Genomic DNA, 119257 nt, shown 5'->3' on the forward strand with positions numbered 1-119257 from the left:
TATAACAGCGCATAACAGTACAATGTGTAGTGCTGTTTTTATTACTACGTGCTATCATTAGCAGAGGAAGTGAACATTACTTTCTCTTTTGAACTATAGAGGCTGTGTTATAATGCAGTCACCTGTACTAGAGAGGGCGTGAGCTTGACTGTTCTGTAACAAAAATGGGCACTTCCATTCTGCAGACAGAAAATCTGGCTTACCTGGAAGGACTCTCTGGAAGCCGTTCTTTCAGCTCAGTCAGACTCTGTCACCTCTATCTCCTCTTTAGGTCACCACCTGGGGACATCAGAGATGCCAATCTTTTCTATTCTACTTGTTAACACCGAGTTGCTCTCTGTACTGTGGAGAAGCACCGTAACAGGGAGGGCGCTCGCTCTGAGGGCTCTGGGATGAGGTAACGTTGCTCTCCTGTGCTGTGGTGACTTTGAGAGGGCTGGGGGCTCCTGACTGGACACCCCACGGGGAGAAAACTTCAGGCTGAAAAGGACGCTTTCAACTTTGCTTCCTCCAGGGGATGGATTCAAACCATTTACCTTCATACACTTTGAGGTTTGTGAAGAACTTTGGAAACGACTGTTCCAGCGCTTTCAAAACAGAGGTCTGTGCTCTGTTTAAGACAACCTCCCAGGCAGAACCGCGCAGCACTGGCACACGGCTCAGAGAACGGTTCGTCTGTTTAGCACTGCATTCGACATTAGCATCCCCGGATCGCCGTTCCTAACTTTGCACTTCAACTTTTGGTAACTCAGGACGGGACCGCCTGAACTCTCCGGCCTCACCAGGCAGCAACCGAGCGTGGGGCTCACCAGGTGCCGCCCCGCTTTGTGAGGGGACGCGGCCTGGGGTCGGACGAGGAGCGCGCGCGACCGTTGCCCCCTCAGCGCTCCGCTCAGAGGCGGGCTGGGGGCGGGAAGGGGCGGCGCGCGGCCGGCCCCGCTGCTGCGCGGGGAGGGCGCGGCGGAGCGGCGGGCGCCGAGCTTTAAATGAACATTACTATCGCTCGGGGTGGGCAGCGCCGGTGGCTCGGGCCGGTTGGCGGCGTTAGCGGCGGCGGCAGCGGCTCGCTCTCATCTTCTTCCTCCGCCTCCGCGGCAGGTAGGCTGTGCGCGCTGCGTGAGAGCTTCCACCCATCCCCGCAACCGGTCCGCGGCCGCGCGCTGGGCGAGGCGAGCCTCGGTGGGGTGCAGCGGTGTGCGACGAAGCCCCGCGCCCTTCCCCGGGCGGGTGCGAGGAGGAGGGCTGCAGGCAGGTGGGCAGGCGGCTGCTGCTGCTGCCGCCCCGGGGGACGCGGCCGCCCTGCCGAGGCACAAGCGCGAGGCACAGAGCTGATCCCGCGGGCAGCGCTGCGCTCCGCCTGTTGCCGCTGCGCTGGCGGCGTTCGGGCGCCTCGCGCCTTTGCGACCCTGCCGCGACCGTTACGGTTTTCTATTGACGTGTTCGCGTTCGTGTGCGCGCTGCCTCCGCGGTCAGAAAGGCAGAGCGGAGGTCGGGGCTCTGTGAAGAGCTTTTACGCACAGAACGCGGAGCCCTCGTTTCATCGGAGATCTGAACCTCAGCCCAATAAAAGTTATTTCCAGGAGGTGGAGTGTTTTATTTTCTTTCGTTTGATATTTAACGTTTCCATGCTCTCCGTCTGTAACGCAGCCCTGGATTTGCAGAGACGAAGTGCCGGTCTGGCACCGTGTTTCTGGCTTGTTGGAAATGGATTTGAAGACCTAGTTATAATTTCAGTGCACGTATTATCTTTGCTCAGTTGCTTTAGAACTCGGTTCGACTGTGTTTTCAACGGAGATGAGTGAACTTTAAAGAAAATGAGGTCAGGCATAGATTGCGGGCATCAAACCCCTTTCAGGTCCCAGAAGTAGCGTGACCCGCTCCGTTCTGCGCCTCACGGGTCTCTGCTTTGTATTTCTCACTGCGATTTCTGGGCACATCCAGATGGTTTTAGCTTAGTTTAATGAAACAAATACGGTTTGTAATGCGATGGTGCCCTGGACTGAAAGGTCTGTATTTCTGGTGGGGACTGTAGTGGGTCTTAAAATAGTGAACTGTGCTTAGCACAGGCTTTTCCTTTGTGCCTTTTGTAAGGCTTCAATTTGTGACAGATGATTGCTGCAAAGAAGCATCCATATGAGCTGTTTAGGGAAAATAATGTGTTTGGTTATTATTATTATGATATAAAAAGGTTTAGGAGAATGCTTTATTTTTCATGTTCTGTACTGGAAACAATGGAATTCTGAAGTTATTAACCATCATCTAAAGTCTTCAAACAAGAACTGACGAATATTTATCTTGGAGTAATTGGGTCAGAAGATAACATCTTCCATCGGACCTCTTCTGTATTGGCCAGTTTGGGTTGCTAAGTAGCTATGATTTCTAATCCCAAAGTAAATGATGTCATAATGACATCACCACGTCCTTTCACTTGATTGATTCTCATAAGAGAACAGTAATGAGATTTGATATACATGTCCCATCTCTTTAATATTCTTCCTCTGCTCCAGGGGATTTCCTGACCTGCCTGGCAGATTCCAATGAATCACACTGAGCTCTAGTAAAAAGACATTGCTCTGGAGACCGAGCTGAACATTAAAGGGACAGTGGCTGATTCTGGTCATTTCAAAATCTGAGGAACTTGGCAGCTTATGCTTTCAATGTGGAAATCTAGAAATGAAGGACAGCAGTAGAAAAACTGGAGTTATTACGTTCATGTGCAAGTGCTGAAGGAATTTGAATTTCAGGTGCTCGGCTTATTCAAATTGACTTTAATTGGGTATGTGGAGTTTCAACCCTTCTCAGAATCAAGTTACTGAATGTATGTGAAGATAGATGCTTTAGATGGGGTGGTGGAAGCAGGAAAGTTTAAGGTGATATCTTCGGTTGCTAAAATTAATTTTACTTATGAGGGTACAAAGGTGAAAGCAGTCAAATGGCCATGCTTTGGGGCATTATACTGTAAACATTACTATCATAGAAAACTCCTTCAGATGGAATTCTAAATATCTATAGGATGTACAATGTGTAAGAATCTGTTTTCTGTTTCTTCAGAGATTAAAGATATGAATTGTGTCATTTGGTGTTGATCAGGGTTTTCTACAGCTTGTCTTGCATCATGCATGTTATTCACATGAGCCTGGGTCTGTGCAAGTGTTAGGCAGTTGTGCTTGTGATAAGTAGCTGTACTGTGATACTTGACTTATTCATACCCAATGAGTTTGAAATATTTTAGATAGGGCTGTGTAAATCTCAGTGTTTGATGTGTGGAAAAGAGGAAAAACAAAACAATTGTCATCTCTGTCTTATTGAATATGTAGTCTTGGGTAGAATTGAACACCAACTCTGCTGCTTATATTCAGAGGCTGCACTGATCTCATTTGTTTCCTGAATGCTGTGGGTCACAGTAAACATACTGCAGAAGTAAATGCCAATTTCTTAGGAAGCAAATTGATTGTTAATGTATTTGCTGAAGGTATTGATTGCTGATGAGAAGCTTCTATTATTGCTGAAGTACTGCAGCACTGATGGCATGACTAAGTATGGGGAAGTACAAACTAAACAGAGGCCCCTGAACAAGTGAAGGAGGAAGGTGTTGGGGAAAGAGCTTTTTGCCTCTGTTTGAATCTATTCCTCGTGTGTAACTGCAATCCAAGCTACAGATGCCAAAAGAAAATTTTTAAATAATCTGTAAGTATTCTGTGCTCGTCGTCCTATCTGCAGTGACAAATTTCCATGAGCTTTAGTTGCTTTCTGGGATGACTCAAGTATGAACAAGTGATTTGGAAAAAAATATTCTCTGAAGAGAATCCATGGTGACAATTTCTTTTCAAGTTATCTTAAGATTTTCTACTTACTGTGATTTCTTTTAACTCAAGCTTGCACTGTATGTTGGAAACGAAAAATGAATTTGGACTTGGGGACATATCTGTGCCTTTCAACTGCACGTTCGATGGTCATCTGTGACATTTGCATGGTTGTGCTTTTAATACGGTGACATATTTGGTTACATAAAGTGCAGGAAACTGTGCACCTCAAAGCCTTTTTGAATGCTTGTACTGGAAGGTTGATGCTGCAGTCCTGACCTCTTTGAACAGGCGATGATGTGGCCAAATAGAGAAAGGCAGCGAGCGCTCACTGTCGTGACAGATCTTGTTATAAAAGATGAGGTCAGTCACTGTAGAGGCTCTCAAAGTAGTGGTTGAGGTGACAGTGTCTTCTATTGTACTGAAAGCAATAGGAAATTCAGTCCTCAGACTTCTGTTGTGTATTCTAAGCTATGCTGAGATCACAGGTGAATTATTTGGTGTCTGGCTCGACGAAACAGCGGTTGATGTGCTTCAGAACTCCCAGTGACTGTAGTGCAGTGTCTTGCTCCTCTGCTGCAAGAAGAATGTCCTTTGGTTGTCAGTGTAAGGATAGCCGGTATTTCAGCCCTGACGTCTGCTTTTGTCATAAGCTCTGTGTGAGAATGGGCTGAAATAGCAAGTGGATTACTGGCTTTTTTTCTTTGTATTTTAGAGGACAATAATGCATATATAAAATCCAGGACTTCCTCAGGCTGCTTGTGAGCATTCTCTAAGGGCAAAACCAGCAGTTGGATATTTGAAATGTTTTTTTCTGTTGATTTAAAAGGCATCCTGATGAGCAAATTCATCGACACCTGGATCTCCTTTACTAATGAATGATTTCTGCCAGCTGCATAGAAAGTGCTGCTTCAAGAATGCAAACAGGATTTGCTCCCTGGTATGAAAAGAAACAAAATTGTTTTCGAAAGAGCATCTTTGTGTATATGCTCTCAGTTATGAAGGAATTTGAAGAAGGAAAAAAACATAGTTTCCAGAAAGAAACCCTTAGACTTCTCCCCTGGATGTATTTTGCAATTATTTTAATTGTTCAAGACCAACACACGAGCTTGCGGATGCAGATGATGACCACGTCCACAACAGAGCTGATATAATCTGCTAAAAGCTAGTACTAAGTACTGCCATCAGTTGCACTACTGTAGCTGAAACAATGCTGGCATGGGTGGTCATGCTTTGGCTTTACTCCAGGAACAGATGCAAACTATTTGCATTTAAATTCTGGTATTTCCACTTTGCTACTCTGATCAGACTTAAACATTCAAAAAATGCTACTTTCTCAACAGTAATTCTGCATTGTATTGAGTTAATTAGTGCTTTTCATTACAAAAGATGCCGTGGGGAACATACAAGGCATAGCAGGTGCAAGTCCTTTGACTTAAGCTCTAATTGCTGCGCTGCTTTCAGTAATCGCTTTGGTGTCTCAGAAGTCCTGTATTTGTCTTACACCGTAGGAATTCCAATGGGCTGCTGCTGCCTGTAAAAATCTAAAGGGAATAAAATAGAAAGCAGATGTCAGCCTTATGTTCTGGTGGCTGGCACTATATATTAGGTATGAACAGGTTTAAATTAAGCATACTTAGATATTAAGTGTTCTGAAAATACATTGTCCAAAAATAGGTGGTAAGAATGGGGCTTTTTAATTTGGAAGATCATAATTTATGTCTTCATATTTCTGTATTTAAAGAGTTGATATATTATTAGCAAAATTAATGCTGATTTTAGTCTAAAGTGCTGTCTTACAATCACCTTTGCATAAATTAAGTATTTTTCTGTGTTATAACATCACTACTTAGACATTAAAATAATTTAGCCTGTCCAGAGCAGGGAGGTTGGAACTGAGGATCTTTGAGGCCCCTTCCAACACAAGCCATCCTAGAATGAAAGCTCGCAGTGTAAAATCACCATTTCTGATGGCAGCTGTATTCATATGCTTTCCATGCAGTGCCTGCACAGGTTGAGGTTCATTCTTTATCTTTACAGGACTGTGCAACGAGATCAAAATCTAGCAAAACAGGAAGGAAAAATCATGTGAACAAATACATCACAAAATTTTCATTTAAGTGTGTACCTTCTCAGTTACTGATCAATGTATTCCTTTCAATACAGCTAAAAATTCTTAAGTAAATAGTCTGATCTTCAATTTTGCTTGTGCCAGAAACTACTGTTTGTTCCTCCCTCTGAAGATTAAATAACAAATAGTTGTATCTCAGGGAAGTTTGCTCAGCATATGTATGGTGTCAGTGTAGTTGTTGGAGAGGAGGGGCAAAGTTTGCACAGTTTGTACAATCGCCTTTCTTCTAAAATGTAAACTGCAATTTGCCCTTGAAGATCAAGGGCACCTATCTGCCAGCACCTCTTCATCAGGCTGAAGCCTGGAACTGCTTAATTTAGGGTTCTGTGGTGGTGTAGCTCAGGAGAATGCATTTGCTTCTTGCAGTGGTTGTTTCCTGTGGAGGTGGGGTGTGTGTGGGAGGGGTTGGTTGGTCAGGGCTATTTTTTGCCTGGCTGCAGTGCAGTGGAGATTTGGTCTGACAGTTGATACGCTGCTTGGAGAGAAAATATTGTTCTCTGTCTATGTGATATTGCTCTTTAACACATCTCTTAATTTCAGGCTACGACAACTGTTTCCTCACTGCATGACTATTTTCTCAGTGAAGCTGAGATGAAATGAGGCAGCTGTTTTAAAAACAAGTATCACAGGAATAAACATGGCCTCCAGTTGTGGTTACAACAAGGGGGCACTGTTTAGTATTCTCTCCTCCTCCGCTGTTTTTAAAGGCTAATGAAAGACTAAGGAGATCAGTTCATAAGCCACACTAGCACAAATCCCTATTATTGTGCTGATGATGAGCATTGATAGTGGAGATTTTCTTTGCATGGTACATCTTTGCTGCCTTCTGTAAATGCTGCACGTAGAAGAGGGATAGGTAGCGACACAGATGCTTTAATTATTATTTGATTACAGAGGAATCTATTCTGACGAATATGCAGTTAGCAAAACTTCTTAGGACTAGCTAACCTCTGAAATTAAAATTAATCTGAACAGTGCTTTTACATTCTGAAAGAATATCATTCCTTACAAATGTCTCTCATTGTACCTGTTAACTGCAGGAGTTATGAGGTGAGGGTACGTGCTATGTGTTGTGTGCAGCTCAGGAGGCTTTCAGGTGGCAAACAGTGCTGTGCTCATATCATAATGGCAGCTGCAAACACTTACTTTCCTTAGCATCAGCATGTTCATTTGACACTGGTGGAAGTTTTACTTTCTGTAGAATCTAAAAAACCATTTAAATGTTCATCACGTATGCTTTAAAATCCTCCTTCAAGAGCGATGTCAGTTCTTCATGAACCACTGCTCTCCAGCCCAGAGGAACGTGACCTGCTGGGCTCCTCCTGTTCTTCTCTGTTTGGGACACAGTGTTTGCTTGTAAGCTGGAGTATGGCAGCACGAGGAGGGAGAGTTTCTAGCAGCAGTGAGCTTTGTGAGACCTGCTGTTCCCTCTGCTCATAGAAGCTGTGTGAAACTGGGCTTTGTTGATCTTGAAGCTTGGATGCTTTCTGAATGGATGGGGGTTGTAGGAGCAGCATCAGGTGACTTCATTCATCTCACTGACATGTCCATTCCGAAGTCTGATCTTGCTTCTGACCTTGTGTGTGTTCAAAAGCACTGGATGTCCCAGACCTCGCACTGAAGGGGGCTGGTATGGCTAAGGACATATTAAGTTCAAGACACTTAAAACTTCCTTTCTGAGAATGTTGTTAGCCAATTAAGCAGAAGTGTAGCTGTATATACTGTGTTCTGTAGCCTGGTGGTCTCCTCAGTCAATCATAAGGACACTTATGATGTGCCTTTAATGTTTCTTTTTAAGAGCCCTGAAAGCCTCTGGTTTCAAAGCGTTTCTATACACATACCTATGTGTATTTCAGGGGAGATGAAGCCTCTAGCAAGCAACTTATTGGGAGGTTTGTCAAGGGTTGCTTTAATAAATTAGGTTATTTACTTCTGCCTGAAATTCCCTGGTTGGTGACCAAGAGGAACTCTGTATTAAGCTGTGCAGAGCATAATGAAGTTGCTGTAAGGCTTTGATGTGGAAATGCCTACATACACTCCCCCACACTCCAATAACAACAGTTTAAGGGGAAAAAAAAAAAAGGTGGAGGGAGTACTATCATCTTCATATCTTAACTTATGTATCTTTAACTACAAATCTTTTTAACTACATATATATGGTATCAAAGTAATTAATATTGCAGTACATGTACAGTAAGATGACCTATTCCAAAGCCATTCTTCATCAGCAGACTTACTGAGCTGACTTATTTCTTCTGGAATTAAAAGGCTATAGTGAATTGGCACTGTGTTTGCCTCACTTAATGAATGCAGTTATATAAGAGTTGCTCCCCTTAGCTGATTGAATTGTATTTCCCATGCCACTTCTTGCTTTCCATGTTGCTTATAGATTAGCAAAACAGGCTTTGCTGTATTTTCTGCTTTTCTTCTTGTATCTATTCTTCAGGCTTATTAGCACAAAGTAGCTTTGAGCCATGGCTTGGACACCAGAGATTCTGAAAGCTTCAAATAGCCATAATAATGGAGCGGGATGAAGGATGCTGGTCGCCATGGGAACAGTGCATGTGCCACACAAGATAATGTAACTGCTGTGGTGCAGAGATCTGTGCTGCATATTGATTGCAAGATTTCTTGGATTTCTTTTTCATTTTTTGCTTTGCACTGTGTTCGACCCAGCGAGTGAGGGAAGCTTAGTAGCTAGACTAAATCCAGAGAGATTTTGCTAGCTTGGAAAAAAAAAAATAAATAAATAAAATTGACTCTTTATGTGAGGAGAGAGGAGAGGGTCACAAATACTTAGTACTTTCATAGCTTTTTGTCATAAAGTTGATGGTGTTTAAACTGGTGTTAAAATGGAGTTAACCAAGTCATGGAACTGAGGCACTCAGGGTGAGTGTCCTGAGTTAGGAGTGGCAACAGAAGGCCCCAGGAAGCTGTGTACACCTTGTGTGCAGTGTCACCTGCGTCTACAGGGCAGGAAGCCTGCCAGTATGCTGAGACTGTCCTGCATTTTGGTAGTTTGTGTTTGTGGAAAATGAGGGTGTCATTGTTTGATTCCATTAACTAACACAGATGGATCTAAGTCTGATCTAGTTTTCCTGGTGGCAGAAGTGCCACTATCAGCAGGCTGATATCAGCATCCCTAAAAAAGTAGCCTTTTATCCTATCTTTATCCCAGCTTCCCTAATGGAGGGCTTCTTTGAACAATGATCTTGTGCCACTGTAACTGAACCCTTACCTACACAATGTTTCACAGAATGGCTGTCACCAGGATTCATGTACCATGTCTCAGTTCACCTATGTAATGCATCTTGATTGCTCTTGATGGTACACAGCTGCAATTCACTTGTTACAGCTTGTTAAGCAGTCTATTTTAGTGTGGTGTAGAATGACTAAGAAATAGCCGTTGTTAACAGCGGGAGAATGAATACAGTGTTGGTCACTGAGGGAAGAAAAGGCACGCAAGTCTTAGTTTGAAGGAATTCTGTATGAGCATGATCAGATTTAGTTATGGTTTTGGTTAAAATTCTTTGAATGTGTGAAAATGACACCTTTCAGAATGGCACCATCAACCAGGTTAGCATAATTGTAATGAGTTGCTATCATTCTCTGCAGTGATTAATAAAGGTGAATTAATTTGAACTGCGTTAGCTATCCTTCTGCTACATAGGTTTTCTGGATCCTGGAGAAGCAACATGAAAATTGGAACAATTGCCCAAGTAGGCTAGATACTCACTGGCATAAAACAGCAAAGGTCTATCTAATGAGTAAAGCACAGCATTGCTGCAGATAAGCCCTGGCATGTGATCTCGACAGAGGCTCACATTCTTCTTCAGGATCCTTCTCCTCTGCTCAGATGAAATCCCTGTGCTATGTTCATTCCTCACTGAGAAGCAGTTGTGTCCATTATTGCTCAGAATGATTGCACAGATGAGATACAGCAAATTAAAGCTGTCCTTCTAATATGATTCCCCCGGGAAGGGTGATACCAGAAATGCTTGTTTGCCTCCAGCAGTACTGCTGGCAATTAGTCACTTGTCCTTCTTCTGATAGTAAATTTTCATTTCCTCACAGCTGATGTTACTGAAGCAAACCTTTCATACCATTCTTCCCAACCAAAGTGTGGTGATACCTTTTAACTCCCTTCTGAGACCTGCTTTCCCAAATTTTAATGGAATAGAATCATAGAATTGTTTGACTTGGAAAGGACCCTTTTAGGTCATCTAGTCCAACTCCCCTGCAACAAATGGACAAACCTACAGCTCCATCCAGTGCTCAGAGCCTGGTCCAGTCTGACCTTGAATGTCCCCAGGGATGGGGCATCTATCACCTCTCTGGGCAACCAGCACCAGTCTCTTACCACTCTTAAAATAAAAAAAACCTTCATCCTTGTATCCAGTCTAAACCTCCTTTAGTTTGAAACCATTTTCCCTTGTCCTGTCACAACACACCCTGCTAAAGAGTCTGTCACTTTCTTTCTTATAGCCCTCCCCATTTATATATTAAAAGGCTCTCAGATCTCCCCAGAGCCTTCTGTTCTCCAAGCTGAACAGCCCCTGTCTCTTAGCCTGTCCTCAGAGGGGTGGAATGTCTCCACTTCGATCATTTTTGTGGCCCTCCTCTGGATGTGCTGTAGCAGGTCCACATCTCTCCTGTACTGAGGACTCCACATCTTGATGCACTACTCCAGATGAGATCTCAGTGCAGAGGAACAAGATCATCTCCCCTGCCCTACTGACTATGCTGCTTTGGATGCAGCCCAAGGTACAGTTGGCTTTCTGAGGGCACACGGCTGGTTGTTAAGCTGATGCCCACCAGTACCCCCAGGTCCTTTTCAACAGGGTTGTGTTCTATCTCCCAGCTTGTACTGGTAGTGGGGGTTGCCAAGACCCAGGTGCAAGACCTTGCACTTGGATTTGTTGAATCTCATGAGGTTCACCTGGGCCCATTGCTCAGCGTATTTAGATCTCTCTGGAAGGCATTCTGCCCTTCAGGCTTGTTGACTGCACCACACAGCTCGGTGTCATCTGCAAACTGCTAAGGGTGCACTCGATCCTGCTGCTGATGTCAGTGATGAAGATGTTGAAGTGCACCAGTCCCTGTATTAACCCTGAGGGACCCCACTTGTCACTGATCTCCATCCGGGCACTGAAGCCATTGACCACCATTCTCTGGGTATAGTCTTGCAAGCACTTACTCATCCATTGAGCAGTCCACCCTCATATCATTCCAATATGCAGAGAATAATTTTGTGGGGGACTGTGTCAAAGTCCTTTTCATCATGAAGAGTTTGTTTCTGCCAGAACAGGCGTCTCTGACAGCTGTAACAACAGCAGAAACAAACAGGGAACAAACAAAAAACACTGGCACCTGAGAGTTACTGAAGATGTCTCTTATATCTTTGTATTTCTTGATCCTCAGGAAACCTCTTGCCAGAGAAAATACTGTGTAATTATTGAACTGATGTGGTTTTTGGAGATGATATGTATTGTTTCATGCCTGTCTTATGCTATCTGAATCTCTCACTGTTGTCTGTATCCAACCTGAACTTTAGGAACTGAATTGGTGAGATTTTCTCGGTCTGTTCTAATAATATGCTTATCTTGAGGGACAAATGGGTAACTTGCAGTACATGTGAAGTGTTACTTGTCAGAGCTGTGAATACATTTAGAACTACTAGGCTAATGTGCCTCGGAGTCATTGTTTAGAGGGCTGTGTGACTTGACTTTGATCTATGTTGGTCAATCCAAATGCAGTGCTTCAAATCTCTTTCCCCCCCCCCCCTCAATTACTCTTTATTCCTGTTTTTATGCACTACCACTGCATCTCAGCAGGGTCAATTCACAAATTTACTACTTCTGGTGTTTTTTGCTTGTTTTTTTTTGTTTGGCTGGCAGGGCATGCATATAACTTTCTGTAAATTCATATCACAGCCTGGCTCTAAGTGACCATCAGGAATACTGGTGGATACCCTTTATCTTCTTTGTGGTGTTTTATGGTGTAGATGTCTGTAAGTCTATTGCATTGGTCACACAAATTCCCAGATTCAAAAGTGTGCTGCTTTTCATAAAGGCAAGAACACAGGTTATACTATGGTATCTCTTCAACAATTTTTTCTTCCTGTGCAAAGCATGGTTTGAGAGGCTGCAGTACAAACACGAAAGATGGGATCTGCTGAAGTCATCTTGATTGCCAAGTATATTAACTTATGTTGATGTTATGTTAACATAACATTAGGTGACTTGTTTGAACTGCACCAAATCTAAAAGTTGCATGTGATTGCTAATGTCTTATGTAGCATTTAGTGTACAACATTCTGTTAATCCATCTTGCTTACTAAATCTGTAGAAGTGGGGTAATATTAAAGTAACAATTAATGCCCTTAGCTGAATGGATTCTACGGGTGCAGGTCTGTTAAGAAAGGCAGCTGCCCTTCCTTATCCCCCCTAAACCCACAGATCTCTGGCATGCAATGTGATTGGTGGATTGAATATGTTACTATTATATGCCCAATAATCAGCATGAGTAATTGAGAAAGGAATAAGAAGTCTTCAAAAGAAGAATAGGAAAGCAAGCCAAGCAATACAACAATAGTTTTGTCTGTAGTTTGATCCCCGGTGTCTGGGCCCTCTAAGGAACAGAGGCAGGGTTTTGCTTTTCATGTACATATAAGTAAATGGAGACTGTCTTGGGTTTATCATCCAGAACTCCCTCTTTGAGGGCTGCTACCAGCTGTTAAGCCTTTGAGAGGAAGCAGTAATACCTGATCAGGCATAGATGCATGTGATGGAATTTCATCTTCATGGCTGGATGCAAAAGAAGATTGATGATTCTGCTTTGCAGTTATGCTCAGAGGGCTGCTTAAGGAAGATAATTTTCCCACATTTGCATTCAGCTACTCCAAATGTATCAATTTCCTCTGAGGATGATTTTCATTTTATGCAAGAAGAGTTTCCAAGGAGGTGCTAGATTTACAAGAGTAGTTGCCAAGGTCCTCCAAGGGACCTGACAGATTTACAGACTGATGACATGCTGCCAGTGTAGTCTCAATGGGAATCTGATTTGATATAAATAATAAAGAATTGTTCAAGGGCAGTGTCAAAAAGCACATTAGGCCAAGAAACATTGTGGTTTGTCTAGACGTAGTTTCTCTTACAAAAGGGAATTGAACTGTGACTAGTGGTATGTATTTATTACAGCTCTGTACTTCTTCCAAATTAAAAATTAGCTTGATCATTGTATTTGAATTCTGTCAATCTTTGTGGTGAAGCAGACTGCATAAGAATAAATAGGTAGTTTATAAACTCATTGAGGGAGGTGGGAGCGTTAAATGAAAATTACTTAATGATTACTTTATTTTTTAAGAGCATGTAAACCTTAGCCAAAACGGTTTGTTAGTGGTTAACTACAGGCTTGGGGATTGCTGAGGTGGGCTGTTGAAAAACTCCAGTAAGATAACAACAAAATTCTTGGTGTTTTTATTCCCCTCTAAAACACTATTGTTTGCAGATCACGTCTGTGCTAGCACTAGCAGTATTAGGAAGGCAACCCCATTCATTTGTTCTTTTGTCCTTTATAGAAGGACTTGCTGCCTTGTCTTTTGAGTAACACAAAAGCTTTTTTCTTTCTGAGGGACAAATGCAGTCTGAGTGAATCCTGTATGATTGGTTTCATTTCATGAGACCATTATGTTTTCCTCTTACTGCTATTTTTGAAGCTGCAGAAAATTGCAACAGAAATGCATTGCAAGGGCAGAGCTGCTTACATGGTGCTTTGCTTCAAGTGGTTAAAGAAAAGTGAGTTGCCTAAAATATGGCAGCTAAGTATGTGAATGAGTATGTGAATACATATGTATATAACATATACGTAGACAGCACATATATGTGCTAGTGAAAAGGCACGTGTACTGTGGCTACAAATCTATTCAGTTATGGATGTTCTGTAGTTCCCATTATATCAGAGGTGAGGTGGGGGAATAATATTCCTTCTTTATGGGTAATAAAGATGTTGCCCTGAAGTGTATTGTATTAAGGCTCCTTGGAAAGCTATTGCAGCTTATTTTTGACACAGCGTATTATGGGGTTTAATCACATTCGTGTATTGCAGTTGAGATTAGCTGCGTGCTCACTCCGTGCAAACAGTTTAGCACTGATAGTGGGTAATGCTGAAAAACACACAGTGTGGCAGAAAAAAAGATTCATGGGCAGTTTTCTTCCTATGGTTGACAGAGATGTGCATATTGATGTATCCACCGTACTTCCCTTGTGGGTAGAAGGACATATAAATGATAACACTACAAAGGAATGGCCACAATGAGTGTAATATTACCCTCTGGTGTCCTCTTTGAAAAACTGATGGAATCTATCAAGGCCCAGCTCTGTGCTTGCCTTGCTGCTCGTGGGACCTTTGGGACCACAGGAAGAAACAGTGCAGATTGATGCTGGAACGATTGCTGCTTGGTGCTGCAACAGCAACTGCTCTTTTTTAGACCTTTTGGCTTTAAGGAACAGCCAAGGAATATAACTGGGTACTTTTCATCTTTCATCTCCTGTTTTGTTCCACTTGGTCTCCTACTCTTTGACAGTATAGTAAAAAGGCAGTCTGCTGTAACAGATCAAGCCTTTCCCAGCAGGAGCTGGGTTTGACACTGCTCTCCTTGAAGAGGGTAGCTTTTAGAGAAGAGCTTTGAGTAGCAGCAGGTTCCTGTCCTGAAATGCAGCATGTCAGATTTGTTGCTGTTTTTTGCTTGCTCCTGGATTAGGAGCATAAACCAGGAAAAAAAAAAAAAAAATCTGAGTTGAAGAATGCTATAGCCATTAAAACAAAAACAACAAAAAGATGATAATAAAAGAAAAATAAAAACCAACAACCCACCGCGCAGAAAACAAGCATCAAAAAGAAATGGAGTTGTTGCTTGATACTGTAGAACACGAGGTCATTACACTCCCATGTGTCAGCCTATCTTGTGTCTGAGAGAAAAATATATTGCTGTCTGTGGATAATTTTTCATTTATTCTGTATTCATGCACTTCAGTGGGGATGGCTAGTGTAAGATTTATGTGGGTACCTTACAATCTGCTGTGCCTACATTACCACTTGTTATGCTGAGTTGATTTCTATGCAAAGCGTTACGTGATTCTATCTGCTGATTTTCTACATTAACTTGTGTTGCTTTTTTTCCTACTGGGCTACAGTGAATAATTAAGAAGGTAGCAGGAAGGCATTTGCTGGGTTTGTGAGAAGTGTTTGCTTTTCTGAAGTGTTTGGTTTAACAAGATGTCAGTTGTCCAGCAGTATTTCTTCATGATGTTTCTACCTTCAGGATGGAGGGTTTACTCGTAGCCAGCAGAAATGAGCGCTTTTCCAGTGAAAGCTGGGGACTGGAACTGTTGTTAACATAGAAGTCCAGGGACCTTTGCAGGAAGCTGTAACTCAGCTGACCTCAGTACTCTTAAGAGTAGTTACCATCGGAGTTCTGTGCATTTAGACGTGGTTATGGGGAGCATAAAATACTGACTCAATAACAGCTGTGCTGCTGTGACATTCCTGGGGGAGGTTCTTCATTTCACCAGGAGCATTGCTCTGTCTAGGGGAAGATGGCTGTTATGAAAGAGTGCTGCTTCCATTCTTTTAATTATTTTTTATAAGACTAATTCAGTCTCCATCACATAGAACCACTGTTGCTGCCACAAATCATTGTCACTCCTCAAATGGCAAAATAAAAGAATTTGCATTCAGTTTAGAGCAAGGCTCTGTACTTCGTTTGAATGATGGTGACAGCTTCTTTAAAATCAGAGGTGAAACTCTATCAGTGGTTGGAAGTGCAGAAGAATCTGAAAAATATGTAACAGAAATACTCTGAACGATTTGTTTGAGGGTGTCTAAACTGTCTTGCAAATAAATGTCTTCAGCATCACGGTTTATTTCTAGAGAACTTTATTTAGCAGGAGCACGAGTTATCACTGCCATGTAACAGTCAACGTTCACAGTTTTTGTGAAAGATCTACTACTACAGAAATAAAAGGCTTGCTTTGTTTACAGGAGGGGGTGGCGGGGAACATCCTTCAGGCAGTTGTTTATAGCTGCTGACATGTAATAGAACACGAACATGCCTTTGCTTGTGGAATCTTAGATTGGCATCTTTACAGGGAATCTTCAAGGGTAGCTTCAAGTTGACACTTTGTCATCTGGCAGTGATAAGCCCTAAAAAGGGCTGTTGTATGCACTGGAGTGTGTTATGCAGAATAAAAATCACTGCAAGAGTTAGAAATGGTAGTTTGTATTCAGCAGCTGAATTATGTGAGGTATGGAATGCTGTCTTATGTGGAACATTCTCAGTTAAGGGGAATTGCTAATAAAAGGCTGCAAGATTTGGTCCAATAGATCTTAAGAAGTGTAGTGCTATTTGTGGATATGATTGGCAGGCATAATCCCTTTCCCACTCTGCTCTGCATCTTTCTTTTCCTAGTCTGTGCCAGCCATTAGACCAAAACATAATTAAATCTAGTCTGTCAGAACCGAAGGAGACGTAAATCATTCAAGGTACTAGTTTTCCTTAGAAGGAAAACAGATACCAGAATCCCATTGAGATGTGTGCTTATCTGTTTTTGGTTTCTTTAAAAAAATCAGCCATATTTTTTAATATAACCCAGTGTTGATCTCTTGCTTACTCCCTTAATGACATATACATCTTTGGTACTGCCTTCACAAAAGTCATGAATGAATGGGAGATGTTATTTTTAAAACAATATATGACACTGCCATAGCTGCTCCTTTCTTATGTATTAAAGCTATGAAGTAGATGTTTTTATCGTTTCCTTTCGTTTGTATCACTTGATGCTTGCAATTTCTTCTGTAGCATGAGAAGATAGGTTTCCTCAGTTTCCCCTTATCTTTCACTAAGGCACTGATGACTTGCTGTTGTACCATCCTGGTGTTTCCATGTTAAAAAGCAGCCATGAAAAGGGGTTTAGGGATAGGAATGACAGAAGTCTGAGATGCAGACGTATTAACAGGGGAAGAGGAGGCTGAGGGGAGACTATACTGCTCTCTTCCAATACCTGAAAGGTGCTTACAGCAGAGCAGGGTTGGTCTCTTCTCACTGGTGACAGGATGAGGGGAAATGGCCTCAAGTTGTCCCAGGGGAGGTTTAGGTTGGATATCAGGCAATACTTTACAGAATCATAGAATGGCCTGGGTTGAAAAGGACCACAATGATCATGTAATTCCAACCCCCTGCTATGTGCAGGGTCACCGACCAGCAGACCAGGCTGCCCAGAGCCACATCCAGCCTGGCCTTGAATGCCTCCAGGGATGGGGCATCCACAGCCCCCTTGGCAACCTGTTCCAATGCCTCACCGCCTCTGTGTGAAAAACTTCCTCCTGATATCTCACCTAAACTTCCCCTGTCTCAGTTTAAAACCATTTCCCGTTGTGCTATCACTGTCCACCCTTGTAAACAGAAGGGCACTGGAATGCTCCCCGGAGAGGTGATTGAGTCGTCATCCCTGGGTGTGTTTAAAACCCATTTGGATGTGGTGCTCAGGGCCACGATTTAGTGGAGGGTTGTTAGTTAGGGTAATGTGCTTAGGTTGTGGTTGGACTCAATGATCTTCAAGTCATCTTCATCTTTCCCAACCTGAGTGATTCTATGATTCTAATGTAGCTTCTTTGCTACTGGTTGGAGATGCTCAAACAAACATTTGCACTGACTGGAAAACTATATTTAGTTTATTAGCACTACAAGAAAGTGGGAGAGAGAGAATGTATTGCTGTTTCCTTAGTGAAAAATGTTATCTGCAGCAGCTGTCTTAATGAACACAATTTTGGCAGATTTCCTGTTTCCACCAGTTCCTTTGAAGCATCAATGAAGCAGTACAAACACAAAGAAGGCATCAGGGCAGAGAAGCCTGATGATGGTGCAAGTAGGTCTTGCTTGACTAAATCTAAACCTGTTAAAATTACTTAGAAACACTGCAAGGACACCTGAAGGATCAAGCAAGAGAAACTGCAGTCCTTGGGTCTCACATTTCTTCCCTCTTCCCCCAGTATGTCCAAGCAGTGTGTCGCCTTCAGTGCTGTGCCAGGAAACACGGGACCTCATGGAACACAATCAAATAAAACAGATTGGAAAGGACTTGTGGAGGCAGTGTGGTCCGTGTGTATGCACTGAGAGTACTGGTTATATCTGCATTTAAATGGCTTTTAGAAATCAAGAACAAATCAAGGAATTCTATGTATGTCACATGGGTTGTTCACTTTCTCTGCTGCTTCCAATTTGATCATTGAAAGCAATTTTTTGTAACCTTACAGAGATGAGTATTTCTCTCCTTACCGTGACAACTTTGTGTCACTTTGGTTAGGCTTTCTAAAACTGTTCTTTTTCTTCACAGTAATGTGATGTGATCTCAGCATCAGTGGGTGCTGAGAATAGTCTCCACTTAATAGAACTAAACCTTCAGTTTGCACAGTTTGAAAGTGTATTTAGATCATGTCCATTACCACTGACTTAGGTTAGTTTAGAGCTAAATTGAAGAAGGAAAGGACACTGTATCTGTGCTATGCAGATAAGAACTAATTTTGCCCATGAGGAAATCTGGTTTGTTCTGCCTCTCTTATTTTAATTATGCACCCTCTTGGGACAGTTTGAGTGTAACTACTATGCATTATTCTCTGGGAGACCTTGCTTCCTGGTTATCTCCTGGAACATACTGCTTCAGAGCAGTTTGGATGTGTTGCTCACATTCAGTACTGTGCAACCCAGAAGCATTTCTATTTTTCTGGAGGGAAGATGCAAGGAATCAGCTATTGTCTAAGAAGCAGAAACAGATCTTCATTTTTGGTTTGTTTGGGTTTTTTTTGTATTTCACTCTAGGAAAAAGATGCCTTTTGGGAAGCAAGTGATTATTAAAGAATAAAGAAATAATTAGGAATGTAAATCAAAGCTTTATCATTTAAATCCAGGTTTTATTGTGCTGGTTACTGGAAAAAATAAAGGGAACTGTTGTGTGTGTGCATTGGTACGAACAGGTGCAGCAATTGCTTTTGAAATGAGTCCAAGCAAGTAACATTAAGTCCTCATTTTACAACTCACTGATTGCTGTGCAAAGAGCAGAACTTCCCAGCAGCATAAGCAGATATAATTCCATTGATAGCTTTGGCACTGAGCCTATTCACTTAAATCAGAACTTACATTCATGCCTCAGTAAACAAAACCTATTATATTATATAGGTCGGTATTGGTTTTAGGACAGTTCTCAGTGTTTTTGAATGCTTACTCTTCCCAGGTTAACTCTGCATTCCCCAAAGCGACCATGCTTGGCTTTTTAGCAGCAAGGTCTTGCTTAAATACACGGCTATTTGTTTGCTTTGTTCAAACAGACAAGAACAAAAAGGAAATTAGGCTGAGAAACATCCATATCTATAACCTCTGTTAAGGGACACAGAGCAGGGATGACAACACCTCCTGAACCTCAATCCTACAGGCCAGAGCAGCTTTGCCTTGAAAGACCCTGACCCAGCTGTGCTAAACTGCTTCAGTATTAATTAATTTCCAATTTGTGATTAAATCTCACTGGTTTAAAGCAAATCTAACACATTTTATGACGTGATGTAAAAAGTGTTTTATTTGCCATCACTACCATCTATGTTTGATTGAAAGAGAAGCGATGGTCTCTTAGAGCAGTGTTATTTGCTTCATGTTTGAATGGTGACATTTCCAACTAAATGGCCTAGAAAATTGTTTGCTGAAAATAAGAAAAAATAACTCGATGGCTATTGTGCATCAAGCATTCAAGTTTGCAGCAAATTGCCAGCCTTTCAATACCTGACACTATGACAAGTTCTCAGCCTGCAGGCTTGAGCAAGTGATGAGCTATTCAGGTCTCAGCTTGCAGTTGCTGCTACTAATGTCATGTCTGGGGCTTTTCTGAAAGTTGATAAGCTGAGCAAGGGCATTTTATTGGCATGCAATGAAGACAGCGCCTCATGATGATGCAGGTTTTGTTTTTCGTTGTTTAAAGAAGTCCTTCTAATAGCATGCTGCGCTCCATTCCAAGTTGTTTGTGGGTAGTGGACCCAGAGTCCCAAGGATAGAAAGCTGTTTATGTCACTTAGTGGTCTTTTTGTAACAGTTCTCATGTGTGTCAGATAATTTTTAATTTTATTTTGATGGAGCTGTTGCCTTCGTAGCTTTTTCAGATCAATTTTTTTGTTTTAATTTTGCTCTTCAATAGGAAATCACACCTCATGAAAACGCTGCGGTGGGAAATGATGCATAATTTGTTACAAGTTGTGTATTTGGGGAAAATTGCATTTGGATCTGATTGTCACCAGACAATGTTTGTTGCTATTATCTGTGTCACTGTGGGTCTGTCTTTTTAGCTACTTTTTAGAAACTTATAAATGGCAGGTAGCCAACCGCTACCGTGTTTCCGGTGTAGGCTGAGGGAACTGAGCTGTAATGTACCAAAGGTATTCTTTCTGAGTTCCTGATCAGCACGTCAAAGAGAGAAATGTTCTCAGAGAGATACTTCTGGGGTTTCTACTGAGTCCAGCTATCGCTGTAATGGGATTCTAGGAGCTTAACAACAGTGCAAAAATACCTGTAGGGCAAAGATGTGAGAAGTAAGGGGAATAAGGCTTGTAATTATTTTTCTCATTCTGAAGTTTGTTCTCTGATTTAACAGCTTCCTGAAATCTGGAGATGTCACCAATCACATCTAAGGTAGAACTCGTCAACTGTTAGAAAAGAACTACGGATGCACAGAAAGCAATTACCAAAGCTGAAACATTGCCATGATTCTGGATATATTTCTCAAAAAGTGCCAAGGAAGGCTTCTGTAACAGTCACAAATTATGCCACTTGCCTTTTTGATGGGATGCAGCTATAAGCACATTATGAGGAACACTGCTGCAGAAATAATTTGCCTGGCATATAAATTGTTTCTGCATGCCATACTGCATGTGATTTTATTCCTCAGGAGAAGAGAGAGAGACAGCTGAGCTGCCAAGCAATTTAGATAAATAGTCTGAAAAGGACAAGTGTTGGTTACAGGAGGATATAGGTAATTAGTACTGCTTGTTGGTCCAAGTTTATTTCTTCAACTGAGCAGCCATGTATTACACTGCAAATAACTGAAACTACTTTGGACTCATCTGTAGATTAATTTGCACGCCCAATGGTACCCTATATTTTATAGCTTTGAGTTCTTTGGGTCTGTTAAGGGTTTCTTTGAAAAATCTTGTTTACTTACTTTCTCGGGTAGAACCTGTGATGTTGTCTAAGCTAAAAGAAACAACAAAGAAGCTTCTGAGCATCATGAAGAAAGAAATATTTTGGATCTTGATTTTATTTTTAAGTCAGTTCTAGAGGAATGCATCTAAGATCTCTCTAAAGAAAAGAGGCTTAAATGAGTTAAGAGGCAGGAACAAGAAATGCTGTAAGAAGCAGAGGACTAAACATAGTGCATAATGGATGGACTGTTGGGCTACGTTGTAATGGACAGATCCTTTCCCGAAAATGTACTGAAGAATGTGGTTTATTTGTTTCTTTTACCAGAAGGCAAGAAATCTTAATATTCATTCAGATTTTTTATATACTACTTTGACCCTCTGCCTTTCTGAAGGCCAGAGGAACAGAACTTGGAAAATCGTGGAGAAGCATGCAGGCAAGAAACGCCATCCAAATGTTATTTCAGACAGTAAATAGGGAGACTCATTCTTTTAATATATCCTGTCTATTGTTGTTTGGGCTGTCTGGATAAATTCCTGGAATCTTGTCATATGATAGTGTGTTCATCCTCATCACAGACTCATTTCACTTATCTAAGGTTTCTGTTTTGAATGAGTGAAGACATAACGATGCAATGTAGTTCTCTACTCTCTGAGACACTTCCAAATTGACAATGTGATTCCCTAGGGTTGCTAGTACAGTAGCCTGGAACCCCTTCATAAATACTCTCTTGAAGTTTGACATGTCTTTGAAAGCCAAAGATCATTTGTCTGCCGGATTTGAGAACTTCTGAGAACTTCTACTACTACTACAGTAGAAGAACCATCCTGCTAACCCTGGTGTGCGTATGCTTCCAATGCTTTTAAAATCTCATTCTTTCGTTGTTATTGAACGTGAACACCTAAATGACTGTTGTTCCCCTTCTGCAGTCCTCTTTTGGTGGTGATGTCTCCTCACTACTTGTAAGTTATTCCCTCTTGACATGGCAGCTGAAAGCGAGTGTATTCTCAGGCTTCAGAAAGGGCTGAGATGGTCCTTTAAGTCAGAGAGAACACAGCCAGTGTGCAGTCAGGAGATGGGCTGCTGTTTCTTACGTCTTATCTCCTGTGTGCGTTCCGACACTGCTCCTCTTCATATGGAGATTGCCCCAAATCCAGCCAGAAGCAGAGACAGGCTAGTAGCTTTTTGAACAGAACCAGTAGCAGAATGAGAACATGGAGGAGCTGGAAATTCAGAAGCTGAGGGATTTCCTATGCCACAAAACACAAGCTCTTTCCTACTACAACATGTAGTGAACTCTGTTGCCATGATTGTCCTCTCCAAACGTAGTATATATATGGCCTCAGTGTTGCCCTCACTCGCTTTTTCTATATCATTTCAGGATTCCCAAAGGACAGCAGGTGTGAAGTTCTGCAAACTCAGCTGTCCCAAGGGCAATTCATACCTCTATAAACCCATCACAATAGGAAAAGATTAAGTGGAAAAATACAAGCTGAAGCAAGGCTCTAAAATGCTTGTTGTTTAAACTCTAATTATTGATGTGCATTTTTCTCTTTCACCCCAGTCCCTTCTCCCAGTAGTGCAGGCTGGTGAGCTGCAGCTGCTAGATGTGTCTGTTGGGGCTTAGTGTTGGTGCTGCCCCTTTAGCTGCCTTATGTCATTACAATTACATGATTTCCTTAAGCCCCTGTAATGGGCTTGTCGATGGAACCTTTGCACAAAGGTGTGTGTTCAAGGTGTGTCTGGCAGTAGGCTTTCCATCATAAATCACGAATGTTTGCTGTGGTAAAGTTTGAAGAAAATGGGTAGTGTTGAGTTTGGGTTGCGCGAGGAGTTGAGCTATTTTGTGGAAGGGACCTGTTTTTGTTCTGTTTCTAACCTCCTTCTGTTGCTTCTTCGCAGAACTGCACTCCCTAGATGGAAGATATAATGGCTATATGAATTGCTATTTAATCAGGGATGCTAATTAAGTCTTAACTTTTAATGCTTTCCTGGGAGAATGACTGGCAGTGGCTGGAATTGCAATTGCAGGAATTAAGTTGCTCTCAGCTTAGTGGGATCTGAAAGTGCTACTTTATGAGGGATATTTAGGATATCTGGGGTTTAGAGGCATTTTGCCTTCTTCCTCACTTCTCCTCATCTGAACATAATACTTGTTGCTTTTAAAAGGAAATAATCTGAAATAGTGAGGCAGACTTTTAAGTAGTGTTTTGTATGTGTATAATTACAGTAGTATATCCATTTAAGACATAGAGTTAATGTAATTGTTGGATAAACACAAAGCCATTCTTAGCAGAATACTTACTTAGCTTTTCAGCATTGCTGGATTAATTTTCAGATTCAATAGGGGAACCAAGTTTCTTTGTCATGACTATCTGCTCTCCATCAGATATCAACAAAGTGTTGCTACTTTTGGGCCTTGGTAAATCTTTTCAGTCAGGTAGGTAAGACTAACTACAGTGGATGCGATGGGAAAATTTTTGGAGACAGTGGTCTATGGAGTGACAAGAACCATTAGCTGAAGTGGAAGAAAATCTATCCTATACTATTCAGGCTTATGTAGTAGAGAAAAAAAAAAAGCCAAAACTATATATTACAACAAATAGCATTCTGGTCTGCTTAGAGATTAAGGATAGGATTTATTTATTTGTATCCCCTAGAATTTATATCTTGCTAAATGGATATTAATGATATTCTGTAATAATTACTGTACATTTTTGGTCCTCTGTGTTGGTTCAGTAATAACATAATCTTGTATCAAATAACATGTCATGCCTATATGACATAAGGGACAGAAGGAAGAAAAATGTTCTTCATATTTTTGTCTCTCGCTATCTCAAACACATATCCTCTTAAGACAGCTTGGAAAGGCACAGTATTTGGGGGGGGGGGAAGTAACTCAGAGAAATGTCAAGTATTTGAGGTAGGAGAGAGTACAAGATGGACTTAAGAAATTTTAAATAAGTAAATAAAAACATGATATAATCATAGCCTCTGGGGCTATAGTAGGAATTGTCAGCTTTGGTTTTCATAGAATCATAAGCTGAGGTTGGAGAGCCTTTCTTCAGAGGAGAGGCTCCAGCTGTTTGGCTTCATAGCCCTTTTGCCAGAGAAAAACCTTCCTTTCCTTCCCTCTTTCTCCCTCACTACTTCAGCAGTCATTTCTCTGGAGGGCTGGAGCTAGTGAAAATGGAAAAGCAAAAATGAGGGGGTGAACACAGAGAAGGCATGTGAAGTGGGCACAAAGTGCTGTAAGGCACGATGCCAGATCTCACTGATCAAAGATCATATGGCGTCTCTTCATTTGAAGAGCACAGGTTAGGAAGTTTCGTTTTCTTTTGCATGAGCGTATTTATGTAGTGCACTGTACTCTTGTTCAGCAGTGTGCCACTTGTGTTGCTGAAGTATGCTAAACAGTAACACCAAGATGACAAACTGGCAAAGACTAATTGAGGGCAACAGAAGCTGCATACAGCAAATGACATTGAAATTGCCAATGTAGTTGAGCAAATAAAGCTAACTCAGCAAATGAGCTTGGGTACTAGACATGCTACAGTGGGTTAGCTGATGAGCTTACTTGAATGGGCTGCATCCAGCAGTGAGATAGCTTTTTCAGAGCCATTTTAACTGTCTTGGTGCTGGACTGCATTGTGTAATGTAAACACGTTCTGTAGTTTGTGCTAAATTACGTGATGCATGGAATTACCACTAGCACCCTGAATTTCTCTCATCTGTGCATAAACATAATGAAATAATCTGAAATGGTGCCATCCTGGCTCCAGTCTACTCTGAAGCAGAAGTGATGATCTTAATAGTTGAAACAAAAGCCAGGGTGTTCCATTTAGCATTTTAAGCCTGTACCCAGAGCTGGGATGAGCTAGTTTTGTCATTCAATGTTCTTCCAAGTCTGTTCTTTGGAAAGCTAGTTTGGATTTTGGGTTACTCCTACCTGCCCTTCTTGTGATCAAACCCTGCATGCGAGGAGGGAAATCCTTTGAGAGAGAGTATTGGGTTTGTGAGGTAGATGCCCAGCCAAGGTAAGCCCACCCCACAGATGTCAGGCATCATACTTTAGGAGCTATGCAAAATTCTGGATACCCAATTACTACTTGGTGTTTATTCAAATAAATGGGAATTGTTGAGACAACAATTTTGAGTACTGCAAATTGTGCTCTCATTTTGTGAGAGGAAAAAGACGGGTGTTTTATAAGCTTGTTTCTCTGGAGTTCATAGTCAGTAGAATTAGTGACCTCTGAAGACTTGAGTGTTACTCCTTTCCACGCTGGCTGACCTCTATATACGAAGAGATTGCACTGTGAAACGTTTCTAGGCACTCAAACATCTGATCCTCAGGTTTTAGAAAATGTACGTTTTGACTGCTAGAGCCAATTCCAGGTTGATCAGTTCCTGTTGGCTTTGGCAGGCAGCTCTGGGTGATCCTGCCTGTGCAAGGAGGTTGGACTGCATTGGTCTCTGGAGATCCCTTTCAACCTCGCCATGATTCTGTGATTCCTTGATTATTTTGGATGATTGTGGCCATCTTATCTTTTTTTCATGTAGCTATAAAATAAGCAAATGATCATATATTGCTTTTTAATGTTCAAAACTTCAATGTTCTAATAAGAAATTGGTCTTGATAAAAGTACTCTGAGTTATTGTGCAGGACCAGTATTTCCATAGGTTGATCAAGTGAGGAAAAACATGGTCTTCTAAGATCTATTGCACATTTTACCTAGAAATCTGCTTCTACTTTGAAATAGTGTCTGGGGAGTGCTGAGGTTGTAAGTGAAGTGGAATGCATCGATCCTGAGGAGCTGCTACAGAAGGATTAAGTGAAATCTTTGAAAAGGAGTGTGGAATAGAACATATACTAGTGTATGGCACCAGAGGAAGGGATCCAGCCAAAATAACTTCAGGAGTCTGGAAGCCTGCTGATAAATAACATTGCTCATCTATTATCTATAAGCAGCTGAAAGTACTTGGTTGGCAGGAAAATGTAACTATCGCAATTTTCAGTCTATTTTCCCAAATAAATTAAGAGACAGTATTATGCATCTGTGATTGCCTAAGGACACTTCTTTCAGATCACCATTTGAGGAAATTCTGGCACGATATTCTAATTTGGATGCACTGAATATAGGGGTCATTCATTAATGCAGAATGCCAGAACTGTGTTCCGCAGTGTGTACATGCACAGCCTCTTCCAGTGAGGGCCCCCTCTGCCAGCTCAGAGCAGAGCTGATGACAGGCACGCTGTACAGGTGTTGAAGACTTCCATTTCCAGATGTGCTTTAGGGTCCCACGTAGAACTGAATTCTTGATGGTTTTCAGAGTTTGTATGCTTAAGTACTAATTATAGGCCAGGTGAGAATTGGTGTTAGAGCGCAGAATCAAGTACTCCACGGCTGCTGCTGGTAGTGGCTCACATTACACTGTTGGTTTTCATGTTTAGTTTTTTGGTTTGGGAGTTGTTTTTTTGCTTGTATGGTTTGGTTCTTCTCCCTCCCAATCCCACCCACGTATACTCTTTCACCTGGGTTGAGTAATTTCAGATAATTAGAAAAATCTTAATTTTTGAGAGAAGCTGAAATGGACTTCACTGATTGAGGAGTTGGTGGCTTACTGCTACTCCTGTAGTAAGGGGTAGTAAGGTGAGGCAGCTAATTGCTGACTTAACCAATGTTATGGCTATAGCTGGAGTTCTTGGAGCAATCCAGCTAGGAAGTTTGAGCTATGTGTGATTTGCTGTTAATTATGTTAATAACAGAGCTATTGTCCAGAAAAGGACTAAATTCTATGCACAGGTTTTGTTTTTCTTGAGTTGAAAGGTGATTTTATTTCCTCTGAGAAAGTATTCATCGACATAACTTGTGTTCTGGATATCTTAATGTAGTTTTTATACATGCTTACAGTCATTAGTTTGCAAATGATGATTGAATTAGCAAATTAGATTCATACACCCTTCTCAAGTGCTGCAAACCTTGTAATGGTATGGCTGTAAAAGTCTGAGGAAGGAGTGGGAAGAAAGCAATTTCCTAAAGGAAAAAATCACACTGAATTATTTGCTGCAAGGAAATAAGTTTTTGTCTGGTATAATTAAATACATATAACTGATGTTTATTTTTCCTAGACTGTCAGATGGGATTGAAGTGGTATCAGTAGAAGTGTTCAAACACAAAGGTGTGGGTCTGAACAGATGTTTCTTGATGTGCTATTGTTCAGGTCAGGCAGAAATAAATAAATCTGGCAATCTTGCGTATTGGTGCAGGGTCCCAGCCTCATCCATTTTGAGAACAGAATAAGCCACATGTGAATTACCTGATATGTGAACATTTTTCTTTCTTTTTGAACTTTTTCCTGTTACCTTTAGGAAAGGTCAAGCTTAACTTAACCTGCAGGCAAAAACAAGCAAAATGGTATCTGCATGAATAATACTTCAGGTGGCTTATTATTAAAAGAACTGGTGAAAATACAAGTGATAGCCCTCTCCTTTGCCACCATGAGCAGGGTGTTTGCCTTCTGACACTCTAGTTTGGACTTTATACTGAAAAATTTTGTTAGACTCTTCAATGTCAAGGCAAATCATGTATTGTACTTACTGATACTAAATGAATTTCTGCCTTTGCATGAACAGCTTTCCTTTTACAGCATAAGTGGACAGTGGGTTGAAACCGGAAGACTTAACAGATTCTCTTTGGCAAGGCTTGACTTACTGACAAGGTTTCTCAGTCACCTCCAATGTCTTATAAATCAGCTCATTCGCCTGGTCTTTGCAAAGAAGAAACTTATCCCTTAACTTATCCAGATGGCGTACTTGTGTACAATTTGCTTCTTGTTGGTCTGAACTTCTGATCTGCTTAATTATCCCAGTTAAGTACTGCGCCAGTGTGGCACTGATGGGTCATTCAAGCCAAGCTGGCAAGCACTAGTTCTGCATTATTGACTTTGAGGGGAAAAATGTCCCAGATATGGACTATAGCTGTCAGGTTGCAGCATTAGTCTCTGCATCTGAATTGTCCTGTTCTGTCCTTGAAAAGTGGGTATTCACCAGATGATGTCTTTCTGTTTGACGACAGTAGCAAGCTTTAATTAATGATAGAAAGCAACAGTCAGCTTTCAGTTATAAGTAATGTGGGTGTTGGTGCTTGGATATGTTTTGATAGACTTACTGTAAATAAGCATTTTGTGATGGTTTTTAAATCTTTTTAAAATCCTTTCATAAGGTAGGAAACAGCTTGTGCTTATACTGAGGTTAGTAAAGTGGGGATTTGGCTGTATATTTAAAAATGACTGTGTGAGAGCCAGCCATTCTCAATGGTCCCAAATTCTGCTGTAGAAAACAAGAAGAGATGCAGACAGGAGGTACGCAAGTTTATTTCTGATGACCAAAGCAGCAGAACCTGGAAGTTTCTTATCATCTAGAAAGCTAGAGATGGTTAAACCTAGGTTACAGTGATTGGGTTATAATGCACATTTTTCATTACTGGAAACCTCTTCAAATTAATTCTGTTCTAAAGACTGACTAGAGTCATCACTGTATTCAGAAGAAAGGAATGCCTGGGTGCACTGCCCTCCATGTGAGATGCCACACCATACAGGTATGCCTGCCATAGACCGAGGGATCCCAAGTTGTCTCATCCTAGAGTCTGCAGCTGAAGTGCCAACTAGATGCACAGGGAATGTGTATGAGTAGGGGATGCACCCAGACCTTCAGGCTTAGTGCCTTGCCAAGTGTAATTATGATCCCGTTACAATACTGTAGGAGACTTGCTACCATGAATGTATGGAGATAAAGAAAGGTTTGTATCTCTCAAGGTTATTTAGTTACGGAAAGCTGACCCTGAGATGCTGTTCTACTGTCATTAAAGGAACTAGGACTTAGGGATGTAGCTGCAAGTTACACAAAATGCATTCGTGTTTTGTTCAGAGTGGTGCAAATTTTTTACAGCAGAATCTGTCTCAGCTGTTCCAGAATAGACTTAAAATGACTTGGGCCAGGAGTGAAACTTTGCCCTGTTGGTATTACAGTGCTATTGAGCCATCAGATAACAACAACAGGTTTTCATTTTCAAAATTGCTAAATATACCTTAAGCTTCTTTCTTTTTCTTTCTTTATGATATAAGTGAAAAGAAAGCAAAATGTTCTATTTATCTCCTACATTGAGTGAACTTCCTGATTGTCCTTATCACTTCAACCCAGAAAGTTTTATAGATTTGTTGGGCACCTCAATATTGCAAATTCATGATTTGGCAGGAGAGGAGGGTGGAGAAATTCTTGTTTTTAATTCAATAGCTTTAAGTTCAGAATGAAATCCCATTTAAAATTACAGGTTTGGATTGAAGTTTGAGGATCAAAGAAAATAGAACAGAAAGAAAAAGTGGCTTTTGCTTGGAGCAGCATCTGAAAAAGCTAACCTCAAACTCAGGGCTTTCTTTTCTTTTCTTTCTCTCTTCCCACTCCTTCCTTATCCTCCAAAAAGGATATTTCCTTTAGTTTTTCCTGAAAGAAGCTTAACCGCATTAATGTGTGCGTGCGCCTGCAGTCTTTTTTTTATTATTATTTTTTTAATGGTTTGCAGTATAACTGCATCAAATCAAATGTATCAACTGTAAAGCCTTTTATTTAGGCTGAAAATAGGGCTATTTAAAATAAGCTATGATCTAAAATCTAGAGGCAGCACTCAAAATAGAATCATTTGGAATTAGCACTGTTGGCAGCTGCTATTGTCAGTCAATAGGCTTGGAAATTGGAAATACAACATCTGCCATAGCTGCCTCCTCTTCACCAGGCTTGGGGAAGTTCATTCCAATGTTGTGTGTGGCTGCTAAAATTGGCTAAGAGTTTTTCTGAGTGTTGTGGGGGAAAAAATATGAATTGCATTAAAGTGATGCAAATTACAGGAAGCTTGCCTTGCATAAAGATGGCATCTAGGAAGCTAAAAATGCAAACTGTTACCTCTGTTAGTCAGAATGTATTTCTACCCCCGAACCTGATGCATGGAGCTTCGTGGATCCTGTCTCCTAGGTGGCTCTCAAAGTTTTAGACAAGTTATCTCTTTGGATGTCATCCAAAGTGACTTGCTCACTGACACAGAGAAAATCTGATCTCAGATGTGCCAAGATGTCATCCTGTGAAGAACTTGTCCATGACACTTTTAGGCAGTGTTTTCAGATTTAACACAATCCCAGATAACCCAAAATTTAGAAACTGGAGGTGGCTGAAGAAGAGCACAAACCAGAGGAGGAGGCATCCAGGACAAAAACATGATTTTTTCATTGCACAAAGCCTGACATTCTATTAAGCAACAGCTTTTGTAATTTATGATTTATTTTCTTTTTTTTTTTTTTTTTTTTTTGTCCTTTTGGCTTCCAAGTGAAACAAAAATGAAACTTTTTGTTATCTCTCAGGATAATAAAGACTCCTAAGCACTAAGATCTCACTTCCTACACCTTCCCCTACTCAGATCTCTCAGCCTTTCCTCCCCTCTCCTTATCCCCTTTATGGATACTCCAGGCCCCTCACTGTCTTTCCAGCCCTCTGCTGGACTCTCTCTAGTAGTTTCTTGTCTTTCTTGAACTGAGGAGCCTGGAACTGGACACAGTACTACAGATCTGGCCTTATCAGGGCAGAGTAGAGAGGATCACCTCCCCTTGACCTGCTGGCCCCACTCTTTTTAATACACCTAAGGATACCACTGGCCTTCTTGGCCACAGAGGCATGTTGCTGACTTGTGAATCAACTTGTTTTCTACTAGAACAACCAGGTCTTCTGCAGAGCTCCTCTCTGGCTGCTCAGCCCATAACCTGTATTGATGCCTGCAGTTATTTCTCCCTAGGTGAAGGACTCTTCACTTGCTTTCGTTGAATCTTATGAATTTCCTTCCTGCCAACTCTCCAGCCTGTCCAGGTCTTGCTGAATGGCAGCACAGCCTTCTGTAATGTCAGCCACTCCTTCCAACTTCATATCATCAGTAAACTTGATGAGAGTACATTCTCTCATGATTCTCCATCATACGTGGATCTTTCATCCAGATCATTGATGGAGATGTTAAAAAAAGACTGGAGCCTGTACTGGACACCACCAGCTTCCTCAGCATTCATGGTTGCACCACCTTTTGCTCGTAGATTTCTGTGCACTGAGTTTGCCTAGACGGGCCAGATCTTCCTCAAGCAAAGGGAAGCCTTCCTTTCCCCACACAGTTTCTCTTGTCTCCAGGATCTGGGATTCCTGAGTGGCAGGCTTAGAAGGAAAGACCGAAGCAAAGAAGGCATTCAGTATCTGCCTTCTTGGTGTCCTTCGTTACCAGGGCACCCACCTCATTCAGCAGCAGATACGCATTTTCCCTAGTCTTCCTTTTGCTATTGATGTGCTTAAAGGAGGCTTTCTTGTTGTCCTTGACTTCCCTCGCTGCATTTAACTCCAAATGGACACTAGCCTTCGTTGTTGTATCCCTGCAAGCCCTGACAGCATTCCTGTATTCCTCCCAAGTGGCCAAATCCCTCTTCCTCATAGACTTTCTTGAGTTTTTCAGTGAGCTTCTTGCTTACCCACGCAGGTCTCCTGCCACTTTTGCCTGATCTCTTTCTCTCAGAGGTGCACTGATCTTGAAAGAAGTGGTGCTTGAATGTCAGCCAACTCTCCTGTATCCCTTTGCTTCCAATTCTGTAACTCCGGGTCACCCTCTAGTAGGTACTTGGAGGGGTCAAAATGAAGATTTCTTTTTCAGTTATAAGCATTAATAACAGCATGTTCATTATAACTGTCTGTTTTAAGATGGTATCAACTCTAAATTTGGCCTGTTTGTACTGGGAGCTACATGAAAAACTTTATAGGCTGTGTCCTAAGTGAAATTCGGGGTGTTTGGATGAAGGAGTGTGAGATTCATCTTTGCAAACTTGGTCAGGACATGCAGTGCGCAATGGCATTGCCCTTTCAGCAGCAGGCTGCTTGTACAGCAGTGCAGCAGTATGAGTTTTGACACAAAACAGGAGATATTCACAGGGTGGTGATCAACAGCTCCTGTGTTAAATACGGTTAACTCCTGACATGAATGATGCTCTTTCTGATGTATTCCGGCATCTAAAGCAATATGTTTCTAGCGAGTCTTGCACAAAACAACAGTGCTTAAAAGAAAAAATATTACATGCTGACAGATGGAATATCATTGCAGACTGCAGACAAACCAAAATCTCAAGAGTCTTGTTCAGCTCACACAGAAGGAAAGCAGAGTGTTTTGTATCGTGTTTTCACTGAAGGAAATACGTGTATCTCTGGGGATGGAGCAGCTGCCAGTGAAATAGATGAGCTGCCACTTTCTGTGGGATTTGTAACCCTCAGCTATTGGCTGTGGCAGTGTGAATGGGGAAATAGCACAAACACCTTAGCTGGGGTCTGAAATTCCTTCTTGTGCCTGGGGTGCAGCCACTTCACACTATTTTTCTGTGGACACTGCTTCAGAATTAAATGTAGTGGTGGTCTTTTTGGCTCTTGTCATTTGTCTGAATTGAAGTCTTAATTTATATCACAAATCATAAGGAAGATTTGGAAGTGGAATGTTAGTTGCCAGCAAACATGTCTATAGCAGATCAGGATGTTCTCTGGTTTGGGATGAGAAATAACCCGTGATTTACCATGGTGGTAAAAGCCAAGTGACAAACATTACCTCCACTGAATTACACGGAGATTTGATTTTATTTTGCAAAGAGGCAGCCTATGATTTTAAATGGAGTCTTTATGTGTCTTTATTCGCCTTTGCAAGGTAGGGAATAATCTCTCACCACTCATTTGTATGTGCTGGAAATAATAAGAGACTGTTAGACAAGTGTAGCTGTACCGCTACTGAAGGCCGGGGGTGGGAAAGGGAAAAGAGATGAGCAGGAGGAAGAGGTCTGTAAGGGGAGCCAGTCCTGTGGTGGGCAGCTCCTGTATGCACATGTGCATCCTGATTGACCTTTCCAGCTCAGAGCAGGGCGGAAAACCCACTGCTCTGCAGTACTGAGGCTGGCTTGCTTCTGTGAGCCAGAGGAACCTGACATGTGCCATTTTTTTTCTTGAGTGTATGTGAGGGAATACCGAAAGCAGTCTTCCCAGCACAAACCAAGGTGCTGGCTGTCACCCATCGCGTCTCTTTTGAACTGCTCCATGTTTCCCTAACAGCTGTGTTTTGTGCTGAAACTCTGAAAACTGCTGTGGAATCAGAGGGAAGGCCTTGTGTCTGCAAAATGCAAATGCTTCCCAATGCTATATACAGCTATGGAATGATAGTGGTGTGAAGAATAATGAGCAAAACCATTTTTATATGTAAACTTATTACTCTGTTCTGTAAACTGCCAGGTAGGTGGAAATACAGTCAGTATATGAGTCCAAATAAGGCTGTTCTCATTTAGGCAGCTTCTCTAGAGTAAATCTTATTGAAAGTGTAACTGTGTTTAAGCTTGAAGTGCATGTGTGGTTTGTTATTTTAATATAGTAATAGAGATGATAGAGATTTAATAATAGAGATGGTGTTAAAGACATAACTGTAAAGGAAACAACAGAGAAAGCACCATTCTATAAGGTAGAAATTGCACCAAAAAAAATGTCTAAACAAAGATGTATCCCAAATTGTAAGGGCTAGCTGGTTCTGTTTGTGAATCTAGAATTTTATTCAAAGACTGGCCTTTGGTAAGTTAACACTGAGTAACGGGCAGTTATAGCTACTGTCAACTGAGCAATAATATGCCCAAATAATATTTAACTTCCCACAGCCTTTCTAAAATCGCTGTGAGATTGACTGGGGAGTAATGCTAGTCAGCACAAGAGCCTCATAAAGAACTGCATAAATTCACAATGAGTGGGAAAACCTCATGACTCCTGAATCTCCCTTCGGGATCTGTTGTCTGTTTTAAAGGAAAACTGTACAGATTCCTACGAAATCACTGCAGGATTTATAAGAAAATACTGCTATCCTTTAAACAGGCTGCAAGCTGTCTCCCAGGATTGCCAGAATACCTTTGCACTTATGATATTTGTGGCTTTTTTCGTTTCCTTAGCTCTAGTTATAACAATAATAGAATTCGTTGTTTGTCACAAAGACAAACATCTCATCAAAAACAGCTTTGCTATGCACTGTACTTTTCATGATTCTGCATTTGTTGTTGGTTTCTCCCTTCAGAAAGAAATATGAAGCATTTTTGTGGAGGATTAAGGGATGTGTATCTGCTTAAGGATCTCTCCATTATATGCTCCGATAGCAATGCCGTATGATAGATAAGCGCTTTATGCAAATTTGATCTTAATATCTATTACACTGAGGTTGAATTTCACACTGGGAGAGTTCTGTACTCTGAAGATGAAGCTCGTCTCAGTGCTGAACTGAAGCTGCGCTTGGGGAGTAAATACTTGTGGTTTGGGCTCAGAATTACACAGATTGTCTCAGCAGGAATCTCAATGCCATGGAAATGTGAGCAGTTCTGATGGTGTTTCTGAACGACTGAGCTCTTTGTGCTTGGGAAGCTTAGGAAATAGAAAACTTGCTGGTTTTACTTCTTGGTGGTGGTGAGGCTGATTTCAAGTCAAAGATTAAGTAAAAGATATTCATGCATTGCCTGACCACTGGTTTGCATCCTTGAGTGACCTTGAATGTCCAGAGAGAGATGGGTAAGTGCTGTAGAAGTGCTTGCACAACCAAAGAGCAGGTAGGACAGTATTTTTAGGAAGCTATTTAATTACTTTTCTTCATATGCAGGCTTTGCTGAGTATCTTGGAAGAGTAAAAAAAATATTGCTTTTAAGGATGGACAGAAATGTGAGCAAGTAGGTGAGTCTTCACATCATATCTTAGATGGAGGGACAAGATGTCAGTGTGTTTTTTCAGTATGGGCCAAATCTTTGTAAATACATTTGTCAACAAACTGCAGGGCAGTGAATCTACTGCCATTTCATCTTTCCTCTCCCTGTTTAGATCCCACTGCAAGATGCAAGCATGACCATCCTTTTGCATTTTAAAAGCATGCAAAATTACTTTGTTTGAATGTAAAATTACTTTATTTGAACATACTGCTGTAGTTACATTCCTAATAGTTTTTCAGAGCCACATTTTGATCTTCAGAAGTTGTTTTTTTTTTTTCGGTCAGACCTACCTCAGGTTACTGGGATGACCATATTTTTTGTGTTAAATCAGTGATTGGAAAGTACTTAGTGCAGTTGTGTTACTGTTTTAAAACCATCGCAACCTGAAGCCCATGCAGCACTTCTGGGTTACTGTTTTGAAGCAGAAGTGATTGGGGGTGGAAGAGGAAGGCTGAAGTACAAGACATGCTTATATGCCTCCTAAAACACAGTCAGTACTTCTATTTGACGTTTGTTTCATAACTTAACTCTCTCTCCAACCAAATTTTAAGACCACTTTTTCAATGAAAACAGACTGATGGTCATAAAGTGTTTGTAGTGTAGCATGTAGCATGGAGTGTACTCCATCTCAGCTGGACCATCTGTGGACACATCAGCTTCCATGGATTCATATTTCGTATTTAAGCATGCATAGCTTTCCAAAATGCCTCAGCAAAGCAAATACATACATATGTATTCACTGCATAAAGAGTGAAGAAAAAAAGATTAAAGAGATGTGTAAGGTGTCTATATACAACTCATACAGCCAGATCTTCAGAGGATGTGTAAATTGCTCCAGAAGTAAAGTGTCAATGAATGTCAGAGGGTGCCATTTTTTCCACATGGAGGAATTCAATTACACCCCTTTGCTTCATATACACTTCCATGTCAGGTTTTGTTCTGTCAGACTGCTCCTCTGCTGCCATCTGTCACAGCAAAAGCATGTAACAGAATATTGGCAGAAGGTTCAACCTCTACTGCCATACTACCAACATCCACCTCCGATGTGGACCAGCATATTAAAATAGGAGATATTGCTCTCAGTGCAGCCCTCGTAGATTTCTGCAAAAGCTACTATTGTCAGTGGCTAAAACAAAGTCTCTTGTTGCACAATTTAATAGATGCTTTCATCTGTAGCACGCTTACTTCTATATATTTGTTTTATTCAGGTTTTGGTTTGGTTTGCTTTTATGGGTTTGTTTTTGTTTTGTTTTTAATCGGAGAGATTATGTTGAAGTTGAATGGTAGACTGGTGGGGGGAAAGGGAAGCTTTTAACTTGAAAATAGCAAGCAGTGACCGATCTAGTTTAGAAATTGTATACAACTCTGTGCTTTGGGCCAAATTTAGAAATCATGGAATCACAAGGTTGGAAAGGACCTAGCAGATCATCTAGTCTGACCTCCTATCACCATTACTACCACTAAGCTACTAAACCATATCTCGTAGCACATCATCCAGATGCCAGCCTTTAGTTGTTGGTGTATTATCTTCAGAACGCTAATGTGCTTCACTGATTAAACACGAGGACTCCAATGAAATTACGTGATGTTTAGTTTCCCCAAGCTAAGCAAGAGAAAAGCATTACAGAAGGGCCCATTGCATTTACCTAAAATCTATCCGTATTTTTTCAGATAAGGCCCTGCTGCCACCAAGCTTTTTCTCAAATAGGTATTTGCGCAGAGTCTAAGCTCTGTACAATTACTTTAGATAAGATCAAAATGAAAACAGACACTTATATTTAGTGCTATTTTCATGATGAAAATCAAATTGCTTTCTGCTTTTCCCACCTACATTTGTGTTGCTTCTGATCATTATTGCTGTCGTTGCTGTTTCATACAGCAGAAAAGCAAGTTTAGCTTCAGTTCCCAGTTGTTCAGTGTGGTTTGCCAGAGCTCTCTGGAACACTCAGCTGGGAAATCAAATGCTCGAGCTGTTGCATTTGAGGACTGATTTTGTCACAGTGGTGCCAAATTCCACATGACCATCTTAAGAAATGAAATAGGAGAGCAAGCACAACAAAATACTTCTAGGAACTGTGATAACTCTTCATGACCAGCAGGGACTACAAGCAAATTCGGAAGAGGTGAGCCCAAAGGAAAATACTCCGTTTTGTTTCCTTATTTGTTTGTTCTTATTTACATGTTTACATGTAATTCAACAATTGCCCATAAAGGAAAATTCTTTTCCAATAAGAAAACTAATGGTGGCTTGTTGAGTCTGTGAGCATTGCACAAAGTACTGAACCAAAATGAACATGTTGTGAAAGTCTCAGTTCAGGGGGCCGGATTCTTGAGTGACATCTGAAGTACCAGAGGGAGAAGTTAGTAGGAGCATTCTTCAATGCATATGGGTTTTTGCTATGTATATGTGTAACAGCTTGTGTGCTGTCACTTGGTGTGCAATATCTATGTGCTTCCAAGCAGGGTCCTTCCTGTAAAAGAATAATAAAACAGAGTTTTCTTTGTGAAATGGAAGACCATTTCATGAGTAGTCTTTTAGTACTTTCTATATTTCAGTCCCATTTCATACACTCCAGGACACTGCTGACATGAACTGTTTTGCTATGAAACTTAGTATTGGTGTTCTCTTGACTTGATTGCCCAATACAAATAGAAATGTAAGTGAAAATAACTCTTGGCAGCAGTGGGCTCAACTGGAGTCCCATTAAGGTCAGAGCAATAATACCTTCAAAGTTTTATGAAAGTGATGTGGCACTTTATATAACGGTGTTTCTTCAGAATTTATTGTATGGAGCTGCTTTAGTCTTGCCTTGCGTGGAGCCCTCAGAGCTGCTGCGCTCCAGGGAAGGAGGAGCACAATGCATTGGAGGGGAGGGGGTGCTCCACTTTGAATGAGGCAGAGGTTACAGGTTCTGTAGGAATGGCAGTTTCCTGCTGCACAGCTTCTGCCCTGTTCCACTTTTGCCTTTTGATATCACTCGTGAAAGATGATAGGAATATTGCTGTAGACTTTGATTTTATGCAACCAGTTCTAAACTTTTCAAATCCAATTTTATGCAGGCCAGAAGAGAGAAAAATGCTTTTATTAATGAAGTGGCACTCTCTTTGTTCTGGTTTCCCTGGCTGTGCTTATTACCTTGGCTGTTATGTGTGCTTGGCTCTCTTGACTCATTCTTCTCTAATGTGGTGGTGATGCGGGACAACCACACGGTATCTAAATCCCTATTTTAGAGGGCTTTCTCCTCTTGGCTGAGCAACCCTAGTAACTGAAGTCAAGGAAGCTCTATTGTGCATTGAGGAATGTGGTGGGAAGCTACCATGCCCTTCCTAGTACACTCAGCGTTGGCCCAAAGGTGCTGTGGGAGCAAAGGCTGACTTATTTAAGGGATCTCTCCAGCTTCTTCCCACAAACTGAAACACTGAATTGCAAGTGTCCTACCTGATCTGCTGGCTGACAGCTGCAATTTGTCTTTCCTTCTGCCCAAGCCAAGCCACAGAGCTTATTTAAGAATCTTTCTGTTCCATTCCACTTTAAACTCATTTTAAATTTCAATCCCAATGATGTGAGAATGCTTAATCAATCAGAGGTTGTGTACCAAGTGTCTTTGTTGCTGTATCACCCACTCTTGTTCTGATTGTTGTATGCGAGTCATAGTTTGTGAAAAACTACGGTATATAAAAGTGGGTGGTGAGGGGAAATTGGAGGCCACGGGCTACTTCTGTTGTAATTTATTATTTCTTAGCAGGGCCAGTGTAAGGATGAGTTTCCTCCAACATTTTCTTCCTTATTATCAAACATAGATATGGTTTATATATATATGTGTGTGTGTGTATATATATGTACACTATATATATACACACTTCTTTGTTGAGTTTTCTTTTGTGGTTTTGTTTTTTGTTGGTTGGTTGGTGTTTTTTTTTCCACTCATCAACGCACAGCTTTCTCCAATACCTGGAATCTTCAGCTGATGCTCAGTCCAAATTAAGTGCCAAATAAATAAAGATCTAGTATGAGACTTATATAAGTACATAAGTATATACGTATATGAGTTTATGTAAGTACTGGTACACCCTAATGACTTTCACAGCCTCCTTTGGCAAGAAAGAAACGCTTTCAGTTCTGCATCTTCATCAGTAGGTGGTGCTGGCTAGCCGCACAGTTGTTAGTGCTCTGGAAGCTGCACCTTAATCTTAGGAACAAACGTGGGTAAGAAGGTCAAAACTGCTACGTGATCTCAGTCCAGCCTCAGAACAGAAACTCAGTTTTGTCCGTTATACAGTGATCTGTATTGCCTTATGCAAAGGTTGCTGGGCTTCTGAATGGCTACCAGAATTGCTCAAACTTCTCATGAGCAGAAGTTTTTTCTTTTCTGATTGGAGTGTAGCAGAAATCAAATATAAAGCCAGTAAGCATGGACTTCAGCTTTGCATTGAAGACTGCAGTTCAGGATTAGGTGAATTACAACATGGGAGAACCATACTCTGTGGTACTTTCTGAGGGGATGTAAGAGTAACTGCAATTACTGCTCTGAATGCTTCATCAGTCTGCTACATGCTGCAGCTGAGATTAAGACTTGGTTAGCAAGCATGGGTTTCAGCTCACCCAGCTGGAAACACTTGCCGTGCAGCTGTACGTCAGCTGTGTGCCCTGGCTCTGTAATCAGCGTGGAGAACTCGTGCTTAGGTCAGACGGACCTTGCTGACATGAGGGCCTTCTGTGGGCACAAGGGAAGCCTGCAGCAACTAACTCGGGTAAAGAGTCTGTGCTGGCAGCTCTGACATTTGCTTGGATTAGTTCTGTCCTATTTTTGAGAACCTCGAGAAGCTGAGCTCTGATCGGTCATAGCGCTTTTTTATGTACGAGTGATGTCATTCTCTTTAAGAGCATGGATTAATCCGAGGGAGTTGGGGGATGGATGTGGGTTGGCATCTCATGTTTCCTCCCCCCAGGGTAGCAGTTCTGAAATAGGGGCCTTTTCTACTTCATCATCTCAGATATGGGTACCTTTTATCTATGACAGAGATGCAGTGCCAGCCATGTCTCTCAAGAAGGAAGTTTTCCCAAGCCCTAAAATAGAAATAAATGCCTTTGTTGATTGGTGGAGAAAGCTGGAGATTAAAGGTTGGAGGACCCTGCCCTCAGTAGGTGAGCACTGTACAGGATGGGGACAAATTGCTGAGAAACACTTTAAGAACTCGCATCACATATGGATTTTCTCAAATCACATATGGATTTTGGGAGCTTCACCTCTGCTTTTAGGAGTTCTAATGATTTGTCCTTAAGAGATACGTATTTCCTGACTAGTAGATGTTAAGAATAACATAGACTGTAAACAGGAATGGCATTTGGTATACAAAATTAGATAAGCTTGCAGAAAAATATGGAAAACTGAGCCCACAGGAAAGGGGAGAGATGTCTATACACAGGAAAGCCCGCAGGAAAGGAAAGATATCTATACACAGAAGGACTTGAGAGGACAGGAAAGTACTTATAGTGCTTTTCTGCCTTTGCAATCAGTCTTAAAGTAGAACAGGGAGAAAGTTTATAAGCACAATCCTCACCCCAGCAAATGTAACAGGTGATTGTTCCTCAGCTTCCAACTGAAGTCCTTTTTAATTGCCAGGTATGTGCTTGTGTTTGTGGAGGATTGAGAAGCATTTTAGCCATCTGAAATGGGAAGTTGAAGAAAAACACTTTTAGTGGAAAAATCTTTGTGTGATTTCTTTTTTTGGACATAATTTACTATTGGAAGTGAATGACTGATAATCTTGATGTACCTTTCCGTAAATCTGTAAATAAACGTTGAGCTTTGTGGGAGCTTTTGTCCAGCATTGCCAACGTTACCATAACATGGAGCTTCATGCAGGAAGGTATTTCATTTGTTGAAGTGTCTGTTTTGAGGACTGGTGACTGGCAAATGGTAAAAGGAGCTAAGAAAGGGGGACTGCCTAAAGAAATCTCTCACACATGGGCATACAGTAGACATGCAACAAACAGTAGCTCATTGTGTTTTTTTCTTACGGTTTTTTTTGTTTGTTTGTTTGTTTTTGTTTGGTTTTTTTTGTGGAAGCCTACAGGAGTTACACACACTTCTGAACTGATTGGAATATCTTAGGTCTATTGCATAATGCACATTTGCTTCCTTTATTTTCCTTTATTTAAACTTTGAAAATTGTATAGTAGCAGTAATGACAGGTGAAAGAATTACTAAACTAATTGAAGCATACTTATTGCAGACTTGTACTGAAGCATGTACAAATTAAACTTAATAGAACATTGTATTATATTAGTGACTAATTATAACTACATAGGAAACCCAACATCATTATCCAATATGAAGTTCTGTTGCTTAATCTGATTTATTTTTAATCCATTTGGGAGGATCTCACGTTAAAGTGTTTAGAGAAGTGCACACAGTTCATAACTTTTTCAAGTCCCTGTTGTTGGTAGATATTTGCTGATGACCATAACCATAGTAGCACCTTCCTATGCATAAAGGAACTTTATGCTCATGGGAATTATCCTCTAGCTTTTTAATGCAGAATGATTAAATGGCAAAGTTTCAGTGCAAAAATTCTGGGCTGTTAAAGAGAAAACTCATCACTGACTCATCTTCTCCAGAAACAGGGATATGTGCTTGACCCTATGGAGTTGAAGAACGTTTCTAAAAAGCAATTAAATTACCCTATTCCTGTCACCAAAGAATCAGGGTTAAGCATAGTGGTCTTCATTTATGAGTGCGCAAACAGCGTTTTTTCCAGCTGTCGTAATGTCTGCTCCTCAGATGTGTTTTGAGCATAGCGTGCAGTAAATATCTGCTGTGTGCAATGCAGTGGGTATATTGGGATAAGTTATCTGTAGACTCAGGGGCTGTAGTTCCTGCAGACTGTAGGGAAATGAAAAATAAGCAACTGCGGCTTGGCGTTTGTTTGGAGGACGTTAGTTCTGGTCTCTTCCCACTGACTCAGTTGGAAGCAGACTGAGCCGAGGGCAGAGCGGCAGCCGGGCCCTGCTGAGTGCCCCTCTTGTGCCTTGCAGAGCACCCCGGAGCCGCACAGCGCCCGCCGCCCAGGGCTGACACGCGGCTGGGCCACGGCGAGCCGCAAAGCTGCTGTCCACGTGGACCGGAGCTGAAATCCCTCGTCCGGCGGCCACCAGAGCCTCCCCCGCCAAGCCCCGAGACATGGCAACAAACGGAACGAAGGTGGCCGACGGGCAGATCTCCACGGAAGTTGACGCTTCGATCACCAATGACAAGCCTAAAACTTTGGTAGTAAAAGTGCAGAAGAAGAAGACGGACCTTCCGGACCGAGATACCTGGAAAGGAAAATTTGACTTTCTTATGTCCTGTGTAGGTTATGCCATTGGTTTAGGGAATGTGTGGCGGTTTCCATACCTCTGTGGCAAGAATGGTGGAGGTATGTTTGCTCTTTATTTCTTACAACTTTTGGCATATCTGCATGTTAGTATTTGCCATAAAAATCGTTAGAAATGTGTTTCAGTAGATGGTTTTTTTTTCCATCTGTGTATGTGTGATTTTAGGGTTGCTTTTTTTTTTTTCCTTTTTGCTTTGCTTTGCTTTTAACTAGATCATGAGGGTTGGAAGCATCTCAGAGCAGGGCGCTCTGCTTTGAAGTCTGCTGTGCCCTCCAGTTTATTCTAATGTCTCATTGGCAAGTGCTTATAAAAGACCATAAGGTATTAGAAAAGAATTGAAGCACATTCCCCTCCAACCCTTCAGAACCCTCTTTTGGATTGAGCGTTTGAGAGGATTGCATAAGGCTTGTAACTCTTACTCAGAGCTTATCATCAAAGGCTGGCTTCAGCTGGAAAGCAGCCAGTTCTGGCTAAAGCCTTTATACCGTATGCGTGCTGCTCTTATGGATGAAGACAACAAAATGCATGGTCCATTGTATTTTGGTTTTTACTTAAATGGAAGGTATTTACATGATGGGGAGAGACATTTTTCCCCTTAGCAAAACCTCTTGAGATACTGGTTCAGAACTGTGCATGTGCTGCTCACTAGCTGTTTTAGCAAGCTACACCTCAGAGAAAAAATGTGGGTTTCTTTCCAGATATAGTAGGGGTGGAAAAGCTAGAAACAGTAGTGGCTTTCTGCACTGTAATAGGCTTTTTCTTATTTCTTTTTAGGTGCATTCCTGATACCTTATTTCCTAACTCTAATTTTTGCTGGAGTGCCACTGTTTCTTTTGGAGTGTTCCCTTGGTCAGTACACATCTATAGGAGGCCTTGGAGTGTGGAAGCTTGCTCCAATGTTCAAAGGTACAATATGAATTTGTATTTCTTTCTGCTTATCCATGTTGCAGACATTACACGAAGTGGCAGGGCACGGACATTTCTTCATTTTTACTTAAACTACCATATTTTACAGCAACTCCTAATTTTATGAGGTGTAACTGACAATTTTGAGACAAGCTAGGATATTTTTCATTTCCCTTTAAAAACAGGCATCAACAGACTAATTCTGTGAAATTTAAAAACTCATTTTTGTTAGGAACACGCAAAGATAGTTCAAAATCTAGCAACCTGTCTGAGCAGGCAAAGAACTTGGTTCCTCGGTTCACAGCATTTTGATAAACCATGTTTCTATTCCAGGTCATGAGGGTTTGTATCTCCTTTTGTTTTGTACTGATATGTGAAGGCTGGACACTTCAAAGCTAGCAATTCCAATCTGAATTGCTTGAAAGAAGGATCACTCCATGCTTAGATTTTCAGCTAGTTTGGTTTTCTCAGTTCTAGAACCTTAAGATTTTATCCTGGATTCTGTATAAACCCACAGGCATCACATACTGCTTTCCATCCCCTAATCCTAAACCACTGGATACTTAAGAGCTCCTGAGTTGACTTGTGGTCCAGCAAAAGAGCAAGTTATAGGCTGAGTTATGAATTACTTCACACAATAGGACTGACAATTAGCATGGGGTGGGATAAAAGGTTTTTTTAGGATGGGTTCTCTGCTAGGAAATGTTTTGTTTGGAAAACACAAGTAGATTAAAACATTTCTCACAGATTTGTATTGTAACTGTGCTTGAGTTACTGATGTTGATAGGGAGTACAATGCAAAGTATAGACTTTGCTTTGCTCATTATTTTGAATACTTCTTCCTGTTCAGTGTCATGCAGCAAGTGTCATCAGCCTGAACTTTTTAAAATGCCCCTTAAGAAGTCTCCATGTGGAGCAGAAGAGGACATTCTGATCGCAGAACTCCTGACTTGTTTCTTTAGCCTGAGCTACCAAAATAGCATTATACTAAGCGTGAAGTACTTTCAGCAGTGAACTAAAGGGCTGACTGGTCTTTAACTTGTACACAGTTTGTGTGCATATGCCAGAAGTTGCTGTGGTACTGCTGTTTTGGAGAATGATTTGATTTAGCTTCTCTTCCCTACAAGTAAGAAACTCCAGTAAAAAAATCTCAGCAGCAGCAGATGTGAGTGCTTACTGCAGCACTGAGAACTGGGCGCTGTAACTGAACTAATTAGATTAGCCATCTCTCAGATTAGCCATCTTTTTGTAGAGGTACTTCTAGAATTGGAACTTACAGCATCTGGTAAATGCTATCTGCATCATTTGTCCTACTGCAGCACTTGAGCTGACGCTCATACAACCATTACAGAAAGTTACCTTCTTTTGGTTCTTGTTTTGCAGGTGTGGGACTAGCTGCTGCAGTCCTTTCCTTTTGGCTAAATATTTACTACATTGTGATTATTTCATGGGCCATTTATTACCTGTATAATTCCTTTACAACTGTAAGTATGGGGTTGAAGTGGAGGGATTTTGTTCAAGGAAAAGCAAAGTGAGGTAGCTAGCTGATTAAACTGTCTCACTGTGAAGGTGAGAGATTACACAAAATACATAAAAATCAGTAGGATAAGAATTTTTTTATTCAAGTACTCTTTAAAAATTCAATTTTTTTTTCCTTCATGAGAAACGCAGAATAGAAAACTGAATGTCAGTGGAGAAACACAGTAAAAGCTTGTTTTGGAGCCCTAGGCTTCCCTTTCTTACTGGTTTGTTTAAATTTTCTGATTCTGATCTTCAGAGCCATTGGTCTTTCATCTGTCCCCTTTTAGTTTCGCTTTATTACCTGTTTGCCATTCAATCACAAGCATGCCTGCTTTCTTCTCTACCAGGCAGATGCAGAGAATCTGTGCTCAGGCTTGTGACTGCTAGTCCTGGCAATGCTAACACGAGTGCTAGTATCACCTTGTCTTTCAACAAAGAGGCAACCAGTCATTCCTCTGAGAAAAATTCTAGTGTGTAAAAGGTTGGGTTTTTGTGTTTGTTTTTTCTTCCCTTTTTTTTTTCTCTTTTTTGAGTTTTTTATGTGATAATGTTTTCCAAGATCTGCCATCACAAGAAAATCTATGCTGTATTTGTATCAGGTTCGCTCTATTACATAACACGTGCAAATAGGCTTTGTCTATTAGAATTTCAGAAAGATAACAATGTAATGTAAGTTTTGTTTTTTACACGTGTCCATTTTTCTAATTGTCCCTCGGCTGAAGGAGATAATTGAACTCTGATAAGTAATCATGATGTTTTTATTACGGGTAGTGCAACAGGAGGTAACTGGACCTCCAGGAGGTCCTTTGCGCTGCCCTTGTTTCTAGTAGTATGCTCAGTGTACTCAAACATGCTGAGAGACAGCCAACTCCAAAGCATTTGAGCAGGTATAGTAAAGAAAGGAAGAAATACTTCCACATCTGATTGATGTAATTGATACAAAGCTAAATAACTTACGTGGCAGGCACGCACCACAGGGAGATCAGTACATCGCAGAAGTCAAAATATATTAGTTCTCCTTTCTTTTTTTGTAAAATGAGGTACTTGGGGTAATGCTTACTTTAAAATTGACTGTTTAGGATTTTCTCTCTTTCTCCTTTGTAAATAGACTCTTCCCTGGAAGCACTGTGAGAACCCATGGAACACTGACCGCTGCTTCTCCAATTATACCTTAGCAAACACCACCAACATGACAAGTGCTGTGGTTGAATTCTGGGAGTAAGCTGAGAATGTTTCTCTATGCCATTTCTGTGCATTTGCAAGGATTAGCTTATTATATTTCATATGCCATCTTCTGAACTGATTATCAAATATACCGTTCTGTTTGCTTTTTCTAGACGCAACATGCACCAGATGACTGATGGATTGGAAAAACCAGGGCAGATCCGATGGCCGCTAGCAATTACTCTGGCAATTGCCTGGATTCTGGTTTATTTTTGTATCTGGAAGGGGGTGGGCTGGACTGGAAAGGTAAGATGAAAAAAATACTACAAGTATATTTTGATTTAAAATGCTTATTTTACTAAGATATTTTGAAAATTTATGAGGTAAAACACAGTGGGACAGTTTTCTGGGACAGTTGTGTTAAGCATTGCGTTTCTGTCCTATTTGAATTGATAGAGTACCATTTGTTTGAAAAGGCTTCTTCCTCCACAGCTTGCTCTGACCATCTTGGTTAGGGTGTTCATTTACAGACTTCCTAGCTTTGCCAAGTAAAAAATCCCTAAATATAAATCTGCTTGCTCCTCAAAGGAATATTCTGGCTAGTCTGAATTGTAGTAGAGTGAAGATGCGGCATTTTGGCTTCAGTAACCAGTATACATTTATTAAACAACTCTTGATGGACTTAGATATGTAACTATTGAAAGTGCATGCCAGAACTTTTCCCTTCTTACACTGAATGAGAGCCAGACATGGTTCTGGCCACAGGCATGCTTGCATACCATACTTCTTTGAGTCTGATTGGTTTCTAAGTACCAAACCAAATTAAAGGAAGTTTATTGTGAGAGATCTTTCTCCAGGAATGGAAGGGTAACAGCATTTTAGAGTTGGACACTGAAGGGCAGTTACAATGATGAAATCAGAATGTTAAAGATGTTAAAGTAGCTGTTTGAAAAGAGAAATAAAATGATGATATTCTACAAGCAGGGTAGGAGTACTGCAGCTATGAATCTTGTGGTTTGGGAAACTCCCTTGTTGAACACAAGAAAGAGAAGCACAAGCCCCTGGTGCAGAAGCCTTCTAGTCCACCCAGGAAAGTTGGCAACAACTGCCTGAGCTGAAGACACAGTGTTTTGGATGTTCAGCATTAGGCCCTTTGCACTCTAAGCTTTAATTTTTTGGAGCAAATACCTGAACAAACACAGATGATTCTTCCGCACTTACAATGTCTTTTTTCTTCAAATCAGGTGGTGTATTTCTCTGCTACTTATCCCTATGTTATGCTGCTTATCTTGTTCTTCCGTGGTGTTACACTGCCTGGAGCAAAGGAAGGCATTTTGTTCTATATAACTCCCAACTTCAGTAAGCTTTCAGACTCTGAGGTAAATATCTAGTCTTTGTAAACAAAAGTTTCACCACTAACTTCACCTTTCAGACATCAGATTTGCTGTTCAAGCATAGAAATGATTTAAATATATATATATATATTTTTCTTGCCATCAGGTTTGGCTGGATGCTGCCACACAGATTTTCTTCTCCTATGGTTTGGGTCTTGGTTCACTGATTGCCCTTGGAAGTTACAACCCTTTCCACAATAATGTTTACAGGTAAGCAGATGACTGCTCATATTACAGTAGTACTTTGCCCTCTCAGCTGGAGCTGGATATCTCTGAATTAATGTATAATCTCTGAAGTATTAAATGTTATATGTATGTAAGAATGAGATGTGTAACTGCATTTACACTAATGAGAGAGATGTTACTTGTCCAGTGTGAAACGGAACCCATTCTATGAAATCTAAAATCATTAAATTTATCCACAAAACCTTTTCAAAGGAAAAAAATGGTAATATACTGAGCATTAGCATTACTTTACTGCTTAAAACACCTTATCTTTATTTCAGGGACTCCATCATAGTGTGCTGCATAAACTCATGCACAAGCATGTTTGCAGGCTTTGTCATCTTCTCCATTGTTGGATTCATGGCTAATGTCACAAAGAGGCCCATTGCAGATGTTGCAGCATCAGGTATATAATATATTTTTCTCTAAGTTCTTCAGAGACATCAATTATTTTTTGTTTGTGTATTGCATCCCAACTACTTCATGTATTTGTTTAAAATCTCTTCTTCAAAGCATTCCTCTGCCCCCTGTCATTTCAATAGCACTTAACGCTCTCCCTCTTGCAACCAGTCTTTCAAACTTCTTAAGGCAGTACCAGCAAAATCATTTCACATTTAACAGACTGCCTGCCTTCAGTGCTTGCAAAGCTTCAGCGTTGGAGAGTGGTCAGCCAGAAATGCATACTGGGTTGATGCAGTGAATACTAATGAATGTGCTTACAGGGACTGCATTTATAAGAGGTGGCAGCACATGTAGCTGTTTGAGTGCTTGGCTGTGACATCAGATTGAGAGCCTCTTGCTACTGAAATTCTTAAAAACAACCTGAAAGGAGGAATTATGGTCATTATGTTTTAGGACCATATATTCTCAAATTCTGTTAGGTTTTTAAATTCTTTCTACTGTTCCTTGAGGTCAAACCCTTTGAGGCATATCAGTCTCTCACTGGTTAAACTACAGCTATGAGCCAATTTTATGGGGCCTTTTATTAGAAAAGTAATCTTATGCATGGCAGTACGATAGATCCATAGATAGATTCTGTATACTTTGCAGTTCTTTGCCTTTCTTCCAGAAGAAGAAGCTTACAGAAGCAGAGCAGATGGTTACCTTAACCCAGCTGGTGCACCAAATACTCATTTAGCAATTTTGGCCACAGGGAGCGTTCTGATAACAGAAAGCATGGTCGGAAGTCTGGTGGACAAAATGTGTGTTACTGTACTGGCAAACAAATATCACTGATGAAAATGAGAGAATTTAAGCACCAGAAATAGTCTTTGTAAAAAAAAAAAAGCAAAAAATGTTATGACATACATTGTTGTCACTTCTTTAAACTGAGAGGAGATTTAGATGAGATATTAGGAAAGAATTTTTTATTCAGAGAGTGGTGAGGCACTGGCACAGGCTGCCCAGAGAATTTGTAGATGCCCCATTTTTAGAGGCATCAAGACAAAATTGTAAGGATCTCTGGGCAGCCTGATTTAAGGTTCTTCTTCCAGTACTTTGCTCTCATCAACAGTTGTTAGGAATGTGAATGAAAATGTTTACCTATTTACAACTACAAAGCATACTAAAATGTGTTTTATAAGAGAATTCATGGTACAACAGCAAATGGAAATACTTTAAGTGCTGGAAAGTGTCTTCTCCATTTCTGAGCTTTGTTCCTCCATTAAAATACTCGATGCAGAGCAGAAGTTAAAGCCATCAGTGATTACTTCAGAGGAAGTAATTCAGAGGCTGGTTCTTAGCTGAAGATATATTCCTAGCTAAGGACAACATTCCTTGTTTACAATACAAAGGTGTCTCCCAGGAGTGACTTCTGAACTTTATCTAATGTTTTCCTTGGTTGGTTTGGATTTTTCGGGTTTTGTTTTTATTTTGGTTGGTTGTTTTTTAATGCAAGATGTGTGCACTGACTGCACAATTAACACCATTTGAGCCGAAATCCCTTGATTGACAGATGCATCCATGTCATTCAAATAAACCCATGTATCAACAGGAGTTGATAATCCCAGAACCCAATCAATCACATTGACATTTTGTATCCTTTTTCTCCTACAGGTCCTGGACTGGCATTTCTAGCTTATCCAGAAGCAGTGACACAGTTACCAATTTCTCCTTTGTGGGCAATACTGTTCTTCTCCATGCTGCTAATGCTTGGAATTGACAGTCAGGTAATATTGGCATAAAAATTATTAACAATAAAGAAGATGAGTTTTCCGCAAAACATATGGTAGGATGTTGGCTTTGCTCTGTGCTTTCCACACTGCCAGCTGTTACTGGTGCATTGCTTCTGGTGTAATCAGATAAACAGTAGGAGATACCAAGGAGGGAAAGAATTGGAGGAGCCTTTCATTTTTCATGAACTGTTGGAATCGTATGCCGAATAATTAGGCAATTTATTCTGCAAACAGAGGATCTTCATGTGGAATCTCAACCATTCAATCACAGCATTAAAATACTTCTGAGTTGTTAATGAACTTGGGAAACGTTGACATATTTTTTGCAGGATTTAAATAGCACAAATATTTCTGAAAGGTGACCGTGCCCTATGATTTGTAAGAACTGTAAATATTGGTTACTCTGATTTCATGGTTGGAAATCAGTAAAACATGTTTATTTTGAGTATAAAATATATATATATACTTGGAAGACCGTTACATTTACATTCTCAGTAAAAATGTTACCATTCCATTGACGTTTCTGGAGCTGCAGAAAGTATCTGCTTTATAACATTTTAGAATCAATCTTGTGTCTCTAGTCTTTGCTCTGAAGCACAGATGTGATCAGACTTTTTGAGTCTATTGGCTTTCATATACGTAAGAAAATAATGGAAGAAGTCAAGGTTTTTTGATAGATCGTGGACCAAAGCCTTCAACTGCAGGCTTCCATCACAGGAAAGAGCACTTTATGTTGTTAAGCACATGCTATAGGTCATACTTTAGAATGTGGAATGTTTTTCAAGCTGGGAATCTTTTTTGCATAGATCTTTTCAGACAGAAACAAGGATATTCAGAAGCACTGCTTCCTCTGCAGTCAGATGAATTTTCCTTTATCATTTAATGGATGCAGCCTTAGGCCTGTGATGAGTGTTATTCAAAACTCCTCCCCTAAACCCAATCCTGCAGTTGCAATGCATCGCATTGTATTTTATTTCTAAATGTACTTGCAGTTCTGCACTGTCGAAGGATTCATAACAGCTTTGGTGGATGAATTTCCAAAGTTACTGCGCAATCGAAGGGAAATCTTCATTGCTGTTGTGTGTATTGTTTCCTATCTGATAGGGCTGTCCAACATTACTCAGGTACGTTCAGTAGAAGAATGTGTTCTTATTTCTGCTGTACCATATCTGCTTCATTTCCCTCTTCCACCATCCACCCATAGAATCATTGCAGAGGCTTCAGGAAGCAGACATTAGCTTGCAGGTGTACAGTCCCTGTATGCCCTGGATGCAGTGAGGCCTGCTGAATGGTTCATGTGACGAAAAAACGCTCATATCCACAATCCCTCATATGGTTGAAGAAATGCTAACTAGAGATGCTCTCCATTGCTTCCTGTGATCTAGTAGATTGCAGACAGATTGAGGGAAGTGTATGAATTGTTGAGCAAAAAGGGGTAAAGTGAAATCAAACCATTAATTGAATTCTAGCTCTAATCTAATTCTCGTCAGTACTGACCCCATGCGTTAGAAGACTTCAAGCTGTTAACGTTAATTAATTTACATTGTACCCTATGCTCCACTGTTGGTTTTTAGCTTGTATTTTAATCCATTTTGAGATTGGAGTCCTTAATACTTATTCTAACACTTCCTCCTTATGTGTTTTAGGGTGGAATCTATGTGTTTAAGCTTTTTGACTACTACTCTGCCAGTGGGATGAGTCTCTTGTTCCTTGTATTCTTTGAGTGCATCTCCATATCCTGGTGCTATGGTAAACAAGTTTTTGGGTTTTGTTTTGTTTTGTTTTTCCACATTTGCAGCTGGAATTGAAACTGGCCTTGCTTTCTGTGCACATAACTCCACTAAGGACTCCAAGGTGGTTGGTGCGAGGTACTCCTGCCTCTTTAAAACACCCTATGTCCCTATGTATCAGCCTCAAAGTGATGAGATGCTGGGTGTTTCAGGAGCACTGACATCTTTTCCTTTTTATTTATTTTTTTGTTTGTTTCTCTCAACGTAATGAGTTGGGTCTCTTGTACCTTGTAATGGTTCTTTTCCAGAAATGGTTCTGTTACTTTAGGATCTTGGAGGGAGAGGTGGGCTCCTTGCTCAATTCTGCCTTGCATAACTGCTCTAAAATATTCAGAAGTCTGGGCTGACGAGCTCTGTGTTTAAAGATGAAGAAATATATATAATGTAATATTCTTTCCATAGTATTTGTATGTTAATTTTGATGTTGATTATGTTACTGAGGAATGTTAGGTTGTGTTACAAAACTGATTCAGAGCTAGATAACTGGAGTCTTTCTGCTGTCTTTATATAGCCTTAGAGGAGGAAACAGCTTTTATAAACAGCCTATAAATCCTACAAATGTGAACGGAAAATGCACCAGCTAAGTAATAAAGAAATCTAATAGGAAGTTATAAATAATGCAGTAGATGTACCTTTTGGAAGGTGATGGATTATTAGCAGATAGCAGCAGCAACAGAAGGGCTAGGCTACTCTTTGATTTCATGTGCAGCTCTGCTTGTATTCAGTGAACATACACTCCACAAAGGGAAGCCTGTGCTGCTGGCTAATGGTGGTATGGATTTATTTTTTTCTTTATTCTGTAAAATATCATTTTAAATATCTATTTCTTCTAAGACCAATTTATTGTATGGACTTCCACTGTCTTTGCAGAGGAACATTTTCACTGGTAGTAGATAAAATAAAAAAGATTAAAAAATGATTTTGGTTCTTACGAATTTGCACATTTATTTCCCATCCCAGTAGGTGAAATGTTATGTCAGTTGAGGTCTATATAGAGCTTCCAAATATACTACTTCATTTGTGACAGTCTCTCAAAAGCGTTGAGCTTTCAATTGAATCAGTTATGTGATAATTTCTATATTGCTTCTTATTTTTATATTTAGGTGTTAATAGATTTTATGACAACATCCAAGAGATGGTGGGATACAGACCCTGCATCTGGTGGAAGCTCTGCTGGTCATTTTTTACTCCAATCATTGTGGCAGTAAGAAACAAACTTTTATAGTATGGTTTAAGAGAGATACACAAGGTGTACTATGCACTCCACTATTGTCCTTTACACCCCCATAGTTTCATACCTGACCTCATCCTTTACTTAAGGGTATGAGCAATTCCACTGAAGGCAATAGGCAAAACCCCTTGTCTTTAGAAGAAGCCTGTGCTCTAAGAGAAGAAACACGGCACAATTTCAAGATTTGTATTAGTCTTCTGGAAATGCTGATTAGTCAAAAGCACAGTTAATTGGCACAGAAGTAAGAAACAAATTTTGACCATTTCATGTATTCTTAAGTAAAATTTGCCAATCTTTGTGAATTTTCTATGTACACAAAAAAAAAAAAACAACCATGTATTGTAAACTGAATTCCTTCCGAAGGGCTATTAAGGCAACAGATTACATTTATAAGCTGATGTTCTTCCTTCATGGGATTCTGTAGAATATATTACCCAATTTGTAAGGCATTTCTACTGTTTTTTCTGTCAAACCTTGCAAGGATTTTGTGCTTTGGAAACCACAGAACTGTGCTTTACTGATTCTAGGCTTTGTCCATTTAATCCCATTCAGTGTCTTTTGGAAATAATAAGTATAGAAATGTAAGCTTAATACGCAGACTTAGTAAGCCCAAATGCAATTTAAAAATGTTTTCAAGTATACTTGACATAATACTTCTCACTCACTGCTATTTCCTTGATATTCCCAAGTGGGTAGCCAAAGACCATAGGTAAACAAACAGCACTAAAGAGAGGCACAACAGGGTTATTAGACAGAGGGTTCTTTGATTCATCTCTACACAAATGAAGAAGGTTTTTGTTTTCTGAAAGCAAGTGTTGAGGAAAGAATAAAGAGTACATTTAGTTTATTAGGTGATGAGAAATACTATAGATAAAACCTATCAATCAAATTTCTCCTGTCCTGTAAGGTCTTCGGTGTAATTTGTTGTCCTGTGCAAGGTCACATGTGATGATAAAGTGCAAATAAAATCTGCCAGTCTGTATTCTGCTCTCTGGCAAAATGTTCTGCACAAGGACTGAACGTGGGATGAAAAAGAGATTCTCTTTCCTGATTCAGTTTATCATGTTTTCCTTGATGTGGGCTGCTTTAGACATTTAGTGTACAGGCTAAGACAAAAATCTGCTTTGGGAACCTGAAGTTAAAAATATCATGTTTTCAAGTTAGCTGTTTAAAAACCATTAAAAAAAAAAGTACCCCACGAGTGCTGCAGTTCAGTAGACACATTCATGCAGGTATTATTGGGGAAGTAGTTCCAGAACCCTCATCTTTCCCAGTAGCCCTCTTCCCTCTGATTCTGTGCAGGTTATCTAAGGACTGTAGCAATACCAGTGGATTCCTATCACCAGCATACCTGAATTACCTGAGATACGCGTCATATTTGTAAAAATACAGTGTTAACTTGAGGCATTAAGATTAATTTGGTAAGAAGCAGCCAGGTAAACTATCTCCCAGTCTCTTGTTATTAAAAAAAAAATTGAAGTGTATTTTTTTTTAATTTCGTAAGAGATATTGTTTATACAGACCAATCTGCAGCCACTTACTGATCCATAGGTTCTACTCTCTGACCTCATTTTCTGACTTTGCTTGGAGGATCCAAACAGTACCAAACCATTCTTAGACTTTAGAGAGGTCAGATACTAGAGAGTCAGGCTTTAAGGAACCTTTTTAATACAGGAGTCCCTTGCTGACCAGTGCAATGCAGCTGTATTAAAACAATGAGAAACTTAGTAAAAAACCAGAAACTTAATAGCTGCAGAATTACAGTTCAGATATTTGCGGATTTGCAAACTTGAGAATAAGCAAGCAGGGAATCAGTCAGTTGTACCATGCTGACATCTGCCTGTTTTCTGCAATGTCTGTCTGGAAGACTGATCTGCAGGCTACAAGTTAGTGCCTGCTGCCCTATACCCAGGGAACTAAGGAGCCCTTTTCTCTGTGTCTCGATGTAGAAACAAGTCAATCCAGAAAATCTTTTGAACATAAAACTCATCCAAATCTTCTCTCTCCCTCCCACCTCCCCGCTCTGTTTTGCAGGGAGTGTTTATCTTCAGTGCTGTCCAAATGACTCCTCTCACAATGGGAAGTTATGTTTTCCCAAAATGGGGCCAAGGGGTTGGCTGGTTCATGGCTTTGTCTTCTATGGTGCTGATACCAGGCTATATGGCATATATGTTTCTTACCCTGAAAGGCTCCTTGAAACAGGTAAGTATCTCTTTTTCCTGTCTGCGTGATTGAATCCTGTAAAACCTGTGCACACTGACAAAAAATTGCTGAGCAGTTATTTTCTAGTTATATCCTTTCTGTGGACTCACTAACAAGCCAGTTATTTTGCATCAAGATGCAAAGTATAAAAACGTGTACCAAACAGACAAGATAGTGTCCATATGGTCTGCTGTTCAACACTTTTCCCCACATTAAGTGTGGTCCTTATTTCCAGGCTTTGACAATTCCAGATGCTTTGCAGCTCAGCTCTTCATACTCATGAAAAAAGTACCAGTTTGCAAAACACGTAAATTTGTCCTTATTAATGCAAGACATGCTGTCATCTATCAAGGCAGGTGATGCTGAAAGGAATAGGGGTCAAGCTCTTATAAGTGAACCGTTGCAGCTCTTGATTTTCTTGAGTCTGCTCATAGTGAATCTGTTCAGCATCTCCCTGCAATGTGGTCAAATATTTGAGCTTCTGTTCTACATTTTGCCTGTTGAAAGCTATAATGGCTGCCTGATTGTGTTGCATCTGAGAAAAAGTACAAGTTAAAATCTCAGATGTATCTCATGATTATGCTGCATCTTCTGTTAGTTCTCAATTAAAGGATTTCTGTTAAGAGTTACTTTAGTGAAGAACATTAGAAGCCATCTTCTTTTCATTGTATTCTGCTCTTAGCCTCTCCCTGAGTCCTTATTCCATCTGTTGAAAAGGAGATGACACCATGTGACAGAGGCTTCTTATGGCTTAAATCCATTTTAAGATCCTCGGGGAAATGCTGCTGACAGTGTGAAATGCTAATAGGGTTACTGACCAGTATACTGTTTAATTGTCAATTGTCCTCCTTAATTTTTTGAAGTGTGTGCATCCTTAGTTTTCTCTCTCCAGGCAATGGTCTCATTCTGTGTATAAGAGGCACTTCAGTTGAAACACACAACTCTGTCCTCCATGACTATGTGTCAAAGTGATTTTGTCAGAATTTCTGAAATATTCTAAAATCAGCTGACAGAGCCATCCTTGCAAAGAGGCAGATGATCATAAGCAGAATTGATGGGTAATGGCTCATGAGTTGCTCAGACCTGTATCCAAATATTTCTCTCCAGAAAATTTTAGAAGACTTAGCAATGCTTCAGAGATTTCTGTAAAATATTTTCCGTTATTACTGACATATGCATTTTCTTACTCCTACTTACTCAGTATCTTTATCTTGGTCTTACAAAAATGTTTATGTGCAAATGGACAATTGTTGCCCTTATATCAATAATTGCTTCCTTGCCAAGATTGTAAGACCACAATAGAAGTTCCTCAGTTCAGTCTTCCTGTAGATTCCTTCCATTTGTGAAAGCATTTGAATGATTTTCAAATTTTGAATGCACTGACAAATGTTTTCACCAACAGAGTGGAGCAAGTGATTGTTCTATTCTGTCCTTCTGAGGGCCCAGCTGGAGTACAGCATCCATACCTGAGCCCCCAACACAAAAAGGATTCAAAGCTGTTGGAGCAGGTCCAAAGGAAGGCCATGAAGATGATCAGAGGGCTGGAGCACCCCCCCTATAAAGAAGGGTTGAGGGAGCTGAGCTTGTTCAACCTGGAGGAGAGAAGGCTCAATATGGCCTTCCAGTACCTGAAGGGAGCTCATAAGCAGGAAGGGGAAAGAATTTTTACAGTCTGATAGTGGCAGGACAAGGCGGAATGGCTTTAAACTGAAAGAGGGGAGTTTTAGGTTAGATGTTAGGAAGAAAGTCTTTACTCAGAGGGTAGTGACACGCTCAAACAGGTTCCCCTAAGAGATTGTGGATGCCCCATCCCTGAAGGCATTCAAGGCCAGGCTGGATGGAGAGCCCTGGGCAGTTTGATCTAATAGTTAGCAACCCTGCCCATGGCAGGGGAATTGAAGTTTGATCGTTAAGGTTCCCTTCCAACCTAAGTCATTCTATGTTCCTGTGATTCTGTGATCATTAGATAATAGGAAACATGGCAGTCACATGCTTTGACTTTGTAAAGTGGACTCCCTTTCTTGGTACAGGTGTGAGCTACACAGATGAGCTTCATGACTGGAGAACACAAAAGGACTAGGGGTGACCAAACAGAAATAAAAAAATCATAAATACAAATCTACCAAACCTTTTATATTCTTAGAAGTAGTAACTCATAGAAGCTGCAACTGCTTCTCTCTTGTCTTTCTGACCCTTGAAGGGGTTCACCATCACTTCTCTGAGAACCACCATGCTGCCCACTGCAAACTGTTTTGCAGTGGTTTAACCTGTGCCCTTGCAACAGAGTCTTGCCTCTCCTACTCCATACTACAGTCTCCCCAAATTTCTTTCCCCTAGGCATACTCAGTTGAATGTGCCCTGTGCATATGACATGTACCATTGTACGTGTGGTCTTTCAACTCCTGCTGTCATGTCTCCTACAGAGCACAGTTCAAACTGCTCAAAATAGTTACAGACTGACTAAGCTTTATGCCATTCCTCACCCTGCTCCATGTTTCTGCATAGAAACAAGACTAAGATGATTTGGTTTTGTTCCCATTCCAGAAAACTCATGGAGCAAAGATCTTTTAAAAGTTTGCGTTCAAATCTCAGTACATGAGCCATTTAAGAATAGCTTTACTTAACACAAGTAAATTTTCTTATTGGACTGGAGTGGGCTATTTTGTGACATGCTCAATATCAATAGTATTTTTGATAATGTTTTCAATATATGAGACCAGTATATATAGGACCTTAGGAGATGGGCAGAATTTCTTCACCTTAGCTCCAATACCTAGCCAGAGATTGTCTTCAAACAAACAAACAAAAAAACAACCTAGAAGCAGATTTTTGACTGCCTTGCATTTTTTGTTGTTCTTTAAACAGCGCATCCAAGTAATGATTCAGCCCAGTGAAGACATCAGTCATCCTGAAAATGGGCCAGATCAGGCCCAACAGAGCAACTCTGCAAACAAAGAAGCCTACATCTAAACTTCTGTGTTACAAAAGTACAAATACTACTCCAGAAAAACAAAAAATATGGTTGAATATGACCACAAATTTAAGTCTGAGAATATAATTACCTACCTCTAGTGGCAAAAAAAAAAAAAAGAAAAAAAGAAAAAAAAAGAAAAAAAGATAAAAGGTCACCTCCATTCTAAGGGAATCGCCATAGGTATGATCCAACCATTGTGCGAGCTCAGATGTTGACAGTATTTTGTGTTCTCTGGCAATCCACAGACTGTTAATGTTTTTATCCTTTCAGAACAATAGTTGCATATCTTGGCATTTGTAAACCGATGTGCAAAACCTTTTTAATCTACCTTTTAGCACGACTATTTGAAGTTTTGTGCTACTGATTTTTAGTAGTTTATCAGTACTTCTTACCACTGAATCCCAAGACTGTTATTTCTGACTTTGCAGGAGTAAAATTAAGTTTGGAATTGTTTTGTACAAAAGAATGACGTATTTTGTAACCAAGTGATTTGCAGTGAAAAAGTCTGCCCTTAAAATTTGTTCTTGTCAAGGCTATTTGAGCAGGGAGAGACTTCTTTGAATTAACTGAGAGTCACAGTAGGCATAGCCTTTATGAACATTCCTACTACAAATTAAGTTATTATATGGCTATTTGTAGCAAGGCAGCATAGCAGGGCTGCAAACACTACCTGTTCTTAACCTTTCAGGATAACTTTCACACAAGATTGTGGATTTTTTCTTTAAAAGCATATACTCTATCTTATAAAAAGAAGTCATCTCTGTGAAGCAGCACTACATGAATCGCAGATGTAGGGGCACAAATGTGACTTCTAACTTTTTTTTAGGAAGATGAGAAGTAACATGCAATTCTTAAGAGCTCTTAAATACTCCCAGCAAAAAAACAAAAAAAAAACAAAAAACAAACAAAAAAAAGAAATACAGGGTATTTGCAATTCAAGCTCAGAGTACTTGAGCTTTTGTTATGCTGTTATTATTAGCTATTATTGCATTGCCACCAAAATAGAAACCAAAACAATGGTTTAAAGATTGAAGCTTATCCTTGTAATTCTAATTTAGGGTTTTATTTCACAACTGTTCTTTTTAATCCATTAAACGACTTTAACAGTTTCAAATAAGCAAATTATAAAATATGGATCATAAGCACTTTGAAAACAGTTTTATTTTTATTTACATATTATTTGTGGTGATGAAGGCAGGAGGGAAAGCTATTTCAGTAATATAAAAATTTCCACTCTGGGCTCCATCTGCATTTGCCACGTAGCTGGAAACCCCATTCAGCTAGTGGAATTTTAATCTGTGTGGAAAATGCAGTAGTTAGCCCTGTATGGCATTTCTTGTTTGGCAGCTATATGACAGACACAAAGGTTTATGGAAAATGCAGTATTTGATGTTTGATTGTAAATGACTGTGACAGAACTGTGCAATGAAACATGCTTTTCAGCAATTTTTTGTGCAACGTACAATGTTAGATAGCACAATTTATGTAGAACTACTACGTGAAAAACGTTAACTGTGAATGTTGGGTTTTTCGTTGTTTTTGTCTGAAGGTGACAAACATGTTCTTGCAATAAGGTATTATTCTCAGAATGTCAAGCACATTATTGTAGAAATAATATATATATAATACACATGTATTTCAAACTACATCATAAAATCTCAGAGTATGTTCGGTAGGTTCTAATCTGTTTCATACATAGATCAACTGTAAAATATTACGAGATCTAAGCTACATCCTAAATGGCTATGGCTGAAATGCAGAAGTCCTGTAAGTCTTTGGGATTTAGAGGAAAAGTAACACACACACACATTATACATGATGCATACACATTATAATTGTGAATTTCATTAGACTAAGATAAAAATTCCAACTTTCTCTCTATTGTTTAATGTAACCAAGTCCCATGTTGTTCTAAGAAAAATGCAGTATTTAATGTTTGATTGTAAACAATTATGACAGATGTTTGACAGACCTGCTCTTTAGCAAAAAGCTGTACAAACGTACCACATAGCACAAAATAGTGTTGTAGAACTACTGTGTGTAAACTGTGAATAGCTGTATCCTTTTTGTAGTACTTGCCCTGAAAAAAAGATTATTGTATGATCATATATGCTTTTTGCAATAAGGAGTTATCTGAACACCAAGCAAATCTATCTCTATATAAAAATATATATGTAATATATACATATTCAAAAATATATACAGAGCCTGTTTAAAAGAGTACAGTATTATTTAGTAAATTGCAACCTGTTCTATGGACCAAATGTAAAATATTTATAAATTAAGATGCATTTTAAATGTCTATAAATGGTGTCATAATTAAAGCACGATTGTTATGTAAGTTTCCAAGAGTTTAGAGGAAAAAGAATAAAGGTTATATTATACATTAAATTCAGAATGATGCAATCTTTCATTGGACAAAACGAACAAGTGTTACATTATTTTCTGTGAGGTAAGTTCTAAATGTTTTGGTGGTTATTTTTAAATATCAGAAGGCTGTATCACACTTGTGACACTTATGTTTAATCCATTATGCTCTTACTATAGTTCAGTTTGTATACGCATGCTTTATACAGTAAGCTGAAACGGTGACAGTGTTCCTGATTCCGATAAACATGGTCTGCAGCAGAAGAGAAGCAACGCGATGCTTATTCTCAGAGTTGCATCTCTGTCTCTCTCCTAATAACTGGGCTCTGACTGAAAAGGGATATTCTATGACTACAATTTGAAAACAAAGCCAAAACAAATGCATAGGTCATTTTACCCATTCATCCAACAAAAAGTTAAATTTGAAACTTAATCAGTTTTGCCTTTTAGTCTGGAAGATCTGAGTATATGTTTAAAAGTGTTAAATTCCATGTGGCATGTAGGATTACCAGCTAGTTTTTGACTTCCTGATGAATTAAGACCTAAGGTCTAGGTGTCTGGATCTACTTATATTATTCCAACAGGCAACGAGGAAAAAAACCTTGAAATTTTCCTTTTTCTGAGAAATCTACCATTTACCAAACTTCTGATAACAGTCAATAGGTATACACAGTGCATCTGTCTTACTGTCACAAGATTAAGTTGGATCTTCCACAGGAAAAGGCTGAGAGGGGCAGGCAGGATTGGAATGAGGGCAGCTGGCATAGACAGATCTCCAGAATGAAGGCACTGCTCGTCGGAGAAACAAAAGTGGCTACAATACCAAAAGTGAAAGCTGTGTTTTGCAACTAGAGAATTAATTCATCAGACTCAAGCTTTGAGAATTATCTGTTCATCGTGAAAATTCCTACAAGCAGAATGGTGGCTGGTGTGTTTCAGACTGGTAGAGAACCTGCTTAACCATGGCACTGGAGGAAACACAGTGTTTAATAGAGTGCTCTGCTGCACTTTGACTTTTCACTACACAGGAGGCCAACTGACAGCATGTTGGGCTGGGGGGTCTTGCAGAACACCTGTATCTATCTGTTTTTGCCACTGCCTTTCCTACTGAGAGAAGGACTGCTGAGCACTTGCACCCCATGCCTGTATCTTTTCCTGTCCATGAGGTTTGTCGCAGTCAAGAAATTTGGAGCTGCATGCTACAGCCTCACCAGGACAGCACAGGAGGTGGAACCAGAAAATAAAAATCCACTCCCCTCACAAAAAGGCTTTTCTTCACCTGCTTTTCTAGAACTCAAAGTGATGCTTTTGACTCATAAAGACACAATCTGCAGTTAGTAACACTGCCTGGTATCCTGCTTCTTTAACACTCCCATAGGAAGATGGCAGACCAGGACCTCTGAGCAGCCGTAGTAACTAGCCTCGGTTTTAAATAAAGCTTCATCAGGTACCTTTCTGCTGAGACACTGGGGCAAGAGCTGCAGCACCTGAATTCACTGATTTCTAACCCTCAACAGAAGCAAAGCTGAAACCAATGGGCTGGTGAAACAGCGGTGTTATCCTAAACAGCTATAGAGACATTGCTACAAAAGCCATTTTTCTCTCTGCCAGTTGACAACAGGGGCAATGTCATGTGAGTTCCACAGCAGTTTGTCTTACATCTAGGTCTAATGTGATACCTCTGCTGAGGAGCTGAATGCTCCTGTGCTCTGAATTTAATTATCTAAGTGGAAAATTGGAGCAGGACGTCATGCTGGGAAAGAGTCTGAGCAATTTAGAGAACATGATTAGAATTGAAAATGCTTATGATAGAAGCATCCAAAATCATAAACTTCAAATTCAAAGTGCTGCCCTTGGAAAGGAGCACTCAAACGTGCAAGTACAAGGGGAGGGCCAGTCCTTGTTCTGCTTTTTAGAAAAGGTTGGGGAGGAAGGGAAGAAACATGTAAGGCAGATCACAGATTTTTATTTCTGGAAATGGGGGAAGGAGCAACTTCAATGGTTTTGAAATCCAAGGAAATAATTAAACCATCTTTAAAGTTTATTTCAATCAGCATTATGTGTTGTATTCATCATCTGCTGCTTTTGGACTATATTGTAAGAAAAAGGATGAGAGTTGCGTTTGAGAGAAGGGGATGCATTTAGTGCTGGGTGATTGGCCAGAGAGCAATGCAAGGGGCAAAACACGGCTGAGGAAAAGGAACCTAGTTGAAGGATGTTGTGTTAGTGCTGTGATATTTCCATGCTCTCCCGGAGGAATTTTCCCTTGCTATGCTGCAGAAATCCCAACAGCAATTCAACAAGAAGAATGCAAATAAGGTCACATCTTCCCTACAGGACTGCAGGATGCCCTGAGAGAAAGCCATGTCCTTGTTCGTCAGGAGTATTAGTTCAGCTACGTGTGCTTTTATTCTAAAATAACTCTATGTTGCTCTTGGGTTTTTTATTTGTTTTAAGCCTGATTATTTCTGTTCTGCTCTGCTCAGGCCAAAATGGAATTATTACAATTAACTGTTAAGATCACACAACGCCACTGTTGGCTGGTTCTCAAGAGGGGAGGGGCTGAGGGTGGCTGGCAGCCCCAGAGTTACAGCCCAGTGGCAAGGCAGTGCATTGAGGTGCACACAATTTCAGGCTTACCTTAGGCTTCTAAGCCTGCCAAAACCACGTCATGTCATGGCTACATTTGGCAGCTGCCATCGAAGCAAGCCAGGAGTAGAAGTGAGTTGCAGTCAAACAGCCAGTCACATCTTGGTCCCTTCTGCTTTAGGAAGTGGTCACAATGAAGAGAAGTCTGAAGTCCATTTGACAGTTACCTACAAACAAAGAGAGTCAATGAGGAAAGCAACAATGAAAAAACTTACTCTCCAGGAATCTGAGCTGATCACCTCGGAGTTGTGTGCACTGCAGGAGATGCCAACCAGCTGTAACTGCTACCTCAGTGTCTGCAAGTCTTCCAAACCACCACAAAGTAACCAGTTTTGCTGGTCAGTCATCAAAGCAAGACAGAACATTCCAGGTTTTATACTCTAAATGTTCTCTTCATATTTTTTCTTCTCCTTTCACTGTTTTTAACACTACTCAGGCCCATAAATCAAAGAAAAGAAAGAAAAAAAAAAAAGTACATACACTCTGTATGGGCACTTTGTGCCTCTTGGTGTCTCTTCCTGGACCTGAATGCCCTGCCTCATTACAGCTCTCGTGCACAGAAAGATCAGGCTAAACTGGCCCACTTCTCCCTGCTGCAACAAGATCTGCTATGAGGGAGCAATGGTCCAGAATGGACAGTAGTAATTACTGCACTACCTTCAGATCATCACCCATGGCTCCACTAATTCTTCATATCCTCACTTGTAGCCATTGTGACAGTGCAGTGGCTGTGATAGAGGCAGGTGTAATTCAGTTCTCCTCCAGGCAGACTAAGCAGCCCTTCAGGACATGATGACAAGGAAGAAGAGCTTCAATCAAGATTATCTTCATGACAAGTGGCACTGCCTGAGTCTGTCTGAAATAAGACAGATAAGAAAGGCATTTTTTCTAGCTACTTGCAGCTTTTCCTATTTTTTTCTCTCAGTTTATATCTATCTCACTTCATCTCTTCTAGTGAAGTAAGAATAAAAGTGAGAGGGAGAGAGAGATCAGAAGGATCAGAAAACAAAGAGGAATTAAAGAGAGTAAAGCTAAACATGTTAGTCACTCTGTAGAGCTTAGTTTTCTTACCAAGTTGATCTAAGTATGACTTTTTATGCCTTCCTCTGCTCACAAACAAGTTGAGGCCATTCTTTCCTGCTGACATTTTATGGATATTGAGAAATTTTATTTTATTTTCTAAGAAATCCGATTTATTTTCAGGACTGCAGATCTGTATTGTGTCCTTTTGTTCCATTTTCTGACCAAACACTTGGGTCATTAGGTCTAGCATCCTTCCAGCTCAAGAGCTTGCCTTAAAACAGCATTATTCACCAAGTAGGTTACAGCAAAGGGAATGAATAATCCCCACTTGTGAACCCCATCTCGGATAGACATGTATGCAATTTGAACACACATGGTTAGTGTGGGAGAACTTACACTATTCACCATTTTTTAGTTAATACCTGATTTTTTTCATGATTTGTAAATGGTCTCACATTAAGATTAGTGGCAAATATTTAGTTATCGTTTTAAATGTCAAGCAGGCTGAAATAATCTGGTGAGTTATTTGTGAGTCATAAGTACATGGTGGTGCTAAATGCGTCCAACACTGCCTAAGAGAAGGACAAGATGAATGAGGCATTGTCACAGGGACAAAAATTAATGTGTCTTGCCAGCAATGGTGCTTTAGTCTTATTAGAATATCTGTCTTACATGACTTCAGAGATAAGCAGCTAAGAGGTGCTGATAAACATTTTGAAGGAACACTGAGTAGAAAATGGCAAAAGGAATGCAGAGTTCCTTCTACACCTGACTGTGCCTTGCAGAGCCTAGCTGCAACCAGGACTGTGCACACAGCTGGCCCTGTGGCTGGCAGCACAGGGGGAAGCAGCAGCCTCTCCTCCTCTTGTGTTACCGGGCTGACACTTCCAAATGTGACCCTTTGGAAGGCAAATTACAACGATACAAAAAGGGTTGTTTCAAAAAATAATGAGGAGCAGAAGAGTGGGTTTCCAGGCTGGGTAGTTTTGGCTACAGGTAGGAATCTGTTTCTTTGTAAACCAGCCTTTCCAAAGAGCATTCCCTTCAGAGCAGCACAAGGGGTGATCAGCATCAGTGGGATGCAGCAGCACATGCTCAGTCCTGAGGTCCTGGTGTTGCCAGAGCAGTTCCTTCTGATGGGACTGTGCTCCCCAGAAAGCATGCTGTGGATCTCTGTGGGAGCTTTTCAACTAAAATGTCTGTCCCAGAGCACACAGATTCCAAAGCAGGAAGCAGCAAATATTTGCTTGTGTGTATAAAGCTACCTGGTATAGTAGGAATTGAAGCAGCTGCCCTAAAATGACTGAGGAGCATTTTGATGAAGATCTTCTATGAGTAAAATGATAAATCTCTCTCTGGATATGAGCCAGAGTGTCAGGTTCTGTTAGGGAATTATTTCTAGGTCATTTCAGTTCACTGCGCTGCACTGCAAACATTGCACTGAATGAATGACCAAAATAATTAATCCAAACATTGGAGAGAAACACCAGCTCACACTGCAGGCAACTAACTTTGCCCTAAAAGTGACAGAGCTCAGCATTTTTAACCTGCTCTTTACAACTGTCACACATCAGCAACACATGACCTTTAGTGCTGATCTTTGCACAGGTTTACCCCTAGTCTAGGGGCGATGAGGCTGACCTTTCCCAGCCTGGTTTCTCCTGCTGTTAACAGGCTGTATTGGGACAGAACTTGCCTGTCAGCATTCCCCTCAAAATTACTCAATTAGACTTGGATTTTGAAGAAAAAACATTCCACTTCAACCTTCTCATACCAATCAAACAAAATAAATCACTCCTTTTATTCCATTTTTCACTGAAGTCACTGAACTTCCAGAAACCGGCCCTAGTGATCGATTGAGCCCAGCGTCCCATCCTGAGGTCAGGAAGTCCAGGCTGAGCAGAAGCTCAGAAAGAAAAGTTGTTTTGTACGTAGCTGAATCTTCGGTCACAATTCACTCGTGGCAGAGCTCTGCATGGCTATTGCTGGGTTTGTGCTCACCACATGTTTACTCCATCATCCCTGTTGAATTGTTACATTTCTATTATTAGGTTGCCTCATCACTGCCACAATTCAGCAGTGTTGCACAGCTCACACACTGAGGTAAGACTGCAAGTAACTGAGGTCTGACAATACTGTGTGCTGTTTTATTTCTTCCAATACCCCAAGTTAGCCAAGCTCATGCTTGCCAGGTTGTTCCTCAGGAGCTTCTGCTGTAAAGCCATTGACATAACAGTACCAAAGCAAAGCACACAGACAGTCCTCTTACAGTGAAAAACATGGGGGAAAAAAAACATGTCAATTTGATGCTTTTTCAGGTCAAATGGACTATATGCATTCTTTTCTTACAAGAGTAATGGGTTAGAAAAGAAGGTTTGTTTCCAACTCATAATGTACTCATAAATGAGTAAACAGAGTACTGGCAATCTGAGGCAATAAATGAAGTAACAGAAAACATTCACTTTGAACTGAGAAAACAAAGAAAGCAAGCTGTGCATCAGCTTATAAAACTGTTAACAAAGATTTATTACAAATCTGTAGTATCTAAGTCAATCTATTAGTCTTTTTTTCTCCTTTTTATAGAGTTTGTGAGGGAAAGCAGAGAAAACTAGAGTGCACTGCGATAAATATTTTGGCCTTTAACCACTGATGTATGGAAATTGTATGGGCTTTTTTGGCAAAAGCAAAAGACATAAATTCAAGCATCTGCAATTAAGTAGTAGAATGTGAGCTTATTAACAAACAGTATAGCAAAACAAGCCTAGAGAATACTAAGGTATTAATCTACCTGCTGTTTCTGTCAGGGAATTAATTATATTCAATTACAGTCATTCAAAGTTGTTCAACTGTGATTCTATGATTCTGTCAGTACGAGACATTGTGCATGTTGCTTTTAAGTTGTTTGCTTTTTTAATTAAGAAAGCACCCACAATCATGCTGAGAAAAGTTTTTTTCTTAGTTCTTTACACTCTGTTGTATTGCTTGACTTTAAATATTTGATGAGGTGGTTTATTTTCTGCTCCTAATTTTCCTTTGTAACTCTCACTGTCTTCTCCAGAGGCTTCTGCCCGGCTCATTTTGTATTTCCACACTTGGCTTTGATTTTCTTTATCTCACAAAACTGAATTCCCCAACATTATGAAACCAGGACTAGTGGAAGGGGGTCATTTTATTTACTGATGGCTTTTCAGGAAATAATTTCATTTTTTAGAGATAAGTGATTGCTGTAGGAATAGTGTCATTAGCAGCTTGCATTACCGTACAAATGCAAATCAAAAGAGCACCTCTGAACCATCACGCTGCTGTCAGAACATCAGCCCATCACTAAGTTCCTTTTAGCACCTAGAGGAGAAATAGACATAGCGTGCCTCATTGGAATTTTGTTTTCACTTTTCCTAGCACTGTTCCCAGCACAGTTCCCTAGCACAGAGGTGTGGGCAGTGAGGCTCGCTCCTTGGGCACGTGTACAGGCTGCCAGCGGCTCCAAGGGCCATGGCGTCAGCACGGGGTTGGGAGGCATGGGGAGCAGAGCGTGGTCCATGCTACATTAACCAGGAAAGTTTGGAAATGTAAAACTCAATGGGCTGTCAGAACAATGTTCCTCCAATGCTCTGCACAGGCCAGCATTTTGTCAGTGTAAGTACAAATGCCAAAACTGGCTGAGTCTTCAAACGAGCCATGTACATTTTTTTAGTGACTGATGTAAGTAAGAGAAGACAAAAGAAGAAAATTTGGTTTCCTTAAAGTCTGTAACAAGCACATATGCTGGAAAGTGGGGTGGCTTGCAGCCTGTAGCCTGTGACTGAGGGCCAGCTTGTCTCCCCATGGTGTGAGATGGACAGTCCAGAGGACAGCTTTCACCATTTGAACTGACTTTGTTGAGACCCACTTGGCAGAAGCTCCCCTAGCAGGCCCTGATGATGTTCTCATGAATTTTATAGGGGAAAAAATATTGCACCTTGTATGACTGTATTAAGCTCAGTTGGTCATCCATATTTAACTTTGCTGTCATTTCTCACTACTAAAGCTGTTGTCCATATCTGGTCACTGCAGTTTATCATTTCTTCCTAGGAGCAGCCCCAAGGGACTCGGCTAGACCAAAACCTCATTATTTTGAGCACTGTACAAACACAAAGCCAACAACAGTACTTTTTGAATCACCTTAGCTTTTAAGATAGGGCAGAGGTTCCTTCATCGATCTCTATTTATGTACTGCTGCTATGAATGATAAATCTGAGTTTGAGTTACAGAAGTGATCAAAGGGTTCCTGGGGCCAAGGATGAGCGACTGAGAGGATATCTTAATTTCACTGGCCTTTGCTGCCAGTTGCTGCACTTTACAAGCTTTCCATAATGCCTCCCATGTCTGTGTGAGGTGTATTAATCCACAGCACCTCAATCCAGACACAGTACTGGAAGGGTTCCCTGCCACATTGGTGTTTGTCAGAGGACCTGGGCCCAAAGCTAGAATGCAATACAGAAGAATCCATCTGTCTGCCCCTTTATAGCAGAGTGGAGATTTCACCAATCTGCTCGTTACAGCCAAAGCTACTTACTCTGACAGGGTGCAGCCATCTTTTCCCAGCCCAAAACATGATGGTGGACTGCCCAAGGTAATCCAAATGACACAGTTTATCAGTACCTAAATGAAAAGTACCCTTAACGTGAGAAGTGCTCATCATCTGTTTACAACTGGCCCCATCATCCAGCTTCCAGTTCTGTTCTAGAAACCTTCCCTATAGTTTTTCTTCTCCCATCAGTCACTTCTATACAACCTTGTAGTTTGCAGGAAAAAGAACTATATTCTTCCCTCAACATCCCACAGCAAATCTTATAAACCGTGCAGGATTGATGCCAAACATAAACAGTAGAGGCTTGGTATTACTGCACACCTCCCACGTTTAGGGTAACCTGTCCTTTCTAGGAACATCTCTGAAGTACTCTTGTGGTGACTCAGCTTGAATTAGTGCCTTCTTCCTTCTGACAATCAATCTGGAGGAATACCAGTTTGTTCTTCATCTGCTTAGCCTCTGAGACTGCCTGACAGACATTGTTAAAAGAGTTCAAAAATCTAGCCCCTAAGTTCAGCATTAAAGGTGATTAACAGCCTAATTATTATACCCATAGTGTGCAGGAAAAAAAAAAAAGACTTTAGGAAAGCAGTAGGAATTCTGCTAAAGAAAGTAGCAACTGTAGCCCATCTAGATGTTAGCCTTCTCCAGAAAGATGATCTATATGTGGATTCGCTGAGAGATAAAATATGCTCAACACCAAGGCCCAGTGTAATCACCCAATCCACTCCCTCTCTGAAAAATACACCACGAGGTTTGGTAAGACTAAATAATATCTAATTTTTTTTTATGATAGACAATGGTTTGTTTCTGCAGAAATTGAGAAAGAGAAGCAAAGAAGGAATCCACACCAGAAATAGTAAAAAAAGAAAAGCTGTTACAAATAAATTAGGTGCATGTTCTTCTCCCATCAAACAAGAAAATATATCCACTGATATTAATGCATTCTAAAAATATTGCTGTGACTTTTAGAGTATTTTATGCTGTCTCCCATCTGTCACACACCTGATTAGACCGTGGTTTTAACATGTTAAATTCGATTTGCCGCTGAACATTAAGTACAATTGCCTTGGGACATGAGAGATTATGTTCAAAGAAACATTATGAGGTTATTAAAAAAGTTAACAGGCTAAAGAAAGCCTTTCAAGAGATGAGAGACATCAATCTATGCCCCCTTTTGAGTTCAGGACTTTGATTTTTTCAGAAGAATTCTACTTAATAATAAGAAATAATGTATTCAGACTACGTTGGCTTTTTTTAGAACTAAAGTTGCTATGAAGAATTGTTGTACTAAAATATATATATATAAATTAAATAAGAAATGCAGGCTGGACATACTGAATTTGCAGTTCAACAGCAGCTGGGAACCGCAGCCACTACCCAGCGCCAGGCTGTGCTGTGCTGTGCTCTGTAGGTACCTCAGGCATCGGGCAGCTGCAGCTGTTTCTGTCCATAGCCCACAGGTTGACAAGACAAGCACTTACAGATTTGCACTGAAACCAACATAACTGCAATTTAGAAGGCACCTGAGGATTTTTTCTTGTGCACAAGAATCTGAGGGCAGTAAGTTGCCCGGGTGCCTCACAGCACTGCTGGCACAAACCCTGGCACTGACAGTTTGCAACACACACAATGGGAACAGGATGGGATGTAGCCATAAGAAACACCACTGTGCACAATCAGTTACCCACCTGATGCAGTTCTGTTCTAAGTCAAAGCTGCTTCAAGATCGTGAGACAGCCCAGAAACAAATGGCATACAGCTAAAGTTCAGCTCTGTCAAGAGCACTAAATGCATGTATCCATGCTACCAGGGGTGTTTTCCCTTTAGTGCACTGGCACTGGAGGGCGATGAACATGAGCAGACAGGATGTCATTTCTTACCAGTAGAGTCTTCTCTGGAGAGCCACCATTCATCTCCATAGCACAGTATGTGCTTTGGGAATTAAAGATCCTGCATTGCTTTTCTCTGTCTGTGCCAGACTTGCTGTTACAGCTGTTACCACTTGTTTGCTGTTTTGCTTGTTTTGTCTTTTTTTTCTAATAGGAGTGCTTGGCCATCTTTTTAATAGTGAGTGTGGAGAATAAAATTCAGCTGGTATAAACTTCCCTATGAAACAAAAAGTGAAGCCACAAGAAACAAGGACTAATTCTTGCTGCCAAAAAATGGCTCTTCTATTTCTGATGTGCAGAGCTATCATCTCACGGCATGTTAACAGCGCCTGAACAGCTCACAGGCATTTGTTGGCCTCTGCAGAAATATCAAACACGGGCTATGAGACCTTCTCTCTCTGTGGACATGTTGCCTGCAGATCTCTCTCCACTTCCCTTGCTCTTGTCTCTGCCTCTGATCCTCTCAGCAATACCTCTGCCATCAAGCTTGCTTAGCTAGTCATCATCACTCTGAAATTTCTTCCTACTGTGATTTTTGGGCATGTGGAGGCCACGTGCAGCACCAGTCAGCACAAAAGTGAGGAATCAGATTCTCAAGTACAGGAGAAACATTTGGAAGAAATACAAAATATATATATTCACATTTAGGAAAAAAAAAAATGTTTACAAAATACAAGAACAATATTTTTGTGCCTCCCAGATCATAAACAGATCATAAGCTAGCAAGATAAAAGAGGAAACTTTAGTATTGCCTGCTAAATTTTTGCACGGAGCATAGCTCATTGGTTTTCCTTTGCTCTAATTGAATGTTAATTATGCTTATGAGTGAATTATTCATTATCACTGATATTTTATCACAGAACTATCAAAATCTGTAGGAATCCTGGAATTTTTTCACCCAAATTTGTACTGATTAAAAACAATGTGTGTATTTATAGGACTCAAAATTAGTGCACTTATGAGCAAACAGAGAGCTAAATTTGCTAAAGAAAACTATTAGACAGTGGGATCAGCTGCCAGATTTTAAATTAGAATAACACACCCTAACATAAATGTTTGCTTTTCTGGTATCTCACTTGACACAATTCCCATTCTTACAACTATTTATGAAAGAAACTGCAGTACTCTCCTGAAATAACATGCTTTTTGGTGAAAGGTTTGTAGGAAGATGGCATCAAATGCAGGTATCACCTGATCTCACCTCTCCATACCGGGAAGAGTTCACCTTCCAACTAGCATTCCTCTCAGATACATCATACATTGCCTGTAATAGTGTAAGCATGAAAGGAACTGAATTTTGAGGTCAAGGAGAAAGGTGAAATGCCCCCTAATTACACACTGCAAAAGTGAAAGGAATGTCACAGGACTTGGGAGCAATGCACCATCAGCTGCCTGCAGCCCTGGGTCCTGCAGCCCTGGCAAACAAACAAGAGTGGGTCGAACAGCATGACCTGCACAGCCCACTGACCGCCTGGCAGCCTCCCTTCACCACAAAAGCAGTGCCGCTGATGTACTCAGGCAGCCCACCCCAAACGTCTGTGGGTGGAACAACTGCAGAGAGGAGAGGACCAACTGGCTGCGTTACCACCAGCTCTCTTAGGTCTCAGAAGACACCTTGAGATTGTATTTCACCTATCAATCACAGAGATACACACTTTGCTATCTTCCTAAAACCTGCTGTGCTTGGAAGTGGAGTCATAATGGATGTCAAAGGGACCCCAGCATTTGGAGTGTGTTCTGACACAGCAATGGAACAAGTGCTGCTTTAGATTGATTATCCTTTATATTTAAAAAAAATGTTTCATAGAAGAAAGAGTGCTAAAAGCCCAGCTGCCCTTTCCAGAAAAACTGTATGCAGTGTTGACACAAAGGTTTTGATTTACAGCTAAAAAATAATTAAGCCCAACTTTGGACATTTGTTTTCTCCTCATCTTCCCTCCTTTGTGCCTCAGTGCCTTCAGTAAATGCTTACAAACAAAACGGGATGGGTTGGTTTTGTTGTCATGGAAAAAAAACCTCAGCTATTAGGCATCACAGGCAGATAAATTTAGACTGGCACACATATTCACTAGTGTGTTACCATTAGCAGAAGTTAGCAACCTCATCTGTGGATCAACTGTGTTGATTTTTAACCTGCAGGTACCCACTGAAGGCGCATCCAAATAAATGAGCTGCAGAGTTGTTAGGGGTAACAATCTTACGAGCACTTACTACTTGTGCAGCAAATGTTGCTATTTCTCAAGGACTGATGGTCATCTTGAGAACTGAGAACAGCAGGGAATGTTTAAATTTCCTGCATTCTCAAGTGCATGGCCTTTCATGTATTCTGCAAGAAAAAGAAAAAAATCCTATTATTACCTACATTCATCTCTAGTTCTAATGCCTCATGTCACTCAAACTGATAACAATTCAATGACCAAGATCAACTCCTAAGCAAATACTGGCTCTGATTCCTTGTTATACTTGTTATACTGAACCAAATAGCAATGTTTAGCTATGCTCTTATTTCACATGCCTTAAACATCTAACAATGTGGATACAAGCAAAGTAATTGCACACGTTTGTGTTCCTGGCACCAAATGCTGCAGAACATCTCGCTTACCTTTATTTTGCAGTATGCTAGAGATCAGGAAAATTCCAGTTTGCTTCCTTTAGTCAGTGCTACACAGTGATTATCGAGAACCTTAATTTGCCATTTGAAGGTTTTGGTGTAGTGATGCCAAAGACATAAGAAGTGCTACTGCACTTGTGTGACTAGGTTCTCAACACCTTTCCTGCTATGAGTGCAAGAATTTTGGTCTACACTCTTAAAAGAGAACAAAAATGATCCATGTCTGTTCTCCCAAAGCTCAGTGCATCCACCAGGCATTTTGATTTAAATTATAATTATTCAAGAGCTAAGAATGGCAGTATTTATAATTAAAAATAAAAGCCAGTTTGATACAGAAGACCGTGTATTAATTTGTATTTTTTACTAATTCTTACAACATGCATGAGTGATTCCATTTTTGAAGTCAAAATTACAAAGATTTTCCTATGCAAATATTTCCTCTCAACACTACAAATTAATTCAAATGAAAATATTGCAATTAAATTATTGCAGATGACATGGTTTTTTTAGATGAGCTAGTAGTGAATAATAGAAGTATCTATTGAGAATCAGGGTAACACACACTCTCAATCCACATGAACACAGTGCTAAGTTAATGATTTCAGGTACAAAGGTACTCTCTGCTTGCTAAACCCACCACTGCAAAATGACTGGTGGCAATGCTTTCCTGTCTAGTTTCCTCCTTTTTTGAGAGACACATGTGGGGAAAAAAAAGATTGTGCCCTGTGCTTAAATAGTTAAGCCATTCTTCCATCAACAAAATTAAATTACCAGGGCCTTTTATTATTATTTTGGTATTGTGTGGTTTTTTTAAGGAATGTGCTTAGCTTTGCAGTACTCCCCACTATACACAGTATGAACCATTGATGTCAGATCTGGTGATAAATGTTCTTTACAGTTTTTAGAAAAAAGAAAACCTACCATCAGCAAAGCAGACTTGGTTGCTATTATTCTGTGGGAGCAGCCACCTGCTGGGTGAGCCCAAGCACAGGGCCAGCAATCCACAGGAGCCTCGCTCTACACGTGCAGGCAGAATGTGTCCTCTGACACTCCAGCCACAAGCTTTGCTGAGGCCTTTCCTGGCCAGTCACTGCATGCTGCCACAGCTATCCGGGCACCTGAGCCAGTGGGCCAGAAGCAGAGAGAGATGAGATTCTCTAATAGCATTTCCAAGTCTTTCTATTTGTAGTCAGCTTATTTACAGCATTATCTCTTGCTGAATGATACCAGCACAAATAACATCTTTAATGCTAATTAATGGTTTGTACTATAGCACTACCAACAATCCCTGATTGTGCTAAGCACTACATAGACCTGAAGCAGCAGAATTCATTTTGAACAGCTTAAAATACGAATGGATGACACTGACAATGGCAGGGCAATGGGCCTGGGTTGTGATCTGTGCAAGCCTTAAATGGCAGCAAAAGGATCAGAAGCAGAGCTAATTTCAGAAGAATTATGCAAGACAACATCACAATGAACTAACACTGTTGTACAGATATCTCTGTATGGCTGTGCCCACTGTCCTGACATACACCCAAAGGAGAAAAGGACTTCAAGAATGCAGTTACTCAGTAACGCTTTTGGTGCCAACAGAGATCACGAGGAAACAAAGCTGCCTATTCCAAGCTTCAGAGGAAAACTGGACAAAATGCAGAGCAATCTTCTTGAATTAGAAATAATTCAACCTAAGGAAATTGCAACACCATGCTGTTTGCAATTATCTCTAGGTGAAAGATTGTTTTCATGAATGAGTAACATTTCCTCAGTGTTATTGCTAGACAGGAAGATCCTTGAACAGGCTTTCCTCCTACTCTTTCATTTCTTTCCTCTTTTCCAAGTTGTTTCTTGAGAGACGGTGCTCCACTGTTTGTATTTAACTGTCATCATCTTCCCACAAAGCTGATTATTGCTTCTCACATCTTTTTCATTTATCAGAGGAAAAATTCTGGCCTTGAATGGGGTAATGGGAATGAGAACTGGAGACAGGACGAGGCTTTTAGAAAAACAGACCTGGTGCACACAAAACCCCCAGGACTGTAAGCTGCAGTGAGTTAAAGAAATGCAGACCTGGAGATGGACAAGGAGAACAAAGAAATGCTATTTAACTTACTGGAAAAGCACCGTATGTAGTAAATGCAGTAATGTGAAGCTGCAGGTGAGTGAAGAAAGAAAGAGCAGAAACATAAAAGAGTAACAGCGAACATAAAAAGTCTGCCATAAGTGAATTGTAGATTGAAAGAGAAATCACCAGGATCCACACCATCTAGATTAATAATGAATCTTGAATAAGACCATTAAGATTTCAGTTATGCTTAGCAGTACATTCTGGCCCTTCTATACAAGGAATGTTTCCCATTTATACACAAGATTTACAGTTACACAGGCTCCCTCTCACTACTGCAAAACTACAAACCAAGGCCAGTACTTCACAGGCTTCATCTTCCCTGAGGACCACAGACTATGCGTAGCAAATACCTTCTCAGTCACCATGACATGCCATCTCATGAAGGACACATTAAAAACTCCTCAAACTGTAGTGAGCACACAAATAACCAAAATTTCCTCTACACACACTCATACTAATGAAAAGTGAGACACGCCTGAATTTTATTATTTTAGAATGTATTATGGGTTCATACAGGATTGAAGTTTGGGAGCAATCTGGGGGATAGAGTTAGGAATGTGAAGGAAGTATGGGTGATTTTAATGCAAAGTCCTCTCCAGATTCCAAGTGTATCTATTTCCCACAAAGTATGTTAAACTAGCCTCTGCAACATCATAATTTACCACATTAATTTGACTGAGAGTCATCTTGTTTTGCCTAGCAATCAAGCTATAAACACGTCCCGTGAATTTTGCAGCTGGGACAAGTTTGAGGTCTTGGGAACCAGCTGGAGTTTAAAACCGAAACTATAAAAGATTCCTTGGAATACATTCCTCCATCAGTTTTGTCTTGAGTTTTAAGAAGTCTGCAGTCTGAATAACTTTCATTTGCTCATAATTTCTCCCAGCCTGCCACAGATGGTCACTACCTGCAGTCGCATTCATCCTATGCTCTGGAGTGGAACAGAAAATTTTGCTTTGGCCATCAGAATTTTTTCTGCAATCCCAATCAGTGACATGATGTCCCCCCAGACCCTTCTGCCTTGGATCAAAAGCAGGAGGCAGGAGTTAAAATACCTGCTGAGTAAGGTGCTAGAATCAGATCCAGCAGCACATCTGGACTTCAGATTTTGAGAGCTAGAGAAATTCTCTGCATGAACATTTTGCTGCAATCTTTCACAGATGTACAAGATTAAAGTTATAATCCATTTAGAGAGTAGAAGGGGAATTCTGTTGTACACAACATTAAGAATTTTTTTCTATATTTTTCTATTTTCAATAGTATTTTTGTGTTAGCAGCTGATTCAAGTAAATGAATGATAACTGCTTTATAGATTTCTACAACAGAAGCTGGCCTGGTGTTCAAACGATGCTGTACTATGTCTCACGCATCAATCTGCAGCAACTTATTATCTCAGCTCTGTATTTCTCTCTCCCAGAAGCTGTCACTTGTTTTCACCTAAATTGGGTAGTCTGTTTTCCTGGTGGAGCTGCAGTTATTCAGAAAGATTACAGGGCTTTGCTGTGTTTCATTGCATTTCATATTTATAACAAATCAATGTGCAGTACAAATGTGAAACAGAAATGTGTTTCTGAGAAAGGTCTAAACTGCTGAGATGCTTTAGGATCAACTTTTAATATAGATTATGTAAGTAAGATTTCTATCTTCACAGAATAGTATTTTGCATGTGTTTCTAGGAGCAAATAGGAAATAAGGTTATCAAGACAGCAAAGCAATGGCAATTTAATTTACATTCAGAAATATTTTCTTTTTTGCTTCCTTAAAGTACCTCCCTCCTCTCATTAAAGCATAATCGTGAGGACCTGGGATCCCATTTCTCCTCTGAAATTCTTTTTGTTCCTCTCTAGAGGTTTTTACTTGCTGGATTTTACACTGAAAAATTAAAAATATCAATGTTACATTTTTCTTTATTTTGAACAAATAAAACTACAGTAACTTCCCTTCATCTGGAATGAAACTCAGGTTTGAAAATAAAATTTACATATAGAAAAGCACAGATTAATTTGAAAATTTCATGAATCCTGTTAACATCTGAAAACTTCAAACTAACACAGAATAAAATGCGTAAGTCTAAAAGTGTCTTCCCTGGTTTCACTCCTGTTATTTCACATAGCTGCAGTTAATCCTCATGCACAACACTCCATTTATCATCGTTGCGAAGATGCATAAAGGCAGTCAGTGCAGCTAACAGGGAAGGAAGATTAGGATGATGTTGTGCTAAGTGCCAAATCTAGACTTTACTGAGACAGCCCTACCTCTGCTTTGATGCTGAAAGACTGGATGAGAAAATGACAGGATGAAAGAAATTCCTTCTATTTTCTGGAAGAGCTGCAGCAGAGCACCATAGCAGCATGCCAGCCAGGTGTCAGTAACAAGCTTGTTTTCCTTCTCTATCACTCAGGGCTTTTCCTACAGACTGATTTTGGAAACCCAGTTGCCAGCAGTTAGGAACACGTTTATCACTGGTGGGAACCACCGAATTTGGGAATTGCAACAGAGAAAATACAAAGACAAAGGCATTGAGTTCTGCACTGGCATTTTTGTGCAGTTAAGGACTTAAAAGGAGTCTACTGCATTTGTTTCTTTTTTTTTGCATGCGCGGAATGACAGAAGGGCAAGAGGTGGGAAAGGATGTGATAGCCAGTCAGTGGATTGGTATTATTCGTTGTCTGCTTTGGAACTCAGAGCTGAGGCTCTGGTAGAGGTTTGAAAAGCTGTCAGGAGTTTAAATATTGAATGGAGTAAAGTTATTTGCACCTGATTGTCATTCTCAGAAAGCTTTATCTGAATGTTTTGCTTTGTCTGTTGTAAGGTTATTTTAAGTCCTTTTGCCTCAGCGTAAAATCAATAAGCAGTCTGTATATACAGAGTGGCAAAATCTGGGCTATCTAAAAGCTGTGATGTGATATCAAACGTTATGAGTAACATTGCATATGTGTGTTGTGAAGATCTTTTCCCAGATTTACATGTAAACAATTTAGATCTAAATTCAACCAGTACACTGCAGAAGCAATTTCAATACCTTGATTAAAAAGCTTAATACCCAGCATGTTCTATTTGAAAAGTTTTTCTAAGTTGAAACAGGTGTTATTGAAAGATTTAGAAGAGTGATGTCATGCTCTGCTTTATCTAAACTGCCTTTTTCATTTAAAATAATGAAATTATTTTCATTTAAAATAAGAATAGAATCTCTGATTTTCTCAGATTATCTGCCTGTGATAGTATCCAGATCTATTTTACTATTGTCCAGATTTTAGAAATATTTATCTACATGTGTGCCTTTTTACAGGCAGACCAGTACTGCTTTTTTTTTGCCCTTGCTGTGTCTTTAAGCTTTACCAACCATGTGGTTGACTTGCTGGGAAGCTCACAGTGACAAACCCTATGTACGTACAGTGTCAGCTCCACGCCAGAAGGCTTGTAAGGTGAAGAAAACTTATTCTGTTATGCTCAGAAAGATTTTCTGGAGGCTGTTCATTTGGGATAAGAACAAAAATGACTGTTGTTGAGTTTGGGATTTTGTGGAGCCCTGTTTTCAAATGAAAAGTGAACATCAGGGGCAATTGGGTTTCTACCTAAAACAAAATGTTCTTAGGAAAACTAGAATAATTTGGTTTAAAATCAAAGGCATGCACATAAGCCATAAGTCAGTAGAATTTACAAATTGCCTGTGGTCTGTGATCACATGAAATTTATCATCCCTTACAAATCAGTTATATGGGCTGTCCTTAAGCTTTCTAGGAAATTACAGTTTAGCTTAGATGAGGGCTTTGCTTATTAATGTTTGAATCCACAGTGCTATTTCTGTTTAGCTTCTAATAAATAATTTTTTTCCTTTCAACACCCAGGCAAATTTCAATAATGTGAAAACTTTGGCTTGTGATTATATTTGTGGAGTTATATCTCTTCATAAGCAAAACCACAAATGACAGCAAGAAAGAATTCTCATGTCTGAATTTTGCAGAGTTGGCAACAGCAGCAAACTCAGAGACCATGATTTTTTTTGCTGCCCTGGATACCAGCATAAACATACTCTGTTTAATTGGTGAAGTTCCATGCTAAGAGAAGGGATACTCAGGGTACAGTGTGCATATTTGCAGAGAAACTCATCGCATATATAGTCACCTGTATTCCATATCACATGGACATGCTGTCTGAATGCAAAGCAAAGATAGGACACAGATACAGACATTTCAGTGTATTCAAAGCTAGGCTGGGAAAGGAAGTGTGGTGGAAATGCTGAGTCATGGCCTGAATCAGTGACTGAGCATCTGGTGGGAAGGCAGGGCCAACTCAGGGAAGCCCAGGTGCATGTAATGCACCTGAGTGACTGGAAAGCCTGCAGCCAGGATCTATCCCTTCCCAGATATTATTTAAGGGTTGGCAGTGGAGATGGAAGTTTTTCTTGCTGGAGTTCCCTGCCTACCTGTTGCTTTCTAAAGGTAAGTAGCTTTTTACTTCATTTCTGTATCTGCTGAATTTTGGCTTGTTCTCATTTGCTGTAGCCAAAGACTTTGCCACCCTGCTGTTATTGCTGTACTTTGCTTCCCGTTATAGCATCACTAGAAGTATGGGTGTACAGGTCACTGAATATTGGAACAGTAATCCAGAGTGGTTGTGGAGCCTGTCCTTGGAGATATTCAAAAAGTGTCTGTCTGGATATGGTTCTGAGCAACCTACCCAAGGTGGCCCTGTTTGAGCAGGGTGGTAGGATCAGTTGATGTTGAGGGGCCCCTTCCAGCTTCAATCAGTTTGTAATTCTATGGGATGAGTCATGATGGGATAGGAAGGACAGGAAGTTTCCTTTCAAGCTAAAAGAGTGAACCACAACTGTCCCTGAATAGCAGAGTACAGTCATTTGCATTATGTCATGCAAATAATAAATATACGTCTATGGGGAATTTAAAATGCGTGTTGCAAAATAGCCCCAGTTCCAAGTAACATACTAAAGGTTTCCAGTCTCTCTTCACAGAGCTTCCAGTGGAAGGTTCTTTGGCTTAAATCACCAGAATTTGGTAGATGCCCAGTCTCTACTGCAATCAGCTGGAATTGTGAATCCACCAGTTTTTCTGGATCTAAACATTAGGACTCCAGTGGTAGCAAAACTCATCCGTGCTTACTTGGCAGTAATGCATATATAAAAATACACAAGACTAGTATATTGCAGCTTTGCTTTGTATGCCTTACATTGTTTTGGTGTAAGTTTACATCAGCTTTGACCTACAAGACTACAGTGACAATCTGCTTTAGGAGTCATCATCCCAGTTCTCACCCAAACAGTTCAGCAAAAAGTTCAGGGAACAAAGATTGAAGTAACAGCTTAGGGGCATGAACTCCTGACATCTCTCATTGCACGTGCTGGTTACGTAGTCCAGGCTCATTAGAAAAAAATTAAGTATATTTGGGAGGAAATATCAAGATGTTTTCCAGGGTGCCAGAAAGTAACAGGGCTAATTCTGTGAGCTGGTTAAGTATTTTTATCTCAGCATCCAGCATTAGGTCATTTTGTATTACATCCACTATGTATTTATCCAAATCTAATTGTTAATCAGCTCAGCACTCTATCACTAGCTCTGAGGGCACCAAATGTTTTGCATATAAATACCATTTGCAGGCTCTTACTCCATTTCCTATTTCTGTGTAACAAGGTAGAAGACCTGTATTCCAGCCTATGTATTAAAACGAAGGTGTGATTTCCAAACAGCTGTTTCTTCTTAGGCTTTCTTAAAGTCCACACCCTCATGTGAAATTGGAGATCAACCTACATTTAGTATATGTAGATTGTATTTGGTGCCTCAAGTCTGTTTTTGATGTTCTCAGGCACAGTTCTAAAGTTAGTTCTATCTAATGATTACTGGCCTGGAACATATACACATTCCTGGCTTTTCTCCTTAGCTAAGCTAATTTGTAAGAGGTGAGCTGAACTACTTCCTCTGCCCAGAGAATCTGGCAGTGATGTACCATCCTTTTTAATGCAGAACAGAGTAGATTAATGAACATAATTTCCTGAGTCCAGAACCATAATAGGGGACTTTTGTCTGTACTACCTGTAGTCATTAAAATGACTTGTTCCAAAACGACATCATTCCACAATTTCATGAGTGATCTACTTTCCTCGTTACCCTAATTTGTTCCAGACTTTGTGGAGTTCAATCCAAGCGACTTTAACTTTGTTTGCTGAAATGCAATAAGTTATTCTAGTGCATTTTTGTATTTTATTTACTCTGGGGATCCTAGCTTTTGATTTCCAGATCACCAAACTCCTTTACCACAATTATGAATCAGTTGAGTGCACTCTGATCCTGGAGAAAGGCTTCCCCTGGGAAAATAAATGTAGAATAGAAGAGACTCAGAAAAGATTTCCTATCTCATTTCTAAAATGAGCAACTGAAACAAGGGCCATATATACTCCTCTCCTCTTCCTCTGCTGTTAGTTCTCTCCATAGGTTGTTCACCTTCAGTTGCTAAGCAACATGCTTGACTCGCATGCTTCAAATCCTAGTGCACAGCAAATAAAACCCAAAACAAGCCAACAAAAGAAAAGAAAAAGATTCTGCAGGGGGAAAATTATGCTGACAAGTAGAAGTATGAACTTTTTCCTCTCATCCTTCCCTTTTCTCCTGAGCTCAATGTCTTTCACACTACATTTAATCTCATCTCACCGTTCTGTGCTAAGGCGAGCAGCACAATCCTTGTTTAACCGGTGCAGACTCCCAGGATGACATTTAAAGAGGAGAAGAAAAAAAAAAAAAGGCAAAAGAAAGGAGATCAGTTCATGAACCATATTTTTTACTGCTGAAAAATATTGAGATTTCCTCCAAACAAATAACACAACTCCCAAAGGATAACTGCTCTTATGACTGTTTAAAGCCTGCATGTGCCACAGTAATCTAGGACAGGTTAGAGACACAGAAATTCTGTACTCTGCAGCAATGTAGAATCCATTTTCTTTAATTTTCTTCTAATCAAATATTTTAAATTTTGACCATAACGCATTATTCCTCTAGGCTGCCATCTATTTCTAATGCAAAGTCTCAGTGCTGCCAGAACTCCTTTTTCTTTCCTGTTATCCACCTACACAGATAAAGAACTTTTTAAGGAAATAATAAAAATAAAATTCACTTAAGCTATTCAGGAAATTTGGAAACTTAACATCTCTAGTTATTCTCATGCAAGAAATAAAAAGTGAGGTTCAGAAGAGTCAAAGATTTTCAGATTGAAACCTCTTGAACATACTTCTGAAAGGAGGCATCAAAGACGCATTTAGCTAATCCAAATTAGAATTTTCTAATTCAGCTGAAAGATTGTCTAACCTGAGGATTCAAGGCTAGGCCATTCACAACTGAATGAAATATTCTGTTTAGTAACTTATTTCTCAGGAATGTCTAGAAGAAGCACAGGACAGCAGTGATAGTCAATATACCAGTAGCCAGTACTGCAATCTGCATGTATGAGATGCTACAATGATTGGACTCAATTACTACTACAGAATTCGAAACAACAGATGTTTCCTGTGCTCTGAACCCTTTCTTATAGCCTACTGTGATCACAGAATCATAGAATCCTTAGGGTTGGAGGGACCTTTAAAGATCATCTAATCCAACTCCCCTGGAATGAACGGGGACACCACAGCCAGATCAGGTTGTCCAGGCCCTGATCAAACCTTGTTTTGAAAGTCTCCAGGGATGGGACATCCACCACATCTCTAGGTAACCTGTTCCAGTGCCTCACCACCCTCACTGTAAAAGACTTTGTCCTTATATCTAACCTAAATCTACCCTCTCTAAGCTTGAAGCCATTTCCCCTTGTTCTGTCACAACAGATCCTGCTAAAGATTCTCCCTCCATCTGTCCTGTAGTTCCTCTTTTGACATTGAAAGGCTGCTATCAGGTCACCTTGCATCCTTCTCTAGGCTGAACAGATGATGTTACACCCTTGACTCCTCCAACAAATTGCTGTAAAATCCCTCCATTCTTGAAGAAAGAGAAGACAAAAAAAAAAAAAAAAAAAAAAAAAAAAAAAAAAAAGAAATGGGGTAGGAGTTCCATCCAGGACTTCTCCTCAGTAAAATGCCAAAAATCAGCAGAGACGTATAAGTAGAGATCCTATAGTCTATGGGGGTGGAACATCTCAGGAGCTTGCTTCTCCCAGTTTTACTTTGCCTCACAGAGTTGTCTTCAGTGTGAAGTTCCTCAAAACCTAACCCCAAGTCCTACAACCTAAGCTTACATGCACTATCTGCATGTAAATTGTAGGCAGATTTACAGTTTCTAGTTTTTTTAGCCGTATGTGTTCCAAGAGACTTCAGTAAATCTATACACAGTGACTCTTCTATGACAGGAGAGGTTTATAGCCTGTAACATGGTGGCATTATCATATTAAAGAGTAATTATAACCTTGTGTGAATTCACAGAATTAATAAACAGTAGTAACTAAGGAATAGGAACCCATGCAAAAAGAGTCACATAGTATGCAGTAATTGTGGCTGAATCATAGCAGATAACGTGATTTTCTGTGCAGTATGAACAACAAGGAAAACAATGGAAAAAGATTTAGAGTTCTTTGTACACAGTCATAGAAATAATTATATTTTCACTTTTAGAAAGTGGTCTCTGTTTGCAGAACCAGAAAAACATTCAGCTATATAGCAGTCATTGTTCTTCATTACAATACTACTGTTTTACCTGAACATTCAATAACAGAGTAACACAAATCTTGCCTGAGAGGATGGAAATAAGCATTCAATTTTGACAGTTTAGTGGTTAAAATTGATGTGTTTGCAGGAGGAAAAAAAAATAATAATAATAAAAATTTCACAGCCAGGCTTTCAAAATAACTGTGCAATCCATTGTGTATTCCTGGTAGAATGCTCTTTGAAAGCACTGAAAAAGCTTAGTGACAAGACCTTTAGAGTTAGTTTGAGGTGATTATAGGATTAATGGGTTTAGGCTGAGAGAATTGTAAAATGCCAGAGAAAGATCTTGAGAGGGTGAAAATATCTTAAAATTATCACCCATATAAAAAAAAAAAAATCTGAATTATTCTATACGTATTTCAAGAGGCCTGTTCCCCACACATCCATCTGCACCAATAAAAAGGAGCTAGCAGACAAAACAACTGCTTGCTGCTCAGTTTCTTACATAAAGCCATTCCGTTAGCATCTGACCTGACTTTTCTGTAAGGGTGTATCCTTCACAGAAACCACATCAGAAATTATCTAGAGACAGGCAGATCTGCTGGCATCATCTTCATCACACGACAGTAATTCCACAGATGAAAATAGTGACCCAAAAAGTGTCTTATATCTTATATTTCATACAAAATAAATAAATAAATTGAAAGAAGGCATCTTTACTTTCACAGGAAATTGTCTTCTCTCTGCTTATTTCTGTGCTAAAGTCCATTCTAGCCATGTATTGCTTGGCAGAGCATCTGGTGTGTTCAGAATCTGCAACATCTGAATAGATCCAAGTGTCCTAACAATCAATAATATCTGGGTACAAGCCAAAAAGAAATAGAAGAAAATTAGCACCAAGAAACCCTTTCAAATGTCAACTTGTGTTTTCACTTCTGGAAACAGCAGGAGAGAATACAGCAGAAAGTGTGAAATGTTGCTAGTTGATGAATGCCCAGGTATCTGGGAAATAGCAAAGCAGAAGAAAATGCTCTAAAAATAATTAAGGCTTGTAAGGCTGGACAAAGTAGTTAGCAGCCACAATACTCATTGGCAGTTGAGAAACTAGCCAGTTTCTAAGACTCTGTAGAAGCTTGGGCTGGTTGCATGTGTAAGGCAGCAGGTTCTGCTCCACGGACTGAACAGGAAGATGGAGAATTATTATGGTTCCACCAAATGGTGAGATTCCACCACAGGCAGCAGTAGCACCCACCCTTTTTACGTTCCTCATGCTGTCATTCCACTGTAAAGAAAAGTATGTATGGCTGCTATTAACTCCTCAACACGTGCACGTCTCTCTTGACCCATAACCAGGTAATACTTATAGATACACAATGACATGATGACAAAAACTTTGGAATTAAATTTGCTGACAGCTAACACAAGTTCCAAGCATTAATCTGTTTGCCTCTGAAAAAAACCCCAAACATTTTAATTGACAGATTTCAGAGTTCCAACACAACAGGTCACATCCCAGGTCAAGGCTCAGTAACAGTAATATCAAATGGGCAAGAAATGCCCTTTCATTCATTGATGACTCTTTGGTTAATAACAACTATTAACAGATAATGACATTTTCTATCGAGGGTGTCATAAAAAGGTCATATTTCCACCACTGCAACTTGTACATATGAGGACAGGCTGAACCTCTAAGCAATTAAAATCCTGCCACTTCTAAATAGCTAACACCAAACACAGCTTCGTTCTGGCAAGCACTCTGCAGAGACTGATGCTCCTACTCTAGCAGATCTGAAATCAACAGCAAAGATGGAAGTATTAGGAGAACCCAGTCAAATCAGATTATTTTCTTCTTCCTTTTCTTCTTCCTTTAATCGCTTTTCAAGTAAATAAACATTTGCACATCTTATTTTCAGAGTAGGTCCAGATGATCCATGTATCGTAGTCATGCAAAATGTTCCTTGAATGTTACAACTGCTAGTTGTAACTGTCTCTTCTTACATGAAGTATTGTTTAATTACTCCACATTTTGTTAAACTGATCTGAAAATCATCCAGATGAATAATTCTCATCCTAAATTTGGAGGACTTGGTATTTGTTTCAAATCCTCACTTACTACAAGTTAGTCACTTAGAACCCTCCTGTATTAGTCTAATTCTGTTGGTGGAATCCTACTTTTCCAATGACTGGAAAGAGTGTTTGAATTTGGTCGCACTTTAAGACGATTATTCATTTTAAGCACAAACAAATGTAACTCATCATGAGTAGCATCGTGTCTTAATATGCAGATCAGGGAACTGTAGAACAGAAATTGAACTCAACCTTGTCATGCACGTAATTACCCAAGTTTTTATATTTTAAATAATTAATTTGTTAAATATCTCTTCTGAGACTTTCTATATTCTTTTTCAAACTCCACAGTTCTTTTCTCAGCTTGTCTTCATTCACTGATTGACCAGCAATTTCAATTTCTTGCTTTTAATCTCTCTGAGGAGGTTCTGCTGAGAAACACTGTTTTTGTATCTAAAATGGGTCAAATAATAAAGTCAGTAAGTTTTACATATATATATTTAGAGAGTGACTGGAAAATCAAGAGCCTGCTGAGATGAAATAAAACACTCAGGTGTGGATATATGGTGTGGATATATGCTGATTGACAATTTACTTCATGCATTTCTGCTGGTGAGTGTATTGGTACTGCAGGGCTGCTGACACTCATCATAATTGATGATAAAACTCTTAAGCTAGCAGAGCTAGCCATGGCTATTTATGTGAGCATTACTAAATTTTTTGCTTTCCCTTTTGACCCAGCTCTCAGAGTAGATATCCAAAAATAGCATGTAGGAAGCAGCAAGACTGTAACAGTGGTAGCTTTCCCTCCTCAGGGGCAGTGATGGTTTGGGACAGACTTAAACCGTCTCTGACATTTCAGGGTCCAGACACCACTGTTCCCACTATGCTTGAAAGCAACATTTGGGAAAATTCTCTTCTCCATCTCACATGAGAAACAGGGCAGTCCTTACTCATTTCTTCTAGAAGCGTTTTTCTCACTGCTGAACACCTTACAGAAATAAATGAGGATAACTAGAAAATTAGGCTAACTAATTGCTTAGAAAGTTTGGCTAACAAGACTGTGGTACACTCTGTCACCTTCATCAAGAAGCTAAGACAGTTGAAGATGCAGCCCACTATAAAGGGTTGCTTCTTTAGACACTGGCATTATGAGGTGCAAGCAGTGCTGAGGCATTCTCTATGAAACCAAAATTTCCAGGCAAAACTTTTTTTTGTCTGAATATGTCCTGATTTGAACCCTTCAATACAGAAGCAGGAGGGCTTTGCAGTTTCACACCAGCTCAGCTAGACATAAAGTGGCATGTGCCACTTCGAAGGGAGACTGTGAGAGAAGGACTAGGAATTCAGCAAAAACCAAGAAGCAGTGAGGCAGCTTCAGGAAAGAGACACTTGACAGCACTTCATTTCTTCTGACCTATTTGTTCTGCCCTCCTCTGTCAGTGACGCTTATCCAGGCACTGAAAGGGAAAAAATACAAGCAAACAAACTGCCTTTTCTATTCCAAAAAGACATCACATTGGTAAGATGGCAGCTGCTACAAGAGGTGAAAATTAACTCTATTTGCTGCATTAAAGCCCTAATTTAATTTGTCAGAAAATCACTTGCAAATCAAGAAAATGTGACATAAGCATTTTCCCTTATGTTTGGCCGTGTCCAGAAAATTCTGCCACAACTGTTTTGTGTGCCACGCATTACATCAATACAATGTCAGTGAAAAACAAAACATGCTTTCCATTGCTACAGAGCACTAGCTTCCCCTTCAAGGACTCGCTTGAATTTTTCTGCCATTCAGGCTCAGTTCCTCCCCAGTAGTAATAATAATAATCCAGATCAGGATTTTCACTACCAAATCTCCAATTGCTGCATGACCTTCCCATACAACACAAACTCTATGCTCTTTACAATCTCATTTCATTTCAAGCAGTGCTCAGCTGCTAAGGTTTGATTTTTCATGACCCATGAGTATAGATAGTACACTGCGAAAGGCTGCCGCTAGCACTGTCCTCAACTCATGTTTAAGAAATCATTCCTGAAGTGTGGGTGTGCAAAGGATTCTCACAGCTTCTCAGGTTTTAGCTAAATCTCTGACACCTGACAAAGTCTGACGCTGACATGCATACATGACATTCAAACTGACTGATGTCCCAAAACAGCGTACCAGATGTAAGCTGTAGTGAGACGATTTTAAAAGCTAGGATAAATTTGTTCATAAGTATTCATTTTATACCTATTTATATGTTAAATAAGTATATTTAAAATATCAAGCATCATCAGGATTCTTCTGGGATGTGTGTCACCTTGTGTTTGAACTCTCTTCAGTACTGCTCTTGCTTAACTCAGTGCTGGAAGCTGACCTTTTATTGCAATGAGAAACAAGGCCTTGGGCAAGAGAAGTACAAAATAAATGGACCAAAGTAAAATCCAGTGGATTGCTTGAGTTATAACATCAAACTGCTAATGCAAACATTATTCTTCATAAATCATTTCACTCCCCTAAACTTCCTCTATTCAAAATAGACTTACTTATATGTCATAGCATTTTATCTACTGATAATTTGCACGTTCTAAAATTAAAATTTCAGTGTGAGTTTCTAAAGGACAGTTTAATCCTTCCAGAGAAGCTGTGAAAGTGCTGGATTTTTTTCTTCAAATGTCCTCCTTCCATGACCCTAGAAAAGCAATTCAGAGCTACATGTGGCTAATGTGAGCCCATTATGAAATTGCTGTTTGCAAGTAGGCACTGTCAAATGCTACTAGTTGAGCAGTTCCTATAAAAAAAATCAAGTGGGTTGTTTATGAATCAGTGCATAAAATTCTCGTGGTCATGAATTACTATGAAATGTTAGCTCCTAAGTATTACAGAGATATTGTGCCAGACAACATGGTTGAGATGATTGAGGCATTGCTTCATTCCTTCGAGATGTGGTTTCACAGTGCTAGCGAGACAGGTTGTCTGGCAGGATTGCATTACAGCACCCAAACAGAACACGTGATTCATAAGCTGATCCTAAGGCTATGTGGAGCAGGGGTAAATCCTGCTAATGAAAGTTTCATCTGGCAACTCATTCTCCAATTCCATAGGCCATGAATATGTAGTGAATGAAGCTGTAACACAAGTTACAAGTTACAGTTAGAACCTATCGTTTGTAATTTGCTAGGTGGAGGGAGAGGAGGAAGTACGTCACTATTATGCGCCATTAAGTCATTTCCTATTGGCAATTCAGAAAGCTCTAAGAAGTATTCAAGGGAAGAATCACCCAGGTCTGATCCTGGAAAAGCAATTTTAACATACTAAAAATAGAGTACCAAAGGAGTTCAACAAACAGGAATCTCCTGAATGTGCTCCAGATGACTCTTCCTTCAATTCCCTTTGCAGGATTTCCCAGAAATGAATTTTGAGTCTCTTTACAGCATCACAGCAGTTTCCTCTGTGGCCAGCAGAATTTCTCAGCTGGGAACCTTGACGTTCAAGAAGCAGCTCTGTAATACATTCAGTGTTGCAAGACTGGATATTCTTGATCACAGGACAGATGCTTTAATAAATTCATTCATTCCACACTTAAAAAAAAAAACTATAGTACAACCTATTGCTCAGTGCTATGCATGCTGATCAGGCTCCTGCCTCAAAGATTTCCATTTTCGGCATGTGAAAAAGCAGTTTTCCTCTAATGTCAAATGGGACTTTGCTTTGCCAGGCCACACTTTCCTTCTGAACAACAAGCTTTGATTAATTTGTCTTCCTTTAAATTTATCCTAAACAACAAGGACACTAATGACCTCATTAACCTAATTTTCACCTGGGAAAAAAAAAATCATATTTGAGTTAATTCTCCATGAACTAGAGCAAGAAGCCTGAAGGGCTGAAGTGTTCTACACGTATCTCTTTTTACTATCTGGTCCTAGGCATATTTTGTAAGTTCAGTAAATTCTCCTTCTCTTTGTGTTCTTCAATGGAGAAAATCTTTCAATCAACTACTTTTATGTGCTCTTGCAATTTCCACATGAGCCTAAACACGTCTCAGACTATATCCGTCTTTTTTTCTGGACAGATTTGGACTCAGACGGGACTTGACATATGTAACCAATTTATCTGTGTGATACTGGAAATTTTTCTGAAGCATTTGATTCGAAAGCCATCCTGATTTCTGCCTGTATCTTTGGGGAATGCTTGTTAAGGTGAACATGTGAACTGCTGTAAGGGAATAATAAAGTTGAACCTGCCCTTAAATTGTAGATTTTTCATAATCAGAGCCTATCAGCTGCTGAATTGTCTCACCAATTGCTCCCGCCGTTGCTTTACCCTATAAAGTACTTCTACAGTGGAGACTTCAGAGCTCTGAACAGTTTATTCTTTCCTTGCTAGTGATTATAATTCTTACAATTTTTCAAGTGCTAATTAATATTGTTGCTCACGTACATGATTCAAACTGTATGTTTTGTAAGCTATGGCACCAAGAGCTATCTTGTCCTAAAAGTCTGTCTCCAGGCATTCCTCAGCTGAGGCATGCAGTGTATGGATTGAATATACCTGCATTTTTTGTAACACGAAGTGTTACATTCAGCATCAATGAAAATTTAGGAGAGGTGAGAGTATTCATCAGGTGTTTCACACCAAACATACAGATTGAATATGTGCTTTATCTGCAAAAGCTGCCCCTTTATACACAACTCTGATGAAAACAAAATCTGTTGGCACTCTAAGTTATCAAAGCATCCCAGAACTAATTACAGCAGTTGTCAAAACTTCCTAACATCTAAGTTTGTAACAAGAATCTTTTCATAATTCAAAAAACTTTTGGCTACGATTCTCAAAGGAAAACAAACAAAAAAAGTGTCAACAGATATCCTGAACTTCATTCAGTCTATTTTTTCACTTAGCCTCACCTTACTGCTTCTTCTCAAGGCACATACCTCACTGCATTTAATTCCCTTTCCCTGAATACATGATAAGAAAGCAAAAGAGACACATGATTTTTTGATTAAAGGACAAAGTATAGTTTAGAAAACCCCTGTTCTTACTCCTGCCACAGGCTTCTTCCTGTATGACCTATATATATAATGGGTCTCTTAGCTCAATCAACTTCTACACACTCATGTCTGTACAGTTATCTACAGTGCCAATAGCAAAAGTATGCCTATGTATATCTATACCACTAAGAAACTTAATACATTCTCACTGTAAAAACAAAAGCACATCATAATCTATTACAGAAAAAAAAGAAAGAAAAACACAGCCACTGCTGAAGCACCTTAATAAAACCAAAGGTTATATTTTGCTTTGATACACTTCTCTATCTATTTCTACAATAACAATATTTAATTAATTAATTACCTGTAGACACAGTATCAATTTTCTCTAGCTAAGTGAGTTATGGAGAGATGCATATCTCTCTCTGTGATCAGGGGCTCTGGTTGTGACCAGGAAGTTGGTCATGCTGGCGCTGGTTGGCAGGTGCTGCACTGCAGAGGTTGATGTTGTGTGATGCTGGTCAGCCAGACAGCAGCCACTGCAGGCAGCAGGTCTCAAACACACCAGTAGTAGTTCTAAAGAAAACAAAACTCTAGGACAACTGTAATGTGTTTATTGCTCTCCCATCTACGCAGGCCATACTAATCCATTTGCACATTGTTTGCCCTGTCACAGAATAATAATTCCTACCCAGTGGTGAACAGTAAAATTGAACTAACATTTGTAAACTTCTGTCTAGTAATTACATGGAATTAAACAGAGAAAGAGCTAATACTGAAGACAACCTACAATTCAAAACAAAGCTGAATGTAAAATGTAGGGCATATAGGCATGAATCTCATTTTCTGCTTACGCACAGCAACTTCTGAAGAATTTTTTTAGTCAGCCATTTGTGTAGAGAGGAGTTACATGGGAACTGTTGAGTCAAGGCCTGAACCTGGAGAAAGGACCCAGTCAGCCCTAGGAGCACAGGTGAAGGCAATTTCAGCTGCATGACCAGAAGGGCTGGAGCCTGACTGCACCTCCTGTAGACCTCATTGAAGGGCTGATCCCCACTGGGGAAGGATCTTTTCCTGCAGATTCCTCCTTTGTGGAGTTTTCTTCTGTAAGCCTAGATCTTCAGAGATGGGTGAGCAATTCTTTCTCCTTTCTTTATAACACTTTTTTATTGTGTTGTCCTGCTGTCATTGCACCTTTTGTATCACCTTTCTATCGTGTTGATCTTTCTGAATTTTGCAGGAGCCAACACCAGGTGGCTTTAAATAAATATTAGTTTTTGAAATAGGTATCTAACTGGCACCTCATCAGCTAATAGTGAGACTAACTGGCACATTATCATTATCAAAGAGAAAATAGTGGTCCTATCGACTCTTTTGTACCTCTTTATTTCTGCATCTTCTTTTTCATACCACTGGACTTTCCTTTTCCCCAGACTGTACTGGTACATGGTACATCAGCCTGAGCAGCTCAAAGCCTTTGCTCGAGGCCACCCCATTCCAGAGGGCTTAAGCTGTGAGAAGCAGGCTCGACTGTTCCTACTGGCTTCATGTGAGAAACGCACAGTGTCAAATCAGTGTTCTCAGGTTGTCAGTACAAGAATGTCAGGACAGATGCAAAACACTAAGTTGGGGGACTGAAATATTGGATGTATGTTGCTGTTGCTTAGCAACGCCTCACTGATGTCACACAAATCATGACCTTAGCACCAGCGTCAACACCGTTGACACAGACATCTGCAAACAGATCATCTGATAAGGCAGGAAACAAAAAATAACCATTTTATGTCAGTCTGAACAGGAATTACAGCAGATGCTGTAATGCCACTTACAGGCATAGAGTATTTTTGCTTCTTGATAAGCACTAAAAATACATATGTTAATTAAAGGAATAATCTTCTTAAATTAATAAATCCTGACCTCAAAGAAACGGCAGCTTGAGTGAAATAATTAGGCCATGACTCAATGAGATTTGCATAGCAGAATTCTATTGAGAAGTGAACTTGGACAAGATATGATTGTAAACTGTTTACCACCTCATGCATCAAGTCTACTTTTTTCTATTTTGCATGCAACATTTATTTCTCATTCTATAAACTTCAGTCAGTTTATAAACATACTAAATTATGGTGTGCAAAAATATTTTCTTCCAGAAGACTTTCATAGCCTGTTTTTTTTTTTTTTTTATTAAATAGCAATACTAAAAAAACTGTTCTTAGTAAAGACAAAAAAAAGCTTAAATATTTCATATCAGATGTTCTACAGAGATGTAAAATGCATATTTGATCCTTATGGACTTGGACTATTTAAGAATCAAAAAAGGAGCTATTCCACAGGTCACTTGCTATTGTTGAGTTTGAATTCATAGCAGTATTAAATAAACATAGAAAAAATCTGCATAACTAAGATTTGCAGAGTTATGGTGCTCAGCCTATTTTCTCTATCTAGGAATTGTAGCCTTAAAAAAATCCCATTTGAAAAAGTGCTGAACACAATCCTGTAAGATTGAAGGTTTTTAAGGTTACTATCAGCTGCTTTCAAAATTGATCTGCGATTCTGTGTGAGGTTTTGCTTTATTCATTTGAGCCTTGGAGCATGTCCAGAGAAGGGCAATGATGCTGATACTGGTGAGGGATGTGGAGCAAAAGTCTTATGAGGAACAGCTGAGGGAACTGGTATTATTTAGTCCGGAGAAGAGGAGGCTCAGGGGAGACCTTACTGTTCTCTACAACTGCCTGAAAGGAGGTTGTGGCAAGGTGGATATCAAGCTCTTCTCCCATAAGACTAGCAATAGGACTGGAGGAAATGGCCTCAAGTTGCACCAGGGGAGATGCAGATTGGATGCTTGGAAAAATTTCTTCCTGGCCAGGCACTGTAACAGGCTGCTCAGGATGGTGGTTGAGTTACTGTTCCTGGAGGTATTCAAGAAATGTTCAGATGTCTATACTAAGGGACATGGTTCAGAAGGGAAATATTGGTGGTAGGTGGGTGGTTGGGGGTGGAAGATCTTGGAGGTCTTTTCTGACCTTGGTGATTCTATAATTATGTTAAAAATTACAAGAGAAAATATATTTCTAACAGAAATGCAGTTTGAGTTAAAGGCAAATGATTTATGTAAACTTCAGGCGATGTTCAAAATTAAAAGCGTTAAGATTTTGATTTAACAGCAAAAACAGAAGAAATGCCTTTGTTTTTTTTATAGCAAAACATGTTTATATTTGTCCTTTTTCCATTTAACTGAAATAAACATTTTCTTCAATGTAAACTTCCTATTTAATGTGAAGAAATAAAACAGAGGTCAAGATTACATTCTTTATTCCAGGCCTGCAAGCATGGGAAAGACTCAATAAACAAATAAAAATTCTGCTGAAGGAATTCATCCGGTAAGTGTTCTTGTTTCTAAGCTAAGGCAATTCCAGGATGCTGCTCAACAGATCTTAACACAACAAGCTATGGAACATTCCTTAATATAAGATGTTCTCAACTCCTGGGTTTTCCAAGCCAAAACCTTAACTTAATATTCTGCATCCTTCAGAAATGTTTACCAGGATCTGTATACCCAGATCTGCACACCAAGAAATTGAAAATGTGTCATATTCCCACCAAACTACACAAGAAAGAAAAGAACTATCAGTGAATAATGGAGCAACAAGCAATAAACACAACAGAAGGTTACAGAAAACATTAAAAGAAGAAGAATGAAAACCTGTTTATGAGCAGGACAGTTGTTACAGCACTGTTGTTTTTAATACATGAACGGTATCACTGAACTACAACATACTATATTTTTAGTTGAAAACTAATTCACAGTAGCTTGTTTAACAACCAGTTCTGTGCACTGATTCATGATCACCATCCCAACTGCCTGCCCATTCTGTCCCAAAGAACCCGAAGGTCTTTGCAACAAGATGTTCTTGTCTTGCCTTCCACACCGTGCACTTTTAAATTATTTGTCAGTCTCAGATCAACTTAAGTAGATCAGCTTCACTGATGTTTTGAATGTTCTTCCTTCTCTAATTTTCCCTATTCAATACTTGTCTCAGCCTTCGACTCTGCACGCAGTCAAAGCAACCCTACTCTTTTTTTACCATCACATCACTACAAACAGAAGTTTTTCTGCTATCACAAATACCTTTGCTTATTGAAATGGGTAATAGCATCAGTGAGGGATTTCTCCAAACTTATTATTAGCATTATACACATTGCAAGACTGAAAAAGCAGACAGCCACCTGCCTTGCCAGTTGATTTCTACATAATGTGAGAACAAATTCTGGAGGATTCTATGGTCAGATCAAATTGCTGATGAGTACTGGAGGCAGTGATGGGACTTAAAATCATCAAGTCATCAAAGCAATCTAAAAATTACCAATAGGATCTTGTAGTCTCTTAATTTTAACTTATTGTTTAAGTAATTGAGAGTTCCAACTTTCCATTTTGCAGCCAAGAATTTGGATGCAACGGGAGGAACATGATGAATTTATATGTTGTATATTGCAAACAATTCATGCTATAGATACTGCCTTTTATTCTTTTTAACACTAAGGTCTGTTTTTTGGCATCATATTGCAGATTCCTGTCAGTGATGTTTTCCATGCTAGCATGTCTCCTGTCTGTCGTGATCAGAAAGGTGAACTCGATCATCTCATTTTTCTGACCTTGAACAGGAATGGCAGACTCAGCCTCACCAGGAATTCAGCTGAGGAAATGAACATCTCTCTTATCAGTACTTTTTATTGATAAGCTGTATTGTTCCCCTTGTTGTCAAGTTGTCAAATATGGATTATTTTTTTCTTTTACTGTCAAATGCAGAAAAGTACTTCTTTCTGAGCTTTTGGTTGTGCCTTTTGCAGCACGGTGGCACACTTGCGTTTTCCTTCTCAAAATATTGGGTGAGCGCCATAGAAATTAGAGCCAAAACTTTATACAGAGGAGAACATCCTTTTCTGTTCCTTTATTGCTTCTTATGCCAATATTATATGACCAGGCATTTCCTTATGTATTGTTTAGGAATGACAAGCCCATTAAAAGCTGGCTTAACAGTGAACAAAGGGGTAGAATACACAGGTTGGAGAAAAATCATGGCCTCTATCCCATGAAGGAAATCAGTACAAGAACAAAGTACTACTTCATCCCATCCTAAAAGGTGAACTTTTTGGCAGGCCACAGAAGTGATTTTGCTCTGTGCAGCCCTATGCATCCGTTTACCCAGGAAGTTCTCAGATTTGAGCTTTGCCATGATGCCTAAACAGACTGCTTGTTTCAGTGGGAGTCAAACAGAGACCTTAGTTTTGTTTTCAGCATTTTCTGAATTTGTCATTTAGGAAAGACTATCCTAATTAACACTTCTTGGTGGGATATGGAGCATTTCTGTCATTCTAGGAGTTTCACACCCAGTAAGCAAAAGCAAGTGGCTGAAGGGGTTACCCAGGTACTTAACAGTTTTACAATGCTATAAATCACCAGTTGTGCTGGTGACACTCCTCCTTGGTTATGCAGGTTTTCAGGGAGATGTTCTGTATTCATTCTACGTTCAGCAAAGAAGCTGATTTAATTGCCCAACCAGAATGATGCAATCCTTTTCGACGGATATTTGAAGGAATTCCATGGTATGGAGGATTTTCCACAGCTTTTAACTCTTCCCATTGAGGAAGTACACAATTCTCTACCTTTTTTTTTCCTGAAATACATCATGTCTGCTGCAAATTTAAGTAAAAACATTTCCCTAGAGATGTATATCCGTAACTGTCCCATACCTTCCCAATTTATTATCATCATTTCACCATTTCTGCTCTTTCCTTTGCATGCATAACTCATATTAATGTAATCTGTCACATTACACAGCCATGGTTTTGTACATTTAGTATCTGCACAGATGAGAAATGTACCAAAGAGGCACTGAATGAGGACGCTGCTGCAAGGGCAACATAGATGAGTTTGAAATCCACCATTCTGTCAGAGATTGAGGAAACATCAAGGAGAAGGCTCACGTTAACAACAACAGACAAGCCATTTTCTAGCGGCTACTCAAGCCATCCATCATTTGGCTGTTGTGTCCTAACTAAATCAAAACTGATCCTACTAACATTTTGAGCCCTCTAAATTATTATAAACTCTAAAGTGTGCAAATTTTGATAACCAAGTGTTGAAGCTGGGTTTTTTTGTTTGTTTTTGTTTTTCAGAGGTGAGAGTGAATAAACAAAACCTCAGAGCATGTTTGTAACAGAAGGCCTCTAAGCACAGGCAAATGTGAATTTGTCCCTCAGCTACACCTGCCTTTACGTTTCCCAACGACTGCTTGATTTGATGAATCATCCCCCAAAGCTTTGCCCCAAGAAAGATGTCTTTCAAGAACTCCAAAATCTGACATGCGTTTCTAGAAGTTGTACCTTCAGGAAGTCTCCTTCTGGGATACCGGTGTGGGGATCATATTTGCATTAACTCTGGCCCATGGGCAAAAGCAAAAGAGAGATAGTGACAAACTTCTTTCTTCCTTTAGACTTGCAAACATAGTGCTCCAGTAATTTAAGGCTAATTTACTTCGTGGCTTTGTGCCCTCACTCCATGTTAAGTCTAAGGCACATGCTAAAAGTTTAAGTCATAATTTGTGCAATGCTTACATCTGTGTAAATATTTTGTTCATTACTGAAGTTATTCAGGTCTAAAGAGAGTGCATTCAGTCTGTACCAGCCTATGAGCGCTGAGAAAATGCACTTCAGGAGAAGTGAATTATCACAGAAGACATACTTGGGGTTAAAAACTGGTAGATCACGGATTCAAGCTCCACCCACTACCACCAATATCCCTTTCTGGAAAGCTCATAATTTTTTGCACCATTCAAGTCACCAGAGGACATTAAAAAAATAACAATATGATATGGATGTTCTGAATCACGTCTGCTTTCCTAGTGTCTGACAATGATAATACTTAACCAAATAATGAAACAGTGTTTCCTGTATGACCTTCCAGGCCTAGTTTTGTATGTGCAGGATCTACTGGAGTGGATTCATGTTAGGATCAAATGTTCAGATGGCTGAAACAGGAATGTGGTGACGAAAGGAAAAGTCAGACTCTAATAATATAAGACATATAAAAAGAGCACTGCAAGATTCACCCAAGCAATAGAAGGATGGATCTCCATCAGATTCAAAACAACAAAAAGACACTAAAAAAACACCAAACAAACAAACAAACCAAAAAATTATCCAGATTATCCAGGCGAGGATTAACAGAATTTGCAAGAATGAGAACTCTGCCTTTACTCGTAACCATTAACTGGAGATGAAAATAAAGAAAAAATGTATCTGAAAGACAAACAGTTGCAAGATTAATCCTTTTCAGAAAAGACTTCCTAATACTTCAGCTGTCATTTTCTGGGTCGTATTTTCTCCCCTCTACGGAAGCTCTCCTCCAAAAGCAATGTTTTGGAGAGGGTATTCAATTTTAAGATGTTATTTTTGACTTACAGAAGATCAAAGGGAGTTATGTATCCTTGAAAGTGTGACTCCCGATTGGACAAAGCGGTTTGTCTTCACGCTGCTATTGTGAATGCGGACCTAAGTGCCCTGTGATCAAAAGCAGTCAATCTCAGCCCCGAGGGGCTCCAGCACTTATCTGGAAAAAGGCCAAGACAGCAGCTCCTGGCCTGCCTTCCTGAAAGAGCCAGTATTCTAAACCTATTTAGAAAATGTGCCCCATGAAAAACAGACCCCAGAAACAGCATATATTCTTACTAGAAAACTAAATACATGTGTGTCTGACAAAATGAGCTTAGGGAAGGAACCTTTCCTGCTTAAAGACTCTGACACATATGTACTTGGCCCCACAGCACAGCTCCTTATAAACACTGGTGCATGTACCCTATCAATAAAAGCTACTAAGACTCTAGCAGACACGTCCAACCCATGGCCCACTGGACACATGCAGGCCAGCAAAACCCGTCTGTGGCTGCTCCCTGCCCTTTGCCACCATGGTGTTGTCTTTTCTCTCCTGAGCGGCCTGGGCTGGCCCTGGGCGCACAACCATTGCTCAGTAAAAATCAAACATCAGTGTGTGATCTGTCTGGGCTGAAACCAGGACATGGAAGAGCACAGTTAGCACTGTGCTAACGCCACAATTATACAGTGATGGCAAATGATGTTATGCATTTTGATAAACACAGCTCTGTGAACAGTGAAAAATATGCAGCCTTGCTTTCCATTCTGATAAAGGAATTTGAGACTAGGCTTCCAGACTGTGAAAGTATCATCATTTTGGTATATCTGCAACTTCATTGTCAGTCAACATAAGTACCTTACCTGCAGATTTTCAAACAGAATGTATAGAGTTGCAATCAGACATTCAACTCAAAAATCGAAAGATAACTCTTTCATAAGACCTTAGCAGAGAGAAATACCCCTCACCTCCCAACCACAGCTTATTCACAGCATTGCCTTTTGGCACTCTGTGAACAACCATTTTCAAGGATGAAGCGCACCAAGATTAAAATTTCATCAAAACTCTCTGAAGAGTGCCTTGAGACCTCACTAAGGCCATTTCCATGGAACTAGACTGATTCATTAGTTTCACAAAAACAGGGTCAAGTATTCCACTTATTTCATGTTTTTGTTGCAATATTTTAATTAAAAATATATATCTTTAGAGTTTTGTTGCTCATATACATTAACTGTATTACAAATGAGGGCTGCTTCAAAAGTAATGCCTCCTATTTTACGATGTTGGCCCACAGCATCAGAGGCAGATGGAGGTATGGCAGCAGTGGTTGAACTTTCCTGCCAGTATTCTGATACATTTTATTGCAGTGTGACAGATGGCAGCAGAGAGGCAGCCTGACAGAATGAGATCTGACATGGAAGTGCACACGAAGCAAAGGGGTGGAATTGAATTCCTCCGCATGGAAAAAATGGCACCCACTGACATTCATTGATGCTTGCTGAATGTTTATGAAGACCAAACAGTGGATGAATGCACGGTGAGGGGGTGGGAGGTGCATTTCAACAGTGGCAGTGGCAACAGTGGGTCGCCTCCACTGGTGTAGATTTTTGCAAGCACGGCATGCAGGCTCTTGTTCATTGCTCATGAAAATCCATAGCTAGTAGTAGTGACTACATGAAAAATAGTATTTTGTAGCTGAGAATTTTCTCTATCTAGTAACATTTTCATGCTCTTTGTATCTGTTGTCATTTCCATGGAAATAAATAGGAAGCGTTATTGTTGGAGCAATCTACACATTTTATATGTGGCCCAAGAAAATTCCTCTTCACCTGATGCAGCCCAGGCAAGCCAAAAGATTGAACAGCCATGCTGAACAGTTGATTTCCCTGTTTGCTGTAATCATTGCTAAGCGCGCGTTATGGGTTTCCTTGTCCTTTTGTCCTGGGAAAGGGCACAGAACTCAAAGTTCATCAGTGGTAGCTCACAACTATTGCCTCTCAAATTTTGGGGGGGCAGAGTAAAATGGAAAGCAGAATGGAACCACAAAGATGTAAACAGCATACTTGAACACTTGCAATGTAACACACTTGGGTGTAATTTAAGAAATACTGAGAAACTAGTCTCAGATCCCAGTTTTTATGGATACAAGTTGTCCAGTAACGTACCATCAAGTCTTCAAAAATGGAAAAGTAAGAAAAGAGCAAAGTGAAAGTCAAAAGTCCTCCCAGAACTTTCTCCAGTGCAAACTTTGTGCTGATTTTCAGAGGTTTTTGGCTGATCTTTTGTTTTTGAAGATGATTCATCGCAGCCACAGCAGTGAAAGAAAGTGCAGGTGCAATGGAGAAGCTAATCAAGCCCAGAAGCTGCTGCTGGCACTCACTATTAAAGGTTTTTGATTTGCAGCTTTAAGAAGTAGTGAACAACAATAAGTGTGCATAAAGGTGTATAATAAAATAGTAGTGGAGACTGGAGAAAAGGTCAGAGCAAGGAATCCTGGAGAATACTGCATCCCAAGTACCAAAACAAATTGGCAAGATGCAACTGAGCACCAAGCACTTATGTCCATTCAGTCAGATGTCTAAATATGAGCTGATGCCTCGGGAAAATAAGGTCCTCTTTTAATGTAGGGTCCATCTTCTATGGAGCAGGGACTTTTTATTCTGCCATTGTTACACCAGCTGGCTCACAATTCAAATATACGTACATTTCACTTACTGCTGACAAATCAGACCCAAATGCTTGCACACTCTCCTACAGAGATTTGGAACACATTTCAAAGTGATCGTTGGAATAGCATTTGCCCTTTGGACTGTTTATGTTTGCATGCCCCAGTTTTATTTGCATCAGTAGTCCCCAGAGGATCACACTGTAAACAGTGGATAAATTTACAGAAGCCCTGTTTTTCCGAAAGTAAACCAAGCAATCACCACCCAAAAAAGTAATGTTTCATGATTATTATTTGATACTGACAGTACCAGTCTCCTCCAGACAATAAAAGTAATCCTTATCCAACCAAGACACAGCTTCCCCAGCCAATTACTGTTCACCAATAGACAGAATAATCTAGTACAGATCATCAAATGTTCTTTGTGAAGCATCCATCCCCAGAGAAAAAGAACAAACCCATCACAGATGAAACACAGGCAAAATTTAATCAAGCAGTTTGCTGTTCTGTAATAACCCACTCCAATCCAGCACTCACCTTTGACTACCTTTGCAGTCAGAACTCCAACAACACTTACTGGTATAGATTCATGAAGCCAAGCATGAGGAAGGAAGAGGAAAATGAAATGGTAATATCTTCCCCTGTACACCTCTCAAACACCAAGGTGATTAAAAACACAAAGATCTCAATACCATGGCCTGTCAAAAGAGCATCCTAGCTAAAAAGAAATCTGTGATCAATACTTGATTCTACAAAGCAGAGTGTCACTAATAAAAAAGAAAAAAAGAAGAGCATTGGCTAAGGCACTTTAGGAGAGAAGTTAAGTCCAGGTCTCCCACATACATATGTTGGAAATATGAGCTAAGAATTAGATTTAAAAATAGCTGAAATGTTACTAGTTTCACTGCAAGTGAAAACAAAGGCAGAGTGAAGAAAATTTCTTAAAATAGACAGGAGCCTTGACATTCAGCCAAACAAATTAAAACTTCACTATCTTATGTAAATATTAAGGTGCAGATTCTCAGGTAATATATTTTATTAGAGCTCCACTGAGTTCAAATTTATGCCACTTGATCCAAACTAAGCCTTCCTCAAATACTTTGCAATATTGATGCTTCCAAAAAGAGATCAGAGGTGGGCAGGAATTATTAATGGAATCCAGTTTTGATATGAATCTAACCTATAAAAGAAAGAGCAGATTCAGAAAGAACAGTTCATTAGGTTTGAATGCAAAAAAAACAGAGCTAATGGAGTGTAATTTCCCACAGATTTATTCATCTAGTAAAGACCAATATTTGGAAATGTAAATCCAATTCGTCTAAATAACATTGTTGTGAAATTAGCATAAATGATTCTTTAAAGAAGAATATTAACTGTGTAAAATTAAAATCCTACTCCTAAACAGAAAGATACAGGTACTTTCACTTATTGGTTTACAACATAGAGCATTCATTTTCTATTTTCTGAAGCTCCATTTCTTCCATGGAGAATCTCAATATTGTCTCTCCTGGACATTACTGTCAATTCCATGGTGTACAGCACTTTCAGTCAGAGTAAATTATGACACCAGTACTTGTAGTGAAAATGCTAAATCATGAACTGAAACAGTGACTGAGCACATGGTGGGAAGGTCGGTCCAACCCAGGGGAGATCAGGTGTATGCAATGCAACACACCTGAGTGACTGGAAGGGTGGAGTCAGTATCCACCCCTTCCCAGACCTCATTTAAGGGTTGGCAGTGAAGGCAAGGGTATCTTGCTGGAGATCCTTGTTAATTGGAAGACTTCCTAAGGTAAGCAGTTTTTCTTCCTTTGTTTCTGTGCTTGGGGCTGCTGTTTTTGAGCTTGTTCTCATTTTCCTGGGATTGTGCCGCTCTGCTATTTTTGCTGTCTGTTCCATCACATTAGAGCATTACAGCACTGGAATCTGTTATTTTTGTTTATTAAATTGGATGTGTGTATTAATGCAGTTCAGGCAATCGTGTCTGCTTCAACAAGCAAAGTTGAGTTTGTAAAACATGGTGTGCAAGTACTCTTTGGAAGAGCCAGAGCAATGGAAGTCTTCAGTAGTAGAAGCAGAAAATATTGTTATTGAACTGAACTAAGTGTCTTTTCTCTATTTATAAGTCTTCCAGAAGTGCTCGGAAAACTCCTGGACCCTGAGCTTCAAAATTAGATGCTTTAGAAAATGTATGTTGATCATTTCATGCCTATGAGAATTTGATAACTTTCTATGAATACAAGCTCAATTAGGAAGTATTTTGTTTTGAGGTTATGGATTTTAGTCTCCACAGCTGAGCAATGCTGTAAACCTGCAGCAGAAATCTGTAAATGATGTTGACTATGCTATGACAGTATACCAGCACACTGACTCTACTTGTGAAGATGATGTTAGTGAGAAGTTGGTGCAGTTTTCGAGTGAAAATCGAGATGAGATGCTTGAAACCTCTTGTCCTATTCTATCCAAGAACCTTTGTACACTGTGCTTTTAAATCTAGGTATTGATTCAGCAGGCTGTGGGGATTGGAAATAGATACTATCATAACTCAACCTGAGCATATTTCACAGGTTTTTTTTGTCCTACTATGAAGATCAGGAGAAGTAGTACCATCTTCTTGAATGCACTTATACGCTATGCTTTCTGTGTGTGGAAATAATATACAGCCCCAACAGAATTTTTATATCCAGAGCAAAATCTGTTTTGTGAAGAAGTGCCTACTGTACCTGCATGTGTTCAACACTCATCATACAGGATCATGAATTATAGAATGGCTTAGGTTGGAGCAGGCATTAAAGGGAGCCTACAACAGGAGAGGAACCAACTCTTTGAAAGAATAGATAACAGCTGGACAAGGGGAAATGGTTTTAAGTTTATGGAGGGAAGACTTAGTCTGGATGTTTAAGATAAACTGTCTGTACCCGTAAGCCAATTGTTACAGCCTCTCCAAGTAATCTGAAGCACACACAAATGCAACAGATGCTGCCAAAAATTCCAGTTTCCAAGCTGGAGGATTGAAGACCATCAAATGAGATAACCAAACATCATAACAGAACATTTAATGATTCTTCTCATGGTTTCTTTACCAGGAGACAAGATTAACACATGCACAGCCTAGCCCATACAACTCACAGGCAGTCTGAACACGGTACGTACCTGCTTCTCGCAACCTGTTCCCTTCAGCTTTTGTTCTGTTAGTCCTTTCACTTCCAGCTAGATCAACTAAGGACAGCTAGCTTAAAGTAATCTGTTCCCTCTCCTGTTATGGGAAAGAAATTAGGTTAGGCTAATTATTAGCTCTATATTCTCTGCCTTGTAAGGGGGCGCTGGGTGGGCAGGGTGCAGGGGAACATCCCTCACAAACCCAAGCCAGCACATTTAAACACATATTACACCTTCAGGCTAAGATTGAGAGTGTTTTTATAGCCTTTAATAAATGCCTCATAGGGTTTTTGTGAACAAGTTTATCAAATCCTTTGTCTTGTGGCACACGATAGAGGCTTTGGACTAGAGTGCTTAATATAATCTAAGTCATACTCTTACGTTATGGTGTTTGGCTCAAAACAGAGGAAGAGTAAATGAAAAAGCAGCTTTGCTGCTCACTTTGCTGCTCTATTTACAGGAAGGAGAGAAACTAAATACTTTAGAAACTCTGTAATTTTGATTCACTTCACCAAAAGTATGTGAGGTTCAATAGCATAAGTTTAAGTCAGTAGGCCACGCTGCAAGATTCACCACTCTTTCTCACTTCTACATCCATCCATGCACAACACACACACGCACACACACACTTCTCCTCTAACAGCATGCCCCAGAATTTACCTGCAGCACACTATCTCCATCTGCATCCAGAGGTGCCTGAGCCAACTTGATCATGAAAACTCCATGAGACCGACTGGATTCTCGATTCAGCTGAGTGTTTGCAATACGCCTCTTCTTTTGCCCGGTTTGGAAGAATGACCTTTCCCTCCAAACACCTGCTTCATGCAACAGATTTGCCACCTACCAAAGCCACTTTGTTTCCAGCATGGTAACGTAAACTCCACACAGACACATCATCTTTTAAGTTACATCTCAAGACTATTTACCTTTCCAAAAGACTTCAAAAGCTTCCTCGGTGGATTTCACCTCTACTTCTACATTGGCTGGAGCCAATGGGATGAGTTTCAACAAGGCCAAATGCCGGGTCCTGCACTTTGGCCACAACAACCCCAGGCGACGCTACAGGCTTGGGGCGGTGTGGCTGGAGGACTGCGTAGAGGAAATGGACCTGGGGGTATTGATTGATGCTCGGCTGAACAAGAGCCGACAGTGTGCCCAGGTGGCCAAGAAGGACAATGGCATCCTGGCTTGCATCAGAAACAGTGTTGCAAGCAGGAGCAGGGAGGTGATTGTTCCCCTGTATTCAGCACTGGTGAGGCCGCACCTTGAGTACTGTGTCCAGTTTTGGGCCCCTCACTGCAAGAAAGATATTGAGGCCCTGGAACGTGTTCAAAGAAGGGCAACGAAGCTGGTGAGGGGTCTGGAACACAGGCCATATGAGGAGAGGCTGAAGGAGCTGGGAATGTTCAGCCTGGAGAAGAGGAGGCTCAGGGGAGACCTTATTGCTCTCTATAACTTCCTGAAGGGAGGTTGTAGTGAGCTGGGGGTCGGCCTCTTCTCTCGTGTCATTAGTGATAGGACCAGGGGCAATGGCTTCAAGCTACGCCAGGGGAGATTCAGGCTGGACATGAGGAAGTATTACTTTTCAGAAAGGGTGGTCAGGCACTGGAATGGATGCCCAGGGAGGTGGTGGAGTCACCGAGCCTGGGGGTGTTCAAGGAAAGACTGGATGTTGTGTTGAGGGACATGGTTTAGTAGGAGCTATTGGGAATAGGTGAACGGTTGGACTGGATGATCTTTTAGGTCTTTTCCAACCTTAGTGATTCTATGATTCTATGTCAGGGGGAAGTTCTTTACAGAGTGGTGAGGCGCTGGACCAGGCTGCCCTGAGAGGTTGTGTATGCACCCGTCCCTGGGGATGTTCAAGGCCAGATTAGCTGGGGCCCTGGGCAGCCTGGTCTAGTATTAAATGGGGTGGTTGGTGGCCCTGCATGTGGCAGGGAGGTTGGAGATTCATGATCCTCAAGGGCCCTTCCAATCCTGGCCGTTCTGTGATCATTGAGATCCAGCTCCTCTGCTGTGGGAGCAACATTTTTCCTGCTACTATTCAGTAGACACTGGAGTTAGCTTAGAGTCTGTCCCAGTTCATGTTCAGGGCTGGAAAGAGGAAATGAAATTTGTCCACTGGAAGCAGACAGAATTCTTCTGTAGATATTCATAAGTCATTCCAGAAAAGATCAGGCCCAGCCAGGGCCCCGTACAACCTGGCCTTGAATGTGTCCAGGGATGAGGCATCCAATGACTGCTCTGGGTAGCCTATTTAAGACCAGGGATGAGTTGTCCCCCATAAAATCATACAAAAAAAACTTTGTGAAATGGACAACCTGAGCTGAATATAATTGATTTCTTATTGTCTTTTAGGAATAGAAACTGCATTAGATTTTTTTTTTTTTAAACTTCTGTAAGTATCGAGCTTTATTTTCAACAGAGCTCTGATTGGCTCAACTTTTCTACAGCTGCTGAGCAAAATACATTTGTCAAAACCATAGAATTCTTCTGTGAAATACTATATTAGTTATTAGTGTAACTGTGTATTTAGAAAGCCAATACTACCACTGAATTTTCATGTTCAGTACGCAGCTAAAAAAAAAAAGTCTTACAGGAGCTTTAGCAGTCATTCGTATGTGGAAAAAAGAAATGCTAAAATATATTAGATATCATCAATGCACTTAAAAAGTTGAGTAAGGAAGACAACCAGGGCTATAGACTATCTAAGACTGTGATGCTTATGTTGGAATAATTAATAGCCCAAATGATTCAATTCTGATTTCTTTTTTTTTTTTTTTCCCCACAGAACTTTTTTTTTTTTTTTCAGTCTCTGGTATCTGTAACTTTTTGAAGTTTTTTTTCTTCTATTTTAAGTAATAAAAATACAATCCCATATCTACCAAAACAGCTGCTCTTGTTTCCATGTGCCTGGGAGGAATCCGAATTTTCTCTGAATACTTAATCTAGAAGATATAGAACTGTTAAAAAAGGAAAACCATTAACCAGGAAGAAGGAAGACTCCAAATCCAGGGATTCTAGTAGTGCAAGACTGAAATACACACCAAGGATCTTGTTCACTGTGTATAGCAGCTAGTGAAAGCCAGTAAATAAACAGCAAAGAATGTCTGCCATATCTTGCTATGGAATGTAGCAGTCCACCTGGATCTTGTTCGTGACCCCAGGCAATATTCTATTTACCTCACCCTCACATGAAGGTTTTTGGTTGTGCCTTTTGCAGCACGGTGGCACACTTGCGTTTTCCTTCTCAAAATATTGGGTGAGCACCATAGAAATTAGAGCCAAAACTTTGTACAGAGGAGAACATCCTTTTCTGTTCCTTTATTGCTTCTCATGCCAATATTATATGACCAGGCATTTCCTTATGTATTGTTTAGGAATGACAAGCCCATTAAAAGCTGGCTTAACAGTGAACAAAGGGGTAGAATACACAGGTTGGAGAAAAATCATGGCCTCTATCCCATGAAGGAAATCAGTACAAGAACAAAGTACTACTTCATCCCATCCTAAAAGGTGAACTTTTTGGCAGGCCACAGAAGTGATTTTGCTCTGTGCAGCCCTATGCATCCGTTTACCCAGGAAGTTCTCAGATTTGAGCTTTGCCATGATGCCTAAACAGACTGCTTGTTTCAGTGGGAGTCAAACAGAGACCTTAGTTTTGTTTTCAGCATTTTCTGAATTTGTCATTTAGGAAAGACTATCCTAATTAACACTTCTTGGTGGGATATGGAGCATTTCTGTCATTCTAGGAGTTTCACACCCAGTAAGCAAAAGCAAGTGGCTGAAGGGGTTACCCAGTTACTTAACAGCTTTACAATGCTATAAATCACCAGTTGTGCTGGTGACACTCCTCCTTGGTTATGCAGGTTTTCAGGGAGATGTTCTGTATTCATTCTACGTTCAGCAAAGAAGCTGATTTAATTGCCCAACCAAAATGATGCAATTCTTTTCGACGGATATTTGAAGGAATTCCATGGTATGGAGGATTTTCCACAGCTTTTAACTCTTCCCATTGAGGAAGTACACAATTCTCTACCTTTTTTTTTCCTGAAATACAGCATGTCTGCTGCAAATTTAAGTAAAAACATTTCCCTAGAGATGTATATCCGTAACTGTCCCATACCTTCCCAATTTATTATCATCATTTCACCATTTCTGCTCTTTTCTTTGCATGCATAACTCATATTAATGTAATCTGTCACATTACACAGCCATGGTTTTGTACATTTAGTATCTGCACAGATGAGAAATGTACCAAAGAGGCACTGAATGAGGACACTGCTGCAAGGGCAACATAGATGAGTTTGAAATCCACCATTCTGTCAGAGATTGAGGAAACATCAAGGAGAAGGCTCACATTAACAACAACAGACAAGCCATTTTCTAGGGGCTACTCAAGCCATCCATCATTTGGCTGTTGTGTCCTAACTAAATCAAAACTGATCCTACTAACATTTTGAGTCCTCTAAATTATTATAAACTCTAAAGTGTGCAAATTTTGATAACCAAGTGTTGAAGCTGGGTTTTTTTGTTTGTTTTTGTTTTTCAGAGGTGAGAGTGAATAAACAAAACCTCAGAGCATGTTTGTAACAGAAGGCCTCTAAGCACAGGCAAATGTGAATTTGTCCTTCAGCTACACCTGCCTTTACGTTTCCCAACGACTGCTTGATTTGATGAATCATCCCCCAAAGCTTTGCCCCAAGAAAGATGTCTTTCAAGAACTCCAAAATCTGACATGCGTTTCTAGAAGTTGTACCTTCAGGAAGTCTCCTTCTGGGATACCGGTGTGGGGATCATATTTGCATTAACTCTGGCCCATGGGCAAAAGCAAAAGAGAAATAGTGACAAACTTCTTTCTTCCTTTAGACTTGCAAACATAGTGCTCCAGTAATTTAAGGCTAATTTACTTCGTGGCTTTGTGCCCTCACTCCATGTTAAGTCTAAGGCACATGCTAAAAGTTTAAGTCATAATTTGTGCAATGCTTACATCTGTGTAAATATTTTGTTCATTACTGAAGTTATTCAGGTCTAAAGAGAGTGCATTCAGTCTGTACCAGCCTATGAGCACTGAGAAAATGCACTTCAGGAGAAGTAAATTATCACAGAAGACATGCTTGGGGTTAAAAACTGGTAGATCACGGATTCAAGCTCCACCCACTACCACCAATATCCCTTTCTGGAAAGCTCATAATTTCTTGCACCATTCAAGTCACCAGAGGACATTAAAAAAAATAACAATATGATATGGATGTTCTGAATCACGTCTGCTTTCCTAGTGTCTGACAATGATAATACTTAACCAAATAATGAAACAGTGTTTCCTGTATGACCTTCCAGGCCTAGTTTTGTATGTGCACGATCTACTGGAGTGGATTCATGTTAGGATCAAATGTTCAGATGGCTGAAACAGGAATGTGGTGACGAAAGGAAAAGTCAGACTCTAATAATATAAGACATATAAAAAGAGCATATACAGCACTGCAAGATTCACCCAAGCAATAGAAGGATGGATCTCCATCAGATTCAAAACAACAAAAAGACACTAAAAAAACACCAAACAAACAAACAAACCAAAAAATTATCCAGATTATCCAGGCGAGGATTAACGGAATATGCAAGAATGAGAACTCTGCCTTTACTCGTAACCATTAACTGGAGATGAAAATAAAGAAAAAATGTATCTGAAAGACAAAGAGTTGCAAGATTAATCCTTTTCAGAAAAGACTTCCTAATACTTCAGCTGTCATTTTCTGGGTCGTATTTTCTCCCCTCTACGGAAGCTCTCCTCCAAAAGCAATGTTTTTGGAGAGGGTATTCAATTTTAAGATGTTATTTTTGACTTACAGAAGATCCAAGGGAGTTATGTATCCTTGAAAGTGTGACTCCCGATTGGACAAAGCGGTTTGTCTTCACGCTGCTATTGTGAATGCAGACCTAAGTGCCCTGTGATCAAAAGCAGTCAATCTCAGCCCCGAGGGGCTCCAGCACTTACCTGGAAAAAGGCCAAGACAGCAGCTCCTGGCCTGCCTTCCTGAAAGAGCCAGTATTCTAAACCTATTTAGAAAATGTGCCCCATGAAAAACAGACCCCAGAAACAGCATATATTCTTACTAGAAAACTAAATAAATGTGTGTCTGACAAAATGAGCTTAGGGAAGGAACCTTTCCTGCTTAAAGACTCTGACACATATGTACTTGGCCCCACAGCACAGCTCCTTATAAACACTGGTGCATGTACCCTATCAATAAAAGCTACTAAGACTCTAGCAGACACGTCCAACCCATGGCCCACTGGACACATGCAGGCCAGCAAAACCCGTCTGTGGCTGCTCCCTGCCCTTTGCCACCATGGTGTTGTCTTTTCTCTCCTGAGCGGCCTGGGCTGGCCCTGGGCGCACAACCATTGCTCAGTAAAAATCAAACATCAGTGTGTGATCTGTCTGGGCTGAAACCAGGACATGGAAGAGCACAGTTAGCACTGTGCTAACGCCACAATTATACAGTGATGGCAAATGATGTTATGCATTTTGATAAACACAGCTCTGTGAACAGTGAAAAATATGCAGCCTTGCTTTCCATTCTGATAAAGGAATTTGAGACTAGGCTTCCAGATTGTGAAAGTATCATCATTTTGGTATATCTGCAACTTCATTGTCAGTCAACATAAGTACCTTACCTGCAGATTTTCAAACAGAATGTATAGAGTTGCAATCAGACATTCAACTCAAAAATCGAAAGATAACTCTTTCATAAGACCTTAGCAGAGAGAAATACCCCTCACCTCCCAACCACACCTTATTCACAGCATTGCCTTTTGGCACTCTGTGAACAACCAATTTCAAGGATGAAGCGCACCAAGATTAAAATTTCATCAAAACTCTCTGAAGAGTGCCTTGAGACCTCACTAAGGCCATTTCCATGGAACTAGACTGATTCATTAGTTTCACAAAAACAGGGTCAAGTATTCCACTTGTTTTATGTTTTTGTTGCAATATTTTAATTAAAAATACATATCTTTAGAGTTTTGTTGCTCATATACATTAACTGTATTACAAATGAGGGCTGCTTCAAAAGTAATGCCTCCTATTTTACGATGTTGGCCCACAGCATCAGAGGCAGATGGAGGTATGGCAGCAGTGGTTGAACTTTCCTGCCAGTATTCTGATACATTTTATTGCAGTGTGACAGATGGCAGCAGAGAGGCAGCCTGACAGAATGAGATCTGACATGGAAGTGCACACGAAGGAAAGGGGTGGAATGGAATTCCTCCGCATGGAAAAAATGGCACCCACTGACATTCATTGATGCTTGCTGAATGTTTATGAAGACCAAACAGTGGATGAATGCACGGTGAGGGGGTGGGAGGTGCATTTCAACAGTGGCAGTGGCAACAGTGGGTCGCCTCCACTGGTGTAGATTTTTGCAAGCACGGCATGCAGGCTCTTGTTCATTGCTCATGAAAATCCATAGCTAGTGGTAGTGACTACATGAAAAATAGTATTTTGTAGCTGAGAATTTTCTCTATCAAGTAACATTATCATGCTCTTTGTATCTGTTGTCATTTCCATGGAAATAAATAGGAAGCGTTATTGTTGGAGCAATCTACACATTTTATATGTGGTCCAAGAAAATTCCTCTTCACCTGATGCAGCCCAGGCAAGCCAAAAGATTGAACAGCCATGCTGAACAGTTGATTTCCCTGTTTGCTGTAATCATTGCTAAGCGCGTGTTATGGGTTTCCTTGTCCTTTTGTCCTGGGAAAGGGCACAGAACTCAAAGTTCATCAGTGGTAGCTCACAACTATTGCCTCTCAAATTTTGGGGGGGCAGAGTAAAATGGAAAGCAGAATGGAACCACAAAGATGTAAACAGCATACTTGAAGACTTGCAATGTAACACACTTGGGTGTAATTTAAGAAATACTGAGAAACTAGTCTCAGATCCCAGTTTTTATGGATACAAGTTGTCCAGTAACGTACCATCAAGTCTTCAAAAATGGAAAAGTAAGAAAAGAGCAAAGTGAAAGTCAAAAGTCCTCCCAGAACTTTCTCCAGTGCAAACTTTGTGCTGATTTTCAGAGGTTTTTGGCTGATCTTTTGTTTTTGAAGATGATTCATCGCAGCCACAGCAGTGAAAGAAAGTGCAGGTGCAATGGAGAAGCTAATCAAGCCCAGAAGCTGCTGCTGGCACTCACTATTAAAGGTTTTTGATTTGCAGCTTTAAGAAGTAGTGAACAACAATAAGTGTGCATAAAGGTGTATAATAAAATAGTAGTGGAGACTGGAGAAAAGGTCAGAGCAGGGAATCCTGGAGAATACTGCATCCCAAGTACCAAAACAAATTGGCAAGATGCAACTGAGCACCAAGCACTTATGTCCATTCAGTCAGATGTCTAAATATGAGCTGATGCCTCGGGAAAATAAGGTCCTCTTTTAATGTAGGGTCCATCTTCTATGGAGCAGGGACTTTTTATTCTGCCATTGTTACAGCAGCTGGCTCACAATTCAAATATATGTACATTTCACTTACTGCTGACAAATCAGACCCAAATGCTTGCACACTATCCTACAGAGATTTGGAACACATTTCAAAGTGATCGTTGGAATAGCATTTGCCCTTTGGACTGTTTATGTTTGCATGCCCCAGTTTTATTTGCATCAGTAGTCCCCAGAGGATCACACTGTAAACAGTGGATAAATTTACAGAAGCCCTGTTTTTCCGAAAGTAAACCAAGCAAACACCACCCAAAAAAGTAATGTTTCATGATTATTATTTGATACTGACAGTACCAGTCTCCTCCAGACAATAAAAGTAATCCTTATCCAACCAAGACACAGCTTCCCCAGCCAATTACTGTTCACCAATAGACAGAATAATCAAGTACAGATCATCAAATGTTCTTTGTGAAGCATCCATCCCCAGAGAAAAAGAACAAACCCATCACAGATGAAACACAGGCAAAATTTAATCCAGCAGTTTGCTGTTCTGTAATAACCCACTCCAATCCAGCACTCACCTTTGACTACCTTTGCAGTCAGAACTCCAACAACACTTACTGGTATAGATTCATGAAGCCAAGCATGAGGAAGGAAGAGGAAAATGAAATGGTAATATCTTCCCCTGTACACCTCTCAAACACCAAGGTGATTAAAAACACAAAGATCTCAATACCATGGCCTGTCAAAAGAGCATCCTAGCTAAAAAGCAATCTGTGATCAATACTTGATTCTACAAAGCAGAGTGTCACTAATAAAAGAGAAAAAAAGAAGAGCATTGGCTAAGGCACTTTAGGAGAGAAGTTAAGTCCAGGTCTCCCACATACATATGTTGGAAATATGAGCTAAGAATTAGATTTAAAAATAGCTGAAATGTTACTAGTTTCACTGCAAGTGAAAACAAAGGCAGAGTGAAGAAAATTTCTTAAAATAGACAGGAGCCTTGACATTCAGCCAAACAAATTAAAACTTCACTATCTTATGTAAATATTAAGGTGCAGATTCTCAGGTAATATATTTTATTAGAGCTCCACTGAGTTCAAATTTATGCCTCTTGATCCAAACTAAGCCTTCCTCAAATACTTTGCAATACTGATGCTTCCAAAAAGAGATCAGAGGTGGGCAGGAATTATTAATGGAATCCAGTTTTGATATGAATCTAACCTATAAAAGAAAGAGCAGATTCAGAAAGAACAGTTCATTAGGTTTGAATGCAAAAAAAACCAGAGCTAATGGAGTGTAATTTCCCACAGATTTATTCATCTAGTAAAGACCAATATTTGGAAATGTAAATCCAATTCGTCTAAATAACATTGTTGTGAAATTAGCATAAATGATTCTTTAAAGAAGAATATTAACTGTGTAAAATTAAAATCCTACTCCTAAACAGAAAGATACAGGTACTTTCACTTATTGGTTTACAACATAGAGCATTCATTTTCTACTTTCTGAAGCTCCATTTCTTCCATGGAGAATCTCAATATTGTCTCTCCTGGACATCACTGTCAATTCCATGGTGTACAGCACTTTCAGTCAGAGTAAATTATGACACTAGTACTTGTAGTGAAAATGCTAAATCATGAACTGAAACAGTGACTGAGCACATGGTGGGAAGGTCGGTCCAACCCAGGGGAGATCAGGTGTATGCAATGCAACACACCTGAGTGACTGGAAGGGTGGAGTCAGTATCCACCCCTTCCCAGACCTCATTTAAGGGTTGGCAGTGAAGGCAAGGGTATCTTGCTGGAGATCCTTGTTAATTGGATGACTTCCTAAGGTAAGCAGTTTTTCTTCCTTTGTTTCTGTGCTTGGGGCTGCTGTTTTTGAGCTTGTTCTCATTTTCCTAGGATTGTGCCGCTCTGCTATTTTTGCTGTCTGTTCCATCACATTAGAGCATTACAGTACTGGAATCTGTTATTTTTGTTTATTAAATTGGATGTGTGTATTAATGCAGTTCAGGCAATCGTGTCTGCTTCAACAAGCAAAGTTGAGTTTGTAAAACATGGTGCGCAAGTACTCTTTGGAAGAGCCAGAGCAATGGAAGTCTTCAGTAGTAGAAGCAGAAAATATTGTTATTGAACTGAACTAAGTGTCTTTTCTCTATTTATAAGTCTTCCAGAAGTGCTTGGAAAACTCCTGGGCCCTGAGCTTCAAAATTAGATGCTTTAGAAAATGTATGTTGATCATTTCATGCCTATGAGAATTTGATAACTTTCTATGAATACAAGCTCAATTAGGAAGTATTTTGTTTTGAGGTTATGGATTTTAGTCCCCACAGCTGAGCAATGCTGTAAACCTGCAGCAGAAATCTGTAAATGATGTTGACTATGCTATGACAGTATACCAGCACACTGACTCTACTTGTGAAGATGATGTTAGTGAGAAGTTGGTGCAGTTTTTGAGTGAAAATCAAGATGAGATGCTTGAAACCTCTTGTCCTATTCTATCCAAGAACCTTTGTACACTGTGCTTTTAAATCTAGGTATTGATTCAGCAGACTGTGGGGATTGGAAATAGATACTATCATAACTCAACCTGAGCATATTTCACAGGTTTTTTTTGTCCTACTATGAAGATCAGGAGAAGTAGTACCATCTTCTTGAATGCACTTACACGCCATGCTTTCTGTGTGTGGAAATAATATACAGCCCCAACAGAATTTTTATATCCAGAGCAAAATCTGTTTTGTGAAGAAGTGCCTACTGTACCTGCATGTGTTCAACACTCATCATACAGGATCATGAATTATAGAATGGCTTAGGTTGGAGCAGGCATTAAAGGGAGCCTACAAACAGGAGAGGAACCAACTCTTCGAAAGAATAGATAACAGCTGGACAAGGGGAAATGGTTTTAAGTTTACGGAGGGAAGACTTAGTCTGGATGTTTAAGATAAACTGTCTGTACCCGTAAGCCAATTGTTACAGCCTCTCCAAGTAATCTGAAGCACACACAAATGCAACAGATGCTGCCAGAAATTCCAGTTTCCAAGCTGGAGGATTGAAGACCATCAAATGAGATAACCAAACATCATAACAGAACATTTAATGATTCTTCTCATGGTTTCTTTACCAGGAGACAAGATTAACACATGCACAGCCTAGCCCATACAACTCGCAGGCAGTCTGAACACAGTACATACCTGCTTCTCGCAACCTGTTCCCTTCAGCTTTTGTTCTGTTAGTCCTTTCACTTCCAGCTAGATCAACTAAGGACAGCTAGCTTAAAGTAATCTGTTCCCTCTCCTGTTATGGGAAAGAAATTAGGTTAGGCTAATTATTAGCTCTATATTCTCTGCCTTGTAAGGGGGCGCTGGGTGGGCAGGGTGCAGGGGAACATCCCTCACAAACCCAAGCCAGCACATTTAGACACATATTACACCTTCAGGCTAAGATTGAGAGTGTTTTTATAGCCTTTAATAAATGCCTCATAGGGTTTTTGTGAACAAGTTTATCAAATCCTTTGTCTTGTGGCACGCGATAGAGGCTTTGGACAAGAGTGCTTAATATAATGTAAGTCATACTCTTACGTTATGGTGTTTGGCTCAAAACAGAGGAAGAGTAAATGAAAAAGCAGCTTTGCTGCTCACTTTGCTGCTCTATTTACAGGAAGGAGAGAAACTAAATACTTTAGAAACTCTGTAATTTTGATTCACTTCACCAAAAGTATGTGAGGTTCAATAGCATAAGTTTAAGTCAGTAGGCCACGCTGCAAGATTCACCACTCTTTCTCACTTCTACATCCATCCATGCACACACACACACACACTTCTCCTCTAACAGCATGCCCCAGAATTTACCTGCAGCACACTATCTCCATCTGCATCCAGAGGTGCCTGAGCCAACTTGATCATGAAAACTCCATGAGACCGACTGGATTCTCGATTCAGCTGAGTGTTTGCAATACGCCTCTTCTTTTGCCCGGTTTGGAAGAATGACCTTTCCCTCCAAACACCTGCTTCATGCAACAGATTTGCCACCTACCAAAGCCACTTTGTTTCCAGCATGGTAACGTAAACTCCACACAGACACATCATCTTTTAAGTTACATCTCAAGACTATTTACCTTTCCAAAAGACTTCAAAAGCTTCCTCGGTGGATTTCACCTCTACTTCTACATTGGCTGGAGCCAATGGGATGAGTTTCAACAAGGCCAAATGCCGGGTCCTGCACTTCGGCCGCAACAACCCCAGGCGATGCTGCAGGCTTGGGGCGGAGTGGCTGGAGGACTGCGTAGAGGAAATGGACCTGGGGGTATTGATTGATGCTTGGCTGGACGTGAGCAGACAGTGTGCTCAGGTGGCCAAGAAGGCCAATGGCATCCTGGCTTGCATCAGAAACAGTGTTGCAAGCAGGAGCAGAGAGGTGATTGTTCCCCTATATTCAGCACTCGTGAGGCCACACCTTGAGTACTGTGTCCAGTTTTGGGCCCCTCACTGCAAGAAAGATATTGAGGCCCTGGAACGTGTTCAAAGAAGGGCAACGAAGCTGGTGAGGGGTCTGGAACACAGGCCATATGAGGAGAGGCTGAAGGAGCTGGGAATGTTCAGCCTGGAGATGAGGAGGCTCAGGGGAGGCCTTATTGCTCTCTATAACTTCCTGAAGGGAGGTTGTAGTGAGCTGGGGGTTGGCCTCTTCTCTCTTGTCATTAGTGATAGGACCAGGGGGAATGGTTTCAAGCTACGCCAGGGGAGATTCAGGCTGGACCTGAGGAAGTGTTACTTTTCAGAAAGGGTGGTCAGGCACTGGAATGGATGCCCAGGGAGGTGGTGGAGTCACCGAGCCTGGGGGTGTTCAAGGAAAGACTGGATGTTGTGTTGAGGGACATGGTTTAGTGGGAGCTATTGGGAATAGGTGAACGGTTGGACTGGATGATCTTTTAGGTCTTTTCTAACCTTAGTGATTCTATGATTCTATGTCAGGGGGAAGTTCTTTACAGAGTGGTGAGGTGCTGGACCAGGCTGCCCTGAGAGGTTGTGTATGCACCCGTCCCTGGGGATGTTCAAGGCCAGATTAGCTGGGGCCCTGGGCAGCCTGGTCTAGTATTAAATGGGGTGGTTGGTGGCCCTGCATGTGGCAGGGAGGTTGGAGATTCATGATCCTCAAGGGCCCTTCCAATCCTGGCCGTTCTGTGATCATTGAGATCCAGCTCCTCTGCTGTGGGAGCGGCATTTTTCCTGCTACTATTCAGTAGACACTGGAGTTAGCTTAGAGTCTGTCCCAGTTCATGTTCAGGGCTGGAAAGAGGAAATGAAATTTGTCCACTGGAAGCAGACAGAATTCTTCTGTAGATATTCATAAGTCATTCCAGAAAAGATCAGGCCCAACCAGGGCCCCGTACAACCTGGCCTTGAATGTGTCCAGGGATGAGGCATCCAATGACTGCTCTGGGTAGCCTATTTAAGACCAGGGAAGAGTTGTCCCCCATAAAATCATACAAAAAAAACTTTGTGAAATGGACAACCTGAGCTGAATATAATTGATTTCTTATTGTCTTTTAGGAATAGAAACTGCATTAGATTTTTTTTTTTGAAACTTCTGTAAGTATTGAGCTTTATTTTCAACAGAGCTCTGATTGGCTCAACTTTTCTACAGCTGCTGAGCAAAATACATTTGTCAAAACCATAGAATTCTTCTGTGAAATACTATATTAGTTATTAGTGTAACTGTGTATTTAGAAAGCCAATACTACCACTGAATTTTCATGTTCAGTACGCAGCTAAAAAAAAAAGTCTTACAGGAGCTTTAGCAGTCATTCGTATGTGGAAAAAAGAAATGCTAAAATATATTAGATATCATCAATGCACTTAAAAAGTTGAGTAAGGAAGACAACCAGGGCTATAGACTATCTAAGACTGTGATGCTTATGTTGGAATAATTAATAGCCCAAATGATTCAATTCTGATTTTTTTTTTTTTTTTTTTTTTTTTTTCCCACAGAACTTTTTTTTTTTTTTTTTCAGTCTCTGGTATCTGTAACTTTTTGTAGTTTTTTTTCTTCTATTTTAAGTAATAAAAATACAATTCCATATCTACCAAAACAGCTGCTCTTGTTTCCATGTGCCTGGGAGGAATCTGAATTTTCTCTGAATACTTAATCTAGAAGATATAAAACTGTTAAAAAAGGAAAACCATTAACCAGGAAGAAGGAAGACTCCAAATCCAGGGATTCTAGTAGTGCAAGACTGAAATACACGCCAAGGATCTTGTTCACTGTGTATAGCAGTTAGTGAAAGCCAGTAAATAAACAGCAAAGAATGTCTGCCATATCTTGCTATGGAATGTAGCAGTCCACCTGGATCTTGTTCGTCACCCCAGGCGATATTCTATTTACCTCACCCTCACATGAAGGCAACATTGTTCCTCGGGCGTTTGGAAGGAAGAGTATGTGGAGTAGAAGCAGCAATCAGATACATCTTTTGAGTGTTTTCCTCTCCCTCTGTGCTAAGTGGGAAAATGCTGCTTGCATCTGTAAAGCTGACACTTGTACCATTTCAAATGTGTTTTCATTTGCCAAGTGAACTCTCAAAAATTAGATCTTATTGTAGAAAGCACTGCCTAATGAGCCAGTGTCATTTAGAATATTCAGATTTATATTACTATCATCCAGTTTTCAAGGCCTAAAAATGCCATTAAAAGGTT

At 40.2% G+C, this 119257-nt stretch overlaps 1 protein-coding gene and 2 long non-coding RNA genes across 6 annotated transcripts; 2 read left to right on the plus strand and 1 right to left on the minus strand.

Moving 5' to 3' along the window:
• The first annotated feature begins 927 nt into the window (after positions 1-927).
• SLC6A1 (solute carrier family 6 member 1) lies at positions 928-58902 on the plus strand. 2 transcript variants are annotated; one of them, XM_048957863.1, is made up of 15 exons: positions 928-1098; positions 42036-42415; positions 43149-43280; positions 44664-44764; positions 45910-46019; positions 46139-46271; positions 47210-47344; positions 47466-47569; positions 47866-47990; positions 49640-49752; positions 50751-50882; positions 51405-51507; positions 52652-52752; positions 54814-54981; positions 57847-58902. In XM_048957863.1, exons 2-15 carry the CDS (start codon positions 42181-42183, stop codon positions 57949-57951), a joined length of 1797 nt encoding a protein of 598 aa, XP_048813820.1. In that variant the 5' UTR covers positions 928-1098; positions 42036-42180; the 3' UTR covers positions 57952-58902. The 2 variants fall into 2 exon arrangements, with proteins under 2 accessions (XP_048813820.1, XP_048813821.1); XM_048957864.1 differs by lacking the exon at positions 928-1098 and adding an exon at positions 2451-2776.
• Positions 30616-115959, minus strand: LOC125698935 (uncharacterized). Of its 2 annotated transcripts, none has more exons than XR_007379377.1 (5): positions 115760-115959; positions 62963-63138; positions 40559-40664; positions 40002-40064; positions 30616-37467 (listed from the first exon to the last, which is right to left on the minus strand). It is a non-coding gene; the product is annotated as an uncharacterized LOC125698935 (long non-coding RNA). The 2 variants fall into 2 exon arrangements; XR_007379376.1 differs by lacking the exon at positions 115760-115959 and adding an exon at positions 104116-104434.
• LOC125698936 (uncharacterized) lies at positions 91911-110134 on the plus strand. 2 transcript variants are annotated; one of them, XR_007379380.1, is made up of 3 exons: positions 91911-91998; positions 94188-94248; positions 108677-110134. It is a non-coding gene; the product is annotated as an uncharacterized LOC125698936 (long non-coding RNA). The 2 variants fall into 2 exon arrangements; XR_007379379.1 differs by lacking the exon at positions 108677-110134 and adding an exon at positions 97046-97128.
• Positions 115960-119257: the final 3298 nt, after the last annotated feature.

Source organism: Lagopus muta, chromosome 11, assembly GCF_023343835.1.
Source record: "Lagopus muta isolate bLagMut1 chromosome 11, bLagMut1 primary, whole genome shotgun sequence".
NCBI lineage: Eukaryota > Metazoa > Chordata > Aves > Galliformes > Phasianidae > Lagopus > Lagopus muta.

Coding starts and splice junctions, on each gene's coding strand:
- SLC6A1 (XM_048957863.1), top strand. CDS start 42,181: ATGGCAACAAACGGAACGAAGGTGGCCGACGGGCAGATCTCCACGGAA. Junction 46,272..47,209: donor GGGTGGGCTGGACTGGAAAG/GTAAGATGAAAA, acceptor TCTTCAAATCAG/GTGGTGTATTTCTCTGCTAC. Junction 54,982..57,846: donor TGAAAGGCTCCTTGAAACAG/GTAAGTATCTCT, acceptor TTCTTTAAACAG/CGCATCCAAGTAATGATTCA.